The 143,546-nt window shown below is 43.8% G+C and overlaps 1 pseudogene; it reads right to left on the reverse strand.

The window, feature by feature from the left end:
* Nucleotides 1-22,930: 22,930 nt before the first annotated feature.
* LOC115203523 (integrin alpha-11-like) lies at nt 22,931-119,555 on the reverse strand (annotated as a pseudogene).
* Nucleotides 119,556-143,546: the final 23,991 nt, after the last annotated feature.

Genomic DNA, 143,546 nt, shown 5'->3' on the forward strand with positions numbered 1-143,546 from the left:
TCTTGGATTCCTGAGGACGCATCCAATAATCCAGAGGGCGCGATCAGAGAATTCATGCAATCCGCCTTGAAACTTCCTATAGAGACTGTAAACAAGGATGCTTTCCACAGAGTACACAGACTTGGAGCTTTGAGCGACAAGACCAAGGGTCCCCGACCGATCATCGCAAAATTTGAATACTACCAACAAAAGGAGCTGATCAAAAGCAGAGGAAGGGTGCTTAAAGGCCTCTTTGGGCTAGGGGGCAGTATTTTCACATCCAGATGAAAAGCGGGCCCAAAGTAAACTGCCTGTTACTCAGGCCCAGAAGCTAGGATATGCATATGCATGGTAGAATTGGATAAAAAACACTCTAAAGTTTCTAAAACTGTTAAAATAATGTCTGTGAGTATAACAGAACTGATTTGGCAGGCGAAACCCCGAGCACAATCCATCCAGGGATTTTTTTGTTGTTGAGGTCATTGGGTTTTCCAATGATTTTCTATGGGAAACCTGATTTATTAGGGCCCAGATTGCAGTTCCTATGGCTTCCACTAGATGTCAACAGTCTTTAGAAATTGTTTGATGTTTTTCTTTTGAGAAATTAAGAAGTAGTCCTATTCTTTCCATGTGTCACTCAGATGGACTCAAGTCTTTTGGTGCGCGTGAACAGGAGCACGCCCCTCATTATTTTTCTCCGGTATTGGAAACAGTTAATTCCGTCTTAAATTTTATCGATTATTTACATTTTAGGGTACGTGAGGTTGGATTAGAAACGTTGTTTGAAATGTTTGGACCAAGTTTACAGGTAACTTATTAGATATTTTGTAGTCCTGTTGGGCGAGTTGGAACCGGTGTATTTCTGAATCAAACGCACCAAATAAATTGACATTTTGGGGATATAAAGAAGGAATTTATCGAACAAAATGACCATTCATTGTGTCACTGAGACATTTGGGATTACAAAAAGATGATGATCTTCAAAGGTAAGGCATTTATTATATTGCTATTTCTGACCTTCGTGTCGCACCTGCCTGGTTGAGAAATGGTTTTCATGTTTTTGTATGCGGGGCGCTGTCCTCAGATAATCGCATGGTGTGCTTTCGCCATAAAGCCTTTTTGAAATCTGACACGGCAGCTGGATTAATAAGAAGTTAAGCTTTATTTTGATGTATTACACTTGTATATATATCAATGTTAAATATTTATATTTCTGTAGTTTAAATTTGGCGCTCTGCATTTTCACCGGATGTTGTCAAATCTATCCCGCTAACAAGATTTGAGCGTTAAGGGATCCCTAAGAGGTTTAAAGGGACAAAATTTGGTCTCAATTACCAATTTCCAAGGGAGATAAACGAACGTCGTAAGAGACTGTATCCGGTACAAAGACAACAAAGGAAGGATGGTAGGCATGCCTTTATCATTGTGGACAAACTCTTTATAGATCGACAGCTATTTTGAGACAGCTCCATAACACCGTGGCTGTACTAAATTCTACAGGGACTTCAGGTTACGAAAAAAAAGAAGGTATGGTAAGTGTAAAAATATCTCAACATTATGAAGTGGATATGAACACACACATACTCAATTCCATGCTTGCTTACACATACGGACTTATACAGTCGTGGCCAAAAGTTTTGAGAATGATACAAATATTAATTTACACAAAGTTTGCTGCTTCAGTGTCTTTAGATATTTTTGTCAGATGTTACTATGGAATACTGAAGAATAATTACAAGCATTTCATAAGTGTCAAAGGCTTCTATTGACAATTACATGAGTTGATGCAAAGAGTCAATATTTGCAGTGTTGACCCTTCTTTTTCAAGACCTCTGCAATCCACCCTGGCATGCTGTCAATTAACTTCTGGGCCACATCCTGACTGATGGCAGCCCATTCTTGCATAATCAATGCTTGGAGTTTGTCAGAATTTGTGGGTTTTTGTTTGTCCACCCTCCTCTTGAGGATTGACCACAAGTTCTCAATGGGATTAAGGTCTGGGAAGATTCCTGGCCATGGACCCAAAATATTGATGTTTTGTTCCCCGAGCCACTTAGTTACCACTTTTGCCTTATGGCAAGGTACTCCATCATGATGGAAAAGGCATTGTTTGTCACCAAACTGTTCCTGGATGGTTGGGAGAAGTTGCTCTCGGAGGATGTGTTGGTACCATTCTTTATTCATGGTTGTGTTCTTAGGCAAAATTGTGAGTGAGCCCACTCCCTTGGCTGAGAGCAACCCCACATATGAATGGTCTCAGGATGCTTTACTGTTGGCATGACACAGGACTGATGGTAGTGCTCACCTTGTCTTCTCCAGACAAGCTTTTTTCCAGATGCCCCAAACAATCTGAAAGGGGATACATCAGAGAAAATGACTTTACCCCAGTCCTCAGCAGTCCAATCCCTGTACCTTTTGCAGAATATCAGTCTGTCCCTGATGTTTTTCCTGGAGAGAAGTGGCTTCTTTGCTGCCCTTCTTGAAACCAGGCCATCCTCCAAAAGTATTCACTTCACTGTGTGTGCAGATGCACTAACACCTGCCTGCTGCCATTCCTGAGCAAGCTCTGTACTGGTGGTGCCCCGATCCCGCAGCTGAATCAACTTTAGGAGACGGTCCTGCGCTTGCTGGACTTTCTTGGGCACCCTGAAGCCTTCTTCACAACAATTGAACCGCTTTCCTTGATGTTCTTGATGATCCGATAAATGGTTGATTCAGGTTCAATCTTACTGGCAGCAATATCCTTGCCTGTGAAGCCCTTTTTGTGCAAAGCAATGACGACGGCACGTGTTTCCTTGCAGGTAACCATGGTTGACAGAGGAAGAACAATGATTCCAAGCACCACCCTCCTTTTGAAGCTTCTAGTCTGTTATTCAAACTCAATCAGCATGACAGAGTGATCTCCAGCCTTGTCCTCGTCAACACTCACACCTGTGTTAACGAGAGAATCACTGACTTGAAGTCAGCTGGTCCTTTTGTGGCAGGGCTGAAATGCAGTGGAAATATTTTTTGGGGATTCAGTTAATTTGCATGGCAAAGAGGGACTTTGCAATTAATTGCAATTCATCTGATCACTCTTCATAACTGTCATCGCCGTGTGTGTAGGTGGCAGGGAAGTCAGGCGCAGGAGAAACCAACTTGGTATCACTGGAGTTGTTTAATAAAATAATAAACAAACAACAAACTCCAAAAATTTACAATGAAATAAAATGGGCAACAATACCCGGTGCACACCACTACAAAATCCACGACACAAAAACATACAAACAATCTCGGACAAGGACATGAGGGGAAACAGAGGATTAAATACACAACAGGCAATGAATGGGATTGGAACCAGGTGTGTGAGAAAACAAGACAAAACCAATGGATAATGAAAAATGGATCAGTGATGGCTAGAAGACCGGTGACGTCGACCGCCAAGCACCACTCGAACAAGGAGGGGCATCGACTTCGGCAGAAGTCGTGACAATAACATTCTGGAGTATATGCAAATCGCCATCATACAAACTGAAGCAGCAGACTTTGTGAACATTAATATTTGTGTCATTCTCAAAACTTTTGGCAACGACTGTGCATACACACACACACACACCTGATCTTGCTCTTTTCTCTCACTCTCCCTTTCTCTTCTCTCCCTCTCTCTATTGTCGAGAACTGTTTTATAATTTAATGTGTTTATTGTTTGTCTATCTTTTTTATGTATTTGTCTACAAGTTTATATATGTTTACAACAAGCAAGGGGAAGATATCAGAATGGGGCATCGGGGAATAATAAAATATTGTACGGAATACATTTGTACTGTAGTGAAGCCGTCTCTAGAGTAATGCAAGGTCTCTTTCATGATCATGTAAAACGTCAATTGCTATGGAAATGCTGGGATGTGTTTTTCAGTTATGTTAAAGGTAATTATGATGCAACTATGATGGTGATACGATATTGATAACAAATATCATCATGAATATTAAGGCTATATGCACTACATGTTACACACATAGACACTCAACCATGCAAATTGGCAGAGTTATTATATATTTGGACAACACACATTATAGTCTTACTCTTAAACAGACAACGTACACACTCTCATTATATCACATCCAATATCATACACATCAACCTACTCAGATTTGTTACACACATAATATCTTGTCTCAATTTTCTAACATCTGTGGCATTGGCTCACAGGCAAGGGAATAAAACACATTTTGCTAGAACCTATTTCTTGAATTCTAAATATCAGACATTTGAAAGCTCTAGTTTTGACCTTCATAATACCTCTGATGGCAGTAAATTTACAAGCACTAATTATGGTCAATTTAGACTGAGAATAGTATCTAGTTATGGTAAGGGGTGAAATAAGTATAGCCAGTTATAATTGTAACGGTTTAGCAGATTATAAAAAAAGAAGATCAGTCTTTATATGGCTAAAAGAAAAGGAATATAACATATGCTGTTTACAGGAAACTCAGTCTACATCCTTAGATGAAGTTGTGTGGAAAAAGGAATGGGGTGGTGAAATAATTTTCTGTCATGGACAAAGGAACTCAAAGGGTGTGACGATATTAATTAACAAAAATGTTGATCTGAATGTGCAAATAGTCAGGAATGAATCGCAAGGAAGGTGGATTCTTTTGAATATGAAAATGGACGAAAAAGAGATTTGGCTCATTAATCTATATGGTCCAAATCAGGATGATCCACACTTCTTTGAAAACATGTATACCAATTTATTGAACTTACATACAACAAATGATCTAATTATTATGGTAGGAGACTATAACACAGTGTTAAGTACCTCAATGGACCGTAAAGGGAATCACTCTACAAACTATCATCACCGTGCCCTTAAGGAAATCACAAATATTATGGACGCATTAGAAATAGTGGATATTTGGAGACTAAAAAACCCAGACCTACTGAGATATACATGGAGGAGACTTAATCAAGCTAGTCATCTTGAGTACTTTCTTGTCTCTTTCTCTCTTGCATCAAAGGTTAAAAAAGTTTTAATAGGAGACAGAATGCGATCGGATCATCATCTAATTGGCATTCACATAACACTTATAGATTTTCCATGGAAAACGGGGATATTGGAAATTTAATCAAAGTTTACTGGAGGACAACCTATTTTTAACTAAGACTAAATAATTTCTAACTGAATTTTTCCAGTATAATATAGGTTCAGCAAATACCCTTATTGTTTGGGATACCATTAAATGTACCGTCAGGGGTCATTCAATTCAATAATCATCAATATTAAAAATGCAGTTTCTGGCTAAAGAAACAAGACTAACAACGGAAATCCATGAACTAATAGTACAGGTAGATACCAATAAAAACGATACTACAGAGATACAAAATAAGTTAGAGGAAAAACAAAAAGAACTTGAGGAACTTATTCAAGAATGATCTAATGTAATCTATTACAAAAATAAAGCAAACTGGATGGAATATGGAGAAAAATGCACAAAATTCTTCCCGGAATCTCCAATACAGGAACGCTAACAACAATAATTTGCAGAATCTTGTTAATAAAGATGGAGTCATCTATGATTCTCCAAATAATATTTTAAAAGAGGAAGCTCATTATTTTAGGCAGATGTTCTCTTTTCCGTCTCATCCTTTCCCACTAAATGAAGATTATGGTAAGGAATTATTTCCAAATATTATAAAAAATGGAAAATTGACAAATGTACAGAAAGATCAGTGTGAAGGCCAAATTACAGAGGAAGAACTTTTTGAGGCTATTAAGTCCTTTCAGTCTGGAAAAACCCCAGGGCTTGATGGCATACTGGTAGAGGTATATCACATATTTTTTGAGATACTAAAAGCGCCATTGTTAAATTGTTTTATCTACTCCTATAGAAATGGTAGTCTGTCAGGTACTCAGCAGGAAAGTGTGATTTCTCTATTATTAAAACAAGACCCAGATGGCAAATATAAAGACCCAGTCTATCTAAAAAACTGGAGGCCCCTTACACTTCAATGTTGTGATGCAAAAATACTAGCAAAATGCATAGCACTCAGAATTAAAAGGGTTTTACCAGGTATTGTTCATCCTGATCAGACAGGTTTTTACATGGACGATACATTGGAGATAATATACAACAACTACTAGAAATAATAGAACATCATGAAACATACAAGAAGGAATGGTGGCAGGGTAGCCTAGTGGTTAGAGCGTTGGGCTAGTAACTGCAAGGTTGAATCCCCGAGCTGACAAGGTACAAACCTGTCGTTCTGCCCCTGAACTGTTCCTAGGCCGTCATTGAAAATAAGAATTTGTTCTTAACTGACTTGCCTAGTAAAATAAAAAAACAGTATTTATAGCAGATTTTGAAAAGGCACTTGATAAAGAAAGACTGGATTTTATTTATAAATGCCTGGATTTTTTCAATTTCGGTAATTCTCTTATAAAATGGGTATAAATAATGTATAGCAACCCCAGGTGTAAAATAGTAAATAATGGCTACTTCTCAGAGAGTTTTGAATTGTCAAGAGGAGTTAAACAAGGGTGTCCGCTGTCACCATATGTATCCGTTATAGCCATCGAAACGCTAGCTATTAAAATCAGATCCAATAACAACCTTAGAGGATTAGAAATCCAAGGCTTAAAAACAAAGGTGGCCATGTATGCCGATGACTCAAGTTTTATATTAATGCAATGTCTCATTAAAGATCTAGATAACTTTTCTGTACTCTCTGGACTAAAACCTAATTAAGTGTACAATATTACGTATTGGATTCTGAAAAAATAAAACTTTTACATTACCCTGCAGTTTACCTATAAAATGGGCTAATGGTGAAGTAGACATACTCGGTATTCATATCACAAAATATATAAATAAGCTCTCCACAATGAATTTCAATAGAAAACTTGTAAAAATAGACAAGCTCCTGCAACCATGGAGAGGTAAATACCTGTCTATTTATGGAAAAATTGCCCTGATTAACTCCTTAGTCATATCTCAGTTTACTCACTTACGTATGGCGCTGCCTATTCCTGATGATTCGTTTTTCAAATCATATGAGCAAAAAATATTTAGCTTTATCTGGGACGCTAAACCAGACAAAATAAAACGTGCCTGTCTATATAATGAATATGAATTGGGTGGGTTGAGATTATTAAATATAAAAGCACTAAACCTCTCTCTAAAAGCTTCACTCATTCAAAAGTTTTATTTGAACCCTAAATGGTTCTAAAGTAGGTTAATAAGAAAAGCTCCTCCATTGTTTACAAATTGCCTTTTTGCCTTTGTGCAGATTGCCATGTCTCATTTTCGATTAGTTGAAAATGATACTTTTTTCAAAGTATCTCTCTTTTTCAAACAAGCATTGCAGAGCTGGCTACAATTTCAATTTCATCCCCCTGAAAAGATAGAACAAATATTACAACAAATATTATGGCTGAACTCAAATGTGCTGGTTGATAAAATACCTGTATTTATGGGAAAGATGTTTGAAAAGGGTATTTTGTTCTTAAATGATATTGTAAATTGCAATGGTAGAGTTATGTCCTTCATGGAGTTATCAGAATTGTACAGAAAGGTCTGCTCAATCCAAGAGTACAACCAATTGATTACAGCATTGCCCCCAAAATGGAGGATGCAGGTGGCAGCGGGAGGAGGTAGGGAACTGGTCTTTCTACCCAATATAAAGGATCAAAACTAGTGGAGGAATAAAAATAGCATAAACGGGAAAGTATACCAGTTTCATTTGAGGACCAGGATGTTGACAATTGTGCCATACAGATTGCAAAATAGTTCGGAAGAGATTTTTGATGTAGCGATTCCATGGTACAGGGTGTATGAGTTGATATATAAAACAACACAAGATTTAAGACTTCATGCTTTTCAGCAAAAATTATTATATAGAATTCTTGCCACCAACAAAATGTTGAATATTTGGGGCATAAAATCATCGAAGCTCTGCAGATTTTGTTGTGAGGATACAGAATTAATAGACCATTTATTTTGGTATTGCCCTCAGGTAGCCTGTTTCTGGTCTCAGGTTCAGGAATGGCTGAAAATGCATAGCATTGATCTAAAATTGACCCTAGAAATTGTACTGTTAGGAGATCTGGAGAGACCGGGTCAGTCAATTACTCATATACTAATACTCTTAGTAAAATTATTTATCTTCAACTCGCAATCTGTGGATTCTATTTGATTACATAGATTGAAATTGTAAGTTAAACATCACAGCATAGTTGAAAGACGTGTTGCGTAGAAACCCGAAGTGGGTGGCCTGCAGAGATAGTTGGGATGGGCTGAGGGAAGCTGAGGATTGGTATGTGGAATTGGAGACAAGTGGGAGTGGAGTTGCTGTGTGAGAGATAGAATGATGGTCAAAGATAAAAGTAAAAATAAATAAACATAATAAAAAGTACATTTGAATGACACTTAGTGGCAGTGTTTTTACAACTAATGCCGGTTTGCCTGAGGCCGATGCCGTGCAGGTGTTTGTACACATGCATATACACACACTCTCATTCAAATAAACACATACAAGAACACACGCATACATGTAATAGTGCCAGACATGCACACTGTCACGTCCTGACCAGTAAAAGAGGTTGTTTGTTATTGTAGTTTGGTCAGGGCGTGGCAGGGGGTGTTTGTTTAGAGTGTTTCGGGGTTTGTTGGGCTATGTTCTTATTTAAAAGGGGTGTTTGTTTAGAGTGTTTCGGGGTTTCTTGGGTTATGTTCTTGTTAGTCTATTTCTATGTTTGTTCTAGTATGTCTAGTTCTATGTGGTGTTTGTTGGGTTGACCTTCAATTGGAAGCAGCTGCTCCTAGTTTCTTCTAATTGAAGGTCCTATTTAAGAGGGGTGTTTTTTCTATGGGATTTGTGGGTAGTTGTTCTTTGTATAGCCTAGTAGCCTTACAGGACTGTTTCGTCGTTGTTTTTGTATACGTGTTTATTTTTGTTTTCCTTCTTCAATAAAAAAGAAGATGAGTATACAGACTCCCGCTGCATTTTGGTCAAATCCCTAAGACACCTGTGACACACACAAACATATACAGTTGGCATTGCTGTTATAATTTTAGTTGTCCTTAATGTCCTTTGTTTAAAATGTATTATTAATCTCTAGGGTATGTGGGACGAAATCGTCCCACCTACTCAACAGCCAGTGGAATCCCGTGGCGCGATATTCAAATACCTTAGAAATGCTATTACTTCAATTTCTCAAACATATGACTATTTTACAGCATTTTAAAGACAAGACTCTCGTTAATCTAACCACACTGTCTGATTTCAAAAAGGCTTTACAACGTAAGCAAAACATTAGATTATGTCAGCAGAGTACCCAGCCAGAAATAATCAGACACCCATTTTTCAAGCTAGCATATAATGTCACAAAAACCAAAACCACAGCTAAATGCAGCACTAACCTTTGATGATCTTCATCAGATGACACTCCTAGGACATTATGTTATACAATACATGCATGTTTTGTTCAATCAAGTTCATATTTATATCAAAAACCAGCTTTTTACATTAGCATGTGACGTTCAGAACTAGCATAGCCAGCGCAAACTTCCGGTGAATTTACTAAATTACTCACGATAAACATTCACAAAAAACATAACAATTATTTTAAGAATTATAGATACAGAACTCCTTTATGCAATCGCGGTGTCCGATTTTAAAATAGCTTTTCGGCAAAAGCACATTTTGCAATATTCTGAGTAGATAGCTCGCCATCACAGGCTAGCTATTTTGACACCCACCAAGTTTGGCACTCACCAAACTCAGATTTACTATAAGAAAAATTGGATTACCTTTGCTGTTCTTCGTCAGAATGCACTCCCAGGACTTCTACTTCATCCACAAATGTTGTTTTGGTTCAAAATAATCCATAGTTATGTTCAAATATCCTCTGTTTTGTTCTTGCGTTCAAGACACTATCCGAACGGTGACGCGTGCACGCGTATCGTGACAAAACATTTCTAAATATTCCATTACCGTACTTCGAAGCATGTCAAACGCTGTTTAAAATCAATTTTTATGCGATTTTTCTCGTAAAAAAACGATAATATTCCGACCGGGAAACCCTGTTTTCGTTCAAAGACTCAAAGTTGAAAATGGAGTCGTCTCGTACACGCGTGCCCCCGTCTCATTGTTCTCAGATCGACCACTTACCAAATGCGCTGCTGTTTTTCAGCCATGGGCTGCAAAGTCATCATTCAACGTTCTGGCGCTTTCTGAGAGCCTATGGGAGCCTTACAAAGTGTCACGTTACAGCAGAGATCCTCAGTTTTCAATAAAGAGAGTGTAGAAGGCCAAGAAATGGTCAGAGAGGGCACTTCCTGTACAGAATCTTCTCAGGTTTTTGCCTGCCATATGAGTTCTGTTATACTCACAGACACCATTCAAACAGTTTTAGAAACTTTAGGGTGTTTCCTATCCAAATCAAACAATTATATGCATATTCTAGTTTCTGGGCAGTAGTAATAACCAGATTAAATCGGGTACGTTTTTTATCCGGATGTGAAAATACTGCCCCCTATCCTAGAGAGGTTAAAAAAAAGTGCATTGTTGTTTGCTGTTTTCTTCTGTCTTTTCCTGTATTATCTTTAATTCATTCTCTTGGTTGTTTGTTGGTGCATTGGGGGGTTCTTGGGGGGTGGGGAATGGAATTAATTGTATTTTTTTTACATTGTCTTTCTGGGGGGGACTGTGGGAGGGGTCTCGAATGATTGAGGGACAGCTATTGGGGAACTGTGGGGGGATCTTGGAGGTTTGGGTTCACGTTTTTTGGCCTGGTGGTAGATCGGTCAACATGCCCTTGAGCAGGGCATTAACCCTGGATGCTTCTGTGTGTCGTTCTGAATGGGAATCTGTTGGATGACTGGTGTGATGTAGTTATTTAGCGGCTTCAATGCAAGAATATTGTATGTTTTGAATATTCAATTAAATAAAATATATATATACAGTGGGGGGGAAAAAGTATTTGATCCCCTGCTGATTTTGTACGTTTGCCCACTTACAAAGAAATGATCAGTCTATAATTTTAATGGTAGGTTTATTTGAACAGTGAGAGACAGAATAACAATTAAAAAATCCAGAAAAACGCATGTCAAAAATTTTATAAAATGATTTGCATTTTAATGAGGGAACTAAGTATTTGACCCCTCTGCAAAACATGAGTTAGTACTTGGTGGCAAAACCCTTGTTGGCAATCACAGAGGTCAGACGTTTCTTGTAGTTGGCCACCAGGTTTGCACACATCTCAGGAGGGATTTTGTCCCACTCCTCTTTGCAGATCTTCTCCAAGTCATTAAGGTTTCAAGGCTGACGTTTGGCAACTCGAACCTTCAGCTCCCTCCACAGATTTTCTATGGGATTAAGGTCTGGAGACTGGCAAGGGCCACTCCAGGACCTTAATGTGCTTCTTCTTGAGCCACTCCTTTGTTGCCTTGGCCGTGTGTTTGGGTCATTGTCATGCTGGAATACCCATCCACGACCCATTTTCAATGCCCTGGCTGAGGGAAGGAGGCTCTCACCCAAGATTTGACAGTACATGGCCCCGTCAAATGATGCGATGTAGCAGAAAAACACCCCCAAAGCATAATGTTTCCACCTCCATGTTTGACGGTGGAGATGGTGTTCTTGTGGTCATAGGCAGCATTCCTCCTCCTCCAAACACGGCGAGTTGAGTTGATGCCAAAGAGCTCCATTTTGGTCTCATCTGACCACAACACTTTCAACAGTTGTCCTCTGAATCATTCAGATGTTCATTGGCAAACTTCAGACGGGCATGTATATGTATTCTTGAGCAAGGGGACCTTGCGGGCGCTGCAGGATTTCAGTCCTTCACGGCGTGGTGTGTTACCAATTGTTTTCTTGGTGACTATGGTCCCAGCTGCCTTGAGATCATTGACAAGATCCTCCCATGTAGTTCTGGGCTGATTCCTCACCGTTCTCATGATCATTGCAACCCCACGAGGTGAGATCTTGCATGGAGCCCCAGGCCGAGGGATATTGACAGTTCTTTTGTGTTTCTTCCATTTGCGAATAATCGCACCAAATGTTGTCACCTTCTCACCAAGCTGCTTGGCAATGGTCTTGTAGCCCATTCCAGCCTTGTGTCGGTCTACAATCCTGTCCCTGACATCCTTGGAGAGCTCTTTGGTCTTGGCCATGGTGGAGAGTTTGGAATCTGATTGATTGATTGCTTCTGTGGACAGTTGTCTTTTTTATAGGTAACAAGCTGCGGTTAGGAGCACTCCCTTTAAGAGTGTGCTCCTAATCTCAGCTTGTTACCTGTATAAAAGACACCTGGGAGCCAGAAATCGTTTTGATTGAGAGGGGGTCAAATACTTATTTCCCTCATTAAAATGCAAATCAATTAATAAAATTTTTGACATGTGTTTTTCTAGATATTTTTGTTGTTATTCTGTCTCTCACTGTTCAAATAAACCTACCATTAAAATTATATATTGATCCTTTCTTTATCAGTGGGCAAACGTACAAAATCAGCAGGGGATCAAATACTTTCCCCCCCACTGTATATAAAAAAAGAAAAAAATGAGAGTGAGTAAGGATAGCAGTAGCACAGCAGTTGATAGAAAGTATTTTTATGATGTCATGGTTATATTGGAGAAATGGTAAGCCAAACCTAGGCAGAAAAGAGGAGGGGGAGAAGCATTGGGAGACTGCCATCAAGCTGAAGAAATGTAGGCAAACCAGTCAGGCTGTGTTTTAACAACAATGTGTTGGCTTATTTTACCATGACAAGAGACGTCACAGCAGCTGCTACACAATAGTTGACTCATGAAGAGGATGTGTCAGGGGGAAGTTCATATTAAAGCATCCTGGTGGAGTCATCATCCGTTTGGTGGGCCACCATAGAGATGGATAGAGATCTCTACCTGGTAGTGGTACTGTAGGTGTCTGTCGGGTGTGTGCGTACTGGTAGAGAAGTCAGGTGCAGGAGAGCAGAGATTTGTGAACAGGCGCACACTTTATTGAGGCAAAAGTGCAAAACGCGCAAAACAGTCACAAGAATTATGTTTAACAATAAACATCTTTGTGAAATACCACGGAAAAACAAACCAGTCTGGCGCATCAACAATAAACACGTAACACAAACAATCTTTCACAAAGACATGATGGGGAACAGAGGAATAAATACATGTAGATTGATTGGGGAATGAAAACCAGGCGTGCAGGGAACAAGACAAAACAAATGGATAAGTGAAAAATGGAGCGGCGATGGCTAGAAAGCCGGTGACGTCGACCGCCGAACGCCGCCCGAACAAGGAGAGAAGCCGACTTCGGCGGAAGTCATGACAGTGTCATCATCCGTTTGGTGGGCCACCATAGAGATGGATAGAGATCTCTACCTGGTAGTGGTACTGTAGGTGTCATCATCTGTTTGGTGGGCCACCATAGAGATGGATAGAGATCTCTACCTGGTAGTGGTACTGTAGGTGTCATCATCCGTTTTTCTGTTTCTCCGTTTTTCACAATTCCTGACATTTAATCCTAGTAAAAATTCCCTGTCTTAGGTCAGTTAGGATCACCACTTTATTTTAAGAATGTGAAATGTCAGAATAATGATTTATTTCAGCTTTTCATCACATTCCCAGTGGGTCAGAAGTTTACATACACTCAATAAGTATTTGGTAGCATTGCCTTTAAATTGTTTAAATTGGGTCAAACGTTTCGGACCTTCCACAAGCTTCCCACAATAAGTTGGGTGAATTTTGGCCCATTCCTCCTGACAGAGCTGGTGTAACTGAGTCAGGTTAGTAGTCCTCCTTGCTCACAAACACTTTTTCAGTTCTGCCCACAAATTTTCTACAGAATTGAGGTCAGGGCTTTGTGGTGGCCACTCCAATACCTTGACTTTGTTGTCCTTAAACCATAATTCTCTTCCTCATGATTCCATCTATTTTGTGAAGTGCACCAGTCCCTCCTGCAGCAAAGCACCCCCACAACATGATGCTGCCACCCCCGTGCTTCACGGTTGGGATGGTGTTCTTCGGCTTGCAAGCCTCCCCCTTTTTCCTCCAAACATAACGATGGACATTATGGCCAAACAGTTCTATTTTTATTTCATCAGACCAGAGGACATTTCTCCAAAAAGTACGATCTTTGTCCCCATGTGCAGTTGCAAACCGTAGTCTGGCTTTTTTTATGGTGGTTCTGGAGCAGTGTCTTCTTCCTTGCTGAGCGGCCTTTCAGGTTATGTCAATGTAGGACTCGTTTTACTGTGGATATAGATACTTTTGTACTTGTTTCCTCCAGCAACTTCACAAGGTCCTTTGCTGTTGTTCTAGGGTTGATTTGCACTTTTCGCACCAAAGAGTAATCTCTAGGAGACAGAACGTGTCTCCTTCCTGAGCGGTATAACGGCTGCGTGGTCCCATGGTGTTTATACTTGCGTACTATTGTTTGATTTTTTTTTCATTTTCCCATGAAGTCAAGCAAAGAGGCACTGAGTTTGAAGGTAGGCCTCGAAATACATCCACAAGTTCACCTCCAATTGACTCAAATGATGTCACTTAGCCTATCAGAAGCTTCTAAAGCCATGACATAATTTTCTGGAATTTTCCAAGCTGTTTAAAGGCACAGTCAACTTAGTGTATGTAAACTTCTGACCGACTGGAATTGTGATACAGGGAATTATAAGTGAAATAATCTATCTGTAAACAATTATTGGAAAAATGACTTGTGTCATGCACAAAGTAGATGTCCTACCCGACTTGCCAAAACTATAGTTTGTTTACAAAAAATTTGTGGAGTGATTTAAAAACGAGTTTTCATGACTCCAATCCTAAGTGTATGTAAACTTACGACTTCAACTGTATCTGTGACCAACAGATGCATATCTGTATTCCCAGTCATGTGAAATCCATAGATTAGGGCCTAATGAATTTATTTCAATTCTGATTTCCTTACATGAATCATAACGCAGTAAAATCGTTGACATTTTCATATTTTTGTTGATGAAATTATGGATAAGAGCGAGATCATTTTTATTTGTCAAACAGCAACCAATCATCGATCATCATGTCACCAGAATAAGACCCTCGATTTTTATTGGAAAGGAGCATCTGTATCGAGTGCGCTGAGAGTCAAGAAGCAAGAACAGGGAGTGAATATTTAATATATAAACGGAACATAATACAAAACAAGAACAGCACATAGACATGAAACTGAAACAGAAACAATAACGCCTGGGGAAGGAACCAAAGGGAGTGACATAAATAGGGCAGGTAATCAAGGAGGTGATGGAGTCCAGGTGACATAAGGTGCTGATGCGCATGACGATGGTGACAAGTGTGTGCAATAATCAGCAGCCTGGTGACCTAGAGGTCAGAGAGGGAGCACACGTGACAGTGCCCCCTTCCTTACGCGCGGCTCCGACCGCAGGACGCTGACCAAAATTACTATCCCGGGGATCAGGACCGGTCACCTCTGCTGAAGCGCGGGAACCTGTCGATCCGGCTGAGGCGCGGGAGCATGGCGACCTAGAGTGCCGGAGATGGAGCATACTTGACAGCATCAAGCTCATCACCGTGCACTTTCACCACCCTGTCAAGTTCATCATAACTTATTTAAACTGTAGCCTAATAGAGGGCAATATTAATGGCGTCTTTTTGTGGGCACTAACTCCGGTTCCATGGTTCCTTGGGCAAAGCCTATATATTACCACAGTATGAGTCATAATACCCATAAAAGATAGGGATCAAAGAAGGAAATGGTTCGAAACGTTTTTCCACAATTTATTTTTCACATAGGGAATTTAGAAACAATTAAAATAAGGGCTGTGTTTCATGTAGACTTACCCTGGTGTGACGTTTTGAAAGCTGTGTAAATATTTCCAGGACAAGCAAGATATTTTTGGACTCACCTTGTTGTGCTGTGCTCACTTGAACAGGAAGGTGGTGCAGCGGTCCTTCTTGTGGTCAAATTTTGTCATCAAACTTTATCATCAAAGCCTGCAGCATAAATACTGGAGGCTGAGAAAGGAGGGGTCGGGAGACACTGTTGCCCCATCCGACGATACCCCCGGATTCTGTGAATTCTGTTCAAAACATATTTTCCCAGTCGGAGCTCGTTTTTATCCGAGTTTTCAGCTGTCTTGAACTCACTGAAGTCTGAGATTTCTTAGTTCCGAGTTTCCAGTTGTTTTGAACGCTGCAGAAATCATGCTGGATTGACAGTATGGCCAATGTATTCAACCTTTTCTGGCCTATGGTGTTGCTTATGAATGTTTATCCTTTTAAACTTGGAAAAGAGACTCTTAAATCCAGACTTGGACCACACACACTCCTCCACTGACTAGTGGGCTAGTGGTTGCTTTGCAACGCTTGCAGTTAGCCACGGATTCCTTCCAAACCACTCATTGTTGAATTTGCGATTTCCAACTTGTTGTGTAATGTTTATGTCCAATGGCCGATGAGCACCGATATGTTTTATCTATAATTTCTCTTCATATGACAAGGATTGAAAAGGATTTGCCAGTAGATTGTCCACTTGATTCATGATGACTGCTTGTCTAGCTAAGATTTTGAAAGCATGATGTTGACATGATCAGTCCAATCAAAGCTAGGGTAGATATAACGTAATTTGACGTCATTGTATCTGTGGCCAATGACTTTGAGCCTTCTTGGATGGACACTTCTAATGTAAATCTATGGCAACACCCAAGGGGCTTGAATTGTTTTGCTCTCCCCATAGATTTTGCAGGTGACGTAGTATCCCTATGAGTGACAGAACACTGAGCCAATCACGGTGCAACTAGAGAACATTACTAACCCCTACGCTCTGTATTTTCCGCAGGCTGCCCCAACACCACAGAAAATACTGAGCTAGGCTGCAACACCTGCATTTTGGAGCCGCTTTACTCAAGAAAGCAAAGAGGCCATATTTGCATGCGGCCTTATTAACTCAATTATTACATTTTTTACATTGTTTACAAACTGATATGTGACACATATTAATGCCGAAATAACATGCAAAACAGGCAACAATCAATTTTTTTTTTTTTTTATTAAATAATTTTTGTTGTTGCCCTGAATGACGGGTCGCCACTGCTCCTATCAAATCCCATTGAGAGCATATGTCATTGACAGAAAAACTTGAATTGTTGCATCTGGTTGTGTTGTCCTCCGGCGGCTAGCTAGCTAAAATTTGTCTCTTTCCTAAATTAGCCATGGATGGAGATAGGGATTTGGACTTGTGGTTGGACTTGTGGTTTTACTTAATTCTCCATACTGGCCAATGATTATTAGGGCGATTCTGATTCAACCATTAGGTCATGGCCTGAGAGGATGGAAGTTCAATATGTAGAAGGCTAATGTTAACTAGTTCACGTTGCCCATGAACGGAAGTTAGCCTGGAAATCAAGCATTTTAGCCAGATAGCCTAGGACAACAAAAAATAAAAGTGTGTACTGTATGATAGAATGATAGACCGAGAAGGTGTGGTTGAATTTATACTGCCACTGTGTCTTCTTATTGTCTCAGCTTTTAGACCTATATATCACGGTCACAAGGCATATGAATTAACAGGATGTATAGAACAAACAACGCAATTATCACAACACATAGGTTATAATATGGCTTGGCTTCCACCGTGATTTACAACGCAATTATCGCAACACATAGGTTATAATATGGCTTGGCTTCCACAGTGATTTACAACGCAATTATCACAACACATAGGTTATAATATGGCTTGGCTTCCACAGTGATTTACAATGCAATTATCACAACACATAGGTTATAATATGGCTTGGCTTCCACAGTGATTTACAACGCAATTATCACAACACATAGGTTATAATATGGCTTGGCTTCCACAGTGATTTACAACGCAATTATAACAACACATAGGTTATAATATGGCTTGGCTTCCACAGTGATTTACAACGCAATTATCACAACACATAGGTTATAATATGGCTTGGCTTCCACAGTGATTTACAACACAATTATCACAACACATAGGTTATAATATGGCTTGGCTTCCACAGTGATTTTACCCCCAGTGAAGAAAGTAGAGGACTGGGTTAAGGGGGAGTGGTGAGAGCAGTAGAGATATACCAGTACAAAGGGATAGGCCAAAAAGTGATATACGTTTCAGTAAGATTAGATTTGTATCATTTATAGCAAGTCGCAGAAAATTGAGGTTGTGGTGGCAGCTGCAAAGAGGTCTTTAGGTGTGCGAGACTTGACATCAGAAGAGTTACAGGGTGTGTTAAGTGGTGATGTCCCATCCTTTCAGGATGATGGCATGAGGTAGAAATACATACATTTAATGGAGTAGGGTGGTGTTCATTTTATTTTAGACAATTTTGAAATTAGTGAGTGTAGTGTTAGATGGTAGGGTATTTATTTAGTACATTTTTATTGTTCAAGCAAGGTATAAGGGAGTTGTACTCCAGTCGAGTAGGTGGCGGTAATGCAACAAATTGGATGCCAACCGCCGTTAAACCTCATAGAGGAAGAATCAAAGATTTTTATTTCCAAGTTCGCAGTTGTCTTGAAAGCGAGTTCCCACTTCCTTGATGTTTTGAAACCAGTATTATTAGGGGCGTTTTCACATATTCATTATTGGTTTCTTCACAGGTGGTGAGGATTCTATACCACCTACGAAATGAATATCTTCAGGATTAGAAAATGCCTTCTAACCACTGTTCTACTGTGCATCACTACTATCATTATGTTTTATTCTGGACAGCAATCCTCCAATTCATTTGTGAATTTTGTAAAAAATGCCCTTCGGCCGCTGAACGATATCTTCTCTCCACCGCCGGACGACGACCCATGGTTTCAGAAGCGCTTCATCAGATCTATCAAACCATTTCTGACGAGAGAGAACAAGAAACTCTCCGATGATACCAGAACGTGGTGGCGGGTAGGCCAAATATATTTTTTGATATATATAATGTAACAGACAGGCCTCGAGCTTCTTGTCCGAAGTCCAGCGCGCTATCGATGTGCCCCAAAAGAATACTCGAGCGGCAGAGTCGATATCCGCGCTTATACACCCAGGGTCGTTACACTGGTCCCTCCTTTCAAAGAGCGCGTCTTCGCGCTAGCTTGCGACTCAACGTCTTATAGGAACGCGCTCACTGGCCAAGCACACGCACTGTCGTGGATGCAAGGTCCGATCACTTCTGACACCAATGTAATGAAACCCTCAACCTTCTAGCCCGAAGTCCAGCGCGCTATCCTTCAGACACATGACATGGCAACAGTTTGCCTACCTGGGGCGCAGGTGTAACAGTGTAGGTTCCGTCCCTCTCTTCGCCCCAACCCGGGCTCGAACCAGGGACCCTTGCACACACCAACAACTGACACCCACGAAGCATCGTTACCCATCGCGCCACAAAAGCCGCGGCCCTTGCAACGCAAGGGGAAACCCTACTTCAAGTCTCAGAGCGAGTGACACTGATTGAAATGCTATTAGCGCGCACCACCGCTAACTAACTAGCCATTTCACATCGGTTACACAGGGAAGCTAAATTGGCTGCACCTAACACCAACAGCCCGTGACTAATAATACAAAAATAGGAACACAAGGCTTTATCGTTGGGTTTTTTACAGAAATGTTTGGCGATCGACTAGAAATACCTTGGAGATCGATCGGTTGATGACCACTGGATTAGCCTATTAACGTTGGTCGATGAATGTCCCAAACGCTCACTACAACTATACATTGAAATGGCCAAACATCTTATTTTCTAAAGTTAAGTATCTTGTTAATACTGTTGCATGTTTCTTTTTCTCGTTGTTTGAGTTTAATTCAGAATTAACTTTTATTGGTTGGGTTTAGGCTGTGTGAATGAGTGAGCCCTTCACTACAAGGACATTGTTTTAATATATTGCTAATCTACCGGATAAAACAAGTTGGATGCAGAATTCCTTTCATTTTAACCATTTGTCATTCCAGGCAATACTATAGCAACAATGTCAATTGTGCCTCTTCCCTGTTAACTGGTTGTGAATCCTGATTGGCTGGTTAATTGAACACTTGTGGTCCCTCTGACCTAATTATTGAATGAACTGGTGTGTCATTGTTTAGAGAGACACCCACAAGGATAAGGTAGCTGTGTTTAGACAGGCAGCCCACTTTTTATTTTATATATTTACACTGCTCAAAAAAATAAAGGGAACACTAAAATAACACATCCTAGATCTGAATGAATTAAGTAATCTTATTAAATACTTTTTTCTTTACATAGTTGAATGTGCTGACAACAAAATCACACAAATAATCAATGGAAATCCAATTTATCAACCCATGGAGGTCTGGATTTGGAGTCACACTCAAAATTAAAGTGGAAAACCACACTACAGGCTGATCCAACTTTGATGTAATGTCCTTCAAACAAGTCAAAATGAGGCTCAGTAGTGTGTGTGTGGCCTCCACGTGCCTGTATGACCTCCCTACAACGCCTGGGCATGCTCCTGATGAGGTGGCGGATGGTCTCCTGAGGGATCTCCTCCCAGACCTGGACTAAAGCATCCGCCAACTCCTGGACAGTCTGTGGTGCAACGTGGCGTTGGTGGATGGAGCGAGACATGATGTCCCAGATGTGCTCAATTGGATTCAGGTCTTTGGAACAGGCGGGCCAGTCCATAGCATCTATGCCTTCCTCTTGCAGGAACTGCTGACACACTCCAGCCACATGAGGTCCAGCATTGTCTTGCATTAGGAGGAACCCAGGGCCAACCGCACCAGCATATGGTCTCACAAGGGGTCTGAGGATCTCATCTCGGTACCTAATGGCAGTCAGGCTACCTCTGGCGAGCACATGGAGGGCTGTGCGGCCCCCCAAAGAAATGCCACCCCACACCATGACTGACCCACCACCAAACCGGTCATGCTGGAGGATGTTGCAGGCAGCAGAACGTTCTCCACGGCGTCCTGGATGAGCTGCACTACCTGAGCCACTTGTGTGGGTTGTAGACTCCGTCTCATGCTACCACTAGAATGAAAGCACCGCCAGCATTCAAAAGTGACCAAAACATCAGCCAGGAAGCATAGGAACTGAGAAGTGGTCTGTGGTCACCACCTGCAGAACCACTCCTTTATTGGGGGTGTCTTGCTAATTGCCTATAATTTCCACCTGTTGTCTATTCCATTTGCACAACAGCATGTGAAATTTATTGTCAATCAGTGTTGCTTCCTAAGTGGACAGTTTGATTTCACAGAAGTGTGATTGACTTGGAGTTACATTGTGTTGTTTAAGTGTTCCCTTCATTTTTTTGAGCAGTATATGTTTGCCTGATGCTTCTTTGACTAGGCTGACATCCTACAAAATTAATACAATTTTTTGCTCATCCATTTAAACACACATGTCTTTACTGAAGACATATCTCTTCAGTAGGTCCTATGATTAAGTGTAGTCTGGCCCAGGGGTGTGAAGGTGAACGGAAAGGCTGGAGCAACGAACCGCCCTTGCTGTCTCTGCCTGGCCGGTTTCCCCTCTTTCCACTGGGATTCTCTGCCTCTACCCCTATTACGGGGGCTGAGTCACTGGCTTGCTGGTATTCTTCCATGCTCCATGCCGTCCCTGGGAGGGGTGCGTCACTTGAGTGGGTTGAGTCACTGACGTGGTCTTCCTGTCTGGGTTGGCGCCCCCCCTTGGGCTGTGCCGTGGCGGAGATCTTTGTGGGCTATACTCGGCCTTGTCCCGGGATGGTATGTTGGTGGTTGGAGATATCCCTCCAGTCGTGTGGAGGCTGTGCTTTGGCAAAGTGGGTGGGGTTATATCCTACCTGTTTGGCCCAGTCTGGGGGTTTCATCGGATGGGGCCACAGTGTCTCCTGACCCCTCCTGTCTCAGCCTCCAGTATTTATGCTGCAGTAGTTTATGTGTCGGGTGGCTAGGGTCAGTATGTTATATCTGGAGTATTTCTCCTGTCTTATCCGGTGTCCTGTGTGAATTTAAATATGCTCTTTCTCTAATTCTCTCTCTCTTTCTTTCTTTCTTTCTTTCTTTCTTTCTTTCTTTCTCTCTCTCGGAGGACCTGAGCCCTAGGACCATGCCTCAGGACTACCTGGCTTGATGACTCCTTGCTGTCCCCAGTTCATCTGGCCGTGCTGCTGCTCCAGTTCCAACTTTTCTGCCCGCAGCTATGGAACCCTGACCTGTTCACCGGACGTGCTACCTGTCCCAGACCTGCTGGAACCCTGACCTATTCACCGGACGTGCTACCTGTCCCAGACCTGCTGTTTTCAACTCTAGAGACAGCAGGAGCGGTAGAGATACTCTCAAAGATCGGCTATGAAAAAGCCAACTGACACTTACTCTTGTGTTACTGACTTGTTGCACCCTCGACAACTACTATGATTATTATTATTTGACCATGCTGGTCATTTATGAACATTTGAACATCTAGGCCATGTGCTGTTATAATCTCCACCCGGCACAGCCAGAAGAGAACTGGCCACGCCTCATAGCCTGGTTCCTCTCTAGGTTTCTTCCTAGGTTTTGGCCTTTCTAGGGAGTTTTTCCTAGCCACCGTGCTTCTACACCTGCATTACTTGCTGTTTGGGGTTTTAGGCTGGGTTTCTGTACAGCACTTTGAGATATCAGCTGATGTAAGAAGGGCTATATAAATACATTTGATTTGATTTGGAAGGCTACACCATTAAAAGTAGACTGGAACTGACCATTATTTTCAATGGTAAATGGCCTGAGTTCACTATCTTAATTTATCCACCATATTTGACTTTACTTCGAGAGAACTTAGGGTGGCGTGGTGTTGTCCCAGTGCTCTGCTGGTGAGGACTTATTAACACTTTTGCCTAGTTTGAAGGCTCTCTGTCTTAGAAGCCAGCTTCAATGTATCGGCCATTCAGTTTGCTATTTTTGTCAGTTACTTCTATACAATTGTGTGTGTGTTTCACGGTGACGGGCATTGAAGGAGTGTATCATACAAAACGCTGATAACGTTGAGCCAACACAACAATAGATACAACACATTTTACATATTTTATTCTAGATGTATTAGTTGTTTTATACCTCATCCACATGGGTTGGACACTGACATTCATGAATAAACAAAAGGGATTTCATTGACAAAAAACGTTTGAAAATGATTCATTTGGACATAGAAGCACTAAACACCAATGGTACGATCCTCATTAGATCATGTAACATTACATGATAGACAGCCATTTTGTTGAAATCCTGAATAAGTCGGTCTTCAACAGCACGCTCAGAACAGGTGCATGTTGCGGATGGAGAATAGTTCGATGCATATCCTTTTTTCAAAGGCTATTTGTTGTGGTGCAAAGCATGTCAGATAACCGATTTGTATTTGTCTCGTAGGCTAAACTCGTTTGCCATGTCTCTGGAATAACAGGATAATGCCACAATCCTTGTGGGGAATACTGGAAAATCACAATATTAGACTTGGTTATGTATAAAAAGATAGTTGACTATTTACAAAATTCAAGTTTGTATTTCTACAAAGTAAAAGTGCATCAAAATTATGAATTTATTCCGTGTATTTTCCTCCAATGGAGATACTGTAGGACTAGTATGAGAGGAGAGGGGAAGGAACGTTGGATCTCCAAAACAGAAGGTATTTTCTTGGGACTTCCAAAAAACAGTTCTCTGCCCAAGTTCTTTGGAAACAAAAGCACCAGAGAGTTTCTTGAATGTTGACAATTGTTGTCCTGGTGCCTTGGAGATTTTCAGTTCACAATACCATTCTCTAAAAGTCACTTGGGTAGAGTCACATCTACTGGCACATGCCGCCAACTTCTTCATCTTTGTGTTTCTCTCCAGAAGTATGTACTGTACTTGTCAGCGCAGTAGGCCATAGTAGGCCAATATAGCCGCCTGCAGTTGGCACAGCACCTTGAGGTTTTTTCTTGTACAGTGTACAGTTATCTCAAAACAAAGCCTACCAAGGTGAATCAAATTGTCTGATTATAACTGCAGCCCTTTCTAAGTTAGTCATTATTACATCAATAGGAATGGACTCATCAACCAAAATATCTCTCCATCGCTCTTCAATGTGGTCAGGAGGAAGGGTGTCATAGCCTAAATACAGGGTAGAGGTTAGAGGTGGGTAACCAGGGGCAGTGTGGGTGGAGGTTAGAGGTGGGTAACCATGGGGAAGAGTGTCTAGCTAAAGGGTCGAGGTCAGAGGTGGGTATGGGTAACCAGGCACCGAGGAGGGTCCAGTAGTCTCAGCAGTACAGTGGAGGGCAGGGCATTATGGTTGGTAGTGCTAACGTCTCATGGGTCATACAGGTACAGTTGGTCATCCAGTGCACTGAGCAGGTCTTGATTTGACGGTCTCATCTTGCAGAGCCTTCTGGACTGTACCACTGTAGTGTCGGGGGGGATGGGGCAGTCCCTGAGTGTTGGGTCCCCTGTGTGTGTGATGGCTGGTCCCTCGCCTGCGTTAGTTACCGCTCCTCTGCCACCTTTCCATTGGTCTCCTGCTCATCCTCTTCTCTCCTCTTCTGCCTCTGGAAGAAGCCAAGCTTGGAGGAGGAGGGAGAAGTGAGATTGAAAGGCATAGATGCTTCTAGATCGTTTTCATAGAAACAATCTCAGCTGGCTTTATCAGTGTGGGTCATGCTGTTTCTTAGTGGGAAAATACATACAATAATGTACAATCATTCTTTGCCAGAAGAGGGCAGTGTTGTCCACTATATTACACTGCAGTTACAACACTGTCTAGACGTCAGTCAGTTAAAATACTCCTACTGAATTTAGAGAAAGAACCCGAGTGTACCAGAAATGGCACACTATGCTCATTGTCACTTCTGCAATCCAGGACAGTAAAATTACAGGTGCAATCTGGCAATTATCTAGTTTAAACAAACAAATCCTGTTGCTGTAAACTCACTATCTCCATGATAAATGTATATTGTGATCATCATGCTGTTGTAATGTTTGTATGAGAGCTCCAGGGCAGTAGGGCAGGCTTTACCTTCCATAGAGCTAGGCTGAGCAGGGATAGCAGCAACAACCCTCCCAGCGTGCTCCCAATGATAATCCAGATTGAGATTCTGTAATCCCCTTCTTTCCTAATCTCCAGGATTATCTGTGGAAACGAGCACACAAAACAAGACAAAATGGCACCCCGATCAAATAACAAAAGCTGATCCTAGTTCAGTTTACACGCCATAGACTGCAATAGATTACAACAGATTACGTCTACTATAGGGAATCTTACTACATGTCCCTGTTTTGTACCATTGGAAGACTTCAAAAGGGCAGATTCTAGCTTTTTTTAAAGCAACTGGTGCCTCTAAAGGTCTTGTACACACACATTATATGCAGATCTATCTTGCGTGATGCTTTGTGGGTCAGTGTCATCTTGTGTGGATCACCGGCTTTACTGGAATTCCATCTGATCAATGATGCATTCAAAATAAAATGTTTCCATGCTCTCTTTCCCTGTGGAGTCTCGTCAAAAGCAGAGATGAAGGGAACTGGTTGTGCTTCTAAGAGCGCTGAGTTGAGTGCATAACAACTTTGTGTGACTGGTTGTTGCTTAACTCTAAATATTGGCCTATAGGTGGCAGCAATGAGCAGTTTATGGGAGAACAGGGCTCCACCACACGTGTTGCTGCTGGTCCTTTCGGTCCTTAAGCACCATGCAGTCAATCATGTGTGTTAGAATAACAGCCTTGGCTGTGAGGATTCTGCATAGCTATTAGGAGCTCATTTGTAGAACATGAACTGCAACTATAGTGAAAAGTAGTCTAGTCTCTTGGCCAGGCTGCTATTGAAAAAGTTTTAAATCGAATGAATGAATGACTCTATAGAAAAGGTTAAAAGGTTATGTACTGAAGTGTGTCTTGACTTGGGAGTGTTTTGTACTCACATGTCTGACAGGCCTTTCTTCATGAAGAAACATGGGGCTTGAAGGTGGAAGTTCTACTGCTGCACTCGTCACCAGTTCCAGGACTTTGAACCTCAGCTGGTGTTGTAAGAGAGGGTGAATGAACACAACAGGAAGTTAACGTCTCACAGACATGCTCAAGGAGTCTAGGATTTAGCAGTGGAATGTGATATACTCACAGCATGCAAGGCGTCCAACCGTAATGCCCCCCTGATTCTGACGCTGACTTCCTTGTAGGGGTTCAGGTTGACAGTGCATTGGACCGGCAGAGGCAGAGTATTGGACTGGTTCTGAAGAGGCCAAACACAAGCTTGTTAGTTAAGAATGTTCCATTATTTAGGTAAGCTTGTTGCAATCATATGGTGTGGGTGGTTTACCAGGCGTGAGACTCGAGAGAGGTCTTCTGGAGACGCCCTGCTCTGTGCCACATGTTGAGGGGGTATGCAGTGGGTACCGTCTGTCTAAGGAGACAGAATTACATCTCCGTTAGAACCCAGACAGTATAAGAACACACTTGGTGGTCTCTCAAAGGAAGCAGTCCTTCGCCAGATTTTCAAGTCCTCTCACCTTGTCAATATGAAGGTCCGATATCTGCAACAGCTGGTTCCCGTTTTTGGTCATCTCTGGAATTTCTATATTCAACTGTAGGTCCATCACGGGAAAGAAGCCCAGATTCTGAATCTGTGAGAAATATAGGGCACTAATTCAGTCTTAACTCAAGCAATAAAAAATAGTTGGGGTATTTTGTGAATCTAATTGCAATATACAGTATTTCTACACTGTAAAGACAATTGATTGTTGCGTGGTTGCTGTATGATTGTGCCGCAACCCTGTGTGTTGTGACCTTTGATCCTCACCTGGAAGGTGAAGTTGAAAGGAGGACCAATATTTCCCGGTATTTCCAGGGAGAGGTCTGCTTTGATCTCACAGCCAGAGGGGTTGGAGTCCCTTTAAGGAGAAAAGAAGGTGATACACTCAATCACGTACAGTATATCTGTATACTGTATATCTAACGTTTGCCATTGTGTCTGTGCAACACTAAATCAACATTGAATCGTTAAGTTCCAGTGACAGGGAATTGCATTGCTATGATAGTTAACTTTTATTTTACAAGAGTTTTATGAGTTTATTTAAGGAGACTGACAAAAGGGGAAGGAACTTTAGAGAGGACATTGTGACAAAGACAAACCTTGTAAATAAGAGGCCAGCCTCGTATTTCAGCGGGTGAAAGATGTCGTTGAAATTGTCTGCTAAGGTAACCTCCTCTCCGTCACTGTAGAGAGAAAAAAAATGCATTTCAACTATTCTGACATGCCAAACTCACATCTCAATGGGACTACATGCTAAGTGACCCTTGGATGACGTGGACATATTTCAGAGATGTTATGGCTCTGTTTCTATTAATATCCTGCTTCTCACCTGGGTAGATCTGTGGTTAGTGTGAGGAATCAGTTCATTGTTGAGAAATGCTGATTGAGATGCAGTATCTGCAGGTTTTCACCCACTTTTCACCCTCACCCTGATTAGTGACTGTTTGACACCACCCTCATCTGTTGATTAGCGACTGTTTGACACCACCCTCATCTGTTGATTAGCGACTGTTTGACACCACCCTCATCTGTTGATTAGTGACTGTTTGACACCACCCTCATCTGTTGATTAGTGACTGTTTGACACCACCCTCATCTGTTGATTAGTGACTGTTTGACACCACCCTCATCTGTTGATTAGTGACTGTTTGACACCACCCTCATCTGTTGATTAGTGACTGTTTGACACCACCCTCATCTGTTGATTAGTGACTGTTTGACACCACCCTCATCTGTTGATTAGTGACTGTTTGACACCACCCTCATCTGTTGATTAGTGACTGTTTGACACCACCCTCATCTGTTGATTAGTGACTGTTTGACACCACCCTCATCTGTTGATTAGTGACTGTTTGACACTAGGAAAGTCAGGAGAGGAGAAACTCCTGAGCTAAGAACATTATCTCATTATCTCACCTGATCATAACTGTAAAAATAATATTTATCAGACAAAGTGATTAAAAAACGGTTTATTATTTGAAGTGGTTTAGTGCGTCCTCACCTGCTGGCTTCTAGAATGACTCGTACGTGGTCCAGGAACACTGATCGGCTGAACTCAAACTCCAGGCGGAAAGATACCTACATGGGGGACGACAAGAGAGAGTATTATAGTACCACGATGACAAAATGTTTCCAGATATTAATCTACTGTAGTCATTTCTCTCACAGGAAATATCATGCCTTTGCATCATAGTAAATAACTTTGTGGGTCAAAGCTTTTTTCCTTCTGTAATTCTTGGACAGACTTAACTCAATTCTGTCAACATTGCTGATTTGGTCGTTACAGTGCTCGTACTAGTCGCATTACCCATGACTTTTGCCACAACAGAACGGTCAAAACATGCATACAGGTGTGGACACAGAGTAGAGCTGAGCTGAGAGCAGTAGCACTGGGGGAGGGTTCTCCTGGCTATAAACCATTTCCAAACTGTATGTTCCCTCAGTCCCCAGCCTCCGACAATAATACATCCCACATTAGGGATTAAAGAGAGAAGCCTGCAATAACCTGGACTAAGTCCTTGGCCCAGGACTCAAGGAGCCTGCAGCCCTGTTGGTACCAAACAAAGAACCAGGGCATTTCCCCTCTGAAGACCAAGCACTGAACATATGTACAATTACTGTACTGCCAACATGGATGGGTTCAATGGAGACACACTGCAGCTACCGTGAGTTTACATATGCCTGATTTCTAAATCAACCCTTAAAACCTAGGAACCTTGTACCTTCATGTAGATGTAAACAGATTGGATATGTACAGTAGGTGAGAGTGAAGTGTTTTACATTCAGCATCACTACGTCAAGGGAAATAACAATATCTACATATATATCAGGATGTTATGTATAATAATTAGGGTCGGTTGTCATTTTGCTACGGGTCGGTAGTCATTTAGGCAGGTTACCTTAGTGTTCTTGGGCACAGGGACTATGGTGGTCTGCTTGAAACATGTAGGTATACAAGACTCGGTCAGGGAGAGGTTGAAATTATCAGTGAAGATACTTGCCAGTTGGTCAGCGCATGCTTTGAGTACACGTCCTGGTAATCTGTCTGGCCCTGCGGCCTTGTGAATGTTGACCTGTGGAGAGCGTGATCGCACAGTCGTCCAGAACAGCTGATGCTCTCATGCATGTTTCAGTGTTACTTGCCTCGAAGCGAGCATATAAGTTATTTAGCTCGTATGGTAGGCTCGTGTCACTGGGCAGCCCTTGGCTGTGCTTCCCTTTTTAGCCTGTAATAGTTTGCAAGCCCTGCCACATCTGATGAGCGTCAGAGCCGGTGTAGTATGATTCAATCTTAGTCCTGTATTGACACTTTGTGAGTTTGATGGTTCGTCGGAGGGCATAGCGGGATTTCTTATAACCTTCCGGGTTAGAGTCCCGCTCCTTGAAAGCGGCAGCTCTACCCTTTAGCTCAGTGTGAATGTTGTCTGTAATTCATGGCTTCTGGTTGGGGTATGCACGTACAGTCATGTGGGGACGACGTCCTCGATGCACTTATTGATAAAGCCAGTGACTGATGTGGTGTACTCCTCAATGCCATCGGTAGAATCCCGGAATATATTCCAGTCTGTGGTAGCAAAACAGTCCTGTAGTTAAGCATCTGCTTCGTCTGACCGAGTCACTGGTGCTTCCTGCTTTAATTTTTGCTTGTAAACAGGAATCAGGAGGATAGAATTATGGTCAGATTTGCCAAATGGAGGGCGAGGGAGAGCTTTGTACGTGTCTCTGTGTGTGGAGTATAGGTGGTCTAGAATTGTTTTCCCTCTGGTTGCACATTTAACATGCCCATATAAATTAGGTAAAACTGTTTTAAGTTTCACCTGCATTAAAGTTCCCGGCCACTAGGAGCGCCGCCTCTGGATGAGCGTTTTCCTGTTTACTTATGGCAGTATACAGCTCGCTGAGTGCGGTTTACATGCCAGCATCGGTCTGTGGTGGTATGTAGACAGCTACGATAAAAACAGATAAACTCTCTAGGTAGAGAGAGATACTATGCATAGGCCCCCGCCTCGTGTCTTACCAGAGGCTGCTGTTCTATCCTGCCAATAGAATGTATAAATGTTTCCTGCTCCAGCGAAATCGCAGTTCTGATGTCCAGAAGCTTTTTTCGGTCATAAGAGATATTAGCAGCAACATTATGTACAAAACAAGTTGCGAACAATGTGAAAAAAAAATAAATAAATAGCATGGTTGGTTAAGAGCCGATAAGACGGCAGCCATCCCCTCCGGCGCCATCACTACTACATCACCCCCCCTTTTTGTTTTTACACTGCTGCTACTCGCTGTTTATTGTCTATGCATAGTTACTTTACCCCTACCTACATGTACAAATTACCTCGACTAACCTGTACCCCCGCACATTGATTTGGTACCGGTATATAGCCTGAATATAGCCTCTTTATTGTTACTTTTTATTTAAAAAAATTACTTTAGTTTATTTAGGAAATATTTTCTTAACTCTATTTCTTGAACTGCATTGTTGGTTAAGTGCTTGTAAATAAGCATTAAATAAGCACCTATTGTATTTGGCGCATTTTCATCAACGGGGCTGCAGTGGAGCAGGTTGAGAGCTTCAAGTTCCTTGGTGTCCATATCACCAAAAACGAACATGGTCCAAGCACACCATGACCGTCGTGAAGCGGGCACAACAAAACCTATTCCCCCTCAGGAGACTGAAAATATTTGGCATGGGTCCTCAGATCCTCAAAAGGTTCTACAGCTGCACCATCGAGAGCATCCTGACTGGTTGCATCACTGCCTGTTATGGCAACTGCTCGGCCTCCGACCGCAAGGCACTACAGAGGGTGGTGCAAACGGCCCAGTACATCACTGGGGCCAAGCTTCCTGCCATCCAGGACCTCTATACGAGGCGGTGTCAGAGGAAGGCCCTAAAAATTGTCAAAGACTCCAGCCACCCTAGTCATAGACTGTTCTCCCTGCTACCACACGGCAAGCGGTACCGGAGCACCAAGTCTAGGTCCAAGAGGCTTCTAAACAGCTTCTCCCCCCAAGCCATAAGACTCCTGAACATCTAGTCAAATGGCTACCCAGACTATTCACATTGCCCCCCCTCCCTCCCCTCTTCACACCACTGCCACTCGCTGTTGTCATCTATGCATAGTCACTTTAATTAACTCTACCTACAGTCGTGGCCAAAAGTTTTGAGAATGACATAAGTATTCATTTTCACAAAGTCTGCTGCTTCAGTATGTATGATGGCAATTTGCATAACATTCTGGAGTATATGAAGTGATCAGATGAATTGCAATTAATTGCAAAGTCCCTCTTTGCCATGGAAAGGAACTGAATACCCCAAAAACATTTCCACTGCATTTCAGCCCTGCCACAAAAAGGACCAGCTGACATCATGTCAGTGATTCTCTCGTTAACACAGGTGAAAGTGTTGACGAGGACAAAGCTGGAGATCACTCTGTCATGCTGATTGAGTTCGAATAACAGACTGGAAGCTTCAAAAGGAGGGTGGTGCTTGGAATCATTGTTCTTCCTCTGTCAACCATGGTTACCTGCAAGGAAACACGTGCCGTCATCATTGCTTTGCACAAAAGGGCTTAACAGGCAAGGATATTGCTGCCAGTAAGATTGCACCTAAGTCAACCATTTATCAGATCATCAAGAACTTCAATGAGAGCGGTTCAATTGTTGTGAAGAAGGCTTCAGGGCACCCAGAAAGTCCAGCGAGCAGCAGCGCCGTCTCCTAAAGTTGATTCAGCTGCGGGTTCGGGGCACCACCAGTACAGAGCTTGCTCAGGAATGGCAGCAGGCAGGTGTGAGTGCATCTGCACGCACAGTGAGGGCAGCAAAGAAGCCACTTCTTTCCAGGAAAAACATCAGGGACAGACTGATATTCTGCAAAAGGTACAGGGATTGAACTGCTGAGGACTGGGGTAAAGTTATTTTCTCTGATGAATCCCCATTCCGATTGTTTGGGGCATCTGGAAAAAAGCTTGTCTGGAGAAGACAAGGTGAGCTCTACCATCAGTTCTGCGTCCTGCCAACAGTAAAGCATCCTGAGACCATTCATGTGTGGGGTTGCTTATCAGCCAAGGGAGTGGGCTCACTCACAATTTTGCCTAAGAACACAGCCATGAATAAAGAATGGTACCAACACATCCTCCGAGAGCAACTTCTCCCAACCATCCAGGAACAGTTTGGTGACGAACAATGCCTTTTCCAGCATGATGGAGCACCTTGCCATAAGGCAAAAGTGATAACTAAGTGGCTCGGGGAACAAAACATTGATATTTTGGGTCCATGGCCAGGAAACCATTGAGAACTTGTGGTCAATCCTCAAGAGACATGTGAACAAACAAAAACCCACAAATTCTGACAAACTCCAAGCGTTGTTTATGCAAGAATGGGCTGCCATCAGTCAGGATGTGGCCCAGAAGTTAATTGACAGCATGCCAGGGTGTCACGATTCCTACCGACGGTGGCGCCCCTCCTGCTCGGGTGGCGCTCGGCGGTCGTCGTCACCGGCCTATTAGCTGCCACCGATTCCCTTTTTGTTTTTCCCTTTTTTTATGTTTTCTCACCTGCCCTGAGTTAGTCATTAAGAGGGCCATTTAGTTCAGCTGGCCCGCTCCCTATTGTGCGGGAAATATTGACACTTTGCATCAACTTCATGTAATTGTCAATAAAAACCTTTTGACACTTATGAAATGCTTGTAATTATACTTCAGTATTCCATAGTAACATCTGACAAAAATATCTAAAGACACTGAAGCAGCAAACTTTGTGGAAATTAATATTTGTGTCATTCTCAAAACTTTTGGCCACGACTGTACATGTACGTACTACCCCAACTAACCGGTGTCCCTGCACATTGACTCTGTACCGGCACCCCCCTGTATATATTGTTATTTTTTTACTGCTGCTCTTTAATTACTTGTTACTTTTATCTCTTATTCTTATCCTTATTTTTTTTAACTGCACTGTTGGTTAGGGGCTCGTAAGTAAGCATTTCACTGTAAGGTCTACACCTGTTGTATTTGGCGCATGTGACTAATAAAATTTGATGTGACAAATAAAATTTGCTTTGTATTTGTGTTGACACTTAACCTGTTCAGAAGTGCAAAGCAATCCTTGCAACACTCAGCAGTAAGGACATTCTCGCCCAAAAAACAGACACAAACAAGCCTAACTTCCAGCTGTACTTAGTGTGCAGTGCATAGTCAGCCCACTAACTGCTATCCTTGGCACCATTCAAGGAGGAGGAGAGAAGAGGAGGAGAGGCGGGGAGCATTGTCAACTGTCCTCCATCCCATGATGGACCCCTGATTCACTCCGGCTGGGCAGGAAGGAATGCCTAATGAGGCAGCTATCTTCCTGCCTATATAAAATCCCTCAACTCTGACAGAAAAATGATACTGAATGTACACAAACAAGAACCCCTACATTATAACACACACACACATATTTGTTTTACTATCCTTGTGGGGACCAAACAATTGATTGCCATTCAAAATCCTATTTTCGCTAACTCCTAAACCTAACCTCTAAGCCTAAAATTGCCCCTTTCCTTGTGGGGACTGGCGAAATAACCCCACTTGTCTGAATTGTTCTTATTTTAATATCCTTGTGAGGACTTCTGGTCCCCACAAGGATAGTAAAACCAAAAACACACACTGTTCTGTAGGCGTCAGATATGTCAAAGGAATGTTCATCTTGTCTGCCTGATCAAAATGCTGAGGACTGGGTCAGTTTATGCCAGGTCCTATGGGGGGAGGATATTGACTGTAATAATAACCCCAATGGTTGGCCTTAGTGATATGGGCTTGGAAGACATCACAGTGGAGCAGTGTGGGTAATGACTGGGGCCAATCAGAGCCCTGACACAGTGGAGCGGTGTGGGTAATGACTGGGGCCAATCAGAGCCCTGACACAGTGGAGCGGTGTGGGTAATGACTGGGGCCAATCAGAGCCCTGACACAGTGGAGCGGTGTGGGTAATGACTGGGGCCAATCAGAGCCCTGACACAGTGGAGCGGTGTGGGTAATGACTGACACAGTGGAGAATGTAAAACCAGAAAGTGCCTTAGGTACTCTCCTCTGATCTGGGCCAACTCAGGACACCTTAGCAAAGTGTTTCCCAAACTCGGTCCTGGGGACCCCAAGGGGGGCACGTTTAGTTTATTTCCCCTAGCACTACACAGCTGATGAAAATAATCAACTCATCATTCATCTTTGATTATTTGAATCAGCTGTGTGGTGCTAGGGGGAAAAAACAAATGGGAACACCTTGGGTCCCCAAGACCGAGTTTGGGAAACCCTGCAATAGTGCTATACCGTACTGTACCTATCCGATGCTACTCTCCTCTGTTCTGGGCCAACTCCAGCCACCGTAGTGCTATACCGTACTGTACCTATCCGATGCTACTCTCCTCTGTTCTAGGCCAACTCCAGCCACCGTAGTGCTATACCGTACTGTACCTATCCGATGCTACTCTCCTCTGTTCTGGGCCAACTCCAGCCACCGTAGTGCTATACCGTACTGTACCCACTCTCTACAGGGAACACTGCTGGTTTCACTGGGCTGGCCTCTACAGGGAACACTGCTGGTTTCACTGGGCTGACCTCTGCTCTCTACAGGGAACACTGCTGGTTTCACTGGGCTGGCCTCTACAGGGAACACTGCTGGTTTCACTGGGCTGGCTTTTGCTCTCTACAGGGAACACTGCTGGTATCACTGGGCTGGCTTTTGCTCTCTACAGGGAACACTGCTGGTTTCACTGGGCTGGCCTCTACAGGGAACACTGCTGGTTTCACTGGGCTGGCCTTTGCTCTCTACAGGGAACACTGCTGGTTTCACTGGGCTGGCCTCTGCTCTCTACAGGGAACACTGCTGGTTTCACTGGGCTGACCTCTGCCCTCTACAGGGAACACTGCTGGTTTCACTGGGCTGAGCTCTACAGGGAACACTGCTGGTTTCACTGGGCTGGCCTCTACAGGGAACACTGCTGGTTTCACTGAGCTGGCCTCTGCTCTCTACAGGGAACACTGCTGGTTTCACTGGGCTGGCCTTTGCTCTCTACAGCGAACACTGCTGGTTTCACTGGGCTGGCCTCTGCTCTCTACAGGGAACACTGCTGGTTTCACTGGGCTGACCTCTGCCCTCTACAGGGAACACTGCTGGTTTCACTGGGCTGACCTCTGCCCTCTACAGAGAACACTGCTGGTTTCACTGGGCTGACCTCTGCTCTCTACAGGGAACACTGCTGGTTTCTCTGGGCTGGCCTCTGCTCTCTACAGGGAACACTGCTGGTTTCACTGGGCTGGCTTCTGCTCTCTATAGGGAACACTGCTGGTTTCACTGGGCTGGCTTTGCAGCTAGGGTGGTGTACTGGGAGTCTTAACTAATTCAGTACCACACTTTAAAGAGACCCAACCAGAACAGAAAACATCTGGCTTGTGACTCTGTCTGGCTCCCATTCAAACACAATGACTGTGGGTGATTAATTCATTTCGTTTTTTGAAGGGTCCCCCAACATGGCTCAGATCAGATCTCTCAGAAGGGTCCCCCAACATGGCCCCAGATCAAATCCCTCAGAAGGGTCCCCCAACATGGCCCCAGATCAGATCTCTCAGAAGGGTCCCCCAACATGGCCCCAGATCAAATCCCTCAGAAGGGTCCCCCAACATGGCCCCAGATCAGACCCCTCAGAAGGGTCCCCCAACATGGCTCCAGATCAGATCCCTCAGAAGGGTCCCCCAACATGGCCCCAGATCAGACCCCTCAGAAGGGTCCCCCAACATGGCTCCAGATCAGACCCCTCAGAAGGGTCCCCCAACATGGCTCCAGATCAGATCCCTCAGAAGGGTTTTTGTTGGAGAAAATATGAAGCTAATAATCCTGCGGTAATTCTGTTGTCAAGGAGATGACCATTATTTGCGCTAATGACTTGGTGGGGTAATGTGGTGGGAGGATTGGGGAGCGGATGAAACGTTTGGTTTACTGAGACCACTACTTGCTCGCTGTGTGTGTGACCTTCATTTATATATGCATTTGATTATCCAGATATTTCATTGGAACAGAATACATCTCCATTTGAAGTGTCTTTCTGTTCTACTAGAAATAAAGCATTTCAGGCAGTTACTGTTGAGTTACTGTTACTGTTGATGACTCCAGGTTACTTAATGCCTGAATGTATTCTAATGTTCTCTGGCATGCCATGGGGTTCTATTTCTGGCTACCAGAATATAAAAAGCTATAAAGAGAAGATCAGATAAGGGTTTTTTCTTAACCAAACTCCTATGTTCAGTGCTTAGGGGCATAGACACATGTTTAGTCTGGATACTTGTTTGTGCAGGGCTGTTCGGATGAGATATCTATATACACTGCTCAAAAAAATAAAGGGAACACTAAAACAACACAATGTAACTCCAAGTCAATCACACTTCTGTGAAATCAAACTGTCCACTTAGGAAGCAACACTGATTGACAATAAATTTCACATACTGTTGTGCAAATGGAATAGACAACAGGTGGAAATTATAGGCAATTAGCAAGACACCCCCAATAAAGGAGTGGTTCTGCAGGTGGGAACCACAGACCACTTCTCAGTTCCTATGCTTCCTGGCTGATGTTTTGGTCACTTTTGAATGCTGGCGGTGCTTTCACTCTAGTGGTAGCATGAGACGGAGTCTACAACCCACACAAGTGGCTCAGGTAGTGCAGCTCATCCAGGATGGCACATCAATGCGAGCTGTGGCAAGAAGGTTTGCTGTGTCTGTCAGTGTAGTGTCCAGAGCATGGAGGCGCTACCAGGAGACAGGCCAGTACATCAGGAGACGTGGAGGAGGCCGTAGGAGGGCAACAACCCAGCAGCAGGACCGCTACCTCCGCCTTTGTGCAAGGAGGAGCAGGGGAGCACTGCCAGAGCCCTGCAAAATGACCTCCAGCAGGCCACAAATGTGCATGTGTCTGCTCAAACGGTCAGAAACAGACTCCATGAGGGTGATATGAAGGCCCGACGTCCACAGGTGGGGGTTGTGCTTACAGCCCAACACCGTGCAAGACGTTTGGCATTTGCCAGAGAACACCAAGATTGGCAAATTCGCCAATGGCGCCCTGTGCTCTTCACAGATGAAAGCAGGTTGATACTGAGCACATGTGACAGACGTGACAGAGTCTGGAGACGCCGTGGAGAACGTTCTGCTGCCTGTAACATCCTCCAGCATGACCGGTTTGGCGGTGGGTCAGTCATGGTGTGGGGTGGCATTTCTTTGGGGGGCCGCACAGCCCTCCATGTGCTCGCCAGAGGTAGCCTGACTGCCATTTGGTACCGAGATGAGATCCTCAGACCCCTTTTGAGAACATTTGCTGGTGCTGTTGGCCCTGGGTTCCTCCTAATGCAAGACAATGCTAGACCTCATGTGGCTGGAGTGTGTCAGCAGTTCCTGCAAGAGGAAGGCATTGATGCTATGGACTGGCCCGCCCGTTCCCCAGACCTGAATCCAATTGAGCACATCTGGGACATCATGTCTCGCTCCACCCACCAATGCCACGTTGAACCACAGACTGTCCAGGAGTTAGCGGATGCTTTAGTCCAGGTCTGGGAGGAGATCCCTCAGGAGACCATCTGCCACCTCATCAGGAGCATGCCCAGGCGTTGTAGGGAGGTCATACAGGCACGTGGAGGACACACACACTACTGAGCCTCATTTTGACTTGTTTTAAGGATATTACATCAAAGTTGGATCAGCCTGTAGTGTGGTTTTCCACTTTAATTTTGAGTGTGACTCCAAATCCAGACCTCCATGGGTTGATAAATTGGATTTCCATTGATTATTTTTGTGTGATTTTGTTGTCAGCACATTCAACTATGTAAAGAAAAAAGTATTTAATAAGATTATTTCTTTCATTCAGATCTAGGATGTGTTGCTTAAGTGTTCCCTTTATTTTTTTGAGCAGTATATTTGTGAGGCAGTTAGAAGCTATGTGATTTTGGTGTATGTAGTACATCGTATAAAGGGCAATAATGCATTTAAGCAAATTGTGTTTACTGTAACACAGATTCAACCAGTCAAACCAAGTTGCCATGGTTACATTACATGATGTCATTGTGGCATTAAACCAGGTTCTCATGGATACATTACGATGACATCAGAGCTATGGTTAAAGAAGGCTACACATGGTTAAATCTGATTGGATCATTGTATGGGTTAGGAGCCAGTACAATTTACAGAATTTGGGGATTATCTCTCAGTTTAATGTGTGATTTAACTTTTAACAACACAACGCCTAGACTTAATGCTTACACCGAAAAACTCAGTTTCTAGATGACATTCTTCAAGAGAACATCTCTTCTAGAGAGCATTCACTGTAGAGTAGTGACAATCAGGAAGACTGGTGTTTTGAGGAGGAGCTAGGCCTGCTAGAGCAGACAATACTTTTAACTGAAAATTCAGCACCTCATGAAAGGCAGGAGGGAGGGAGAGAGGGTTATACGAGGCCAGATGGAGAGAGAGGAGGGGTACAGGAGGCAGGATGGAGAGAGAAGAGGAGTGCACGAGGCTGGATGGAGAGAGAGGAGGGGTACAGGAGGCCGGATGGAGAGAGAGGAGGGGTACAGGAGGCAGGATGGAGAGAGAGGAGGGGTACAGGAGGCCGGATGGAGAGAGAGGAGGGGTACAGGAGGCAGGATGGAGAGAGGAGGGGTACAGGAGGCCGGATGGAGAGAGAGGAGGGGTACAGGAGGCAGGATGGAGAGAGAGGAGGGGTACAGGAGGCAGGATGGAGAGAGGAGGGGTACAGGAGGCAGGATGGAGAGAGGAGGGGTACAGGAGGCAGGATGGAGAGAGGAGGGGTACAGGCGGCCAGATGGAGAGAGAACCCTGTGGAAAAAAGGTTCTACATGGAACCCAAAAGGCTTCTACCTGGAACTTAAAGTGGTTCTTCTATTGGGACAGTTAAAGAACTCCTTTAGGCTCTAGATAGCACCTTTTTTTCCCGAAGAGTGTAGATTCAAACATGGCTCTTTCAAAAAACTACAACCCGATGCAATATAATACAAAACATACAGCTGACAGGAAAGACTAATAAATGTGGTTGTCGTTACAGGCCTGGGAAGGGAAGATGTCAGTGGGGAAAATGATGCTAAACAACAGGCAGGAAGTTGAAACAGACAATCAGATAGGGGAATATATAGCAGAACATATCATTAAAGTATCTCTTCATACTGTATCTATCTTCATTTGATCCTGTCTGATGCTCCAAGCAAAGGAAAGCAACCTCTGGAGTCTACGATACATCAATGGCCCAAATGCAGTGTTGGATAGAGACATTCATTAAACTCTTTTACCCTGTACACTGAACAAACAGTCATTTCCTTCTAGACCTCTCATTCAGTGATGCGTAATACCGTACTCCTATAACATACTTAAAGTGAACAAGAGTACTGCATCATTTTCATCATCTCGGCCTGATTATAAAAGACCAATGACTGAAATCTCTACGCTCTTCTCAGCAACTGTAATAGACTGATTCAGTTTAGTAATTTAACAACAAACCCTTGGCCCCAGAGGACAATTGGATTCATATATGAACTTAAAATGTCCACAGATTTAAGGGCCGAATGGGACATTAGTGGCCTGCAAAGTAGAAAAACGGAACAGTACAAAGAGTTTGAAGTTTCCACGCAAGAAGCGACAGCCAAAAGTCACAAAGTTACATAATGCAACCATCAATAACATCGTTTCACGGTTATCTACTGTGAGATGTAATTTATGAAAACAATCACTGATCTTATTAAAAGAATGGTAGCTGATATTCTGTTTTGGCTGTGTTTGATAAGCCCAGGAGAACTGTTGCACAATAATATTGACAATATTAAAGTGGGGGTGATGGTTGCCAGATTGGTGTGCAGAGGGCACACTGCTGACAGCCCTCTTGGTGGGAGTTGGGGCAGGAAGGACTCTCTACCATAACTCTTAGATGGTTGGGTTGGGTACGTGGGATAGGTGGGTGTCTTGATTGTAAAATGTCCAGGATCAACCCCATATAGATTAACCATGGTGCACCTTGATCAACTCTGTGGTTGCAAACGGTTTGTACTACTTTACTATGGTCTTTAATGGTCCACTGTTTTGGTTTACTGTTCTTGTAAGCACTGTTGCGGTCTATGGTCACCTATTCTGGTCCATGATATGCTACAGTACTCCACTAAGAGCAGCTGTGGTACCCTGTGGTCATGAACGGTCTGGTATGGTGCATTGTGGTGAACTGTGTCTCAGTGTGGTCTACCTTGAACGCCGTGTTACTAAAGGGACTCCCACTCACCTGAGTCTTGGCTCTCATGAAGGGAGCGCTGACGTTGCAGGTCTTCTCATGCCTCTGTCTGTCCTCACTGCGACACTCTATCTTGATATCCGAGTTGTCCTGAGATGGAAACAGAGATAAAACACACACAATGACTGAGAGAACAATGAGAGAGACAAGCTTCTCCATCAGACAAGCCTGACTTCCCCCAGGAATAATTATATTCTATATGGCTAGAACAGGTGCAGTAGTACTCCATACTGTATTTGAAGAAGACTTGTTCTTCAATAGACAGACTGTACTAGTCTAAAGGTGACTGGCCAAATCATCTTTACACTGACTTCTGTGAGCAGTCAACCAAGCACTGTTTCTGTGACTCTGCGCTGCTGGTGTACTGTTGTCTGCTGTACTGGTGTACTGTTGTCTGCTGTACTGGTGTACTGTTGTCTGCTGTACTGGTGTACTGTTGTCTGCTGTACTGGTGTACTATAGTCTGCTGTACTGGTGTACTGTTGTCTGCTGTACTGGTGTACTGTTGTCTGCTGTACTGGTGTACTATAGTCTGCTGTACTGGTGTACTATAGTCTGCTGTACTGGTGTACTGTTGTCTGCTGTACTGGTGTACTGTTGTCTGCTGTACTGGTGTACTGTTGTCTGCTGTACTGGTGTACTGTTGTCTGCTGTACTGGTGTACTGTTGTCTGCTGTACTGGTGTACTGTTGTCTGCTGTACTGGTGTACTATAGTCTGCTGTACTGGTGTACTGTAGTCTGCTGTACTGGTGTACTATAGTCTGCTGTACTGGTGTACTATTGTCTGCTGTACTGGTGTACTATAGTCTGCTGTACTGGTGTACTGTTGTCTGCTGTACTGGTGTACTATAGTCTGCTGTACTGGTGTACTATAGTCTGCTGTACTGGTGTACTATAGTCTGCTGTACTGGTGTACTGTTGTCTGCTGTACTGGTGTACTGTTGTCTGCTGTACTGGTGTACTATAGTCTGCTGTACTGGTGTACTATAGTCTGCTGTACTGGTGTACTGTTGTCTGCTGTACTGGTGTACTATAGTCTGCTGTACTGGTGTACTATAGTCTGCTGTACTGGTGTACTATAGTCTGCTGTACTTGTGTACTGTTGTCTGCTGTACTGGTGTACTATAGTCTGCTGTACTGGTGTAATGTTGTCTGCTGTACTGGTGTACTGTAGTCTGCTGTACTGGTGTACTATAGTCTGCTGTACTGGTGTACTATAGTCTGCTGTACTGGTGTACTGTTGTCTGCTGTACTGGTGTACTATAGTCTGCTGTACTGGTGTACTATAGTCTGCTGTACTGGTGTACTATAGTCTGCTGTACTGGTGTACTATAGTCTGCTGTACTGGTGTACTGTTGTCTGCTGTACTGGTGTACTGTTGTCTGCTGTACTGGTGTACTATAGTCTGCTGTACTGGTGTACTATAGTCTGCTGTACTGGTGTACTGTTGTCTGCTGTACTGGTGTACTATAGTCTGCTGTACTGGTGTACTATAGTCTGCTGTACTGGTGTACTATAGTCTGCTGTACTTGTGTACTGTTGTCTGCTGTACTGGTGTACTATAGTCTGCTGTACTGGTGTAATGTTGTCTGCTGTACTGGTGTACTGTAGTCTGCTGTACTGGTGTACTATAGTCTGCTGTACTGGTGTACTATAGTCTGCTGTACTGGTGTACTGTTGTCTGCTGTACTGGTATACTATAGTCTGCTGTACTGGTGTACTGTTGTCTGCTGTACTGGTGTACTGTTGTCTGCTGTACTGGTGTACTATAGTCTGCTGTACTGGTGTACTATAGTCTGCTGTACTGGTGTACTGTTGTCTGCTGTACTGGTGTACTGTTGTCTGCTGTACTGGTGTACTATAGTCTGCTGTACTGGTGTACTGTTGTCTGCGGTACTGGTGTACTGTTGTCTGCTGTATTGCTGTACTGTTGACTGCGGTACTGGTGTACTGTTGACTGCGGTACTGGTGTACTGTTGTCTGCGGTACTGGTGTACTGTTGACTGTGGTACTGGTGTACTGTTGACTGCAGTACTGGTGTACTGTTGACTGCGGTACTGGTGTCTGCTGTACTGGTGTACTGTTGTCTACTGTACTGCCATTTATTGGACTGTATTGTTGCATTATAGTCTTTGGTCCTGGAATAGTGGTCTATAAATCCAATGTACTGTGAATCATCACCTTGACTATGAGACTAGAGAATCGTAGGTTAGGAGTGTAGGTGATGTTGAGGCGGGCTCCATAGGCGTTCTCTCCCCTGTTCTCCAGACGAACGTCCACCACCATCCTCCTCCTCGATCCCTCCATCACTCGCTCTGACCCCTCCGCCCCTCCTTCGGACAGACGTCGACACATCACACCCCTGGAGTGGACTGCATTCCCACAGAACTGCCTGTGGGGGGGAGAGGGAGAAAGTAATATATTCTGATCTGTGTGTGTGGTGTGGTGTGTGTGTGTGTGTGTGTGTGCGCTCACCTCCAAGACAGCAGGTCAGTTGTACTCTGTAAGGACAGGCCTGGTACACAGCGGTCGTCCTCATCACAGCCATTCCAGAAGGGAAGCTAGTAGAGAGCGAGATACTCAGTTACAATGACATCCATATCATAGTACGGCTATGCCAAGAGGTCTTAGAGGCCAAGAGGTCTACCTTTATGGTACAGCGAGTACTATGCTTGCCCTGCAAACCATAGTGTCACTGGTTCAAGCCCCTGTATGTTCCCCTTAATCGCTACAATACCACTCATAAGGCTGTAGACTAAGAGCTAAACAAGGAGATGACTGGTTAGTGGTCAGGTCAAGCAGTCATGTGACCCGCTCAAAGCGCTTCCTTTCTTCATCGCTTCCTTGAAGGGATCACTGATTAGATATGATTGGACAGATGAACGGAAGGGTTCCAGCAAATGTTTTTTACCTGTCCAGACATTTCTAATCAGTAATTACATAAGAGCTAAACAAGAAGTGCTGATTGTCAGTGGTCAAGGGTCAGATGTGTGTGTCTCACCTCAGTCCTGACGGTGGTGGGCCAGGTGTCGTCCAGCGCAGGGCCCTGGTCGGGATCCTGCATTGCCACCGCCACAGTGAACACGATGGGCCTCACGTAGTCCGTGGTCTCCTGGATCAACAACACGTGGGGAGGATCAATGTTATTACAACTGTATCACACCATACATCATGAACCATAACCGTCACAACACACTGAGGAATAGGATACGTTATAATGATAGGATAGAGTAGGAAACGTTATAATGATAGGATAGAGTAGGAAACGTTATAATGATAGGATAGAATAGGAAACGTTATAATGATAGGATAGAATAGGAAACGTTATAATGATAGGATAGAATAGGAAACGTTATAATGATAGGATAGAGTAGGAAACGTTATAATGATAGGATAGAATAGGAAACATAATATTAGGATAGAGTAGGAAACGTTATAATGATAGGATAGAATAGGAAATGTTATAATGATAGGATAGAGTAGGAAACGTTATAATGATAGGATAGAATAGGAAACGTTATAATGATAGGATAGAATAGGAAACGTTATAATGATAGGATAGAATAGGAAACGTTATAATGATAGGATAGAATAGGAAACGTTATAATGATAGGATAGAATAGGAAACGTTATAATGATAGGATAGAGTAGGAAACGTTATAATGATAGGATAGAATAGGAAACATAATATTAGGATAGAGTAGGAAACGTTATAATGATAGGATAGAATAGGAAACGTTATAATGATAGGATAGAGTAGGAAACGTTATAATGATAGGATAGAATAGGAAACGTTATAATGATAGGATAGAATAGGAAACGTTATAATGATAGGATAGAATAGGAAACGTTATAATGATAGGATAGAATAGGAAACGTTATAATGATAGGATAGAGTAGGAAACGTTATAATGATAGGATAGAATAGGAAACGTTATAATGATAGGATAGAATAGGAAACATAATATTAGGATAGAGTAGGAAGCGTTATAATGATAGGATAGAGTAGGAAACGTTATAATGATAGGATAGAATAGGAAACGTTATAATGATAGGATAGAGTAGGAAACGTTATAATGATAGGATAGAGTAGGAAACGTTATAATGATAGGATAGAGTAGGAAACGTTATAATGATAGGATAGAATAGGAAACGTTATAATGATAGGATAGAGTAGGAAACGTTATAATGATAAGATAGAATAGGAAACGTTATAATGATAGGATAGAATAGGAAACGTTATAATGATAGGATAGAGTAGGAAACTGTAACGCCCTGGCCATAGAGAGGGGTTTTTGTTCTTTATTTTGGTTAGGCCAGGGTGTTACATTGGGTGGGCGTTCTATGTGCATTTTTCTATGTTGGTTTGTTTTGTTGATTTTCGCCGTGTGGCTTCCAATCAGGCACAGCTGTAGAGTGTTGTTGCTGATTGGGAGTCACACATAAGTGCCTGTTTTTCCGTTGGGGTTTTGTGGGTAATTGTTTCTGTTCGTGTTTTGCACCTGACAGGACTGTTTGGCTGTCGGTTTTCTTATTTTTGTATAGTGTTCTTTCGTTTATTAAATATTCAATGATGAACACTAACTCCGCTGCACCTTGGTCTACTCTCTCTCACGACAGCCGTTACAGAAACGTTATTATGATAGGATAGAGTAGGAAACGTTATAATGATCGGATAGAATAGGAAACGTTATAATGATCGGATAGAATAGGAAACGTTATAATGATAGGATAGAATAGGAAACGTTATAATGATAGGATAGAGTAGGAAACGTTATAATGATAGGATAGAGTAGGAAACATTATAATGATAGGATAGAATAGGAAACGTTATAATGATAGGATAGAGTAGGAAACGTTATAATGATAGGATAGAGTAGGAAACGTTATAATGATAGGATAGAATAGGAAACATAATATTAGGATAGAGTAGGAAACGTTATAATGATAGGATAGAATAGGAAACGTTATAATGATAGGATAGAATAGGAAACGTTATAATGATAGGATAGAATAGGAAACGTTATAATGATAGGATAGAGTAGGAAACGTTATAATGATAGGATAGAATAGGAAACGTTATAATGATAGGATAGAATAGGAAACGTTATAATGATAGGATAGAATAGGAAACGTTATAATGATAGGATAGAGTAGGAAACGTTATAATGATAGGATAGAATAGGAAACATAATATTAGGATAGAGTAGGAAACGTTATAATGATAGGATAGAATAGGAAACGTTATAATGATAGGATAGAGTAGGAAACGTTATAATGATAGGATAGAATAGGAAACGTTATAATGATAGGATAGAGTAGGAAACATTATAATGATAGGATAGAATAGGAAACGTTATAATGATAGGATAGAGTAGGAAACGTTATAATGATAGGATAGAGTAGGAAACGTTATAATGATAGGATAGAATAGGAAACATAATATTAGGATAGAGTAGGAAACGTTATAATGATAGGATAGAATAGGAAACGTTATAATGATAGGATAGAGTAGGAAACGTTATAATGATAGGATAGAATAGGAAACGTTATAATGATAGGATAGAATAGGAAACGTTATAATGATAGGATAGAATAGGAAACGTTATAATGATAGGATAGAATAGGAAACGTTATAATGATAGGATAGAATAGGAAACGTTATAATGATAGGATAGAGTAGGAAACGTTATAATGATAGGATAGAATAGGAAACGTTATAATGATAGGATAGAATAGGAAACATAATATTAGGATAGAGTAGGAAACGTTATAATGATAGGATAGAATAGGAAACGTTATAATGATAGGATAGAATAGGAAACGTTATAATGATAGGATAGAGTAGGAAACGTTATAATGATAGGATAGAGTAGGAAACGTTATAATGATAGGATAGAATAGGAAACGTTATAATGATAGGATAGAGTAGGAAACGTTATAATGATAGGATAGAGTAGGAAACGTTATAATGATAGGATAGAGTAGGAAACGTTATAATGATAGGATAGAATAGGAAACGTTATAATGATAGGATAGAGTAGGAAACGTTATAATGATATTATAGAATAGGAAACGTTATAATGATAGGATAGAATAGGAAACGTTATAATGATAGGATAGAGTAGGAAACTGTAACGCCCTGGCCATAGAGAGGGGTTTTTGTTCTTTATTTTGGTTAGGCCAGGGTGTTACATTGGGTGGGCGTTCTATGTGCATTTTTCTATGTTGGTTTGTTTTGTTGATTTTGGCCGTGTGGCTTCCAATCAGGCACAGCTGTAGAGTGTTGTTGCTGATTGGGAGTCACACATAAGTGCCTGTTTTTCCGTTGGGGTTTTGTGGGTAATTGTTTCTGTTCGTGTTTTGCACCTGACAGGACTGTTTGGCTGTCGGTTTTCTTATTTTTGTATAGTGTTCTTTCGTTTATTAAATATTCAATGATGAACACTAACTCCGCTGCACCTTGGTCTACTCTCTCTCACGACAGCCGTTACAGAAACGTTATAATGATAGGATAGAGTAGGAAACGTTATAATGATCGGATAGAATAGGAAACGTTATAATGATCGGATAGAATAGGAAACGTTATAATGATAGGATAGAATAGGAAACGTTATAATGATAGGATAGAGTAGGAAACGTTATAATGATAGGATAGAGTAGGAAACATTATAATGATAGGATAGAATAGGAAACGTTATAATGATAGGATAGAGTAGGAAACGTTATAATGATAGGATAGAGTAGGAAACGTTATAATGATAGGATAGAATAGGAAACGTTATAATGATAGGATAGAATAGGAAACGTTATAATGATAGGATAGAGTAGGAAACGTTATAATGATAGGATAGAGTAGGAAACGTTATAATGATCGGATAGAATAGGAAACATAATATTAGGATAGAGTAGGAAATGTTATAATGATAGGATAGAGTAGGAAACGTTATAATGATAGGATAGAGTAGGAAACGTTATAATGATAGGATAGAATAGGAAACGTTATAATGATCGGATAGAATAGGAAACATAATATTAGGATAGAGTAGGAAACGTTATAATGATAGGATAGAGTAGGAAACGTTATAATGATAGGATAGAATAGGAAACATTACAATGACAGGATTAAACCAGAGACATGTATTTAGATTGTCAGGACATTGAGGTTTCTGCATTATGAATTGACCATGTTACCCCCATTAACATTACATGGGGGAATATTTCAATATTGCTATGCAACTGAATGTCTAGAATTATAATATTTACAATTCTGAAAGTTGTCCCAATTATCTAAATATATGGCTCTGGATAATACCATCTCAAGTCTCTGTCTTACCTTCTGATTGGCTGTATGTAAATGTAGTCATATTGCTTCCACCTATCCAATATTCTCAGATCTACCGGATAGGTCTAGTCTAGATGTTGATTTGGAATTCAGCTAGAGTTCAGTCAGTGCTCACCATGACATAGAAGTAGATGTGTTGACAGGTCTCCTCTCCAGAAAGCAGGGTCAGGTTTTGAAACAGCAGTTTATCAGGGTCATCCATTATGGCTCTGGGGTTGAATCGGCGCTCCCCAATGGTGGTGTTGTAAGTGATAGCTAGAGAGATGAAGAAAGAGGGAGCATAACTGTTGGAAACATGTTCTATACTACAGTACTTTATTTTCTATAAAGTAAGGACCAGAAGCAGCACAGATTACATTACAAAAAAGAAACTTGGACAATATCCAAGAGCCACCGTCGAGGAACTGAAACAACATCTCAGTTGAGGTCATTTGAGTGAGTGACTACTCCAGAGTTGAGAGAGTTGACTAGACCTCTTGAGCCATATGGCTTTGGAAGTGATTCATTTCCAACCCACACTGTTTAAGAGGCACGTTATTTATTACACCGCGCTTTAATAGCTTGGGGAAAATACCATCAAATCCAGAGCTAATACACATTACCCTACTGAGCATGCCAACTGGAGAGTACACTGGTCTCCCATACCTCATACCTACTTTCTCCATTATACCATGACATTGTTAAATTTCTTTCTGATTGGCTTGAAGACCATTCTAGAGTGTGCATTATTTCCCTATAACGTATGGTATATTTGCACGGTAGAATTCAATGACTATAGTTCATTCTTACATGTTCTATATTTGAGCTGATTTTTAAAATCAAAAGTTCAATTGAAAACATTATTGGCATTGTTGAATTCAATGTCCATAATGGCAAGCTAGAACTGATGGTTTGGTTAGCTAAACTAACAAGTCTGTTTGTTTGGTTACCACGGCAACTACTGTATCTATTAAAGTTGCTAGCTACTTCAGTGGATGTTGAACACATGCTCTTTCCATTTCCATCAGATGCTGCTTAAAGTTGAAGGTGTGCTACCTTAAGCACATTTGGAGATATCTCTTTTCTCAAAGTGTATTCTTCCTACAGTCGAACACAACAGACTTGCAACACCAGCAGCAGCAGCAGCACATCTGACAGATGTTACTAGACCAAACATGATAATGAGGGGAAATCAAATCAATTGTGTTCCCACTGTTCAGTGTCCCCTAGATGTCTAACCGTCCCGGCGGAGGACAAGATAACTTTCTGAGGCTTCTTCCTATTGGTTTGGCCTGTCTAACATATTTGACAAAGATGGCGGGAGGTTGGGAGGTTAACCAGAAACATCCACGCCTCAATGCCTCCTTAGCCTGCCTCCTTAGCCTGCCTCCTTAGCCTGCCTCCTTAGCCTGCCTCCTTAGCCTGCCTCCTATAGTCCCACACAAGGGAGAAAACCTGAGCCAACAGGCCTCAGCCTTTAAAACAAATTGTGACCAGGGATACCTTGTGTCAGAGCACGGGTGGGCCACTGTTGGTGATTCAACACCTCAGAGCCACGGCAACCGAAACGGTCTCCAGAGAGATTCCGGGCTCACGGCAGAAGTGTGGGGTAGCCATGTCGGGCTATCCGCAGCCTGACAACGATCAGCCTGATTATATTGCCACCATAAAAATTCAATGAGTATAGTGGACAGAATGCATACTATTCAGAGGGCAATTTACATACAGAATGCTTGGCTAATTAACAGTCAGAGGCTAGGATAATCCAGATCAGTTCTCATCAGATGTCGCAGTTGGCATAGCATGTCCGTAACCGCTCTGTAGCCTGCAGCATATGTGTTTGGCAGATGGAATGATATCCTAAACTGTCACTGATAGCGAGGAAACATTTTCCTGTGGCTCTGCTCTGGGGCAAGAAGCCATCACCCTTTCACTTAGTGAGCCAACAAAAGAGCGGTCTGACTGACTCAACAACAACCAAGCAGAGACATTGAGCAATACACGTTTGGATCATGATTTCAACTATGAATCTCTGAACTGCATTACTTCTAGTGCTTACTTGATCCTTAGCCAATGTGTAGCAGGCTTGGAAAGGCTAAGCTTTGCTCTAAACATAGAACAGGCTTGGAAAGGCTAAGCTTTGCTCTAAACATAGAACAGGCTTGGAAAGGCTAAGCTTTGCTCTAAACATAGAACAGTAGGAGATCAACTGTAGAGTTAATCAAGATGTCAGTTTTGCCTGAAAGACAATGAGGTCCTTTGTTGACTGTACAGTGAAGGAACAACAGTGAATACACTTCTTCCTGAATAGAAAAAAGGCTTTGTGGCTCCACTGGGCTATTACATCTACTAAGATGAATCCAGTTTTATTTGTTTAGTTCTCATCCCCATAAAATCTGTAAGCAGTGGGCGGCTTAAACAGAACCCATTTTATGAGAAGTGCAGAGAAAGAGTTCAGCAACATCAGCAATATCTCAAGGTAGTTGGAGTCAATCTGACATATTTTGCACTGAAGCTATAATCAGTAGAAGGATGCAGGCTACATTATAGTCTATAACGTGACTTAATTGGTCACTTTTGAACACTCACCCACTTCCTGTGTAGGAGGTATGGCTGTCCGGGCGGTGACGTTTAGACACACTACGGCTGACATGCAGGTCACGTCCTTGCCTCCCCTCTCACAGTCCTTCACAAAGATGTTGATCTTGCTGGGTTCAAACCTGATGTTGGCGTGAATTCGGACGACACTGCGAGACCTGCAGATGAACCATACACAGTGTTATGATCATACATGTGGTTGATTATATGCTCCACATACATACAGTACCATAGAAACAGTAGAACACTTGTTAATATCTAAGTGACCTAGCAGAGAAACAGTAGAACACTTGTTAATATCTAAGTGACCTAGCAGAGAAACAGTAGAACACTTGTTAATATCTAAGTGACCTAGCAGAGAAACAGTAGAACACTTGTTAATATCTAAGTGACCTAGCAGAGAAACAGTAGAACACTTGTTAATATCTAAATGACCTACCAGAGAAACAGTAGAACACTTGTTAATATCTAAGTGACCTAGCAGAGAAACAGTAGAACACTTGTTAATATCTAAATGACCTAGCAGAGAAACAGTAGAACACTTGTTAATATCTAAATGACCTACCAGAGGAACAGTAGAACACTTGTTAATATCTAAGTGACCTAGCAGAGAAACAGTAGAACACTTGTTAATATCTAAATGACCTAGCAGAGAAGCAGTAGAACACTTGTTAATATCTAAATGACCTACCAGAGAAACAGTACAACACTTGTTACTATCTAAGTGACCTAGCAGAGAAACAGTAGAACACTTGTTAATATCTAAATGACCTACCAGAGGAACAGTAGAACACTTGTTAATATCTAAGTGACCTAGCAGAGAAACAGTAGAACACTTGTTAATATCTAAGTGACCTAGCAGAGGAACAGTAGAACACTTGTTAATATCTAAATGACCTAGCAGAGAAACAATAGAACACTTGTTACTATCTAAGTGACCTAGCAGAGAAACAGTAGAACACTTGTTAATATCTAAATGACCTAGCAGAGAAACAGTAGAACACTTGTTTATATCTAAGTGACCTAGCAGAGAAACAGTAAAACACTTGTTAATATCTAAGTGACCTACCAGAGGAACAGTAGAACACTTGTTAATGTCTAAATGACCTACCATAGAAGCACGGCTGCCCCCAGGGAGCCCACGGCCAAGTCCACCAGGCCATCCTCGTCCATGTCCATACTGCCATGGATACTACGGCCAAAGTAGCGCAGGCCACTGGCCATGTCTAACGCAGCTATCCTCTGTTTGTATTTACGCAGAATCCTGTTGCGTTGGCTGAAGAAGACGTAGATAGCTCCTCTATGGTCATCCTCCAGCGGGGCCCCCACCACCATGTCGTTGAAGCCGTCCCCGTTCAGGTCAGGGACCGGGGCCAGCGAGGAGCCGAACCGAGCGTTCTGACCACGGTCCTGGATCTCCAACGCTCCCTCCAGGACGAAACGATTCTGAGAAGGAAATAGGATAGGATGATGTCATTTTGGAATATTTCTGCTACATGGGATAGTGGGTACTGTAGGTAAAGGTTGTATCATGGAATATTTCTGCTACATGGGATAGAGGGTACTGTAGGTAAAGGTTGTGTCATGGAATATTTCTGCTACATGGGATAGAGGTTACTGTAGGTAAAGGTTGTATCATGGAATATTTCTGCTACATGGGATAGAGGGTACTGTAGGTAAAGGTTGTGTCATGGAATATTTCTGCTACATGGGATAGAGGGTACTGTAGGTAAAGGTTGTATCATGGAATATTTCTGCTACATGGGATAGAGGGTACTGTAGGTAAAGGTTGTATCATGGAATATTTCTGCTACATGGGATAGAGGGTACTGTAGGTAAAGGTTGTATCATGGAATATTTCTGCTACATGGGATAGAGGGTGCTGTAGGTAAAAGTTGTGTCATGTGCATGTCTATTCAACTATGTATTTGCCAATGTTTCTCCTATTGGTTGGTGGAATTCTCTTTGTTACTCTGTACTTAAAGAGTCCTTGGTTAAAAAAACCTTGAAAAACATATGCACAAAGGAATCCATCAAAAACAGACGTAGTGGCTAAGGAACTGAAGTTAAGTTATAAATGTGTTATCTCCTGTGCTGCGGCCGGGTAGCCCCACCCCCCAGGCTTCTGGGATATCTCAGTCATCCATCGATGGTCTCCCTCAAATGGACAGCCCTCCATTTATTTACACAACTCAATGAGACATAGAGACATTGTTGTCTTAAACTTTCCCCTTCAATCTTTACAGAAGTTTTCATTTGTTATTCCAAATTCATTTAGGAAAGTAAACAAAACAAAACAAAAGTAACTAACAAACAATAACTGGGGAGTTTGAGTTTTGAATTTGAAATCAACTGAAAACACTAGAGGAAGGGTCTAACCAGTTTTCTATCCCAAATATGATTTCCCCAAAACATTGTCAACATCAGGGATGGGTGATTCATCCGAGTGTCACATGATCAAAGGCAAACAAGGCTTCTGGATGTTTCTTTAGGGATGTTTCTGGGGAACTTTGAGTATTCACAGTGGGTGGAAAGTCAGTCGGAAAATATCTGTACCTTTGAATAGAATTAGGTTTCCCCTCAGTCTGGAAAAAGGTACAATCCCTCAGCATTAAGAAAGTATAGGAGCCAAGTATTTTAGGCCGTCATCAGCCATGCACGTTATCACTCTCCAGGCTGTTTCATCTTTCTCCCTAATCTACAGCCTATGGACGGCTGGAACCTCAGATCACTTGTTTTTTTCAGTTGTCTTTTTAAAGGAAAGAGGAGGACAGGGTGCCGTGCTACACACCAGGGTTGTGTGTGTGTGTGTGTGTGTGTGTGTGTGTGTGTGTGTGTGTGTGTGTGTATGTGTGTGTGTGTGTGTGTGTGTGTGAGAGCAAGCGAGAGAGGGGGGAGAATCATACTCAGTGGGGAACATTTGAAACATATGGTGATTTGTGGTGAGGTGGTGAGACCATCACAGTCATTCCACAGTGGCCCATGGGGGCTTATTGGTAGAATGGAAGGCCACCTCTCTGTCACACACACCACCCCTTTTGTGTCCTTAGTTGGGGGATCCCTTCTCTTTTTTTCTTGTTTGGGGAACCCTAATGATCAAGCCCCTATCAGTCCACAGGTCCCCCTCATAATGAGAGAGAGAGAGAGAGAGAGAGAGAGAGAGAGAGAGAGAGAGAGATTCCTCTGCAGTCATTTCCACCTATTAAGAAGCCCCCTTTCTTCTCCAAATAACAGGCTGTTAATTCAGTTTGAAGTAGTGAATGCTTTCCTACTGAGTTCACGGTGCACTTGTACACTAACCAACGAAGACTCTAATGAAGACGGCGTGCTGGCGCAGGGAGGGAGGCTGTTCATTTCATCTGTGTGACGGCAGGTGCCCAAAGTCTGGTAGACTGTTGATGTTGTACCAGTGGGTTAACTAACCCTAATCAAGGCTCTGGAAGGTCTGGTAGACTGTTGATGTTGTACCAGTGGGTTAACTAACCCTAATCAAGGCTCTGGAAGGTCTGGTAGACTGTTGATGTTGTACCAGTGGGTTAACTAACCCTAATCAAGGATCTGGAAGGTCTGGTAGACTGTTGATGTTGTACCAGTGGGTTAACTAACCCTAATCAAGGCTCTGGAAGGTCTGGTAGACTGTTGATGTTGTACCAGTGGGTTAACTAACCCTAATCAAGGCTCTGGAAGGTTTGGTAGACTGTTGATGTTGTACCAGTGGGTTAACTACCCCTAATCAAGGCTCTGGAAGGTCTGGTAGACTGTTGATGTTGTACCAGTGGGTTAACTAACCCTAATCAAGGCTCTGGAAGGTCTCGTAGACTGTTGATGTTGTACCAGTGGGTTAACTACCCCTAATCAAGGCTCTGGAAGGTCTCGTAGACTGTTGATGTTGTACCAGTGGGTTAACTACCCCTAATCAAGGCTCTGGAAGGTCTGGTAGACTGTTGATGTTGTACCAGTGGGTTAACTACCCCTAATCAAGGCTCTGGAAGGTCTGGTAGACTGTTGATGTTGTACCAGTGGGTTAACTACCCCTAATCAAGGCTCTGGAAGGTCTGGTAGACTGTTGATGTTGTACCAGTGGGTTAACTACCCCTAATCAAGGCTCTGGAAGGTCTGGTCTCTGGTCTGGTCTGATGTGTTATAATGTAAATACAAGGCATAGGGATAGTTTGGCTCTATGTGTCCTGGTCGAGGTGTTTCTGTGCTGACCTGGTTTTAAGTGTGTTTGGTAACGCGATCTGGGGCGTGTGTGTAAGTGAGTGTGTATGTGTGTGCACACGAGTGTGACGTGTGTGTGTGTGAGCATTCGTACATCTGTGTGTGTGTGCATGCCCACCCACCAGCTCAGTCACTCTGTAGATGTACACCTTGCCCTTCTCCCAGCCTCCACTGAAGAACATGGGTGCTGCCACCAGTAGGTTGTCTGTTACTCCGTCACCATCTATATCCACCGGGGAGATCTCACTCCCATAGTACGACCCAATCTGAAATATAACCACACAATCAACACCCTGGATCAACAACAATAATAGAATCGTCTGGTTATTTAGCAGACACTTTTATCCAGAATAAACACATAGTGTATTTCATACCCAGTAGATGTGGCCCATGTGGGAATCGAACCCATTACTCCAGCTGGCACATCAGGCTCTAAAAGCACCATGCTAACCAACTGAGATCATTACGATCCTCACAATCACCAAGTCCTTCACACGTCCCTCACACGTCCTTCACATGTCCTTCTGTCACGCCCTGACCTGAGAGAGCCGTTTTTCTCTGTTTAGTTAGGTCAGGGTGTGATATGGGGTGGGCATTCTATGTATTTTATTTCTATGTTTTAGACAGGTATGGTTTCCAATCAGAGGCAGCTGTCTATCGTTGTCTCTGATTGGGAACCATACTTAGGCAGCCCTTTTTCCCTCCTTGAGTTGTGGGATCTTGTTTTTGTGCAGCTGCCTTTGAGCAGCCCCAGAACGTCACGTTTCTTTCTGTTTATCCTGTTTATTGTTTTGTTCGGTTTTCACTTCTAAATAAAGGATGTGGAATTACCGGCACGCTGCGCCTTGGCTTATTTATGACAGGGAGTTCGAGGACAGTGATCGTGACACCTTCACACGTCTTTCACACATCCTTCACCACGTCATTCACATGTGATTCACACGTCCTTCACACGTCCATCACATATCCTTCACACGTACTTCACACGTCCTTCACCACATCCTTCACATGTCTTTCACCACATCATTAAAACCCCCCAGCAAACGTCATGTTTCCCCATAGAGGCTAATTGGCTCCGCAAAACAACCCAGCCTTTTATCTCAATGCAACAACCAGACCTGGGTTCAGATGCCATTTGAACTTTTCAAATACGTTTAACATTTTCTTTAGCCTATCTGGGCTGCCAATGATTTACACTTTTGGAACTATTCCATTGGTTCCATTGCATCAGGCGAGCTCAGTCTAGCCCAGCTATAGTCTTTGAAATGATGTCAAATCGTATTTGAACCCAGGTCTGTTCCTCTCAATGAGTGTTCTTATGGATCTCGCTGCCTCTTCTGTCTTTAGTATCCTCTTAGCTGGTGTTGTTTACTGTAGCTGGAAGCTTGTTTTTCTATTTTTATTCACAATGTAGATTTGGAATGTATGTGTTTTGAATTAAGGGGGACGGGATGGGAAACACATGGGAACTGTGTAATGTTGTTGGCTACATGGGGGCGTGGGAAGGCTGTCTAGACTCCATTTGTCCCAGGTCTTGGAACTACCAGTAGTGCAGACTATCATGGATGCTGTGTCCTGGCTGGGTTGCCAGATTGACAAAAGGACTGGAAGGACTACTGTCATGGTGGACTCAGATGGTGATGGGCGAGCCAGATTGAGAAGGGTCCATGTGGGGTCCATGAGCATAAGAGACTATCAGGGTCTTGGATGGTCTTCATATGTCTTTTAAAGAGAGAGTAATGGCAGTGGAAGTGTGTGCTACACCACTGTGTAACTGTTCAGTTTATGGTTGGAGTTTAGGACTTGGGTTGTGGTTCAGGATAGTGTTGTGGCAAACAAAACACATGATTGTGTCATTCAAATAGGTGGTAGACATGTCTTAGGGTCCCAGTTAAAAAGAGAGTTTGGGAAGCCCAGTTGTTGAGTCTACCTGTTGTCCTTTGAGGGAGTGCAGGATGGTGAGGTTACCAGTGTTCTTCAGGGTGAAGATGATGACCTTGCCAGTATGGTTGAACCGCGGTGCCCCTGCCACATACAGCCGACCGTTCCTGGCCGACACCACCGATGTTACTGTGTAACCTGGACACACACACACACACACACACACACACACACACACACACACACACACACACACACACACACACACACACACACTTCCTTGTTGAGTCCAAATGATTCAATCATTACTGAAACCCAGAGTATTCACAAAACCCAGTGATAGAGGATTGTCATAATTGCTAAATCAGCCTAAAGTTCTCCTATCTGTCACAGCTTCACTTTGTGTTGACCTCCTATGTTCACCTTGGATTGCCCAGTTGTCTTGAACTGTTTCCACAGCTTCTTTCTCCCTGGAGCACAAAGCCTGTTCCTTATATAATATCTGGGAGGAATGTCAGCTAGTTGTTACGGTGTGTGGTGAAACCCACTCTCTCTCTGCACAACATCACCATCAAATGGGCCAAATAAAGGCATACCAATGTGTGTGTGTCTGTGTGTTCACCATAGGCCACTGTAATTCCTCTGGTTGGGTTGTATGAACTGCATGAGCCAGACCTGATTTATAAAAAGCAACTATCCTATCGGCTTCGTTTAGAAACAAAGTTCAATGGCCTGCATTGAACCACATTGACTAACTAGGGTGAAGCCAAGTCTCTCTCTCTCTCTCTCGCTCTCTCTCTCTCTCTCTCCTCTCATCTCTCTCCTCTCTCCTCTCTCTCTCGCTCTCCCTCTCCTCTCTCTCTCCTCTCTCTCTCCTCTCTCTCTCCTCTCTCTGTCTCTCTCTCTCTCTCTCTGTCTCTTGCTCTCTCTCTGTCTCTGTCTCTCGCTCTGTCTCTGTCTCTCTCTGTCTCTCTGTCTCTCTCTCTGTCTCTCTTTGTCTCTCTCTCTTTGTCTCTCTCTGTCTCTCTGTGTCTCTGTGTCTCTCTCTCTCTGTCTCTCGCTCTGTCTCTGTCTCTCTCTGTCTCTCTTTCTCTCTCTCTGTCTCTCTTTGTCTCTCTCTCTTTGTCTCTCTCTGTCTCTCTGTGTCTCTGTGTCTCTCTCTGTGTGTCTCTCTCACTGTGTTTCTCTCTCACTCTGTTTCTCTCTCACTCTGTCTCTCTCTCTGTCTCTCTCTCTGTGTGTCTCTCTCACTGTGTTTCTCTCTCACTCTGTTTCTCTCTCCCTCTGTCTCTCTGTCTCTCTCTCTGTGTGTCTCTCTCACTGTGTTTCTCTCTCACTCTGTTTCTCTCTCCCTCTGTCTCTCTCTCTCTCTGTCTCTCTCTCTGTGTGTCTCTCTCACTGTGTTTCTCTCTCACTCTGTTTCTCTCTCACTCTGTCTCTCTCTCTCTCTGTCTCTCTCTCTCTGTCTCTCTCTATGTGTGTCTCTCTCACTGTGTTTCTCTCTCACTCTGTTTCTCTCTCACTCTGTCTCTCTCTCTCTGTCTCTCTCTCTGTGTGTCTCTCTCTGTGTGTCTCTCTCACTCTGTTTCTCTCTCACTCTGTCTCTCTCTCTCTGTCTCTCTCTCTGTGTGTCTCTCTCACTGTGTTTCTCTCTCACTCTGTTTCTCTCTCACTCTGTCTCTCTCTCTCTGTCTCTCTGTGTGTCTCTCTCACTGTGTTTCTCTCTCACTCTGTTTCTCTCTCACTCTGTTTCTCTCTCACTCTGTCTCTCTCTCTCTGTCTCTCTCTCTGTGTGTCTCTCTCACTGTGTTTCTCTCTCACTCTGTTTCTCTCTCACTCTGTCTCTCTCACTCTGTGTCTCTCTCACTGTGTCTCTCTCACTCTGTCTCTCTCTCACTCTGTCTCTCTCTCTCTGTCTCTCACTCTGTCTCTCTCTGTCTCTCTCTCTCTGTCTATCTCTCTCACTCTCTCGTATGAGGACGGTAATCCTTTCTGTGTCTGTCTGCATCTCTCCCTTCTCCCTCTTCTCTCTATCTCCTTCTTCTCTCTGTCTTCCTCCTCCCCATTTCCCCACCCCTCTGTCAGTGAGCATGTCCAGACCCATGCCTCTGCCCTATATTCCTAATGAGGCTGGAATGGCTTCCGTGGGCAGGCATGCAGGCCAGCCAGCAGCTGATGGGAAAAGCAGAGGGCCTTACAGGCAGGAGGAGTGGTGGTAGAGTGGAGTGGGACAGGGTGGGATGAGGTGCAGTGTGATGGGGTGCAGTGGGAAGCGGTGGAGCAGTGGAGTGGTTTATAGAGAGGGCTGCAGCGAGGCCTGGTGCTAAACCACTGTGCCTGCCACATGTCTATCCAGAGAGAGAGAAGGAGCGGGATAGATGGAAGATGAGGATAGGGAGAAAGAGAAAGCAAGGGAGAGAAGGAGGAAGAGCGAGAGAGTGAGAGAGAGCGAGAGAGTGAGAGAGAGCGAGAGAGTGAGAGAGAGAGCGAGAGAGCGAGAGAGAGCGAGAGAGAGCGAGAGAGAGCGAGAGTGCGTGAGAGAGAGAGATGGGTGAGAAAGCAAAAGAGATGGAGGAGATGAGATGGGTGAACAGTAGACTGTAGAGACAGTAAAGGTGAAGAGGAGAGGAGATGGGTGAACAGTAGACTGTAGAGACAGTAAAGGTGAAGAGAGAGAGAGGAGATGGGTGAACAGTAGACTGTAGAGACAGTAAAGGTGAAGAGGAGATGAGATGGGTGAACAGTAGACTGTAGAGACAGTAAAGGTGAAGAGAGAGAGAGGAGATGGGTGAACAGTAGACTGTAGAGACAGTAAATGTGAAGAGGAGAGGAGATGGGTGAACAGTAGACTGTAGAGACAGTAAAGGTGAAGAGAGAGAGAGGAGATGGGTGAACAGTAGACTGTAGAGACAGTAAAGGTGAAGAGAGAGAGAGGAGATGGGTGAACAGTAGACTGTAGAGACAGTAAAGGTGAAGAGAGAGAGAGAGGAGATGGGTGAACAGTAGACTGTAGAGACAGTAAAGGTGAAGAGAGAGGAGATGGGTGAACAGTAGACTGTAGAGACAGTAAAGGTGAAGAGAGAGGAGATGGGTGAACAGTAGACTGTAGAGACAGTAAGGTGAAAGAGGAGGAGAGAGGAGATGGGTGAACAGTAGACTGTAGAGTCAGTAAAGGTGAAGAGAGAGAGAGGAGATGGGTGAACAGTAGACTGTAGAGACAGTAAAGGTGAAGAGAGAGAGAGGAGATGGGTGAACAGTAGACTGTAGAGACAGTAAAGGTGAAGAGAGAGAGAGAGGAGATGGGGAACAGTAGACTGTAGAGTCAGTAAAGGTGAAGAGAGAGAGAGGAGATGGGTGAACAGTAGACTGTAGAGACAGTAAAGGTGAAGAGAGAGAGGAGATGGGTGAACAGTAGACTGTAGAGACAGTAAAGGTAAAGAGGAGAGAAGATGGGTGAACAGTAGATGTAGAGACCAGTAAAGGTGAAGAGAGAGGAGATGAGATGGTGAACAGTAGACTGTAGAGACAGTAAAGGTGAAGAGGAGATGAGATGGTGAACAGTAGACTGTAGAGACAGTAAAGGTGAAGAGAGAGAGAGGAGATGGGTGAACAGTAGACTGTAGAGACAGTAAAGGTGAAGAGGAGAGGAGATGGATGAACAGTAGACTGTAGAGACAGTAAAGGTGAAGAGAGAGAGAGGAGATGGGTGAACAGTAGACTGTAGAGACAGTAAAGGTAAAGAGGAGAGAAGATGGGTGAACAGTAGACTGTAGAGACAGTAAAGGTGAAGAGAGAGAGAGGAGATGGGTGAACAGTAGACTGTAGAGACAGTAAAGGTGAAGAGAGAGAGAGGAGATGGGTGAACAGTAGACTGTAGAGACAGTAAAGGTAAAGAGGAGAGAAGATGGGTGAACAGTAGACTGTAGAGACAGTAAAGGTGAAGAGAGAGAGAGGAGATGGGTGAACAGTAGACTGTAGAGACAGTAAAGGTGAAGAGAGAGAGAGGAGATGGGTGAACAGTAGACTGTAGAGACAGTAAAGGTGAAGAGAGAGAGAGGAGATGGGTGAACAGTAGACTGTAGAGACAGTAAAGGTGAAGAGGAGAGGAGATGGGTGAACAGTAGACTGTAGAGACAGTAAAGGTGAAGAGAGAGAGAGGAGATGGGTGAACAGTAGACTGTAGAGACAGTAAAGGTGAAGAGGAGAGGAGATGGGTGAACAGTAGACTGTAGAGACAGTAAAGGTGAAGAGAGAGAGAGGAGATGGGTGAACAGTAGACTGTAGAGTCAGTAAAGGTGAAGAGAGAGAGAGGAGATGGGTGAACAGTAGACTGTAGAGACAGTAAAGGTGAAGAGAGAGAGGAGATGGGTGAACAGTAGACTGTAGAGACAGTAAAGGTAAAGAGGAGAGAAGATGGGTGAACAGTAGACTGTAGAGACAGTAAAGGTGAAGAGAGAGGAGATGAGATGGTGAACAGTAGACTGTAGAGACAGTAAAGGTGAAGAGGAGATGAGATGGTGAACAGTAGACTGTAGAGACAGTAAAGGTGAAGAGAGAGAGAGGAGATGGGTGAACAGTAGACTGTAGAGACAGTAAAGGTGAAGAGAGAGAGAGGAGATGGGTGAACAGTAGACTGTAGAGACAGTAAATGTGAAGAGGAGAGGAGATGGGTGAACAGTAGACTGTAGAGACAGTAAGGTGAAGAGAGAGAGAGGAGATGGGTGAACAGTAGACTGTAAGACATAAAGGTGAAGATAGAGAGAGATGGGTGAACAGTAGACTGTAGAGACAGTAAGGTGAAGAGAGAGAGGGAGATGGGTGAACAGTAGACTGTAGAGGACAGTAAAGGTAAAGAGGAGAGAGATGGGTGAACAGTAGACTGTAGAGTCAGTAAGGTGAAGAGAGAGAGAGGAGATGGGTGAACAGTAGACTGTAGAGACAGTAAAGGTGAAGAGAGAGAGAGGAGATGGGTGAACAGTAGACTGTAGAGTCAGTAAAGGTGAAGAGGAGATGAGATGGGTGAACAGTAGACTGTAGAGACAGTAAAGGTGAAGAGAGAGAGAGGAGATGGGTGAACAGTAGACTGTAGAGACAGTAAAGGTGAAGAGAGAGGAGTAGATGGGGGAACAGTAGACTGTAGAGACAGTAAAGGTGAAGAGAGAGAGAGGGAGATGGGTGAACAGTAGACTGTAGAGACAGTAAAGGTGAGAGAGAGAGAGGAGATGGGTGAACAGTAGACTGTAGAGACAGTAAAGGTGAAGAGAGAGAGGAGATGGGTGAACAGTAGACTGTAGAGACAGTAAAGGTGAAGAGGAGAGGAGATGGGTAAACAGTAGACTGTAGAGACAGTAAAGGTGAAGAGAGAGAGAGGAGATGGGTGAACAGTAGACTGTAGAGACAGTAAAGGTGAAGAGAGAGAGAGAGGAGATGGGTGAACAGTAGACTGTAGAGACAGTAAGGTGAAGAGAGAGAGAGATGGGTGAACAGTAGACTGTAGAGACAGTAAAGGTGAAGAGAGAGAGAGGAGATGGGTGAACAGTAGACTGTAGAGACAGTAAAGGTGAAGAGAGAGGAGATGAGGGACAGAGAGAGGATGAGGGACAGAGAGAGGATGAGGGACAGAGAGAGGATGAGGGACAGAGAGAGGATGAAGGACAGAGAGAGGATGAAGGACAGAGAGAGGACAGAGAGGATGAATGACAGAGAGAGGATGAAGGACAGAGAGAGGATGAAGGACAGAGAGAGGACAGAGAGGATGAATGACAGAGAAAGGATGAAGGACAGAGAGAGGATGAAGGACAGAGAGAGGACAGAGAGGATGAATGACAAAGAGAGGATGAATGACAGAGAGAGGATGAAGGGCAGAGAGAGGATCAGGGGGAGGAGTCTATAGATCTACCCAAACCAATCACCTCTGTGACCAATCCTTTAGATGGTCAATTCCTCCCTCACCTAGGTAGGCGCCATGGTTCTTCAGCTCCTCTGGGAATTCCTGTGAGTAGGAGGACTTGGGTGGAACCACCTTCCCCTGTCGTGTCTCCTTCAGGACGGCTCCATTCCAGTCGTAGGCCCCCGGTGCCCCCACCAGGATCCCATCCTTTAGGGACAGTTTGGAGACAGGCACTTAGTGTGAACATAAAAACATATTGTGACATTGTGTGTGTGTGTGTGTGTGTGTGTGTGTGTGTGTGTGTGTGTGTGTGTGTGTGTGTGTGTGTGTGTGTGTGTGTGTGTGTGTGGTGTGTGTGTGTGTGTGTGTGTGTGTGTGTGTGTGTGTTAGCGCGTGCATGTATTGCCATTGGTTCAGCAGGCAATGATGGTAAAATGGAGAAGGTGATGAGTACACAGGTTGATGATGATGATGATAAATAAATCCTTTCTCTATAAATCAAATCATCCTTCCTCCCAGGCTTCAATACCCAGCCTCCCTCTAGTCCCCAGACTCCAGCAAGGATTATTTTGCAGAAACTTTAAGAGTTTGATGACCGTTCACGAGTTCTGCCAACAATAGCTTAATAACAATAAATCAGTCAAAACGAAGTCTGCCTACCCACATTCATTATATGTTCCTTCACTCTCCTCCCAAACTGATTTAAAGCCATTGGAGACATTTGAGAGGATCATAAGTTAAGCCTGCATGGATCCTCCAAATGATTACAGCGTTAGCCAAACGCTCTCTCTCTCTCACACACACATGTGTTCCATCACCTGTATGCACCACACAAACACGTGTTCCATCACCTGTATGCACCACACAAACACGTGTTCCATCACCTGTATGCACCATACAAACACGTGTTCCATCACCTGTATGCACCACACAAACGCGTGTTCCATCACCTGTAGGCACCACACAAACACGTGTTCCATCACCTGTATGCACCATACACACGTGTTCCATCACCTTATGCACCACACAAACACGTGTTCCATCACCTGTATGCACCACACAAACACGTGTTCCATCACCTGTATGCACCTACAAACACGTGTTCCATCACCTGTTATGCAAAAACCCACACAAACACGTGTTCCATCACCTGTATGCACCACACAAACACGTGTTCCATCACCTGTATGCACCATACAAACACGTGTTCCAGTCACCTGTATGGTGCATACAGGTGATGCACCACACAAACACGTGTTCCATCACCTGTGGCACCACACAACACGTGTTTCCATCACCTATATGCACCACACAAACACGTGTCCATCACCTGTATGCACCACACAAACACGTGTTCCATCACCCTGATGCAACCACACAAACACGTGTTCCATCACCTGTATGCACACAACAAACACGTGGTTCCATCACCTGTATGCCCAGTACAACACCGTGTTCATTCAACCTGTATGCACCACCACAAACAGTGTTTTCATCACCTGTATGCACCACACAAACACGTGGTCCATCACCAGTATGCACCATACAAACCACTGGTTCCATCACCTGTATGCACCATCACAAACCGTGTTCCATCACCTGTATGCACCAACAAACACGTGTTCCATCACCTGGATGCCCATACAAAACACGTGTTCCATCCACCTGGTATGCACCACAAACAACACGTGTTCCCTCACCTGTATGCACCACACAAACACGGTGTTCCATCACCTGTATGCACCATACAAACACGTGTTCCATCACTGTATGCACCACACAAACACGTGTTCCATCACCTGTATGCACCACACAAACCAGTGTTTCATCACCTGTATGCACCACACAACACAAGTGTTCCATCACCCTGTATGCACACACAAACACGTGTTCCATCACCTGTATGCACCATACAAACACGTGTTCCAGCACCTGTATGCACCCACACAAACACGTGTTCCATCACCTGTATGCACCATACAAACACGTGTTCCATCACCTGTATGCACAACACAAACACGTGTTCCATCACCTGTATGCACCATACAACACCGTGTTCCATCACCTGTATGCCCAACACAAACACGTGTTCCATCCACCTGTATGCACCATACAAACACGTGTTCCATCACCTGTATGCACCACACAAACACGTGTTCCATCACCTGTATGCACCATACAAACACGTGTTTCCATCACCTGTATGCACCACACAAACACGTGTTCCATCACCTGTATGCACCACACAAACACGTGTTCCATCACCTGTATGCACCACACAAACACGTGTTCCATCACCTGTATGCACCATACAAACACGTGTTCCATCACCTGGATGCACCACACAACACGTGTTCCATCACCCTGTATGCACCATACAAACACGTGTTTCCATCACCTGTATGCACCACACAAACACGTGTTCCATCACCTGTATGCACCACACTAAACACGTGTTCCATCACCTGTATGCCCACACAAACATCGTGTTCCATCACCTGTATGCACCACACAAACACGTGTTCCATCACCTGTATGCACCATACAAACACGTGTTCCATCACCTGTATGCACCATCACAAACAAGTGTCCATCACCTGTAGGCCCACACAAACACGGTGTCCATCACCTGTATGCACCACACAAACACATGTTCCATCACCTGTATGCACCACACAAACACGTGTTCCATCACCTGTATGCACCATACAAACACGTGTTCCATCACCTGTATGCACCACACAAACACATGTTCCATCACCTGTATGCACCATACAAACACGTGTTCCATCACCTGTAGGCACCACACAAACACGTGTTCCATCACCTGTATGCACCATACAAACACGTGTTCCATCACCTGTATGCACCATACAAACACGTGTTCCATCACCTGTATGCACCATACAAACACGTGTTCCATCACCTGTATGCACCACACAAACACGTGTTCCATCACCTGTATGCCCACACAACACGTGTTCCATCACCTGTATGCACCATACAAACACGTGTTCCATCACCTGTATGCACCACACAAACACGTGTTCCATCACCTGTATGCACCACACAAACACGTGTTCCATCACCTGTATGCACCATACAAACACGTGTTCCATCACCTGTATGCACCACACAAACACGTGTTCCATCACCTGTATGCACCACATAAACACGTGTTCCATCACCTGTATGCACCACACAAACACGTGTTCCATCACCTGTATGCACCACACAAACACGTGTTCAATCACCTGTATGCACCACACAAACACGTGTTCCATCACCTGTATGCACCATACAAACACGTGTTCCATCACCTGTATGCACCACACAAACATGTGTTCCATCACCTGTAGGCACCACACAAACACGTGTTCCATCACCTGTATGCACCACACAAACACGTGTTCCATCACCTGTATGCACCACACAAACACGTGTTCCATCACCGTTATGCACCACACAAACACGTGTTCCATCACCTGATGCACCACCAACAAAACACGTGTTCCATCACCTTTATGCACCATACAAACACGTGTAGCCATCACCTGTATGCAACCACACAAACACGTGTTCCATCACCTGTATGCCACCATACAAACACGTGGTCCATCACCCTGTATGCACCATACAAACCGTGTTCATCACCTTAGCACCACACAAACACGTGTTCCATCACCTGTATGCACCACACAAACACGTGTTCCATCACCTGTATGCACCACACAAACACGTGTTCCATCACCTGTATGCACCACACAAACACGTGTTCCATCACCTGTATGCACCACACAAACACGTGTTCCATCACCTGTATGCACCATACAAACACGTGTTCCATCACCTGTATGCACCACACAAACACGTGTTCCATCACCTGTATGCACCACACAAACACGTGTTCCATCACCTGTATGCACCACACAAACACGTGTTCCATCACCTGTATGCACCACACAAACACGTGTTCCATCACCTGTATGCACCATACAAACACGTGTTCCATCACCTGTATGCACCACACAAACACATGTTCCATCACCTGTATGCACCATACAAACACGTGTTCCATCACCTGTAGGCACCACACAAACACGTGTTCCATCACCTGTATGCACCACACAAACACGTGTTCCATCACCTGTATGCACCACACAAACACGTGTTCCATCACCTGTATGCACCACACAAAACACGTGTTCCCTCACCTGTATGCACCACACAAAACACCGTGTTCCATCACCTGTATGCACCACACAAACACGTGTTCCATCACCTGTATGCACCACACAACACGTGTTCCATCACCTGTATGCACCACACAAACACGTGTTCCATCACCTTTATGCACCATACAAACACGTGTTCCATCACCTGTATGCACCACACAAAACACGTGTTCCATCCACCTGTATGCACCACACAAACACGTGTTCCATCACCTGTATGCACCATACAAACACGTGTTCCATCACCTGTATGCACCACACAAACACGTGTCCATCACCTGTATGCACCACACAAACACGTGTTCCATCACCTGTATGCACCCACACAAACACGTGTTCCATCACCTGTATGCACCATACATACACATGTTCCATCAACCTGTATGCACCATACAAACACGTGTTCCATCACCTGTATGCACCATACAACACGTGTTCCATCACCTGTATGCACCACACAAAGTAATATGAAAGAATGTTGATGAGAACGTTACAGGTTCATCATTATAATACGTTATAGTAGGGGCATTTTTGGGTCTGGGTCATCAAAAAAGGACAAAACACTGTCACCTGTCACCAACTAGTAAACAACCAGTAACCAACACAGTAACCAACCAGTAACCAACCAGTAACCAACCAGTAACCAGTAACCACAACGGGAGAGAGAAGATAGCATATGGGCTGACGGTGGACTTTGTTCATCCTACTTTGAATATATGTCAGTTTTATAATTACAGTGTTCCCCGAGGCTATCTAGTCCCTCCTCTGCCACGCATAATATGCAGACGGAACCTTTCCAACGGTTAGCTACCAGTTAGCATACAAAACTGACGGGAACAACTCCTTGGACTACTCTCGCGCCCACTTCCTGGGACATGGAATCGTCTAGCTCACTGAGTGACTGATTCACAGACTGACCCTACGTCAGTTTCTGACAGCTGTGGGGTGCTAGACTCTGTGGGTATCTGTTTTGGTGGTGGTGCACACTGTTTCCATGGTGATGTAGCTCCAAATAATCCCCACTATACACCTCTTCAGGCTTGTTGAGATCTGAATATCTACAATATAGACTACCTGGAACATGTCCATTCTCATCGTCCAACCTGCGGCCATTTACACACAACTGGGTGTGAAACAATGCCTTATATCTGGGAATCCCTTTTCAACATTATTACTCTGAGTTGGAGGAAGCCATAGCAATAAACAAACATATAGAGCTCTGGCTAGCTGGACTGCATTGGAGAATAGGATGTCTGGGTATGTAGGACTTGAGCAGAATCAAGCTGGCACACTCCACATTCAACAAAACCATCTGGTCTTTTGGGACAGTTTTCCTCCTTCATTAAGCTCTCGAAGTCTTTCCAATAAGTTATCCTACTCTCAACACTCGGGTTGCGTTTGTTGAGAAAGTGCTATCCCTGGAATCCAGCCTTCTGGAGTACGGAATTTCCAGCCATCCCTGTCACCCAGCTGCAGTTTCCCTATTTATTGTTTTAAGAAAAGGGATATATTTATTGTTCCCTAGTCAGGTTGTGCTTCAACTGTGGCGTGGAACTGGAAAATCAAAGCTATTGCATCAGCAAACCTGAATCTGGGACGCAGATGGAGAGAGTAAAAAGAAAGAAAAAAATGAAGACTGGTACATGGGGGAGGATGGTGATGTCAGCTACAGTAGAGAACAGGAAGACTGGTACATGGGGGAGGATGGTGATGTCAGCTACAGTAGAAAACAGGAAGACTGGTACATGGGGAGGATGGTTGATGTCAGCTACAGTAGAAAACCAGGGAAGACTGGTACATGGGGGATGGATGGTGATGTCAGCTACAGTAGAAACAGGAAGACTGGTACATGGGGGAGGATGGTGATGTCAGCTACAGTAGAAACAGGAAGACTGGTAACATGGGGGAGGATGGTGATGTCAGCTACAGTAGAGAACAGGAAGACTGGTACATGGGGGAGGATGGTGATGTCAGCTACAGTAGAAAACAGGAAGACTGGTACATGGGGGAGAGATGGGAGGTCAGCTACAGTAGAAAACAGGAAGACTGGTACATGGGGGAGGATGGGGATGTCAGCTATCAGTAGAGAACAGGAGAACTGGTACAATGGGGGAGGATGGTGATGTCAGCTACAGTAGAGAACAGGAAGACTGGTAACATGGGGGAGGATGGTGATGTCAGCTACAGTAGAGAACAGGAAGACTGGTACATGGGGGAGGATGGTGATGTCAGCTACAGAGAGAACAGGAAGACTGGTACAGGGGGGAGGATGGTGATGTCAGCTACATAGAGAACAGGAAGACTGGTACATGGGGGAGGATTGGGATGTCAGCTACAGTAGAAAAACAGAAGACTGGGTACATGGGGGAGGATGGTGATGTTCAAAAAAAGCTACAGTAGAAAAACAGGAAGACGGTACATTGGGGGAGGATGGTGGATTGTCAGCTACAGTAGAGAACAGGAAAGACTGGTACATGGGGAGGATGGTGAGGTTCAGCTACAGTAGAGAACAGGAAGACTGTACATGGGGGAGGATGGTGAGTCAGCTACAGTAGAGAACAGGAAGACTGGTACATGGGGGAGGATGGTGATGTCAGCTACAGTAGATGAACAGGAAGACTGGTACAAGGGGGGAGGATGGTGATGTCAGCTACAGTAGAGAACAGGAAGACTGGTACATGGGGGAGGATGGGGATGTCAGCTACAGTAGAAAACAGAAGACTGGTACATGGGGGGAGGATGGTGATGTCAGCTACAGTAGAAAAACAGGAAGACTGGTACATGGGGGAGGATGGGGATTGTCAGCTACAGTATAGAACAGGAAGACTGGTACATGGGGGGAGGATGGTGATGTCAGCTACAGTAGAGAACAGGAAGACTGGTACATGGGGGGAGGATGGGATGTCAGCTACAGTAGAGAACAGGAAGACTGGTACATGGGGGAGGATGGTGATGTCAGCTACAGTAGAGAACAGGAAGACTGGTACATGGGAGGATGGGGATGTCAGCTACGTAGAGAACAGGAAGACTGGTACATGGGGGAGGATGGTGATGTCAGCTACAGTAGAGAACAGGAAGACTGGTACATGGGGGAGGATGGTGATGTCAGCTACAGTAGAGAACAGGAAGACTGGTACATGGGGGAGGATGGGGATGTCAGGCTACAGTAGAAAACAGAAGACTGGTACATGGGGAGGATGGTGATGTCAGCTACAGTAGAGAACAGGAAGACTGGTACATGGGGGAGGATGGGGATGTCAGCTACAGTAGAGAACAGGAAGACTGGTACATGGGGGAGGATGGTGATGTCAGCTACAGTAGAGAACAGGAAGACTGGTACATGGGGAGGATGGGGGATGGCAGCTACAGTAGAGAAAGGAAAGACTGGTACATGGGGGAGATGGTGGATGTCAGGCTACAGTAGAGAACAGGAAGACTGTACATGGGGAGGATGGGGATGTCAGCTACATAGAGAACAGGAAGACTGGTACATGGGGGAGGATGGTGATGTCAGCTACAGTAGAAAACAGGAAGCTGTACATGGGGAGGATGGTGATGTCAGCTACAGTAGAGAACAGGAAGACTGGTACATGGGGGAGGATGGTGATGTCAGCTACAGTAGAGAAACAGGAAGACTGGTACATGGGGAGGATGGTGATGTCAGCTACAGTAGAAAACAGGAAGCCTGGTACATGGGGGAGGATGGTGATGTCAGCTACAGTAGAAACAGGAAGACTGGTACATGGGGAGATGGTGATGTCAGCTACGTAGAGAACAGGAAACTGGTACATGGGGGAGGATGGTGATGTCAGCTACAGTAGAAACAGGAAGACTGGTACATGGGGGAGGATGGTGATGTCAGCTACAGTAGAGAACAGGAAGACTGGTACATGGGGGAGATGGTGATGTCAGCTACAGTAGAAAACAGGAAGACTGGTACATGGGGAGGATGGGATGTCAGCTACGTAGAAAACATGGAAGACTGGTACATGTTGGGGAGGATGGTGATGTCAGCTACAGTAGAGAACAGGAAGACTGGTACATGGGGGAGGATGGGATGTCAGCTACAGTAGAGAACAGGAAGACTGTACATGGGGGGGATGGTGATGTCAGCTACAGTAGAGAAAAGGAAGACTGGTACATGGGGAGGATGGTGATGTCAGCTACAGTAGAGAACAGGAAGACTGGTAACATGGGGAGGATGGTGATGTCAGCTACAGTAGAGAACAGGAAGACTGGTACATGGGGAGGATGGTGATGTCAGCTACAGTAGAAAACAGGAAGACTGGTACATGGGGGAGGATGGTGATGTCAGCTACGTAGAAAACAGGAAGACTGGTACATGGGGGAGGATGGGTATGTCAGCTACAGTAGAGAACAGAGACTGGTACATGGGGGAGGATGGTGATGTCAGTCTACAGTAGAAAACAGGAAGACGGTACATGGGGGAGATGGTGATGTCAGCTACAGTATAGAACAGGAAGACTGGTACATGGGGAGGATGGTGATGTCAGCTACAGTAGAGAACAGGAAGACTGGTACATGGGGGAGGATGGTGATGTCAGCTACAGTAGAGAACGGAAACTGGTACATGGGGGAGGATGGGGATGTCAGCTACAGTAGAAAACAGGAAGACTGGTACATGGGGAGATGGTGATTTCAGTCTACAGTAGAAAACAGGAAGACTGGTACATGGGGGAGGATGGGATGTCAGCTACAGTAGAAAACAGGAAGACTGGTACATGGGGAGGAGGGTGATGTCAGCTACAGTAGAGAACAGGAGACTGGTACATGGGGGAGGATGGTGATGTCAGCTACAGTAGAGAACAGGAAGACTGGTACATGGGGAGGATGGTGATGTCAGCTACAGTAGAGAACAGGAAGACTGGTACATGGGGGAGGATGGTGATGTCAGCTACAGTAGAGAACAGGAAGACTGGTACATGGGGGAGGATGGTGATGTCAGCTACAGTAGAAAACAGGAAGACTGGTACATGGGGGGGATGGTGATGTCAGCTACAGTAGAAAACAGGAAGACTGGTACATGGGGAGGATGGTGATGTCAGCTACAGTAGAGAACAGGAAGACTGGTACATGGGGAGGATGGTGATGTCAGCTACAGTAGAAAACAGGAAGACTGGTACATGGGGAGGATGGTGATGTCAGCTACAGTAGAAACAGGAAGACTGGTACATGGGGGATGGTGATGTCAGCTACAGTAGAGAAAAGGAAGACTGGTACATGGGGGGGATGGTGATGTCAGCTACAGTAGAGAACAGGAAGACTGGTACATGGGGGAGGATGGTGATGTCAGCTACAGTAGAAAACAGGAAGACTGGTACATGGGGGAGGATGGTGATGTCAGCTACAGTAGAAACAGGAAGACTGGTACATGGGGGAGGATGGTGATGTCAGCTACAGTAGAGAACAGGAAGACTGGTACATGGGAGGATGGTGATGTCAGCTACAGTAGAGAACAGGAAGACTGGTACATGGGGGAGGATGGTGATGTCAGCTACAGTAGAAAACAGGAAGACTGGTACATGGGGGAGGATGGTGATGTCAGCTACAGTAGAGAACAGGAAGACTGGTACATGGGGGAGGATGGTGATGTCAGCTACAGTAGAAAACAGGAAGACTGGTACATGGGGAGGATGGTGATGTCAGCTACAGTAGAGAACAGGAAGACTGGTACATGGGGGAGGATGGTGGATGTCAGCTACAGTAGAAACAGGAAGACTGGTACATGGGGGAGGATGGTGATGTCAGCTACAGTAGAAACAGGAAGACTGGTACATGGGGGAGGATGGGGATGTCAGCTACAGTAGAGAACAGGAAGACTGGTACATGGGGGAGGATGGATGTCAGCTACAGTAGAAAACAGGAAGACTGGTACATGGAGGATGGTGATGTCAGCTACAGTAGAGAACAGGAAGACTGGTACATGGGGGAGGATGGTGATGTCAGCTACAGTAGAGAAACATGAAGACTGGTACATGGGGAGGATGGTGATGTCAGCTACAGTAGAGAACAGGAAGACTGGTACATGGGGGAGGATGGTGATGTCAGCTACAGTAGAGAACAGGAAGACTGGTACATGGGGAGGATGGTGATGTCAGCTACAGTAGAAACAGGAAGACTGGTACAGGTGGGAGGATGGGATGTCAGCTACAGTAGAGAAACAGGAGACTGTACATGGGGGAGGATGTGATTCAGCTACAGTAGAGGAACAGGGAGACTGGTTACATGGGGGAGATGGTGATGTCAGCTACAGTAGAGAACAGGAAGACTGGTACATGGGGGAGGATGGTGATGTCAGCTACAGTAGAGAACAGGAAGACTGGTACATGGGGGAGGATGGTGATGTCAGCTACAGTAGAGAACAGGAAGACTGGTTACATGGGGGAGGATGGTGATGTCAGCTACAGTAGAGAACAGGAAGCTACAGTAGAAGACTGTACATGGGGGAGGATGGTGATGTCAGCTACAGTAGAAAACAGGAAGACTAGTTACATGGGGAGGATTGGTGCTGTCAGCTACACAGTAGAGAACAGGAAAGACTGGTACATGGGGGAGGATGGTGATGTCAGCTACAGTAGAGAACAGGAGGAACTGGTACATGGGGGAGGATGGTGATGTCAAGCTACAGTAGAAGAACAGGAAGACTGGTACATGGGTTGCGGATGGGGCTGTCAGCTACAGCTAGAGAACAGGAAGACTGGTAACATGTGGGAGGATGGTGATGTCAGCTACAGTAGAGAACCAGGAAGACTGGTACATGGGGAGGATGGGGATGTCAGCTACAGTAGGAGAACAGGAAGGACTGGTAACATGGGGAGGATGGTGATGTCAGCTACAGTATGAGAACAGGAAGACTGGTACATGGGGGGAGGATGGTGATGTCAGCGACAGTAGAGAACAGGACGACTGGTACATGCGGGAGGATGGTGATGAAGCTACCGTAGACAACAAGAGTTGGACAGAGACTTGTGGATACCTCTCCAGCTGTGTCAAGCCCAAAGCCAACCACACTGCCCCTATCAGGTCTGAATGCAACCAAAACTTCCAGAAAAAACACCACAACATCTTTTAAGGGGCGGCAGGTAGCCTAGTGGTTAGAGCGTTGGACAAGTAACCAAAATGTTGCAAGATCGAATCCCGAGTTGACAAGGTAAAAATCTGTTGTTCTGCCCCTAGTTACATAAAGGTAAAATAAAAACTCTCTGGTGAGATGTTCTTTCAGCCTTCCCTGCTACAATTTGACCCCCTGGGGACTTCAGAGTGTCTTATTGCCACCTCTGGAAGGTCAAAGTGGAACAATGACTATCGTCAGTAAGGGGCTCCTTAATCAGAATGACCTCAGCATCACAGCATGCCCCCCAGGAACCTGGAGAGTGAGGGATGGGAGGGATGGGATGGGGGGGGTGGAAACCTGTCAGGAGTAGGAGAAAGCGCTGTGTGTGTATGTGGGGGGGGGGGGGGGTATACCGGCAGCAGTGGTGAGACTCACCTCCACGAAGTGTGAAGAGAAGCCAGCCTGGGACATCTGGAGCCCAAAGGCCGTCCCGTTTTTACTGGTCCCTGTAGACAAAGACCAGGTGAGTTCAGCAGGAGGAATTATTTTCTTTGAGTACAGGAAAAGGAAATGAGTTGGGTCTAGTTTGTGGTTAACAGATGGTTGTTTTACAGAGTTACATGGAATACCTTCCAAACTGAAGATCCTATCCCCAAGCGCGTCCACAATGTCCTTCAAGGCAGACTCATCAGTCACCTTGAAGAAGTGCTTATCATCGGGGTCACTGGCGATGTACTTGATTTCATTCAGGAATGCCTCTGGGTTGATTCCACGCCGGTTGTAGTAGCCAAGCACCTGGTGACAATCAGGCAGAGACATCAATCACCAGACTTTGCTGTAGAGTGCCCTACTATAGAGCCATCTCACTTATGAACTGTGACTCAACAATCATGTTGCCCACACACACCAAAAGGGAAACTGGCACACTTTAGATAGACTTAGAAGTCTATCACCAGAGAAGGGTGGTTCCAACTTCCAATCCTTTGGTGGACCGTGTCCCTGTTGCCTGCTGTCACAAATTCCAGCTGTCAGCAACCAAATGAACTCAGCACCTCCCTTCTCTTCTTAGATGCCCATGGCCTGGTTTGACTGGGCCCCTCACCTCATCATCTATGGGTTGAATAAGCTCAGGAGAACCCCACGCCAAAGCGGTGTCAACCAAAGTGTTCTGTGGGCTTGGAAAGATCATTCACACCTTCAACCACTTGGCTGGCTGTGTATATAAGTTTTGAGAGGGCACTAAACCGTTTAGGCTCTGTCTAATACCCTGACTACACCGCTCACGTCGGGTGCACAAGCGTTGCAAAATAAATGTATAAATCTATGTTATTCAATTATTGCACCCACACTGCTCACGTGCGCCAACGAGCATCTGCGTTGCCATGGGCTAAAATAGAAGTCCTTTCTATTTCTGACGCAGATCGCGCTGCAAGTCCTGCCTCTCCCATCTCCTCATTGGTTTATAGAAGCAGGTACCCACGTGCCATCTCCTCATTGGTTATACCCACGTGGGTGACTGAAAGACGAACAAGGTCAGTGGCGGTAATGCCAATCGCAATATAAAGTCCAGAGAAGAAAAAGCCTAGAAGGAGGAGAGATGACTAGAAACGATTCAGTTGACTGTTTTATGTGTGGATTAATTGTCGGAGTAGAGGACCTTGTGCATTTCAGGTAAAATAACAACTCAATGTTTATATCCCAGGACAAATTAGCTTAGCAACAGCAAGTTAGCTAAATAGGACAAATTATCTAGCAAGAGCAAGCTAGCTAGCTAAATTGCCATATAGGTTTAATGCTTTTCGACCTGTCCCCAAATTAATGTAATTGTCTCAGAGTTTGTTTTGATATTTTAAACTGCGTGTCGTGATCGCGCTTGGTGTGGGGGGACAAAATAAATGTATGCACGATGGCGCACGATGGCGCACGATGGCGCACGATGGCGCATGCGCACAGCCGGTTTGGGTTCTGTGTAAACCTCTGTACTCTTTGGAGCACTGGTGAAGCCTCACATCACATCCCAATGTGCGTTGAAAGTGTACATGTCCCAAACCAGAAAAAATGAACATTGTACTACAGTAACTGTAGCCACCTTGTCATTATGGAGGCATGAAGCAGTATTATGGTAGTTAGCAAAAGAGAGTAGAAGCAGCAGCTGACTAACTGTAAATACATGTAATAACTGTAGCTAGTCTACTTTCTATCTGTCAGTTAAACAGTACTACTTAAAGCCACGACTACATGGAACTCTGTTCCACATCAAGTAACTCATACAAGCAGTATAATAGAATTTAAAAATACACCTTATGGAACATCGGGGACTGTGAAGCAACACAAACACAGGCACAGACACATGGATACACACACACGATAACATACGCACTGTACACACAGGTACACAGATTTTGTGTTGTATATATGTGGTAGTAGAGTAGGGGCCTGAGGACACACACTTAATGTGTTGTGAAATCTGTTGTTAATGTATTGTAATGTTTTTTAAATTGTATAATTGCCTTCATTTTGCTTGACCCCAGGTAGAGTAGCTGCTTCCTTGGCAGCAGCTAATGGGGATCCATAATAAATAACACAATACAAATGTTAGCTAGCTAGTTAAATGTGGGGTGAAAAAATGCACTTATTGTCAGTTAGCTAGTTAGTTACAGGTCCTTCTCTATTTACTAGCTACCGTAACATTGCTTCATGCCTCCAAAAATGACCAGCTGTTTCCAGTTATGCTCACATTTAGTGGTTTATGACATTTTGATAACTTTTGGACATTAGAGCAACGGCAGCGGAAAAACTTAAACAAGGGAGAGAGGACAGGAAGGAGACAGAGACGGTGACTCACAGTGATGGTGTAGCAGGAGAGAGGACAGGAAGGAGACAGAGACGGTGACTCACAGCGATGGTGTAGCAGGAGAGAGGACAGGAAGGAGACAGAGACGGTGACTCCACAGCGATGGTGTAGCAGGAGAGAGGACAGGAAGGAGACAGAGACGGTGACTCACAGTGATGGTGTAGCAGGAGAGAGGACAGGAAGGAGACAGAGACGGTGACTCACAGCGATGGTGTAGCAGGAGAGAGGACAGGAAGGAGACAGAGACGGTGACTCACAGCGATGGTGTAGCAGGAGAGAGGACAGGAAGGAGGACAGAGACGGTGACTCACAGTGATGGTGTAGCAGGAGAGAGGACAGGAAGGAGACAGAGACGGTGACTCACAGCGATGGTGTAGCAGGAGAGAGGACAGGAAGGAGACAGAGACGGTGACTCACAGTGATGGTGTAGCAGGAGAGAGGACAGGAAGGAGACAGAGACGGTGACTCACAGCGATGGTGTAGCAGGAGAGAGGACAGGAAGGAGACAGAGACGGTGACTCACAGCGATGGTGTAGCAGGAGAGAGGACAGGAAGGAGACAGAGACGGTGACTCACAGTGATGGTGTAGCAGGAGAGAGGACAGGAAGGAGACAGAGACGGTGACTCACAGCGATGGTGTAGCAGGAGAGAGGACAGGAAGGAGACAGAGACGGTGACTCACAGCGATGGTGTAGCAGGAGAGAGGACAGGAAGGAGACAGAGATGGTGACTCACAGCGATGGTGTAGCAGGAGAGAGGACAGGAAGGGAGACAGAGACGGTGACTCACAGCGATGGTGTAGCAGGAGAGAGGACAGGAAGGAGACAGAGACGGTGACTCACAGCGATGGTGTAGCAGGAGAGAGGACAGGAAGGAGACAGAGACGGTGACTCACAGCGATGGCGTAGCAGGAGAGAGGACAGGAAGGAGACAGAGACGGTGACTCACAGCGATGGTGTAGCAGGAGAGAGGAAGAGAGACAGACGTGACTCACCGATGGGCAGAGAGAGGACAGGAAGGAGACAGAGAGTGACTCACAGCGATGGTGTAGCAGGAGAGAGGACAGGAAGGAGACAGAGACGGTGACTCACAGCGATGGTGTAGCAGGAGAGAGGACAGGAGGAGAACAGAGACGGTGACTCACAGCGATGGCGTAGCAGGAGAGAGGACAGGAAGGAGACAGAGACGGTGACTCACAGCGATGGCGTAGCAGGAGAGAGGACAGGAAGGAGACAGAGACGGTGACTCACAGCGATGGTTAGCAGGAGAGAGGACGAGGAAGGAGGAACAGAGACGGTGACTCACAGCGATGGTGTAGCAGGAGAGAGGACAGGAAAGGAGACAGAGACGGTGACTCACAGCGATGGTGTAGCAGGAGAGAGGACAGGAAGGAGACAGAGACGGTGACTCACAGCGATGGGTAGCAGGAGAGAGGACAGGAAGGAGACAGAGACGGTGACTCACAGCGATGGTGTAGCAGGAGAGAGGACAGGAAGGAGACAGAGACGGTGGACTCACAGTGATGGCGCAGCAGAGAGAGGACAGGAAGGAGACAAGAGACGGTGACTCACAGCGATGGTGTAGCAGGATGAGAGGACAGGAAGGAGACAGAGACGGTGACTCACAGCGCTGAGTGGTAGCAGGAGAGAGGACAGGAAGGAGACAGAGACGGTGACTCACAGGCGATGGCGTAGCAGGAGAGCAGGAACAGGAAGGAGACAGAGACCGGTGACTACAGGATGGGTTGTAGCAGGAGAGAGGACAGGAAGGAGACAGAGACGGTGACTCACAGCAGATGGTTGTAGCAGGAGACGAAGGACCAGGAAGGAGACAAGAGAGGGTGACTCACAGCGATGGTGTAGCAGGAGAGAGGACAGGAAGGAGACAGAGACGGTGTGACTCAACAGTGATTGTGTAGAAGGAGAGAGTGACAGGAAGGAGACAGAGACGGTGACTCACATCGATGCATATCGGTGTGATGCCATCCTTCTCGCTGTCCCTCGATGGCCTGTGAAGGTCAGGGCTTGTCATGTGACTCCCCGTCAGTGATCACAATCATCACCTTCTTGGCGCCTCGTCGGGCTCCTCGCTTGAATGCTTCTGAGCTGTGGCATGTGATTTATTAAATTCATATTTGAAAGGTTCAAAGTTTATAGCCAAAAAGTGGGATTTGAGTAATAACCCAGAATAAGGTAACAAATACAGTATTTAACGTTTTTTTAATAGTCTTCTATTACTATTACCTAGTGTCATTTACAATAATTTACTGTATGTCATTATAGTTGTATTTGTTGTGAGATACAATAGATTGACAACTTTCAATACTATACTGATTCAATATTAGGGATATTGCTGATGTAGTTTCATATCAGTTAGGGAGTCTTACCGAGCAACGTTGATGCCGAGTGCCGTGTTGGTTTCCTCTCCGCCTCTCTGGTGGATGTTGCTTGCTCTCTTCACCACCTCCTCCACTGACTTGTAGTCATTCAGATGGAACTCATGCACCACCTTCTCCCCATACTGCACCACTCCAACCTGAACAATATCACATACATTATAACAGGGCTGTTTAACGCCAGGTCTGGAGGGACAAATCACATCTGGTTTTCATTCTACTAATCAGCAACTTAGACTCAGACAACATCATCCTTTGGCACTCCAGACCTAGAGTTGAACCATGAAACTGGGGCATAACAGGCAATTCAACCAGGTTAGCCAGAGCGACACATTTCCCATAACTCACCTGTATCTGGCCTGGTCCAATGTAGAACTTCTGTAGAATGTTGATAAGAAAGGCTTGTACCTCCGTCCAGGGGTAGATGGAGTTGGAACCATCCAGAACGATCACTATATCCATGTAGGTCTCACACCCTAGCAGAGAAAAACACAATGATGTCTGAACTGCACCATCAATGCAACCTTTACGGATGAGCAATGGGAAACAGTCTAATGCATTACAATCAATAATGACTTATACTTCTGGAAGAAGATCCATAAAACACTGCCAAACAGGAAAGGGGCGTGCTCTGTATTTACTCTGGAAGGCTGGAGCTATGGTTTTGGAGAATTTGAAGCTGGCGTTGACTCGAGAGCATATCCCAGTGCTGTAGTATGAGCTGCCACACTCATAGGACCATAGGGGTCCACAGACCTGTACAACACACAAGAAAACACATTCAGCACAGCAAGTACCCTTGAGACATGTACCGTGTAGCATGGGCCTACGCTGGATGAAAAGGTCATCAGAAAAACGAAATGTGGTTCCTGTGCCACCACAGGAGGTTGGTGGCATCTTAATTGGGGAGGACGGGCTCATGGTAATGGCTGGAGCGGAATAGGTGGAATGGTATCGCATACATCAAACCCATGGTTTAATGCCATTCCATTTGCTCTGTTCCAGCCATTATTATGAGCCGCTCCTCTCAGCAGCCTCCACTGTTCTTCACATACCCCTGAAATTGACCACCAAGTTAGTCTCTGTGGAAACCACACATAATGACACCATACTTTTTATAGACTGTGTGTTCATCACTAACCACAAAGCTATTGTCTTTGGGGTTGGTTGTCAGCGTCATCCCCAGCCTCATCTTGTCTTTTCGCTCGGCGACATTGGTCAGAGATATCCTTCCTTGAGGAACAAGAAAAGACAGTGTCAAAGAAATAACAATGTTTATTCTAACAGCTTGATGTTTCTATAGCTTTTGAAGACTTTTGCGTATATTTTTCACTTATGCTATGTACCTGCGGGCAAGTCGCTTCACAAGCTTCTGCAAACCCACTGACTATACATGGCAGTAAGAAGGTGATACTAGATGATACTAGATCTCCCAACTAAAGGACGAAACACCTGTCCTTTGAGGCAGTGTCCAGAGCATTTTACTGCAGTGGGCTAAATCAGGGTAACAGAGTGATTATTGGTAGTCTTAAACAAATCTAGTCTGAAACAAAAGTAGACACCTCACACACATGGTTATGGGCTTAAAAGAAGACATCTGTACCATGTCAGATATAGAGCTGAAATGTCTTTGCGTCCCAATATGACACTTTATATACATCACAGAAGACTGAAATATAATAAAACACTGGATTTTCAGCAGGTTTTTTGAAATAATGTTTATTAATTATGAAATTAGGAAAAATATTAACAACATTAGAGGGCGATTTGATAATTTGACTGCAGGAAAGGAGCTTCTGGGAACTAGGTTCGTTAAAGTTGTCAAGCCAGGCGCAGCAGTGTCTACACCATACACTATCTGCCAGCTAGTTCACACATCTTGCTGTATCTCTCTGTACAACACAGTACAGATAGGTCTCATCTAAGGAAACGTGTGGACGTGTGGCGTGATCCCTAGGAGGATACAGACGTGGAAATGTACATAAACTGTTAAAGCTGAAATGAACAGCACGGTCCCCAGATTCCACTCTCACACAACCTATGAACACACATATAAGGCATGTACATATGCACACACTCTAACGGCTACAACACACACACATCCGTCTCGTGAGGCACAGTAGGCACGTCAAGTCTGTGAGAGTTGATAGTTATACTGTACCTAGGTTGAGTTTGGAGCAGCTGCCATTGGACCGTTTGCCCAATGGGCATTTGTACACATCCCCTGTCTGGTGGTGACCATTGGTTTCATATGGAGCTCCCACCAATAACCTGTGAAACACAAAACAAGACAGTCGAAATCCCCAAAACTGAATTGCATATTATAATTGTTTTGTATTAATAGTATTAGTTGTGATGTTGTAAAAACATAGTGATAACATTGAAGGCACTTCTCCTAATGACGTTTCATCTGATAAGAAATAATGGTGTGAAAGAGATGGCATTTAAACTCTGCTACACCGATTTATCTGACTGGAATGTCTTCGCTAACTCAACAAACACACACCCAGTGAGTATCAGAGCAGGTATTTGAAACACTTGTGATCTTCCTTGTTTGTGACTGGCTGTGTTCCTGTGGGAGCATGTTGACTTCTCCTCTGACCCCAGACTGACACGCACATAAACACACTGGCCTATAAACACTGGATCCACTCCACATTGACCCTGGGAAGATTCTCTCTCTCTCTCTCTCTCTCTCTCTCGCTCTCGCTCTCTCTCTCAGCATGTTAACTTCTCCTCTGACTGCAGACTCTCTCTCGTGCTCTCTCTTTTGCTCTCTCTCAACCTCTCCTTCTCTCTCTCTCTCTCTCTCCCTCACACACACACACACACACACACACACACACACACACACACACACACACACACACACACACACACACACACACACACACACACACACACACACACACACACACACACACACACACACACACACACACACACACACACACACACACACAGAAAAAGAGAGAGAAGGCAAGAGGTCATACCGGCTAGACGGATACACACGTGTGACTGAATGACTTCCTTGGGGCTAAATACTACCCACATGTTCTCTGACCATGGGTCACCATGAGTTCTCCTTGGCTGAAACACAAGCAGGCTCAGAGTTCTTTGGTCATGACGTAGAGCTCAGGGGAAGATAGTTTGTCACTCGACTTTGGGGTTGGACGTCAGTGTCAGGTCAGGATGATCTTGTAAATGTCGTAGATGTCAGTGAAGGCTTTCGATGACTTAATGTGGTGGAGCATTTAAAACACTCTGTGTTTACGTCAGGGCTGGGTGGACAGATAAAAGCTTCCTGAAGTATCTGAGATAGAAGGGCTCTTTGTATTCTTGGGTAGGAACAAGAGACTGTTGCCAAGACGTTTATGTGACAGGATGAAAACACAAAATGCAGATGGGTTTTCTTGATTATCTCTTGACGTTTCACCGTTTAACACATTGTCTTGGTACATGAAGTTCTTATAGGTGATGACAAACTTCACCTGATACTCCTCATACATAAACACAGATCTCCTCAAAGTTTAGCATATGATATCTTTAGATCAGACACCAACACATGATTACCATCATGCAATATATTGTTATATTGTTTTACAAGAGCTTCTAAAAGTAACCTAAGCTGTCAACACAAGAAACATATGTAGCCCAAGACAAATCAAATCAAAATCAAATCAAATCAAATTGTGCTTGCCACATGCGCCGAATACAACTGTTGTAGACCTTACAGTGAAATGCTTATTTACAAGCCCTTAACCAACAATGCAGTTTTAAGAAAATACCTACAAAAAAGTAACAAATTAAAGTAACAAACAATAGAGCATGCTCTCGATGGTGCAGCTGTAGAACCTTTTGAGGATCTGAGGACCCATGCCAAAGTTTTGTCGTTCCCTTTTCATGATTGTCTTGGTGTGCTTGGACCATCTTAGGATGCCAAGGAACTTGAAGCTCTCAACCTGCTCTACTACAGCCCCGTTGATGAGAATGGGGGCGTGCTCGGTCCTCCTTTTCCTGTAGTCCACAATAATCTCCTTTGTCTTGATCACGTTGAGGGAGAGGTTTTTGTCCTTGCACCACACGGTCAGATCTCTGACCTCCTCCCTATAGGCTGTCTCATCGTTGTCGGTGATCAGGCCTACCACTGTTGTGTCATCTGCAAACTTAATGATGGTGTTGGAGTTGTGCCTGCCGTGCCTGGCCGTGCAGTCATGAGTGAACAGGGAGGACAGGAAGGGACTGAGCACGCATCCTTAAGGGGCCCCCGTGTTGAGGATCAGCATGGCGGATGTGTTGTTACCTACCCTTACCACCTGGGCTACAAAGGATAGTGGCATGCAAAGGAGCAATTCACTCACCAGGTCAGAGGTGTCCCAAAAGGAAGGGACCACATTTACATTTAACATTTACATGTTAGTCATTTAGCAGGCGCTCTTATCCAATTAGGGTTAAGAGCCTTGCTCAAGGGGCACATCGGTAGATTTGACCCGACAGGCTACTTGCCAACACTTGACACCCCTTTATAGCAAAACCAGACCTCCATCTATTTACTGCCTGGAGTTATGGGTCATCCACATAAACCTCTGTAGTTTTAAAACATGTCTCCATCACATTGTTCCAATGAGGTAACGTTTTAGTGGTGTGGTATACATAATGGTGGTATAATGGTTACCTAAACAAAACATGACACTTGACATCAACATCCTTGGTCATCTAAAACTACTACGACAGGTTTCTTGAGATTATGACATCATACAATATTCAAGTAGTAAACTGGTGTTACGTTCCCCAGTTTCTGTTATGGGTTGTTTGTGTTTGAATGTGTGTATTTCAGGAAATGGCTTTCTGAAGTCCAAAGCAGCTGATTGGTTGGCCCCATTTCAAATTGGTGTTCTGACCCCGCCCTCTCGTCAGGAGACACAGCTGTCTGCAATTAGCGACTCCTTCTGTAGCTTGAAAAGCCAGTGTTCCTTTGTCAGGAAGTGAGAGCTTCTTGGATGTTTTGTGTTGGTTGTTGTGCAGAGACAGTATTGGTGAAAGTATTTTGTAGCTGCTACTTCTGAGGTATGTGTGTGCCAATAGGACTGTGTTTTTGATTATTGAACTTGTTCACTTTAAGTTTGTATTATTCTGTTTCATGTGTTCCCAGGGGGGAGGGGAAGGCACCTCACCTTGGGAGTGCTTAGGCAAGAGGCCTGCGGGCATACATACACCCGTGTTAAAGAACTAAATTCCTAGTAAACGGTAATATGCTCTGCCTTTCATCCTTACTTGCACCTACAATCACATACCTCTTACACTCCACGGGGAGTTGAGTGTAGCAGGGTGTTGCGTTCCTCCAAGAGGTGTGCATAACACTGGTATCATAAGTGCAGGTCATGTCAACTGAAATGGAAGCTTTGTATGTCTTTGAATAAGGTACCTTATGAGCACTGACCTTTCTGATAGCTACTTTATTGAGGAAAAATGTATACTGAACAAAAAATATAAACACTACATGTAAAGTGTTGGTCTCAGGTTTCATGAGCTGAAAAAAAAAGATCCCAGAAATGTTTCATACGCACAAAGTTCATTTCTCTCAAATTTTGTGCACAAATTTGTTTACATCCCTCTTAGTGAGTGTTTTTCCTTTGCCAAGATAATCCATCCACCTGACAGGTGTGGCATATCAAGAAGTTAAACAGCATGATCATTACTGAAGTGCACCTTGTGCTGGGGACAATAAAGGCCACTCTAAAATGTGCAGTTTTGTCACACAACGCCACAGATGTCTCAAGTTGAGGGAGCATGCAATTTGAATGTTGACTGCAGGAATCTCCACCAGAGCGTTTACAAGTGAATTGCATGTTAATTTCTCTACTACAAGCCACCTCCAGTGTCATTTTAGACAATTTGTCAGTACGTCCAACCGGCCTCACAACCGCAGGCCATGTGTAACCATGCCAGCCCAGGCTCTCCACATCCTGCTTCTTCACCTGTGGGATCGTCTGTGACCAGCCACCTGGACAGCTGATGAAAACGAGTATATCTGTAATATAGCCATTTTATTGTGTGGAAAAACTTGTTTTGATTGGCTGGGCCTGGCTCCCCAATGGGTGGGCCTATACCCTCCCTGCCCCACCCATGGCACCGCTCCTACTCAGTCCTGTGAAATCCATAGATTAGGGACTAATGAATTTATTTCAATTGACAGATTTCCATATATGAACTGTAACTCAGTAAAGTTGTTGCATGTTGTTTTTGTTCAGTATACTTACTCTGACTGAGGTATGTGGTTTTCCCACCTAGCTATCATATGATGAATGCACTAACTGTAAGATGCTCTAGATAAGTAATTTAGCAGATGCTCTTAATGTAAAATGTAGCATGTAGGAAATGTTGAGAAATATGACTCAAAACTTAAAGATTACTCAGCTTCCTTCAAAAACTATCAAATTTCCCAAGTGTATTTATTTATATTGAAGAGAGAGAGATATATATATATATATATATATATAAAAGATGTGCAACAATTCAGATCGTAGCCAAAGAGTGAAGCTGTTAACTGGGCTGCACATGCAGTCTATGGCAGCCAGGCTGAGAGATACACTAGTGGCGAGGGGACTGTGTCTGGGATCAACTGTCCAAGTCTCACAGACTCTGGAAATGATTTTCACCTCTGGAGCTCCAGCAGTGCTCATATTTTCATAGCTATGAATATGATGATTATTGCTGAGGTTACTGCTGTCCTCTGGCACAGTGTGATACTGTAGACTGGGAGAGTTCAGGCTGGGACATGGCTACCTTCAGAGAAATGGGACCCATTGTTTCCTTTTGACTTGAAGGTCTCCTTTAACTCCCAGTCAGTCTCATGAAGAGCTGTTAAAACAATCATCGCTGAACATTCATTAAGGTCAGCCATGTAGCATCATTGTGGATAAGGTAATGCTGGTATAAACAAAATAACCTGTCCCTAAATGGACGCCCGGAAGTATTCTCTCAGTTATTGAGTCCCGCCTTATCTCAGCTCACTGGTTACCATAACAGCATCCACCCGTAGCACGTGCTCCAGCAGGTATATTTCACTGGTCACCCCCAAAGCCAAGTCCTCCTTTGGCCGCCTTTCCTTTCAGTTCTCTGCTTCCAATGACTGGAACAAACTGCAAAAATCACTGAAGATGGAGACTCATATATCCCTCACTAACTTTAAGCACCAGCTGTCAGAGCAGCTCACAGATCACTGCACCTGTACATAGCTCATCTGTAAATAGCCCATCCAACTACCTCATCTCCATACTGTTATTTATTTATTTATTTTTGCTCCTTTGCACCCTAGTATCTTTACTTGCACATTCATCTTCTGCACATCTATCACTCTAGTGTTTAATTGCTAAATTGTAATTATTTTGCCACTATGGCCTATTTATTGCCTTACCTCCCTAATCCCACCTCATTTGCACACACTGTTTATAGACTTTTCTACTGTGTTATTGACTACTTTTGTTTATTCCATGTGTAACTCTGTTGTTTGTGTCACACTGCTTTGCTTTATCTTGGCCAGGCCGCAGTTGTAAATGAGAACTTGTTCTCAACTAGCCTAACTTGTTAAATAAAGGTGAAATAAATAAATTGAGGAATGCAGGATTTGGGGTTTGTGGAAGCGCCATACCAAATCCGAAGCATGAATGAGCTAATGTCTTTCACATTTGGTGGAGGAAGGAGAGGTATTTATGCTGTGAAACCATACCTCTGCCCTTAACATGAGACTCTGTGCAACTTCAATGACATTGCTCTCTCATCACATTCCATGTGTGTATGTAGACAGGATCATTTTGGCCCAAATTTGCCAATCCCCAAAGTACTCAGCAACTTGCACTCTATGTTTCATAAGAGCTCTGTCAAGTCATTACATAACCTAATAACTCTGCGGTAAGATTAACATCTTTCAACCAAGACGTCCAGACCAACTTTAAGCAAAGAGGACATAAGATTTGTAGGTTTCCCGGAACCAGATTAAGCATAGTCCTGGACTGAAAGCTTGCTCAACGTAGAATATTGCAGAAGGTCCATAGTGTTCAAACAATGCGGGTGTCAAAAACTATACAGTATACTCATGCTTGTTAAGTCTTTAGCTTTGTCCTTCAGCTTCAACAACATCAGGTTCAACTTTCAATGAAAGCTGAAGGTTCAGATAACAGGCAACAGTATTTCAACTGAACCACTGAGGATTGGCTGTGAATTGGCTGAAGAACGGCTGAGGAAAAGCTGAAGAACTTCTTAGACTCCCTGTGTCTCCAAGTGTTGCGTGACTCGTGACCACGCCAAGGTGAAATGTCAAGTCTCAGCTGGAGCGACCCGGTGCCATGGCAGGAAAACAAACAGAAAGAAGAGACAGTGGGAGGTATGGAGGTGTGGAGGAGAAACCGGTACGTGTGCCCATTTATCCCCACAGCGTTCTCACGTGGGGCTACTCTTCAAACAGTCCTGGACGGACACGTGGGACAAACAGGCATTCTTGAAATGGCAACCCCATGTTAACAGTGTATTTTAACTAGATATTGAATTATGGAGAGTCATTATAAGCTTTCAGCTACATTGTTTTCCAAATCATGTGATTTGCAACATGATGGTTTCCCCTCGAGGACTTTCAATTTGGGGGAGCATTCAAAGGAATTTAAATTGTAACAATTACTGACATTGCCCATAAGCCTCTGTGCCAAATACCAAAGCTCTGTCGACTTTTTCCCGTCTTACAAAGAGCTGTCTGATTTTCTTGAAAGCTCAGCTTGGTATTTGGATAGGAACAACATCACAGTCTCACTCAGCTTGAAAATGACTATAAACGAGCGTTTTATGACCCAGAAAGTTCAGATTGCCTTCCTGAGGACTTACAGTAGAAAATAGCCCTACCTGACCTCTACAGTATATGTCAGTAGACTGGCTTGAGCAAGAACCCATCTTGGGACAATGTAATAAAGTGTCTGTGGAACAATGGGTTTTCTGTGGAGTTTCTGTGGAAAAAAGCTTTACTTCTTACAGTATGTTGGGAATCTTCAGAGCACATCTGCTGAGTTCAGGGTTTCTTCAGTCTATTCTTTCTTGAGAAGGTGATATAACACGGAGGATATTTTACAATATCAACTCTTTCTAACCAAGTCCAAGCAGTTGCTTATCATCAACAGATAGTTTGTTGATAGTGTGACCATCTGTGGAGTATCTATATGGGACTATCCACATAAAGTGGGACCGTCTCTTTCCACAAGTTTTTTTAACCTTACAGTGAACGGACACTAAAGTGTTGAGGCATCCTTCAAATGTCAATTACATTTTTTACTTTCTTGTTTGCCAAACAGACAGACAGACATAGACAGACAGCCAGCCAGACACATAGACAGACACAAATACCAGACAATGTACACAGTGACACCTATAAGAACAGTGAAAGTCTCACCTCTAAGGTCACCCACGGTGCCACAGCGTTCCACAAAGGTGTCATGACATTGGTGAACACACACGGTTCTCTAACGGGGAGCTGTCTGCTACATCAAAGACACATGTCAACATTGAAAAAACTAAACTTCAGTACCCGCTGAATTCCTGGCATCACAGACTCATTCATCACTCCTTGAAAAAAGGCCAAGACTACGACCCGTGACATTTGCACAATGCGAGCTGTGTTAACTGAGGGCCTGCTTCCCACATCACAGGCATGCTACTGCGTTCAGGTTTCAGCTGATTGATATCTAGGGCAGTGGTCCGGGTGCTGGGGGTCTGCTTCCCACATCACAGGCATGCTACTGCGTTCAGGTTTCAGCTGATTGATATCTGGGGCAGTGGTCCGGGTGCTGGGGGTCTACTTCCCACATCACAGGCATGCTACTGCGTTCAGGTTTCAGCTGATTGATATCTGGGGCAGTGGTCCGGGTGCTGGGGTTCTGCTTCCCACATCACAGGCATGCTACTGCGTTCAGGCTTCAGCTGATTGATATCTAGGGCAGTGGTCCGGGTGCTGGGGGTCTGCTTCCCACATCACAGGCATGCTACTGCGTTCAGGCTTCAGCTGATTGATATCTAGGGCAGTGGTCCGGGTGCTGGGGGTCTGCTTCCCACATCACAGGCATGCTACTGCATTCAGGCTTCAGCTGATTGATATCTAGGGCAGTGGTCCGGGTGCTGGGGGTCTGCTTCCCACATCACAGGCATGCTACTGCGTTCAGGCTTCAGCTGATTGATATCTAGGGCAGTGGTCCGGGTGCTGGGGGTCTGCTTCCCACATCACAGGCATGCTACTGCGTTCAGGTTTCAGGTGATTGATATCTGGGGCAGTGGTCCGGGTGCTGGGGTTCTGCTTCCCACATCACAGGCATGCTACTGCGTTCAGGTTTCAGGTGATTGATATCTGGGGCAGTGGTCCGGGTGCTGGGGTTCTGCTTCCCACATCACAGGCATGCTACTGCGTTCAGGTTTCAGCTGATTGATATCTGGGGCAGTGGTCCGGGTGCTGGGGTTCTGCTTCCCACATCACAGGCATGCTACTGCGTTCAGGCTTCAGCTGATTGATATCTAGGGCAGTGGTCCGGGTGCTGGGGGTCTGCTTCCCACATCACAGGCATGCTACTGCGTTCAGGTTTCAGCTCATTGATATCTGGGGCAGTGGTCCGGGTGCTGGGGTTCTGCTTCCCACATCACAGGCATGCTACTGCGTTCAGGTTTCAGCTCATTGATATCTGGGGCAGTGGTCCGGGTGCTGGGGGTCTGCTTCCCACATCACAGGCATGCTACTGCGTTCAGGCTTCAGCTGATTGATATCTAGGGCAGTGGTCCGGGTGCTGGGGGTCTGCTTCCCACATCACAGGCATGCTACTGCGTTCAGGTTTCAGCTCATTGATATCTGGGGCAGTGGTCCGGGTGCTGGGGATCTGCTTCCCACATCACAGGCATGCTACTGCGTTCAGGTTTCAGCTCATTGATATCTGGGGCAGTGGTCCGGGTGCTGGGGTTCTGCTTCCCACATCACAGGCATGCTACTGCGTTCAGGTTTCAGCTGATTGATATCTAGGGCAGTGGTCCGGGTGCTGGGGTTCTGCTTCCCACATCACAGGCATGCTACTGCGTTCAGGTTTCAGCTGATTGATATCTGGGGCAGTGGTCCGGGTGCTGGGGGTCTTGGACTAAACACAGGCCAGCTTATCCACTGCCTAGTGACCAGAGAGTGGATTCCTGAGTGGCACGCATCTCTGATAAGTCTACCCAACACTAACCATCCAGTTGATGTGTACCCAACACTATCCCTCTAGTGGACGTCTACCCAACACTATTCATCTAGTGGATGTCTACCCAACACTATCCATCTAGTGGATGTCTACCCAACACTATCCATCTAGTGGATGTCTACCCAACACTATCCATCTAGTGGCTGTCTACCCAACACTATCCATCTAGTGGATGTCTACCCAACACTATCTATCTACTGGAGGTCTACCCAACACTATCCATCTAGTGGATGTCTACCCAACACTATTCTTCTAGTGGAGGTCTAGTCATCATTATCCATCTAGTGAAGGTCTTCCCAGTGGTGTGAAGTACTAAAGTAAAAATACTTTAAAGCAGTACTTAAGTCGTTTTTGGGAGTATCTGTACTTTACTATTTATATTTTTGGCAACTTTTACTTTTACTTCACTGCATTCATAAAGAAAATGATGTACTTTCTACTCCATACATTTTCCCTGACACCCAAAAGTACTCTAGTGGATGTCAACCCAACACTATATAGTCTAGTGGACGTCAACCCAACACTATATAGTCTAGTGGGCGTCAACCCAACACTATATAGTCTAGTGGATGTCAACCCAACACTATATAATCTAGTGGACGTCAACCCAACACTATATAATCTAGTGGACGTCAACCCAACACTATATAGTCTAGTGGACGTCAACCCAACACTATATAGTCTAGTGGACGTCAACCCAACACTATATAATCTAGTGGACGTCAACCCAACACTATATAATCTAGTGGACGTCAACCCAACACTATATAGTCTAGTGGACGTCAACCCAACACTATATAGTCTAGTGGACGTCAACCCAACACTATATAGTCTAGTGGACGTCAACCCAACACTATATAGTCTAGTGGACGTCAACCCAACACTATATAATCTAGTGGACGTCAACCCAACACTATATAGTCTAGTGGACGTCAACCCAACACTATATAATCTAGTGGACGTCAACCCAACACTATATAGTCTAGTGGACGTCAACCCAACACTATATAGTCTAGTGGACGTCAACCCAACACTATATAGTCTAGTGGACGTCAACCCAACACTATATAGTCTAGTGGACGTCAACCCAACACTATATAGTCTAGTGGACGTCAACCCAACACTATATAGTCTAGTGGACGTCAACCCAACACTATATAGTCTAGTGGACGGCAACCCAACACTATATAGTTCACTAGTGGACGTCAACCCAACACTATATAGTCTAGTGGACGTCAACCCAACACTATATAGTCTAGTGGACGTCAACCCAACACTATATAGTCTAGTGGACGTCAACCCAACACTATATAGTCTAGTGGACGTCAACCCATCACTATATAGTCTAGTGGACGTCAACCCAACACTATATAGTCTAGTGGACGTCAACCCAACACTATATAGTCTAGTGGACGTCAACCCAACACTATATAGTCTAGTGGACGTCAACCCAACACTATATATTCTAGTGGACGTCAACCCAACACTATATAGTCTAGTGGAAGTCAACCCAACACTATATAATCTAGTGGACGTCAACCCAACACTATATAATCTAGTGGACGTCAACCCAACACTATATAGTCTAGTGGACGTCAACCCAACACTATATAGTCTAGTGGACGTCAACCCAACACTATATAGTCTAGTGGACGTCAACCCAACACTATATAGTCTAGTGGACGTCAACCCAACACTATATAGTCTAGTGGACGTCAACCCAACACTATATAGTCTAGTGGACGTCAACCCAACACTATATAATCTAGTGGACGTCAACCCAACACTATATAGTCTAGTGGACGTCAACCCAACACTATATAGTCTAGTGGACGTCAACCCAACACTATATAATCTAGTGGACGTCAACCCAACACTATATAGTCTAGTGGACGTCAACCCAACACTATATAGTCTAGTGGACGTCAACCCAACACTATATAATCTAGTGGACGTCAACCCAACACTATATAATCTAGTGGACGTTACTGAAACCAAGAGTGATTGCCAACCACCATGAAGAAGAAGAAGAAGAAGAAGAAGAAAAACAATTGGATACAATGTTACAATCCTTTAAAAAGATGACTCTATATTAAATCATCAAGCACTGTATATTGCAAATGTTGCACTGAGGTCAGTGTCTCACATAAGGTAACAGCTGTGTCTCTAACGGTATGTAGTTATGTAGGACAATCATTGTAGAAGTTTGTAGACATCCAGTGTTAGCTAGTCATATTTGTGTCTCATGGGCTAGCAAATACAAAGAACAGTGAGAGCAAACGTTTCCTCAAGATACATGTGAAATTACTCAAATCAAACCTAAGCAATGCTGCCACCATTTTATTGATTAACTATGCTGGCAACAGTTGTGAGGTTCAATTCTGGTCCGTCACCCTGGCTGACACACTAAGATGACGTGAAAGCAGTCTTCAGGGTCCTAAAGACTGAACAGATGGAAGAATTATGTCTTTCGCCTCACGATGAAGCAGGGAGACGCTCACACACTCCCTTCATATCCTTGGACTCCTTTGCTACACAAACCACAGCTGACTAGCTAGTGTTGCCAACTTCCCTCCAACCATCACCATTAAAACACTCCCCCGCTATGCTCCTGAAATCAGTAACTGACTGGGTCGGCTGTGGGCCGGCCTGGGAGCTGCTACCGGGCCCTAAGGGCTCAGACGCACCAATAGCGTTTGCTGGCCGACAGTTCTTAGCACCTCTGAAGGTAATTTGTAAACAGAGTGCTCAAAGATTTTACATGTAGAATCCCGTGACAAATTTAGCAGTTAGATGTCTACAGCAGGTGGTACCTAAAACAGCATGCTGAACGATCGGCAGACGAACATTAGAGACACATTTGGTGTGATGTGTGCAAGCCTTAAGAGAGTCTCTACAGTAGGGAAGTGGGTCATAGTGGTTAGAGTTTGTTATTACAGTGTTATTCAGCATGTGTCAATGTGTTATTACAGTGTAATCCAGCCTTTATTAATGTGTTATTACAGTGTTATCCAGCCTTTATTAACCGTGTTATTACAGTGTAATCCAGCCTTTATTAACCGTGTTATTACAGTGTTATCCAGCCTTTATTAACATGTTATTACAGTGTAATCCAGCCTTTATTAACATGTTATTACAGTGTAATTCAGCCTTTATTAACATTATTACAGTGTAATTCAGCCTTTATTAACATGTTATTACAGTGTAATCCAGCCTTTATTAACCGTGTTATTAGTGTTATCCAGCCTTTATTAACGTGTTATTACAGTGTAATCCAGCCTTAATTAACCGTGTTATTAGTGTTATCCAGCCTTTATTAACGTGTTATTAGTGTTATCCAGCCTTTATTAACGTGTTATTACAGTGTAATCCAGCCTTTATTAATGTGTTATTACAGTGTAATCCAGCCTTAATTAACATGTTGTTACAGTGTAATCCAGCCTTAATTAACGTGTTATTACAGTGTAATCCAGCCTTAATTAACGTGTTATTACAGTGTAATCCAGCCTTAATTAACGTGTTATTAGTGTTATCCAGCCTTTATTAACGTGTTATTACAGTGTAATCCAGCCTTAATTAACGTGTTATTAGTGTTATCCAGCCTTTATTAACATGTTATTACAGTGTAATCCAGCCTTTATTAACCGTGTTATTAGTGTTATCCAGCCTTTATTAACGTGTTATTACAGTGTAATCCAGCCTTTATTAATGTGTTATTACAGTGTAATCCAGCCTTAATTAACATGTTATTACAGTGTAATCCAGCCTTAATTAACGTGTTATTACAGTGTAATCCAGCCTTAATTAACGTGTTATTACAGTGTAATCCAGCCTTAATTAACGTGTTATTACAGTGTAATCCAGCCTTAATTAATGTGTTATTACAATGTTATCCAGCCTTAATTAATGTGTTATTACAATGTTATCCAGCCTTAATTAATGTGTTATTACAATGTTATCCAGCCTTAATTAACGTGTTATTAGTGTTATCCAGCCTTTATTAACCGTGTTATTACAGTGTAATCCAGCCTTTATTAATGTGTTATTACAGTGTTATCCAGCCTTTATTAACATGTTATTACACTGTAATCCAGCCTTTATTAACGTGTTATTACACTGTAATCCAGCCTTTATTAATGTGTTATTAGTGTTATCCAGCCTTAATTAACGTGTTATTAGTGTAATCCAGCCTTTATTAACATGTTATTACACTGTAATCCAGTCTTTATTAACGTGTTATTACACTGTAATCCAGCCTTTATTAACGTGTTATTAGTGTTATCCAGCCTTAATTAACGTGTTATTAGTGTTATCCAACCTTTATTAACGTTATTACACTGTAATCCAGCCTTTTAACGTGTTATTACACTGTAATCCAGCCTTTATTAACGTGTTATTACAGTGTTATTCAGCCTTTATTAACGTGTAACTAATGTGTAGTTACTGGGGAACAATCACTGATGTTTTAGCGTAGCCCCCGAGCGAAGGATAAACCATGTCTTTTCTAGATAATCCCAACAAAAGTTTCCTCAGTTTAACAAAAAGTAATTTTGAATATAGTTTCACAGCATTATACTTGTAATGGACTTGCATTGGAATATGAAATGCTGTAAACCCTGGAAGGACTTCCATGAATCCCATTCCAAACTGTATTACTCCTGGAGCCATGTTGTTTATGAAGAACACAGCCAAAGTTGTTGTGCCTCATTCCAAAATGTCTGTGTTTATCTGTCTCAGCGCACAGTTACCTCAGACGTGTGAGTCCTCTCTTGAGAGCCATATTCCTCACATGTCAACCTCACGAGACCTTTTTCTATGGGACAAGTAGGCATGGTAGACTGAGCAGCGTTCTACGCCATAAATACACTGGATTTTCAGTGTTTCTGTGGGTTTTGTGCCTGACAGTGTCCCAAGCATAAGGCTAAGTTAGCATGTCGATCATGTCGACTAAGAATGTGTACTTCATATTGTGATGCTTGTCTGACATGGTTGGCCTGCCATTTCATTCTCTATCAGAGCATCTGATTAAAGTCCAATCCAGTGAAACATACGCTCTACTATACTGAGCTTGTCAACTGCAATCGCTCTTCTTCATCTTGTAGCTCCAACTAGCACCATGGTAACATGCACTGCTCCCGCTCCTGTCTCGTTGCAGCACACACACACACACACACACACACACACACACACACACACACACACACACACACACACACACACACACACACGGCAAGAGAGCATGGGTGAGTTGTCATGCAGAGACATAAAATACCATATCCATCTCACCATGGGGCTGTATACACACTGGTGTCACTGTATTGAGAAATCTGTACTCAGTGATGTCACGTGATCCTTATTGCAAATAATGTCTGTCCTTTTCACTTTTGCAAAGTTAGGCTTTTAAAAAGCTTTTTGGATTCTACAATCATACATAATACTGTATCAAATATTGTGTGCAGGTAAACTGCACACAATATATACACACAAATATAGATAAATAAAGATTTAACCAACAACAGTCCTGTAAAATTAATACTGGAAATTAACATGTTCTGTATTTAAACAAGGGGAATGTATTAGACAAGGGGAATGTGTTTAAACAAGGGGAATGTGTTAGACAAGGGGGATGTATTTAAACAAGGGGGACGTGTTAGACAAGGGGGATGTATTTAAATAAGGGGGATGTGTTAGACAAGGGGGATGTATTTAAATAAGGGGGATGTGTTAGACAAGGGGGATGTATTTAAATAAGGGGGGGGTGTTAGACAACGGGGATGTATTTAAATAAGGGGGATGTGTTAGACAAGGGGGATGTGTTAGACAAGGGGGATGTGTTAGACAAGGGGAATGTGTTAGACAAGGGGAATGTATTAGACAAGGGGAATGTATTTAAACAAGGGGGATGTGTTAGACAAGGGGAATGTATTAGACAAGGGGAATGTGTTAGACAAGGGGAATGTATTTAAACAAGGGGAATGTGTTAAACAAGGGGAATGTATTTAAACAAGGGGAATGTGTTAGACAAGGGGAATGTATTTAAACAAGGGGGATGTGTTAGACAAGGGGAATGTATTAGACAAGGGGAATGTGTTAGACAAGGGGAATGTATTTAAACAAGGGGAATGTATTTAAACAAGGGGGATGTGTTAGACAAGGGGAATGTATTAGACAAGGGGAATGTGTTAGACAAGGGGAATGTATTTAAACAAGGGGAATGTATTTAAACAAGGGGAATGTGTTAGACAAGGGGGATGTGTTTAAAAAAGGGGAATGTATTATTTATTTATTTTTATTTCACCTTTATTTAACCAGGTAGGCAAGTTGAGAACAAGTTCTCATTTACAATTGCGACCTGGCCAAGATAAAGCAAAGCAGTTCGACAACATACAAAAACACAGAGTTACACATGGAGTAAAACAACATACAATCAATGATGCAGTAGAAAAAAATAAGACTATATACAATGTGAGCAAATGATGTGAGATAAGGGAGGTAAAGGCAAAAAATGCCATGGTGGCAAAGTAAATAAAGTATGGCAAGAAAAACACTGGAATGGTAGATTTGTAGTTTGAAGAAAGTTCAAAGTTCAAATCTAAATAATATGGTGCAAAGGAGCAAAATAAATAAAATAAATAAATACAGTAGGGGAAGAGGTAGTAGTTTGGGCTAAATTAAAGATGGGCTATGTACAGGTGCAGAGATCTGTGAGCTGCTCTGACAGCTGGTGCTTAAAGCTAGTGAGGGAGATAAGTGTTTCCAGTTTCAGAGATTTTTGTAGTTCGTTCCAGTCATTGGCAGCTGAGAACTGGAAGGAGAGACGACCAAAGGAGGAGTTGGCTTTAGGGGTGACCAGAGAGATATACCTGCTGGAGCGCGTGCTACAGGTGGGTGCTGCTATGGTGACCAGTGAGCGGAGATAAGGGGGGACTTTACCTAGCAGGGTCTTGTAGATGACCTGGAGCCAATGTGTTTGGCGACGATTATGAAGCGAAGGCCAGCCAACGAGAGCGTACAGGTCGCAGTGGTGGGTAGTATATGGGGCTTTGGTGACAAAACGGATGGCACTGTGATAGACTGCATCCAGCTTGTTGAGTAGGGTATTGGCGGCTATTTTGTAAATGACGTCGCCGAAGTCGAGGATTGGTAGGATGGTCAGTTTTACGAGGGTATGTTTGGCAGCATGAGTGAAGGATGCTTTGTTGCGAAAAAGGAAGCCAATTCTAGATTTCACTTTGGATTGGAGATGATTGATGTGAGTCTGGAAGGAGAGTTTACAGTCTAACCAGACACCTAGGTATTTGTAGTTGTCCACAAATTCTAAGTTAGAACCGTCCAGAGAAGTGATGCTGGACAGGCGGGCAGGTGCAGGCAGCGATCGGTTGAAGAGCATGCATTTAGTTTTACTTGTGTTTAGGAGCAGTTGGAGACCACGGAAGGAGAGTTGAATGGCATTGAAGCTCGTCTGGAGGGTTGTTAACACAGTGTCCAAAGAAGGGCCAGAAGTATACAGAATGGTGTCGTCTGCGTAGAGGTGGATCAGAGATTCACCAGCAGCAAGAGCGACATCATTTATGTATACAGAGAAAAGAGTTGGCCCAAGAATTGAACCCTGTGGTACCCCCATAGAGACTGCCAGAGGTCCAGACAGTAGGCCCTCCGATTTGACACACTGAACTCTGTCAGAGAAGTAGTTGGTGAACCAGGCGACGCAATCGTTTGAGAAACCAAGGCTACTGAGTCTGCCGATGAGGATGTGGTGATTAACAGAGTCAAAAGCTTTGGCCAGGTCAATGAATACGGCAGCACAGTATTGTTTCTTATCGATGGCGGTTACGATGTCGTTTAGGACCTTGAGCGTGGCTGAGGTGCACCCATGACCAGCTCTGAAACCAGATTGCATAGCGGAGAGGGTGCGGTGGGATTCGAAATGGTCAGTAATCTGTTTGTTGACTTGGCTTTCGAAGACCTTAGAAAGGCAGGGTAGGATGGATATAGGTCTGTAGCAATTTGGGTCAAGAGTGTCATCTCCTTTGAAGAGGGGGATGACAGCAGCTGCTTTCCAATCTATGGGAATCTCAGACGACACGAAAGAGAGGTTGAACAGGCTAGTAATAGGGGTTGCAATAATTTCGGCAGATAATTTTAGAAAGAAAGGGTCCAGATTGTCAAGCCCAGCTGATTTGTAGGGGTCCAGATTTTGCAGCTCTTTCAGAACATCAGCTGAATGGATTTGGGAGAAGGAGAAATGGGGGAGGCTTGGGCGAGTAGCTGTGGGGGGTGCAGTGCTGTTGAATGCAGTAGGGGTAGTTAGGTGGAAAGCATGGCCAGCCATAGAAAAATGCTTATTGAAATTCTCAATTATAGTGGGCTTATCGGTGGTGACAAAGTTTCCTATCCTCAGTGCAGTGGGCAGTTGGGAGGAGGTGTTCTTATTCTCCATGGACTTTACAATGTCCCAGAACTTTTTAGAGTTGGAGTTGCACGAAGCAAATTTCTGTTTGAAAAAGCTAGCCTTGGCGTTTCTAACTGCCTGTGTGTATTGGTTTCTAACTTCCCTAAAAGTTGCATATCGCGGGGGCAGTTCGATGCTAATACAGAACGCCACAGGATATTTTTGTGTTGGTTAAGGGCAGTGAGGTCTGGGGAGAACCAAGGGCTATATCTGTTCCTGGTTCTAAATTTCTTGAAAGGGGCATGCTTATTTAAGATGGAGAGGAAGGCATTTTAAAAAAATAACCAGGCATCCTCTACTGACGGGATGAGGTCAATATCCTTCCAGGATACCAGGGCCAGGTCGATTAGAAAGGCTTGCTCGTTGAAATGTTTCAGGGAGCGTTTGACAGTGATGAGTGGAGGTCGTTTGACCGCTGACCCATTACGGGTGCAGGCAATGAGGCAGTGATCGCTGAGATCTTGGTTGAAAACAGCAGAGGTGTATTTAGAGGGCACGTTGGTTAGGATGATATCAATGAGGGTGCCAGTGTTTGCGGCTTTGGGGTTGTACCTGGTGGGTTCATTAATAATTTGTGTGAGATTGAGGGCATCAAGCTTGGATTGTAGGATGGCTGGGGTGTTAAGCATGTCCCAGTTTAGGTCACCTAGTAGCACGAGCTCTGAAGATAGATGGGGGGCAATCAGTTCACATATGGTGTCCAGAGCACAGCTAGGGGCCGAGGGGGGTCTATAGCAGGCGGCAACGGTGAGAGACTTGTTTTTGGAGAGGTGGATTTTTAAAAGTAGAAGTTCAAATTGTTTGGGTACAGACCTGGATAGCAGGACAGAACTCTGCAGGCTATCTCTGCAGTAGATTGCAACACCGCCCCCTTTGGTCGTTCTATCTTGTCTGAAAACGTTGTAGTTAGGGATGAAGATTTCAGAGTTTTTGGTGGACTTCCTAAGCCAAGATTCAGACACAGCTAGGACATCCGGGTTGGCAGAGTGTGCTAAAGCAGTGAATAAAACAAACTTAGGGAGGAGGCTTCTAATGTTAACATGCATGAAACCAAGGTTATTACGGTTACAGAAGTCATCAAAAGAGAGCGCCTGGGGAGTAGGAGTGGAGCCAGGCACTGCAGGGCCTGGATTCACCTCTACATCCCCAGAGGAGCAGAGAAGAATAAGTATGAGGGTACGGCTAAAAGCCATAAGAATTGGTCGTCTGTGACGTCCAGAATAGAGAGAAAAAGGAGCAGGTTTCTGGGGGCGATAAAATAGCTTCAAGGTATAATGTACAGACAAAGGTATGGTGGGATGTGAGTACAGAGGAGGTAAACCTAAGCATTTAGTGATTATGAGAGAGATATTGTCTCTAGAAACATCATTGAAACCAGAAGATGTCATAGCATGTGTGGGTGGAGGAACTGAGAGGTTGGATAAGGTATAATGAGCAGGGCTAGGGGCTCTACAGTGAAATAAGCCAATAAACACTAACCAGAACAGCAATGGACAATGCATATTGACATTAAGGAGAGGCATGCTTAGCCGAGTGATCAAAGGGTCCAGTGAGATTCAGACAGCTAGCCGGGCCATAGGTAGCAAGCTGGTGGAAGATGGGAGGGAGGTCTGTTTTTAGCCACCTCGTGCGTTTCCGTCTGTGGGTTAGTGGGGTTCCGTGTGGAAGGGGGGACCTGTCCAAGTTGGCAAAATAGTTAGTTATAGCAGCCCAAGAAAGGTGTCCGATAGACCTATTCAGATCGCAGCCGAAAAGACAGCTAACGATTAGCTGGCCGCAGATGGGCGATCAGGTTACGTCGCGACGGAGGGGCCAGTTGGATAACTCCCTCGGGCAGATAACGTCGGTGGTCCAGTCGTGAAGACCCGATGGGGCTCCGCATCGGCAGTAAAACGGGTCAGGATAGGTGAGTTGTAGCCCAGGAGACACTTCAGCTGGCTAGCTCAGGAATAGCCCAGGAGTGGCTGACGGAACTCTTCAGCTGGCTAGCTCCGTAATAATGTGTGTTAATTCCGTGACCGACGTTGCCAATAGTCACTCAGATAGCAGCTAGCTAGCTGCAAGATCCAGGTGTAAATGTCCAGAGCCTGCGGGAGAAATCGGGGAAAGGAGAGAGAATAGCTCCGGTATGCTCTGGTCTGAGTCGCGCTGTACAAAAACTGGCGAAAGCTTTTCGAGCTAATGGATAGCTGAGGACAGCTAACCGTGGCTAGCTGAACTTCAATGTTAGCCAGTGAGAATGGCTAACCTCTGGCTAGCTTCTGTTGTGGAATTCAGATGAGGTAAATAATTCTTTCTTTTTTTAACTTGGTGAGGCGGGTTGCAGGAGAGTGCTTTGAGGTTGAGTTTTTTAGAATAAAAAAATGTAAAAAGATAAGTGAAGAAAAAATATGTAAATATATATATATATACACGGGACACGACAAGAGGAGGGTAATGGACGTCTGAACTGCTACGCCATCTTAGACAAGGGGAATGTGTTAGACAAGGGGAATGTGTTTAAACAAGGGGAATGTATTTAAACAAGGGGGACGTGTTAGACAAGGGGAATGTATTTAAACAAGGGGAATGTGTTAGACAAGGGGAATGTGTTAGACAAGGGGAATGTATTTAAACAAGGGGAATGTGTTAGACAAGGGGAATGTGTTAGACAAGGGGAATTATTTAAACAAAGGGAATTTGTTAGACAAGGGGAATTTGTTAGACAAGGGGAATGTGTTAGACAAGGGGAATGTGTTAGACAAGGGGAATGTATTTAAACAAGGGGAATGTGTTAGACAAAGGGAATGTATTTAAACAAGGGGAATGTGTTAGACAAGGGGAATGTGTTTAAAGAAGGGAAATGTGTTTGTGACTCAGACATGTAAATAACAGACCATTTGGTTTTAATTTGTGTTAACAGCAACACATCCCCCCCCCCCAAAAAAAAATGAATGTCAGCAATCAAGTGTTGAAGATATATCACTTAGAAAATACAGAAATGCAGCCGGTATAAAAAAAACATGTATGTCTAGTTAGAAACAAAAAATCTTTCCAATAACCCAGTTTAATAGATATAACGTAACTTTCGGTATAATAATGGAAGATAAGAACATAGAATTTTCTGTTGAATGTTCTACTTATTTTTGGTACATTTTATATTCATAAAAGTAAATGCATAAAAACATAGCCTTTGCTTATTGTTTTTCAAAAAGAATGACTAAATTACTTAGATACATTGAAATGTATAAGGGGCAAAAAGACTCCTGAAATTGATTATTGAATTAGAACTGTTAGAAGACCTAATAGCTTAAGTTATGCCTTATTTGTAGACAATATTTTATTTTCTTATTTATTTATTTGAGTCTTTTTGTTTGTTTATTTAGCTATGTTGTACACCTTCCCACTGACTCTATGTATTTACACATTGGTAATAAACCACATGATGACTTACAGGAGAATGTACCTGGTTTCCCAAGTCTAAATTCAATAAAAGTGTGTGTGTGTGTGTGTGTGTGTGTGTGTGTGTGTGTGTGTGTGTGTGTGTGTGTGGGTGTGTGTGTGTGTGTGTGTGCGCGCGCACAGCACCACACACAGCTGGAACTGGGCGTCGCTCCAGTGTAGCCCTGGCCAGCAGACGTACAAAGTATGCCAGCGATGAATCCCAATCACCGCAGTGCCAGTTGGACTAATAACAGTGTTTATAACCAGTCAGTGTCTGCTATGAGGTAATATGATGAATGTGAAAGTCCGACTCAGGAGCTAAATTTGTGTTGCAAGGCACAAATCATGACAGGCAAATCCACACTACAGGAGAAATGGCTCGCTATCTTTCCTGGCAGTGAAACGGATACATCTCCCTGTCTGGCTCCAGAGACCCGAGACAGACAGTAACACTGCTGTGTGTGTGTGTGTGTGTGTGTGTGTGTGTGTGTGTGTGTGTGTGTGTGTGTGTGTGTGTGTGTCAGCACTGGGAGACGTTGAACAGTAAAAGTACTTCATCTTTTACCTGACTTTAACCATCACCCTCTGCAACGTGAGGAGGTTGTTACCACGGAATAGTTAAAACAATGCACCCAAACAGATTCTCTCAGTAGTCACTTTGGGGATTGTTTGAAATTCACCTCGTCTTTTAGATTCTGAGACAGTACTATATGGACCTGGAGAGTCAGCAACCCAAGAGTTGTGTTTGTTTATTTAGCTGTGTTTGGCTTAGCATTTCACATCACAGTGTAAATTAAAAGCTGTGGCAAGACCCCTGTTAGCAGAGTCCTTAAAGCATGCTTACAGTACCTCACCTCAAAGCAGTTGAAAGTCAGTGAAGTGACAAAGTACATCAAGTAAATGAGAAACACACATTTAAGTGATAATGTGGTAGAGGAGAAGCTAACAACACAGCTAACACAATCACTTCAAACTGAAGCTGGAAAGACTGCAAACTAGTTGCACTTCAGTTTGTTTGATCTTTTTTCAATTGACATTCCTTTGTATATATTCCATAAAAATGATGCCAGCTGATTCATTTCGACTGGCTGAGAAACGTTGCCTGTCTGTCTGTCTCGTCCCGACTCCCTACATGTTCATTACTATGGTACAGCTGGAGATCCAATTTGAATATTGAAACAATGTTGCAAATTTTGGAGAGACAGGCAGCAAGGTTTATACAAAATGTCAGTCTAAAAGAAATGTGAGCTCTAGATGCTTTTTATGGTGGAGATCAAGTTTATAAATTGCGTGGCTGGGCTGATGAGACAGTGGATTGTGCAGTCAGATGGAACAGAGTATATAGGCATTTTAACATCACGTATTTAGCCGGTGGCAACTTGTGGAATAGACATCGGCTGGAATGCAGTTTTAACCAATCAGCATTCAGGATTTGACCCACCCGTTGTATAAAATGTAAATAAGCGTCTTACCACTTTTGTCCCCCGGCAACGTGCTGCTGCACAGTGTATCCAAATTGGGCCTGCTTGGGACCCTTGATGATCCTGTGGTTCTTGGTGTCAATGTTGAAACCATCATGGAGCCCTGGAAACAGACACAGCAAGGCAAACACATGCCATTAATAGCATGCTTGGACAGCACATTATATTTACTGGCTACAACAGACATTTCCGAAAAACCAGTTGTTTTTTGCCTGTGACCTGAAGTGCAGCAGAAAGACTTCATGCTGGTTAGAACATTAACATCAGCCAAGTTACACAAACTCGAAGCGATAGATGGGAGATTCATCAGAAACAGGACATGTGTGGGTTTGAGACTTTCACCCAGCGGTACCAAGAGCATCACAGCTGTAATTAGCCGGAAGGCGGCCATTTTGATGCTGACTTTGTAGCCACCTTGTGCGAGAAGGATACAGAGATAGCATGCCAGAGAGGGTGTTTGTCTTGTCTAGATATTCAAATCAAATCAAGTCATATTGTGTTGGTCACATACACATGTTTAGCAGATGTTATTGCAGGTGGAGCGAAATGCTTGTGTTTCTAGCTCCAACAGTGCAGTAATATCTAGTGAGTAATATCTAAAAATTTCACAACAATACACACAAATCTAAAGTAAAGGAATGGAATTAAAAATATATAAATATTTGGACTAGCAATGTTGGAGCGGCATAGACTAAAATACAGTAGAATAGAATAGAATACATTATATACAAATAAGATGAGTAATGCAAAATATGTAAAAAATTATTATTAAAGTGACTAGTGTTCCATTATTAAAGTGGTCAGTGATTTCAAGTCTATATGTGTATAGGCAGCAGCCTCTAAGGTGCTATTGAAAACAGGCTACCGCTGATGCCTCTGATCCAAGAAAACTATAGGATTTTCCCTTGGAATATTTCTAGGCCATGACACCTGGACTCCAGCACCTTAAGTATCTCGTACAGAAACAAACATAGCCATGGAGGTCTCGTGATGTCATGTCAGAATGATAATTGCTCACTGTAAACAGAGCCTTGTCCCAAAAGGCAAGCAGATATTTTACACTGTAGGGGCTGTAGGTAAACAGTAGAGCTGTCTGTCACTGAGTTTGATTGACATTGCTCAGTCTGCGTAAGGGTAGGTGGAAGGGGTGGATGGATGGCTGAAGGTTTTGTGTGAGGAGAAGCGGTAGTAGTCATATTGAAAGGGGTGGATGGATGGCTGAAGGTTTTGTGTGAGGAGAAGCGGTAGTAGTCATATTGAAAGGGGTGGATGGATGGCTGAAGGTTTTGTGTGAGGAGAAGCGGTAGTAGTCATATTGAAAGGGGTGGATGGATGGCTGAAGGTTTTGTGTGAGGAGAAGCGGTAGTAGTCATATTGAAAGGGGTGGATGGATGGCTGAAGGTTTTGTGTGAGGAGAAGCGGTAGTAGTCATATTGAAAGGGGTGGATGGATGGCTGAAGGTTTTGTGTGAGGAGAAGCGGTAGTAGTCATATTGAAAGGGGTGGATGGATGGCTGAAGGTTTTGTGTGAGGAGAAGCGGTAGTAGTCATATTGAAAGGGGTGGATGGATGGCTGAAGGTTTTGTGTGAGGAGAAGCGGTAGTAGTCATATTGAAAGGGGTGGATGGATGGCTGAAGGTTTTGTGTGAGGAGAAGCGGTAGTAGTCATATTGAAAGGGGTGGATGGATGGCTGAAGGTTTTGTGTGAGGAGAAGCGGTAGTAGTCATATTGAAAGGGGTGGATGGATGGCTGAAGGTTTTGTGTGAGGAGAAGCGGTAGTAGTCATATTGAAAGGGGTGGATGGATGGCTGAAGGTTTTGTGTGAGGAGAAGCGGTAGTAGTCATATTGAAAGGGGTGGATGGATGGCTGAAGGTTTTGTGTGAGGAGAAGTGGTAGTAGCTATATTGAAGTTGATCATTCACGTTACAGTGCAGAAGACTGGATGTTGAAATCATGTAGCAGGTTACATGGATATTTCCATCCTGCTCATTTAAATGGACATACTGTATACAAAGTATATTAAAGGAAAACTCCACAGAAAAACTATAGTAACTTATTTTCTTTAAATACAGAAATACGGCCGGTATACAAAATGCATCATACCGACTGTATTTCTGTATTTTGAGATGTACAGTATGTCTTGAAAACTTGATTGCTGACATTGCAAAACATTTTGGAACAATATCAACAATGGAGTAATGAAACAAATACCAAAATAGATTTCCTTTTATTAGATGTCAACATTATGTAGCACTGAATGTAACACTAAAGTCAGGCCATTTACACAATAGCACTGATCTATGCTGAATAACACTTATTTAAGGTTATTGCCATTGTACTTGGCTAAGGCAAGACTTTACAACAAGAAGAACAGAAGCATACCTTATTGTCCTATTCTGAGGAAACGTAAATTAATCTATTTGTTTTCTACCAACACCCCGAGACAAACACACTGAGTGCCTTGCTTAACGGCATAAAGGCTGGAGATGGCATCTAGAATACTGATGCCAGGCAGCAGCCCTCTGATTGGCAGATCACTCTTCATCAGATGATGACTGACCATTGACTGTACGATGCTCACATCAGGGTAGGGAATTCCATTCCTAGTCAAATTCGCCCCCCTTAATATTTTTTCTGTACGTGAGATCAGATTTAGAAATCTACCACAGGTACTGAGCTGAGAAAGATCAATAATTGCAACCCACATGCCTTCCGAGCTGTTAATTTCTGGTAGAAGTTGAGCAGAGCGTTTTAAGCACTGTGGTGAAACCCTGATTAGACCATGTGGGAACCATAATTCACAGACAAGACAAATTCATCTCAATGAACAAAATCAAAGGACCGCAAACACAACTATGGGAACTGATCAAAAGACAGACCGGATTTGTGATGGTGTAGATTAATTCTCCTCACTTCCTCTGGACATTAAGAGCATTATGGGAAAACGCAATTCCCTTCTGAATTAAATTAAAACGCGTATCAGAGATGATACTTTTTCAGCTTTTCAGCTTTTCTCACCAAGTTACCCAAAATGGCTTATTAATGAAAACAACGTCATGTGGATTTTTTATTTCCACCGGAGGAAGCAAGCAGCAAGCAAACGTTTGTTGAGGAGATGGAAGACATGAGTAGATCTTCTTGACAGAGAGGAGAGAGCACGACGGAAAACATCATCTTCGTCAACATAACTTCCTTTCAATCTGGCTCTTCATTCGTCTATCTTCTCCTTCATCTCCAGCTGTATACAGTGTCTTCGTTTCACCGGTCTCAGGTCTCAAACCACTTTGTCTCTATATTATATACAGTGGAAGACAGACGTCTTGGCTACTGTAAGGTCAGGGTTCATGTTGGGATTTACATTTCATTGCAATTTTTCTTGTCTGAGGTAAAGGGCTATGAGCCAGCTTGTGATGACAGTGATATAACACTCTTCCTTGGAAATAGAGAGAGAAATTGAGAAGGACGAAGAGGAAGAAAGAGACAGCTTTAAAAGTCATCACGCTTAATGACATACAGTTAGAGTACTATTACTTGAAGAAAAAAAAATCACAGTCAGAACCCAACCCTGTGAGCAGTCAGAACCCAATCCTGTGAGCAGTCAGAACACAATCCTGTGAGCAGTCAGAACCCAACCCTGTGAGCAGTCAGAACCCAGCACCTTGAGCAGTCAGAACCCAACCCTGTGAGCAGTCAGAACCCAATCCTGTGAGCAGTCAGAACCCAGCCCAGTGATCAGTCAGAACCCAGCCCAGTGAGCGGTCAGAACCAAGCCCAGTAATCTGTCAGAACCCAGCCCAGTGAGCAGTCAGAACCTAGCACCTTGAGCAGTTAGAACCCAACCCAGTGAGCAGTCAGAACCCATCCCAGTGAGCGGTCAGAACCCAACCCAGTGAGCAGTCAGAACCCAGCCCAGTGAGCAGTCAGAACCCAACCCAGTGAGCAGTCAGAACCCAACCCAGTGAGCAGTCAGAACCCAACCCAGTGAGCAGTCAGAACCCATCCCAGTGAGCGGTCAGAACCAAGTCCAGTAATCTGTCAGAACCCAGCCCAGTGAGCAGTCAGAACCCAGCCCCTTGAGCAGTTAGAACCCAACCCAGTGAGCAGTCAGAACCCAACCCAGTGAGCAGTCAGAACCCAACCCAGTGAGCAGTCAGAACCCATCCCAGTGAGCAGTCAGAACCCATCCCAGTGAGCAGTCAGAACCCAACCCAGTGAGCAGTCAGAACCCAACCCAGTGAGCAGTCAGAGCCCATCCCAGTGAACAGTCAGAACCCATCCCAGTGAACAGTCAGAACCCAACCCAGTGAGCAGTCAGAACCCAACCCAGTGAGCAGTCAGAACCCATCCCAGTGAGCAGTCAGAACCCAACCCAGTGAGCACTCAGAACCCAACCCAGTGAGCGGTCAGAACCCAACCCAGTGAGCACTCAGAACCCATCCCAGTGAGCGGTCAGAACCCAACCCAGTGAGCACTCAGAACCCATCCCAGTGAGCAGTCAGAACCCAGCCCAGTGAGCAGTCAGAACCCAGCCCAGTGAGCAGTCAGAACCCAACCCAGTGAACAGTCAGAACCCAACCCAGTGAGCAGTCAGAACCCAGCCCAGTGAGCAGTCAGAACCCAGCCCAGTGAGCAGTCAGAACCCATCCCAGTGAGCAGTCAGAACCCAGCCCAGTGAGCAGTCAGAACCGAGCCCAGTGAGCAGTCAGAACCCATCCCAGTGAGCAGTCAGAACCCAGCCCAGTGAGCAGTCAGAACCCAACACAGTGAGCAGTCAGAACCCAACACAGTGAGCAGTTAGAACCCAGCCCAGTGAGCAGTCAGAACCCAGCCCAGTGAGCAGTCAGAACCCAGCCCAGTGAACAGTCAGAACCCAGCCCAGTGAGCAGTCAGAACCCAGCCCAGTGAGCAGTCAGAACCCAACCCAGTGAGTAGTCAGAACCCAGCCCAGTGAGCTGAAGAGATGGATTTCATAGAGCACACAAAAACAGACCCCAGGACAAGCCCCCCCTTCTCTTACATCAACACAGTAGGGCCTATTTTGAATACCCTAAACCCCACTCTCAGTCCTCTCTATACAGCTCTACAATCTGTTAGGCTCTGAGGGTCAAGTCAAGTGATCCTTTTTTCTCCGTGGGAAATGTATTTTGTTACTGTGATCACAACGTAAAAGCACCAACAAAGTTTATGAGGCGACATAACAAATAAATAGTTTTATAACAACTGACATAGAAGGTCAAAGTTGGGTTAGCTTCAGCACTGAGAGGCAAACCAATAGTTCAGAGACTATACAAGCGGCAGTTCAGGCATGGTTCTGTTGTGTATTGCTAATCATTTTTACCAAGATTAGAGCTGTATGGAGAGCTGATATATTAAATAAATAGTTAGAAGCAGAAAATTGCCAAATACATTTTTATTTCCATTTGATGGACAAAGGGACTTGACAGAGAAAAGTGTGTATTGGACAAACGTGTGAAATGGATTGGAACTCGTTATTCAATTGCTGGTACTGATAGTGAGTAGGGCCAGGACAATACCATTATCACAATATGTTTTCCATGCCACAAATGTAAACACAAAGCAGACCAAACTAGTCAGTCCTTTAAAAACCTGTTGTATGTAAAATATTGTGAGCTACAGATGGAAAATAAATACATGTGACTCTGGATGACATCATAATGATGTTTGTTTCCAACATTAGGGCAGTTTTCGTAAAGAACTTAAATCTGCTTTGTGTTTTGTTTCTTTGTTACAATACTAACAAGTTTCGCGATACTGGTATCGTCCTGGCCCTAGTAGTTAAAATTATTATATATATTTATTTCATAGAAAGTAGGCTATACATTTGAAAGAAACATCAGTCACTTGCGAGATGTAGTTAACAGTTGGGATTCAATACCATGAAAGAAGAGTGTCAAAGTGAGGACAATATCCATTTCCTTTGAAATATAGTACTGTCATGGTTCATTCTTTAGAACAGTTAGCTTTTTCACATTGACAGTTTTAAAGGAGATTACCTCTGTTTCAAGGCAGCTGAAGAATTGAAATCTAATGAGAGCACTGCAACTGCAGAAAAAATATCTTTATAATCCTCCAAAATATATATGTCTCACTAGTATATTCTGCCAACAGATGTTGCTGCTCTGTCAAGAGAAATTATACAAGAGTATATGTGAGCATACAGTGCCTTCGGGAAGTATTCAGATCCCTTGATTTTTTCCCACATTTTGTTACATTACAGCCTTATTCTAAAACATATTAAATAAAACAATATCCTCAGTAATCTACACACAATACCCCATAATGACAAAGCAAAAATAGGTTTTTAGAAATGTTTGCAAATGTTTTAAAACCAAAAAAACTGAAAAACCTTATTTACATAAGTATTCAGACCTTTTGCTATGAGACTAGAAATTGAGCTCAGGTGCATCCTGTTTCCATTGATCATCCTTGAGATGTTTCTACAACTTGATTGGAGTCCAGCTGTGGTAAAATCAATTTATTGGACATGATTTGGAAAGGCACACAGCGGTCCTCAGTGGCTTGCGAAAGTATTCAACCCCTTGGAATTTTTCCTATTTTGTTGCCTTACAACCTGGAATTAAAATCAATTTTTGGGGGGTTTGTATCGTTTCATTTACACAAAATATACCTACCACTTTGAAGATGCTAAATATTTTTTCTTGTAAAACAAACAAGAAATAAGACCAAAAAACTGAACATTTGAGCGTGCATAACTATTCACCCCCCCAAAGTCAATACTTTGTAGAGCCACCTTTTTCAGCAATTACAGCTGCAAGTCTCTTGGGGTATGTGTCTATAAGCTTGGCACATCTAGCCACTGGGATTTTTGCCCATTCTTCAGGGCAAAACTGCTCTAGCTCCTTCAAGTTGGATGGGTTCCGCTGGTGTACTAGGCCATTCCAAGACATTTAAAAGTGTCCCCTTAAACCACTCAAGTGTTGCTTTAGCAGTATGCTTAGGGTCATTGTCCTGCTGGAAGGTGAACCTCCATCCCAGTCTCAAATCTCTTGAAGACTGAATTAGGTTTCCCTCAAATTTCCCTGTATTTAGCGCCATCCTTCAATTCTGACCAGTTTCCCAGACTCTGCCGATGAAAAACATACCCACAGCATGATGCTGCCACCACCATGCTTCACTGTGGGGATGGAATTCTCGGGGTGATGAGAGGTGTTGGGTTTAGGGACATAGCGTTTTCCTTGATGACCAAAAAGCTCAGTTTTAGTCTCATTTAACCAGAGTACCTTCTTCCATATGTTTGGGGAGTCTCCCACATGCCTTTTGGCGAACACCAAACGTGTTTGCTTATTTTTTTATTTAAGCAATGGCTTTTTTTCTGACCACTCTTCCATAAAGCCCAGCTCTGTGGAGTGTACGGCTTAAAGTGGTCCTATGTACAGATACTCCAATCTCCGATGTGGAGCTTTGCAGCTCCTTCAAGGTTATCTTGGTCTCTTTGTTGCCTCTCTGATTAATGCCCTCCTTGCCTGGTCTGTGAGTTTTGGTGGGCGGCCCTCTCTTGGCAGGTTTGTTGTGGTGCCATATTCTTTCAATTTTTTAATAATGGATTTAATGGTGCTCCGTGGGATGTTCAAAGTTTCTGATATTTTTTTATAACCCAATCCTGATCTGTACTTTTCCACAACTTTGTCCCTGACCTGGTTGGAGAGCTCCTTGGTCATCATGGTGCCACTTGCTTGGTGGTGCCCCTTGCTTAGTGGTGTTGCAGACTCTGGGGCCTTTCAGAACAGGTGTATATATACTGAGATCATGTGACAGATCCTGTGACACTTAGATTGCACACAGGTGGACTTTTTGAACTAGTTATGTGACTTCTGAAGGTAATTGGTTGCACCAGATCTTATTTAGGGGCTTCATAGCAAAGGGGGTGAATACTTAAGCACTCAACATTTTTCAGTTTAAATGTAAAAAAAAAGAAAGATTTGAAACAACTTATTTTTTTCATTTCACTTCACCAATTTGGACTGTTATGTGTATGTCCATTACATGAAATCCAAATAAAAATACATTTCAATTACAGGATGTAATACAACAAAATAGGAAAAATGCCAAGGGGGTGAATACAAAGTTGACAGTGCATGTCAGAGCAAAAACCAAGCCATGAGGTCAAAGGAATTGTCCGTAGAGCTCCGAGACAGGATTGTGGCACAACGCCTCGTGGCACAACGCCTCTCTGCTCTTTGACCTAAATAGTTTGTGTGTATGCATTGATATGTAGGCTACGTGTGCCTTTTTAGAAATGCATGTAGTTCTGTCCTTGAGCTGTTCTTGTCTATTACTGTTCTGTAGTATGTCATTCTGTATTATGTTTCATATTTTGTGTGGATCCCAGGAAGAGTAGCTTCTGCTTTTATAACAGCTAATGGGGATCCTAATAAAATACCAAGTGTCGAGGCACAGATCTGGGGAAGGATCCCAAAAAAATTCTGCAGCATTGAAGGTCCCCAAGAACACAGTGGTCTCCATCATTCTTAAATGGAAGAAGTTTGGAACTGTAACATGTACGCTGGGAGTCGGGAACATGTACGCTGGGAGCGCTCAGGACCTCAGACTGGGGCGAAGGTTCACCTTAAAACAGGAGAACAACCCTAAGCACACAGCCAAGACAATGCAGGAGTGGCTTCGGGACAAGTCTCTGAATGTCCTTGAGTGGCCCAGCCAGAGCCCGGACTTGAACCCGATGAAACATCTCTGGATTGCTGTGCAGCAACGCTCCACATCCAATCTGACAGAGTTTGAGAGGATCTGCAAAGAAGAATGGGAGAAACTCCCCAATTACAGGTGTGCCAAGTTTGTAGCATCATACCCATGAAGACTCAAGGCTGTAATCACTGTCAAAGGTGCTTCAACAAAGTACTGAGTAAAAGGTCTGAAAACTTATGTAAATGTCATATTTTAGTTTTACATTTTTGTATAATATTAGCAAAAATGTCAAAAAAATAGTTTTTGCTTTGTCATTATGGTGTATTGTGTATATATTGATGAGGAAAAGAAACAATGTAATCAATTTTAGAATGTCACGTCCTGACCATAGTAAGATGTTATTTTCTATGGTAGAGTAGGTCAGGGTGTGACAGGGGGTGTTTTGTGTTTTTCTATGTTTTCTATATCTATGTTTAGTTCTAGTTTTCTATTTCTATGTTGATTTTTTTGGGGGATGATCTCCAATTAGAGGCAGCTGGTTCTCGTTGTCTCTAATTGGAGATCATACTTAAGTAGGGGCTTTTTCCACCTGTGTTTGTGGGTAGTTATTTTCTGTTTAGTTAGTCTGTGTACCTGACAGAACTGTTGGCTGTTTGTTTGTTATTTTGTCTTTAGTATTCTGAGTTAAAATAAATATTCACTATGAGCACTCAACACGCCTTGGTCCCCTCTCTACGACAGCCGTTACGAATAAGGCTTGTACCTAACAAAATGTGGAAAAAGACAAGGGGTCTGAATACTTTCTGAAGGCACTGTATATCTAGCATATGTTATTGCTAAATGGTTCAGTTGTTGATAAGGCATCACATTGTTTCCTGCCAAATTAAATGACACGGTCATAAAATATATGTTCTGGTTGGAGAAAACATCCATTCATGGCTACCATCACTGCAATGTACAGTATGCAGTTCAATCTAAATATTGACATATTCCCCACATTGCTCATTTCCTGTTGCATGAATGGTTCACATGGTCAGCTGTTCTTTGATCTCCCCCCAAAATATTATCCAGAGGGAGTCAACAAGTATATTAATTAAGCTGAAATAAAAAATGCTGCTAAATGGTGGAAGAAATGGTGCTGAACAGCTATAATTTTTCACAGCAGGTGGTGTATTTGAATTCTTTCCCATATGGGTTTTCATAATTTTTCTAGGCGTGCCGTCTTAAATACACATAAACACAAATGACTCCTCTAGCCGGCGCTTTGATGTCTTCGAGGCTCGTTATAGAAAGAAAACTATCCCAGATACCATCACAGAGCAGCTTTGCTGTACTTCCTACCAAGAAAAAGAGAGAGCAAAAAGAACAACATAGAGAGAAAATGAGCGAGAGACGGAAAGAGTGGAGGTGAAAGCGTGAGATGGGGAGGAGATCCAGTTTCCATTTCAAACCCCTAACGTGGCAGAGCAATTTAATATTCCCAGTAATATCAGCAGCTCCTAAAGCTAGGCCAGAGTCTTGCCGGGTTTCCTGTGTACCGGCTCTTCTGCCCAGATAAATAAACCACGGGCCCGACCGGCCAGCCACTGCTTTTGGCCCAGCACCAAGCTGCAGGAGCTCCACCGCAGCCCCACTGATGGAGAGACGACTCACGGGTGCACTATGAACAGCCAGGGGTGCAACGCCTGCTAGAATGGATCCTCACACAGGACTTGATGGAGCTTCATGCTACTCAAAGGGCAATCAGCGTTATGGTCAGGTTTCAGTTCATGAGAGGGGATGCTGATGCCCTTTAAAAGGATGCATGCAACGCCCATAATGTGACCTGGGACTTGGATGCATCATACACAGCTCTACACAGTGCTGAACAAAATAACCCTTCTACAATTTGTCAAACATAGACACGGGGGGCTTTCAGGGAAGATGTGAAAGACTTCATCTCTACACACATGGCCACCTCACAGCGTCTGCCATGCTGGTCTGTGTGTGGGTAACAGTCATAATGCTTCAGGGCATGACTGTTACCCACAGGCCAAGATTCTGGGCCAGCAGATTGAGTTTTAACCAAATCCGCATGGCGAGACGGCAGCTCCCCACCACCTCTCTGAAAATCAACCTTCATTGGTTCACCTATAAGTGGTGGAGAAGTCAACGTTCCAGATTCTAATATGAAACGGTCAAACGTTCTCTGTACTTTATGAAGGAATTCACATTGCAGCTCTCGCACAAAAGAGCAGCCCTGCGATTGGAGGTGTACACCTCACATGAGGTAAAAGGTGCAACTCAGCATCTTTTAGTTGGCCCGTTCTGGATCTTCTTGCACTGGATGGCTTTTCTCTGCAAAGCTCATCTGAGCCCTGTTGAAAGATGCTTCACAATGGATGGTGCTGGTGACATGATGGGATCTGAGTCATGATGGAGTATCTGGCACCAGATGTGCCACTCCCACACAGGAGTTGGGCACTGCTAAGCAAGCTGTCTGCCTTCTCGGCCAGCTCTAAGCCCTCCCAGGGTTAACAAAATCCTCCGTGGCAGAGCTTGAAGCAGTGCCATGTACTGTATAAGCCATGCCTGCAGAGCAGGTCTGGGGTGAGTTGTCATGCACAGCTGTAAGCCACTGTGGAGACATCAGGACATTCATAACTGCAACAGTCAGTGTCTAAGGACAGGCTGAATGACATACTGATTCATTATTGGGACATTGACCCTGTACAGTACTTCAAAAGTTTAGATTTGAAATCAAACAATGACTATGCAGTCTGTCAGCTTTAATTTAAGGGTATTTTCACGATATCGGGTGAACCGTTTAGAAATTACAGCACGTTTTCTACATAGTGAGAAAGTTACAGATGCACAAATATCATAACCCCCCCTCCCTGTTATTGTAATGGTGAGATGTTAGCATTTCCTGGGGCTACGATATTTGTCTGTCTGTAACTTTCTCACTCATCATTATTCACAATTCATTCAGGATTAACCGTAATCGTGTTAGCATCCACATTACTGTATAATTGTTCAGAAACATATTATATTCTCATGTAGAATAAAATGACACAATACATTATTTACCATTAATTTATTTTGGGCACAACATAATCTGAAACACAACCAAAACAAACAGCAAATGCATCCATCAAATGTGTGGAGTCACAAGCTTGATGTAGTCATTGAGTGCTATGAATATGGGACCAAATTCTTAACTTTTTACTACTTTTATACACATATAAGAGAATTTGTCCCAATTTTTTTGGTCCCTTAAAATGAAGGGACTGTCACAGTCTGACTGTGTACAAAAAGTGCTATGTTTCTAAACAGTTCACCCAACATGGATGAATTTACCCTCAAATTAAAGATGACAGTCTGCAATTTAACAGCATAGTCATTGTTTCAAATCCACAGTTTTGGAGTTTAGAGCCCAAAGAAGAGAAAATGATGCACTGTCCCAATAATTACTGAGGGCTCTGTACGAGGACAAACATGTTGCGTTGTGATAAACATGCTGTACGAGGACAAACATGTTGCGTTGTGATAAACATGCTGTACGAGGACAAATATGTTGCGTTGGGATAAACATGCTGTACGAGGACAAACATGTTGCGTTGGGATAAACATGCTGTACGAGGACAAACATGTTGCGTTGGGATAAACATGCTGTACGAGGACAAACATGTTGCGTTGGGATAACATGCTGTACGAGGACAAACATGTTGCGTTGGGATAAACATGCTGTACGAGGACAAACATGTTGCGTTGGGATAAACATGCTGTACGAGGACAAACATGTTGCGTTGGGATAAACATGCTGTACGAGGACAAACATGTTGCGTTGGGATAAACATGCTGTACGAGGACAAACATGTTGCGTTGGGATAAACATGCTGTACGAGGACAAACATGTTGCGTTGGGATAAACATGCTGTACGAGGACAAACATGTTGCGTTGGGATAAACATGCTGTACGAGGACAAACATGTTGCGTTGGGATAAACATGCTGTACGAGGACAAACATGTTGCGTTGGGATAAACATGCTGTACGAGGACAAACATGTTGCGTTGTGATAAACATGCTGTACGAGGACAAACATGTTGCGTTGGGACAAACATGCTGTACGAGGACAAACATGTTGCGTTGGGATAAACATGCTGTACGAGGACAAACATGTTGCGTTGTGATAAACATGCTGTACGAGGACAAACATGTTGCGTTGTGATAAACATGCTGTACGAGGACAAACATGTTGCGTTGGGACAAACATGCTGTACGAGGACAAACATGTTGCGTTGTGATAAACATGCTGTACGAGGACAAACATGTTGCGTTGTGATAAACATGCTGTACGAGGACAAACATGTTGCGTTGGGATAAACATGCTGTACGAGGACAAACATGTTGCGTTGGGATAAACATGCTGATACGAGGACAAACATGTTGCGTTGTGATAAACATGCTGTACGAGGACAAACATGTTGCGTTGGGATAAACATGCTGTACGAGGACAAACATGTTGCGTTGGGATAAACATGCTGTACGAGGACAAACATGTTGCGTTGGGACAAACATGCTGTACGAGGACAAACATGTTGCGTTGGGATAAACATGCTGTACGAGGACAAACATGTTGCGTTGTGATAAACATGCTGTACGAGGACAAACATGTTGCGTTGTGATAAACATGCTGTACGAGGACAAACATGTTGCGTTGAGATAAACATGCTGTACGAGGACAAACATGTTGCGTTGGGACAAACATGCTGTACGAGGACAAACATGTTGCGTTGTGATAAACATGCTGTACGAGGACAAACATGTTGCGTTGGGACAAACATGCTGTACGAGAGGACAAACATGTTGCGTTGTGATAAACATGCTGTACGAGGACAAACATGTTGCGTTGGGACAAACATGCTGTACGAGGACAAACATGTTGCGTTGGGATAAACTTGCTGTACGAGGACAAACATGTTGCGTTGGGACAAACATGCTGTACGAGGACAAACATGTTGCATTAGGCATCTAACAGGTGAAGAATACAGACTGTATGTGAGCGAAGAAATTGGTAACGACCGGATTTTTTAAAAAGCAACACTATTTTCAAACTCCACTATTTACTTTAAACAGTTTTTGTGTGTTTTTGTGCAGCCCGAGCGAGATTTGACACTGCTGCTTAATGAACCCATAAAACTCAATGAGCAGTGTAACAAGTCCAACCTGGCCCTCTAAACCTGCCCTCTCGCACTCAGGCCTAACGGCCAGGCTTGTGTGACAGCTTTGGAAAACCGTTGAATGCCCGCAGGCTGTTCATACCTCAAACAGACTGTGCACTCTTCATGTGGCTCACTGTTTCAATCTCTAAATACATTCTACATGAAGGAAGCCCCATCCACAGTGCTGCAACTGGTTACAGCTGCAAGATCACATATAGACAGCAGCAGTGGACAGCTGTGAATATGTCAGAACGATCCAGCCAACCCTTCAGCAAACCCTGATCCTCTGTGGAAATGACAGCACCAAATGACCTTTGGTCTGCTTCAGAAGGTACATTGTTTTGCCCCAGACGGAGGCTCTGTCTGGATGAGTGTCCACTGAGTTTGTCCTTATTGACTAAAGGCTTGAAGCCCACTAACTTTGCTGGCCCAGCTCCCTCAGTTTTTCACTCAATGAGTTGTCATCAGCATGTATGCCATGACATTTTGCTATGTCACTATCCCCGCTACCACCATTCTGACCATGTTAAGCAGCCTCGTTCAAACAGGACATTTAGTGAAGCAAACTCCCACAATAAATAAATCAAATCTTGAATGCAGCCCTTTCCCGTCTTATTGTCAGAGCTTCTTTCCCAGTCCGGCCAAACAGCTTCTCTCTCTCATTCCAGACTGTTTCTGTGTTCGCAAGGTTGACCTCTCCTCCCCTCGGCAAGACTGTATGTGTCCAAAACTTGGACCCAACATCAAATTCCTATACCTCAGCAAATATTTCCAGTAGACATTTCCTCTACTGCTCCACCCTCAGGCCTCATGTCATCTAACAACGTCTAATCAAAGATTAATAATAGCTAGTCTACTTCAACAAGAGGGTGTAAAAACCATGGGAACCTAGTGCTATCCAACTGCTTGTTAGATTAAGGTCAGTAGTACATTACTGGAAAGCAGTAAGGACAAGAAACGTCAGCCATTTCCAAATGACTTAAACAGTGACATACTGTACATTGCCATAGACTGAAGCAATTACACTAATATATACAGTATGGCTGGCTACCAGTATTGTGAGCCGTGTGCACTCTTTGGAAGCCACCTGTCATAGCAATCTCTCTTGACATTGGTCCAATCTCATATTACCATATAATTAAAATAGATGAAGATTGACAGCGGGGTGCAGTCCATATCATATCAGGTTATACAATTCAGGTCATATAGCCATAGGAAATTCAAACAACCCATTCTCTCTCTCTCTCTCTCTCTCTCTCTCTCTCTCTCTCTCTCTCTCTCTCTCTCTCTCTCTCTCTATTCCACTTCAATATGTTGCTGCTATTGTAATTTCACTGGTAATTGACCCCAGTTCTGGCTGTGCACCACACATTTCCAGATGCTGGAAACTCTGAGCGCTTAGTTTCTAAACAGATAGCACCACCTTTCATTCAAAGGACACACCTGCTTCCAATGAGAGACAGAGCACCTCTGTCAAACCTGAGGGAACCAGCACATCCCTTCAATAAGCCAACTCAGCACCCATCTCTCTCACACAGTATGATATAAGATATGAGACTAAAATATTATAGTAGTTCAAGACATAAGACTGTGCGCCGCCCTATGGGACTCCCAATCACGGCTGGATGTGATGCAGATATGACACTAAGATATGAGAGTAGTTCAAGATATTATACTAAGATATGTGAGACTAAATTATGAGACTAAGATATGAGAGTAGTTCGAGATATGATACTAAGGTATCAGAGTATTTCTAGATATGAGATTAAGATATGAGACTAAGATATAAAACTTAGATATTAGAGTAGATCAAGATATGAGACTGATATTATAGTAGTTTGACATTTTCGCTGCACGAGAGAAGAGACTCATTTACTAGTTCTCCAGAAAGCCACTTCACTTAGGACACCGTGGAATTATATTCCTGTCTACATTTCCATATAAATATTGGAGAACTGAAAGCTAGACTGTCTGCCTCTTCTTATGCAAACATTAGACTAACTTTAGCTCCTATAAAAGCTATGCCGCAAACGTTTTATGTGCCTTCCAGAGAGAGCTGGAATAAATTAAATGTAATAACTACTACTTATTGTACACAGGCATAGGACTACACACACACACACACACACACACACACACACACACACACACACACACACACACACACACACACACATTAGCTCACCTGGCAACAGGCTGCAGCAGATCCAGAGAAACACAGCGCGGCAGTACTCCATGTGTTTGGTCGGTGTGTGTGTGTGTATGGTGTGTGTGTGTGTGTCTGGGGGCTGAGGCAGAGAGACCCAGCAGCGTGCTCTGTTAAAGATTCAGCTCTGGTTGACTCCACGGCTAGTCAAAACGCTCACTATATCTGAGGAGGTAGGAGGGGACTGTTGCTGAACTGAAAGGAGGTCCACGTTGAACCAGCAGACAGGACTCTCCTCTCAGTCCCTCTGCTACTCAGACAGAGCAGTGAGCGGAGACACACACACGCTATCCTCCGCAAGCACAGATCTTGGATCAGTTCCTCTGGATAATCAGAGGCAAAGTTGATGGAGTTTGAATACAGTCATTCCATTACTTTTAATACTACAGTGTGTCTTGGTATGGTATAGTTGAAGCAATACGTGTCCTCTCTCTTCTGCTACCAAATATACTGATGATAAAGTAGACTTTCTTCAACTGCATGGTTGGTTATGGGCTTGTCAGTCAGCATTTCACTGTAAAGTCTACACATGTTGTATTCGGCGCATGTCACAAATACGATTTGATTAACAATGAAGTGGAATGTAATCAGAGGGGTTGGGTTATTTATTTTATTTTTATTGAAAAAAATGATTTAACCTTTATTTAACTAGGCAAGTCAGTTAAGAACAAATTGTTATTTACAGTGACGGCCTACCCCGGCCAAACCCGGACCACGCTGGGCCAATTGTGCACCGCCCTATGTGACTCCAAATCACGGCCGGATGTGATACTGCCTGGATTCGAACAAGAGACTGTAGTAACGCCTCTTGCACTGAGATGCAGTGCCTTAGACCGCTGCGGCACTCGGGTTAAATGCGGAAGAAACGTTTCAGTTGAATGCATTCACTTGTACAACTGACTAGGTATCCCCCTTTCCCTAATCAGAGAATATATCTTCAGAACAGCTGTGTTTAAAAGACAAAAAGTTGTGCTTTTCATAGCACTGACGCTTGACAATCATGTTGTGACCACACGGCGCCCAATGTATTAATGAGGAACACCTCATACCCCCACAGTCAAACCATCCAGACTGAACTGTTACCTCATACCCCCACAGTCAAACCATCCAGACTGAACTGTTACCACATACCCCCACAGTCAAACCATCCAGACTGAACTGTTACCTCATACCCCCACAGTCAAACCATCCAGACTGAATGTTACCTCATACCCCCACAGTCAAACCCTCCAGACTGAACTGTTACCTCATACCCCCACAGTCAAACCATCCAGACTAAACTGTTACCTCATACCCCCACAGTCAAACCATCCAGACTGATCTGCTACCTCATACCCCCACAGTCAAACCATCCAGACTGAACTGCTACCTCATACCCCCACAGTCAAGCCATCCAGACTGAACTGCTTCCTCATACCCCCACAGTCAAACCATCCAGACTGAACTGCTACCTCATACCCCCACAGTCAAATCATCCAGACTGAACTGCTTCCTCATACCCCCACAGTCAAATCATCCAGACTGAACTGCTTCCTCATACCCCCACAGTCAAACCATCCAGACTGAACTGTTACCTCATACCCCCACAGTCAAACCATCCGGACTGAACTGTTACCTCATACCCCCACAGTCAAATCATCCAGACTGAACTGTTACCTCATACCCCCACAGTCAAACCACCCAGACTGAGCTTCATAATGACCCATGTAATGTAACAACGGATACTAAGACTGAGGGAACCGTAAGAGTCAGCACATAACCCAACATAAAGACATCTATACACGCACCGTGACATCTCACATCCCGTGTATAGAAGTACTTTCATTGATCGATAATAGGAACAATGAGATACAGTTGATTACATGTACAGTTGAAGTCGGAAGTTTACATACACCTTAGCCAAATACATTCACAAATACAAACACACACACTAGTTGAGATGTCTGTTAAACTCATCAAGAACGAGTGAAAGACCTCCAATGTCAGGTTCTGTTATCTGACCCAGACCATGGTCCCTAAGCTGCTGGCTGGCTGTGTGTTTGTGAGCGTGTGTGTGTGTGTACGTGTGTGTGTGTGTGTGTGTATTTGTGTGTCTGTGCGTGTGTCTGTGTGCGTGTGTGTGTGTGTGCGTGTGTGTGTGTGTGTGTGTGTGTGTGTGTGTGTGTGTGTGTGTGTGTGTGTGTGTGTGTGTGTGTGTGTGTGTGTGTGTGTGTGTGTGTGCGTGCAGGTATATGTGTATTTGTGTGTGCGTGTGTGTATTTGTGTGTGTGTATATTTGTGTGTGTACGTCTGTTTGTGTGTGTGTGTGTGTGTGTTTGTGTGTGTCTGTGCGTGTGTCTCTATGTGCGTGCATGTGTGTGTGTATTTGTGGATGTGTGTGTGTGTGTGTGTGTGCGTGTGTGTGTGTGTGTGTGTGTGTATGTGTGTGTGTATTTGTGTGTGTGTGTGTGTGTGTGTGTGCATGAGTGTGTGTTTGTGTGTGCGTGTGAACATTTGAGGACTGGAAACCATACATCACCAACTCTTTTGAGCAGGTCTCCACCTCCTCATGCAATCACAAACACTTTCTCATTTCTGAACAGAATGCACCAGAAACCAGAAATACAAAGGCATGATTTAAGTTTCAGACTTTCAGGGTGACCAAAGCTACCAAAATCAAGGCTTGCTTTCATTAGTGGTGCTTAAAATCTCATTGGCTCTGCTCTCTCATCAGCACTCCTCAATCCACACTGCTAGCCTTTTTAGGCCTTCTATCAAGGCAGGATATTGAGCCGCTACCTCCCACTGGTGCCTGTGATATGCCCTTTAGCAATGTTGACCTTAGAATGAATGGCCAGGATTACTTAGTCTTCCTGTAGTGAATTAATGCAGCCCATTGCCTTGAGAGGGTGAATAACAGCTGTATTCCCCAGTCAGCAATATACTTATTGCAGAGATAGCTCTGGGAATAATCATACTCTATTCTATACATCTGAGCATCATAAAGCAGGAGTTAGGATACTTGGTCTGCTTTTTGAAATTTACAGCCGGAGTTATTGGCTAAGATTCAGTACCAGTCATTAAAGGGTTTTTCTTAATTGTTACTAATTTCTACATTGTAGAATAACAGTGAAGACATCACAACTATGAAATAACACATATGGAATCAAGTAGTAACCAAAAAAGTGTTAAACAAATCAAATATATTTTATATTTGAGATTCTTCAAAGGAGACACCCTTTGCCTTGATGACAAATTTGTACACTTTAGGCATTCTCTTAACCAGCTTCAACTGGAATGCTTTTCCAACAGTCTTGAAGGAGTTCCCACATATGCTGAGCACTTGTTGGCTGCTTTTTCTTCACTTTGCGGTTCAACTCATCCCAAACCATCTCAATTAGGCCGAGGTCAGGTGATTGTGGAGTCCAGGTCATCTGATGCCGCACACTATCACTCTCCTTCTATGTCAAATAACCCTAACACAGTCTGGTGGTGTGTTGGGTCATTGTCCTGTTGAAAAACAAATGATAGTCCCACTAACCACAAACCAGATGGGATGGGGTATCGCTGCAGAATGCTGTGGTTGCTATGCTGGTTAAGTGTGACTTGAAGGAGGCTGAAGAAATTCGGCTTGTCACCAAAAACACTCACAAACGTTTACAGATGCACAATCGAGAGCATCCTGTTGGGCTGTATCACCGCCTGGTACGGCAACTGCTCCACCCACAACCGTAAGGCTCTCCAGAGGGTAGTGAGGTCTGCACAACCCATCTCCGGGGGCAAACTACTTGCCCTCCAGGACACCTACACCACCCGATGTCACAGGAAGGCCAAAAAGATATCATCAAGGAGAACAACCACCCGAGCCACTGCCTGTTCACCCCGCTATCATCCAGAAGGCAAGGTCAGTACAGGTGCATCATAGCTGGGACCGAGAGCTTCTATCTCAAACAGCTTCTATCTCAAGGCCATCAGACCGTTAAACAGCCATCACTAACATTGAGTGGCTGCTGCCAACATACTGACTCATATCTAGCCACTTTAATAATTACAAATTGGATGTAATAAATATATCACTAGCCACTTTAAACAATGCCACTTTATATAATGTTTACATACCCTACGTTACTCATCTCGTATGTATAAACGGTACTCTATACCATCTACTGCATCTTGCCTATGCCGTTTGGCCATCGCTCATCCATATATTTTTATGTACATATTCATTCCTTTACACTTGTGTGTATAAGGTAATTGTTGTGAAATTGTTAGATTACTTGTTAGATATTACTGCATGGTCGGAACTAGAAGCAGAATCATTTCGCTACACTCGCATTAACATCTGCTAACCATGTGTATTTACAAATAAAATTTGATTTGATGTTCTGGTTAGAACAACAGAGAGACTAGTTGACTTAATGCATCATCCACATTGACACTACATTGCCTTTTGTCTGACTGAGTTAAACTAATGACTGTAGCAGATAGAACCCATGAGAGTCTCAAGACACTGACTTCCCAGAGCACAAACTAACTAACCTACATTGGGAAAGGGATTTTAAAAAGCAGCATGTCTCGACCCTAAATTTCCTCGGAACACAACATTCTCAAATTGCAAAGAAAGCAGAGAGGGGGGGGGGGGTGGTAACCATTACAACACAACATAAAGTGGTATCTACCAGTATTGTGGGTGTATGAGCTCACAGCTCAAGAATCCACCATCCCCACTGTCAGTTTGGGACAACATCGAGAGGCAAATGATAAATCGGAGAGGAACCTAGAATTAAAATGAGGTATTTTTTGCTCTTAATGGAGGCAGAACGACAACGCAGTGCAGGAATTGGGTTGCCTCCGTCAATATTTCCAGACTGGGTGGAAATGTTCCCCACGATGCTGTACTGCTGACCAAAATTGCCATGAGGATATTTAACTGGCTTTCAGGAAAGAAGGGGAACTGTGGGGAACTCTAAGGGGTGTGAGAAGTCAGCTTTTCTAAATCCTATTCTGCTGTGATGCGTACCCTGAAATCAATACTTGTCGTACGAATGGGAGCTACGCTTTCTTCACCTCCTAGGAGGCCTCCCAACACCATTTGGTAACTGCAAGAAATGACCTCAACCACCCCGGATTGTCTGCCTTGTGATGATATACGGCCGTCCGTTTGGGGAGGGACAGGGGCTTGAGCCACTCACAGATCAGGCCCACTGGGATCAGTACAAGAGCAACAAATAGCTGACCTCCATCGGAGCTCAGAGCTTACTGCTGCCACATGTTGAGGTCTCCATCTATCACAGGTCATAACGTCCTCAAGGCCCTCCCTGCACTGGCCTCTCCTCCTGTTTCCTTTACTCAGCTACTGGTTTTGTAAGGGTTGGGAATAAGGCAGACGCATGTACAGGACCTCTTGTTAGGCCTTCCCCGTAGCTCAGTTGGTAGAGCATGGTGTTTACAACACCAGGGTTGTGGGTTCGATTCCCACGGGGGGCCAAGTACTAAGAAAAAAAAGAAATGAAAATGAAATGTATGCATTCACTACTGTAAGTCGCTCTGGATAAGAGCGTCTGCTAAATGACTAAAATGTAAATGTAATGTGTGGCTCTTCCATAGTTACGTTGTAAACTGAATTACAGCCTTAAACGCAACCAACTGCACACGGGGCTCCAATACAAACAGCTAGCTACCATTAGAAACAGCATTTGCTTGTCGAGCTAAAGTCTCTAACCCAAGTGGCCTGTAGGCTCTTCTCTGAGTCTGCACACTTCTATAGTAACACCTGTTCAGTTGAAAAAAGCTGAGCCCAAATAAACTTTGGTGGGTTGTGTCCCAAAGCATGGCTCCTAAAGAACGGTTCCCAAAGCATGGCTCCTAAAGAACGGTTCCCAAAGCATGGCTCCTAAAGAACGGTTCCCAAAGCATGGCTCCTAAAGAACGGTTCCCAAAGCATGGCTCCTAAAGAACGGTTCCCAAAGCATGGCTCCTAAAGAACGGTTCCCAAAGCATGGTAACACACATTTTCCAGAACAATCAAAATATTTGGATTATTGACATTGGAGCAAGGAAGCCATGTCATTGACTGCTGCCTCTCGTGTCAGACGGCTAGTGGTTGAGGTAGGTGGAGTCACCGGAGAGCAGAAAATGGATTTAAAACCCCTGAGCCGTGTGTGAAGCCTCAAACAGCCATATATACTGGAAGCCATAAGTAGAGCTCTTCGCAGAATCTGATAGAAAACCAATGTTGCCAACCCCACTTCAAAACGCATTAAGCTCGGTAAGTTCCTCATCCAGAGTTCTCTCTACACAGCAACTGAAGGACAATATCTTGGAAGTGATCCCTAAGACATCTCAACTGTACGTTTTGAGACCCGTAGCATGTTGGGATGTTTATTTTCCATAGATAACTGCCAAGACTAAGATAGGGTAGAATGTAATACAGTACATACAAAAAAGTCCCCCAAGGACCTAGAAACAGGACACCTTTTTCCCAAGCGGCTAATGTTGGACCGGAATCAATAGTTTTAAAGTCTGTCAAGGAGAAGTCTCAGCACACAACCACCTAACAGGCTGTATTCACCATTAACCTGGAAAGTGTATAGGATTTCACATTTTTGGTAGCCTAAGTCCGTGCAGAGCTCCCCGTGACACTGACACACATGATCGACCGTTCCAACATTCACATATCACCTCCTGTCAAAGGATGGATTTCTATGTATCAATTCCAACAAGGTCTGTCTCCCAACGATATCTCCATCCTTGGGTATTTCTGGTTGAGTTTTAAGAGGTGTTAGCTATGCTGGAGTTTGATCTAGCGGTAACACAGCCAATTCTGAACTCTGCATTCTCCTATGGGAGGCCAGGGTTCAATCTCAGAGTCTAACATTTAAATTCTGTACATCCCTCTCACCTGTCTCATCCTTTAATTTCAGTGTTTGAAAAAAGTCTGACTGCCCAAACACCAAATTCATTTCAGTGCCCATTGTAAGCCAAATATCTACAAATGTAGGATCGTAATTTTATCACCTTGTTGCAGGATAACTTTTTGTGTATTTTTGGTTTAAAAAGGATTCAGAAGTTTGAAATTTGGTAATAGAAAATGTACGTTTACACACTCCCAGGAATGTCATACATGATGGATCATTAGCTTCCCTACAGAAAAAACACTAACCTTCACACATCTAGATGGCCGGGTGTGGTAGGCATGGAGACAGATACAGCAGTGGGGTCAAACTGTAGAACCCAGTTCTTACATTTGAATATAATATTGATTTTATCAAACAAAACGATGCTACATTTTATCTTTGGGACCCTCAGGATGACAAATTATAGCTTATCAGAGCAAGATTACTGAAAAGTGTTTTGTTGTTGTGCACTATCCTCAAACAATAGCATGGTCTTGTTTTGCTGTAATAGCTACTGTAAATTGGACACTGTTATATGTCCCGGAAAGTTGGCTGTTGTATACAACGTCATTCTAGTCACACTGCACCTGTACATAGCCCATCTATAATTTAGCCCATACAACTACCTCTTCCCCTACTGTATTTATTTATTTATTTATTTATTTTGCTCCTTTGCACCCCATTATTTCTATTTCTACTTTGCACTTTCTTCCACTGCAAATCTACTATTCCAGTGTTTTACTTGCTGTATTGTATTTACTTTGCCACCATGGCCTTTTTTGCCTTTACCTCCCTTATCTCACCTCATTTGCTCACATTGTATATAGACTTATTTTCCTACTGTATTATTGACTGTATGCTTGTTTTACTCCATGTGTAACTCTGTGTTGTTGTATGTGTCGAACTGCTTTGCTTTATTTTGGCCAGGTCGCAATTGTAAATGAGAACTTGTTCTCAGCTTGCCTACCTGGTTAAATAAAGGTGAAATAAATAAATAAACATTATCGCCTATTGAGCAACAACTGTCCCGGTTTAGGAACACCGATCCTGTAGAGGATAACTTTATAACTTTAGCTTCATGGTGTTAAATTAATGGAGATCATAGTCTCACATGTGCAGTTGCTCTCTGGGCTTGAATCACCGCTTTCACACTTTGAGGATAGTCAAAAGTGGCTGTCTAAATGTTGTCCAACTATGTTTGCGTTAGATATTGTTAGGCTGAGAGTAGTAAACTAACAGCTACAATGTTCTCTCTCTTACCTTACTTTTTCTGTGCTGTTATCAGATATACATTAATGTAGCTTCATCTCTCTATCTCTCTACAATCTCCCTCTTCTAGCTCTCTCTCTAGCTCTCTCTCTCTCTCTCTCTCTCTCTCTCTCTCTCTCTCTCTCTCTCTCTCTCTCTCTCTCTCTCTCTCTCTCTCTCCTAGCTCTCTCTAAGTTGTTGAGGCCTCTTAAGGACACACCATGTGACACAGTATGGTGAAGCTTAAGCTGACAGTGTGTGTATAAACAAATGTAACCACTCTGACCAGCGTTACCCAAAGATTACATTTTGGAATCAACAGCCCATACTGGTTGTAAACTAGATTCAAGCACCATGGCCTAGAAGTTGCAATGGAAATACAGTGTGAACTATTTGCATGCTCTCGAATCAGAAAATGCATATTTATGTGTTAAGAGTATGTATTGGCATTAGTTTGGGGTTAAGAGGCCTCTGGTCCAATCATACGGTTCAAAGGTTAATTTTAACAATAGAACTGTCATTTAATTGTATTAGAAAATGTCACATGACTAAAGTAGTCAGTATATGCTACACATAACAATGTTGATGTGAGTTTGTCCTCCAAGCTGAGGAGGACGCTGTATGAGTAGATTTACAGACCCAAACACTGGTAAATCAGGGAGTCATTAATCATTATTTTCCTACCTATATAGTTCATTAAAAATGTAAAGTATATATATCTTCCATATTTCTATGTCATTAATAAAGCTTTCTTCCACATCTCCCTGTTCCTGCTCATATGTGAGCTACTGAAAAGTTTGACAGAGGATAGAAATTCATCAGCCTCTATGGACCTTCCTCAGCGTTTCGGAGACTTGGCATGTCGTAAAACACCGATTTTCTAACAATTCTCTCCTGGATCCTCCATGGAGGTCCAATGTAGTAGAGGACAAGGAAAGTGGTCAGAGGTGCCATAAAAACAGGGAACGCAGTGGATATCAACGGCAATGTTTTGCTGGAAGGACTTCACAGCAAGAACGCGTTGCCAAGTTACTTCCTCTCACTAACTCACTGTTCAGCTCTGTTTCATTTGTGTGTATGTTTTATATGGTCCCTAAAAACATTCTAAACAGAAATAAGGGGAAACGGCTAGGCTAATTGATACAGTTATGTTAGGGATTCAATGCCAGTGGAAAACCTCTCTGCACAGTGAAAAATGTAAAGGGAAGGGGCAAATACAAATATCAGAAAGAGAAGGGAAGAAATGGTCCAGGCTCAGCCAGTGAGTCATTCTAACTTTTCCAGATATCTGGCAGTAGATCTTGCAGGCGCAGAGTGCCAGTAGCAGTACTAGGAGATGAACTAATGTGGAAACTGAAGACACACACCACAAGATGGACGACGGAACCCAGTTCACACCACACAGCTCACGCATGCAGATTCACAGCAGTACAATCGCTCTCTCGACACCCAGATTGAATGACTTCCACAGATTTCACACATAAAGTGTACAATATGTCTACGTTCAGTATCATCACACAATGCGAAGTGTGGGAGAAATAACAGCAGGTACAAACGGCCACCCGACTGTGAATGAAAACATTAAGTGCATCCTTTGAGTTGGAAAGCTGTCTTCCTTTCCAGAAGCCACATCAATCAATCAGAATTGAGCTACACTTGTCACATTGCTCGCTCCAGTCATCTGATTCACAGCTCATGAGGGCACAGGCAGCAGTTCCCATATACAGTTGAAGTCGGAAGTTCACATACAACTTAGCCAAATACATTTAAACTCATTTTTTCACAATTCCTGACATTTAATCCTAGTAAAAATTCCCTGTCTTAGGTCAGTTAGGATCACCACTTTATTTTAAGAATGTGAAGTGTCAGAATAATAGTAGAGAGAATGATTCATTTCAGCTTTTTTGTCTTTGATCACATTCCCAGTGAGTCAGAAGTTTACATACACTCAATTAGTATATGGTAGCATTGCCTTTAAATTGTTTAACTTGGGTCAAACGTTTTGGGTCATTCCTCCTGACAGAGCTGGTGTAACTGAGTCAGGTTTGTAGGCCTCCTTGCACGCACACGCTTTTTCAGTTCTGCCCACAAATTTTCTATAGGATTGAGGTCAGGGCTTTCTGATGGCCACTCCAATACCTTGACTTTGTTGTCCTTAAGCCATTTTGCCACAACTTTGGAAGTATGCTTGGGGTCATTGTCCATTTGGAAGACCTATTTGCGACCAAGCTTTAACTTCCTGACTGATGTCTTGAGATGTTGCTTCAATATATCCACATAATTTTCCCTCCTTATGATGCCATCTATTTTGTGAAGTGCACCAGTCCCTGCTGCAGCAACGCACCCCCACAACATGATGCTGCCACCCCCCGTGCTTCACAGTTGGGATGGGTGTTCTTCAGCTTGCAAGCATCCCTCTTTTTTCTCCAAACATAACAATGGTCATTATGGCCAAACAGTTCTATTTTTGTTTCATCAGACCAAAGGACATTTCTACAAAAAGTACGATCTTTGTCCCCATGTGCAGTTGCAATCCGTAGCCTGGCTTTTTTATGGCGGTTTTGGAGCAGTGGCTTCTTCTTGCTGAGCGGCCTTTCCAGATATGTCGATATAGGACTCGTTTTACTGTGGATATAGATACTTTTGTACCTGTTTCCTCCAGCATCTCCACAAGGTCCTTTGCTGTTGTTCTGGAATTGATATGCACTTTTCACACCAAAGTACGTTCATCTCTTGGAGACAGAAAACGTCTCCTTCCTGAGCGGTATGACAGCTGCGTGGTCCCATGGTGTTTATACTTGCGTACTATTATTTGTACAGATGAACATGGTACCTTAAGGCATTTGGAAATTGCTCCCAAGGATGAACCAGACTTGTGGAGGTCTTGGCTGATTTCTTTTGATTTTCCCATGATGTCAAGCAAAGAGGCACTGAGTTTGAAGGTAGGCCTTGAAATACATTCACAGGTACACCTCCAATTGACTCAACGCCATGACATCATTTTCTGGAATTTTCTAAGCTGTTTAAAGGCACAGTCATCTTTGTGTATGTAAACTTCTGACCCACTGAAATTGTGATACAGGGAAATTATAAGTGAAATAATCTGTCTGTAAACAATTGTTGGAAAAATGACTTGTGTCACGCACAAGTCCTAACCGACTTGCCTAAACTATAGTTTGTTAACAAGAAATTTGTGGAGTGGTTGAAAAACGAGCTTTAATGACTCCAACCTAAGTATATGTAAACTTCCGACTTCAACTGTATTGTCTCATTAGGTCATGGAGTCCTGCGGTCTGAAGTAAACTTTTGCCTCCAACATGTCTTTGTCATGGCGGAACACATACTCCTGTTTCATTGAGCTTGCGTTTACGTTCATTTGGAGACAGATGGAAAAAAATGTTTGAGGGAAAATGTATTTTTTTGAGTTTTTCTTTCCCTAGAGCTCTGTGATTTTCTGCATGTAATTATTAGGTTTCCAAAGGCTTATAGGTAATCATCTATCGTGGGTTGACCACTGAAACACCAAGCTAAGTCCCTCTCACAGTGTTTCTAAATCCACTCCATATGATGGCATATCAGCAGATAATGGAACATGTTGTGGTGAAGTCTTTTCTCCAGAAAGGTCTGTGCTGCCTGTTTTCTGGTGTTGCTCTAGTCTGTGGCAGCTACTGTTTGAGCTGGGGTTTAACTTTTTATGTATTTCTTCTATCGGACTTGGCAGTTGGCTCTGGGGAAGTTGGTTATATTCTGTCTGATTGGTATGGTCTTTTTAAAGACCATACCTGCGTATTGAGTAGCTTCTCATTTGTTGACTGACTGACTGTGTTGCAGCAAGTCACTAGCCACTGCAGGGAATCAGCCAGATATGTTCATGCTATGCAGCATATTAGGCACACTACATATAATGACAAAAGAATACGTTTCACCCTTACATATTACAACATCGCTCCAAATGGTACAGGTGTAGGATCTTAATTTGATGACCCTGTTGCAGGACATTTAAAACTTGAAGTGCATTTAAGGTTTTAAAAAGGCTTCTGAAGTTTGTAATTTCCACTATGAAAATTCAGACTTCATTTTCCCTCACAAAACATGTATCAACCCCTACAGAAATGTCCACAAATTATAATCCACATAATAATTCACATTTCCTATATGATTATTTTCCTGCTGTAGCAAACTGGCTCAAATTAAGATCCTACATCTGTATGTGTGGCAGAAAAATAACCAAGGTTTCATTGTTAAAGAAGGGGAGGGGAAGCACTGGGGCTGAAATTGCTGTGCCATTTCAAAGAGCATGTGTACTTACAGTAGTGGAAAGAACAGGCAAAACTTAAAAAGGATATAAAGTGTATAAAAGAAGGAAGGTAATCAGAACCACTTGTTTACTTTCATTATGATTTATATCATGCCAAGTGAACTGACTGCAATGTTTGTTTACTTTAAAGCCAGTGATCAATACACTTCCATCACAATTGTATTGATTTAATCAAACAAGGCATACAAAATGCTCTTGTTCTAAGCTACGACATAAAAATAGACTATTTTAGCCAGGACCTCATTTAAAAGACATTGTTAGAATGTTGTACAATACATTGTTGCATCTTAATACCTAAAAAGAAATGTCCTAGTCTACATAAACTCTGTTCTATCCAGGCTGTATCACAACCGGCTGTGATTGGGAGTCCCACAGGGCGGCGCACAATTGGCCCAGCGTCATCCGGGTTTGGCCAGTGTCAGCTGTCATTGTAAATAAGAATTTGTTCTTAACTGACTTGCCTTGTTAAATAAAGGTTAAATAAAAAACGTATATATATATATATATATATATATATAGATTTCAAACAAGCCCAAGTCTTGCCCTTTAGGATTACAAAGGACAGGATAGTTGTGAACTACATGGCAGAAACACCATAAAACAGTATTCTTCCATCCTGGTTCTGGAGAACAACAAACTGTGCAAGCTTTTGTTCCAGACCAGTTAACTCACCTGATTCCATTTATCAGGGGCATGAAGATACATTGGTTAGTCTAATCAGGTGTGTTGGTGATGAACTAAAATGAAATCTTACACACCCTGTACGTCTACAGAACCAGGATGGAACATCATTGCTCCAAAGAAATCCACAAATACGTATCCACTGCTTCCTGCTGTATGAAAAGAGAAAAATACTTTTTGAATATTGATCCACAATGGCCCTCTAAGAGTGATTAGGCCTACCTCATTTTCTGTCTTTCAGCTTGATTCTTTACAGGCAAAGGTAACTTTTCCTCTCTCACAGATTGACTTTCTCATTCTCAAACAATGACGAAATCTGGAGGAAGAATTGATTAGGAATAATATCTCTCAGTGGTGCAGATCAGAGACGATAGCACAGAGTTAGACCTCGAAAGTACCAGTTTCCTGGACTCCGATCACAGACACCACAACCATGGCCAGTATGCCAGACACAGTAAAAATAAACACATAATGAACGTCACAGATGCCGAAAAAAGACCAATGACTTGTTTCCTGAATCCCAAAAAAGAGGACTAGGAAAAAATTCACAGGCACCTTTACAAAATGGCCTGGAGCATTGCTGGCTGGCTTCCCACTCTCACTCTGCCAAACAGCTGGTGTCCAGGAATGAGATTGTTTAGCTGGAAATACCAACTCTGTCTTTCTACATTCCCAATGGCTCCTACTGCTTGTGATTTAGGGTCAGGGCGCCATTCCTGGAGTCGAGTTGGGAAGTAATGGGCTCCCTGCACGCCTAGTGTCTTTCCTCTGTCACAACCAAGTAAATACCCCCCCACTGATGCTGACAGCCATAGCTTCGTACTAGTTCACTCTATATGTTCTGTCCTGCTATCCAGGTCTGTACCCAAACAATTTGAACTTCTACTTTTAAAAATCCACCTCTCCAAAAACAAGTCTCTCACCGTTGCCGCCTGCTATAGACCCCCCTCGGCCCCTAGCTGTGCTCTGGACACCATATGTGAACTGATTGCCCCCCATCTATCTTCAGAGCTCGTGCTACTAGGCGACCTAAACTGGGACATGCTTAACACCCCAGCCATTCTACAATCCAAGCTTGATGCCCTCAATCTCACACAAATTATTAATGAACCCACCAGGTACAACCCCAAAGCCGCAAACACTGGCACCCTCATAGATATCATCCTAACCAATGTGCCCTCTAATTACACCTCTGCTGTTTTCAACCAAGATCTCAGCGATCACTGCCTCATTGCCTGCACCCGTAATGGGTCAGCGGTCAAACGACCTCCACTCATCACTGTCAAACGCTCCCTGAAACATTTCAACGAGCAAGCCTTTCTAATCGACCTGGCCCTGGTATCCTGGAAGGATATTGACCTCATCCCGTCAGTAGAGGATGCCTGGTTATTTTTTTTAAATGCCTTCCTCTCCATCTTAAATAAGCATGCCCCTTTCAAGAAATTTAGAACCAGGAACAGATATAGCCCTTGGTTCTCCCCAGACCTGACTGCCCTTAACCAACACAAAAATATCCTGTGGCGTTCTGCATTAGCATCGAACTGCCCCCGCGATATGCAACTTTTTAGGGAAGTTAGAAACCAATACACACAGGCAGTTAGAAACGCCAAGGCTAGCTTTTTCAAACAGAAATTTGCTTCGTGCAACTCCAACTCTAAAAAGTTCTGGGACATTGTAAAGTCCATGGAGAATAAGAACACCTCCTCCCAACTGCCCACTGCACTGAGGATAGGAAACTCTGTCACCACCGATAAGCCCACTATAATTGAGAATTTCAATAAGCGTTTTTCTACGGCTGGCCATGCTTTCCACCTAACTACCCCTACTGCATTCAACAGCACTACACCCCCCACAGCTACTCGCCCAAGCCTCCCCCATTTCTCCTTCTCCCAAATCCATTCAGCTGATGTTCTGAAAGAGCTGCAAAATCTGGATCCCTACAAATCAGCTGGGCTTGACAATCTGGACCCTTTCTTTCTAAAATTATCTGCCGAAATTATTGCAACCCCTATTACTAGCCTGTTCAACCTCTCTTTCGTGTCGTCTGAGATTCCCATAGATTGGAAAGCAGCTGCTGTCATCCCCCTCTTCAAAGGAGGTGACACTCTTGACCCAAATTGCTACAGACCTATATCCATCCTACCCTGCCTTTCCAAAGTCTTCGAAAGCCAAGTCAACAAACAGATTACCGACTATTTCGAATCCCACCGCACCCTCTCCGCTATGCAATCTGGTTTCAGAGCTGGTCATGGGTGCACCTCAGCCACGCTCAAGGTCCTAAACGACATCGTAACCGCCATCGATAAGAAACAATACTGTGCTGCCGTATTCATTGACCTGGCCAAAGCTTTTGACTCTGTTAATCACCACATCCTCATCGGCAGACTTAGTAGCCTTGGTTTCTCAAACGATTGCGTCGCCTGGTTCACCAACTACTTCTCTGACAGAGTTCAGTGTGTCAAATCGGAGGGCCTACTGTCTGGACCTCTGGCAGTCTCTATGGGGGTACCACAGGGTTCAATTCTTGGGCCAACTCTTTTCTCTGTATACATAAATGATGTCGCTCTTGCTGCTGGTGAATCTCTGATACACCTCTACGCAGACGACACTATTCTGTATACTTCTGGCCCTTCTTTGGACACTGTGTTAACAACCCTCCAGACGAGCTTCAATACCATTCAACTCTCCTTCCGTGGTCTCCAACTGCTCCTAAACACAAGTAAAACTAAATGCATGCTCTTCAACCGATCGCTGCCTGCACCTGCCCGCCCATCCAGCATAACTTCTCTGGACGGTTCAAACTTAGAATTTGTGGACAACTACAAATACCTAGGTGTCTGGTTAGACTGTAAACTCTCCTTCCAGACTCACATCAATCATCTACAATCCAAAGTGAAATCTAGAATTGGCTTCCTATTTCGCAACAAAGCATCCTTCACTCATGCTGCCAAACATACCCTCGTAAAACTGACCATCCTACCAATCCTCGACTTCGGCGATGTCATTTACAAAATAGCCTCCAATACCCTACTCAACAAGCTGGATGCAGTCTATCACAGTGCCATCCGTTTTGTCACCAAAGCCCCATATACAACCCACCACTGCGACCTGTATGCTCTCGTTGGCTGGCCTTCACTTCATAATCGTCGCCAAACACATTGGCTCCAGGTTATCTACAAGACCCTGCTAGGTAAAGTCCCCCCTTATCTCCGCTCACTGGTCACCATAGCAGCACCCACCTGTAGCACGCGCTCCAGCAGGTATATCTCTCTGGTCACCCCTAAAGCCAACCCCTCCTTTGGTCGTCTCTCCTTCCAGTTCTCTGCTGCCAATGACTGGAACGAACTACAAAAATCTCAAACTGGAAACACTTATCTCCCTCACTAGCTTTAAGCACCAGCTGTCAGAGCAGCTCACAGATCACTGCACCTGTACATAGCCCATCTATAATTTAGCCCAAACTACTACCTCTTCCCCTACTGTATTTATTTATTTTATTTATTTTGCTCCTTTGCACCATATTATTTAGATTTGAACTTTGAACTTTCTTCAAACTACAAATCTACCATTCCAGTGTTTTTCTTGCTATACTTTATTTACTTTGCCACCATGGCATTTTTTTTGCCTTTACCTCCCTTATCTCACATCATTTGCTCACATTGTATATAGTCTTATTTTTTTTCTACTGTATTTTTGACTATATGTTGTTTACTCCATGTGTAACTCTGTGTTGTTGTATGTTGTCGAACTGCTTTGCTTTATCTTGGCCAGGTCGCAATTGTAAATGAAAACTTGTTCTCAACTTGCCTACCTGGTTAAATAAAGGTGAAATAAAAAATAAATAAATAAAATATGAGCACTGAGAGTCACTCTCAGTCTAAGGGGCCTGCTGACTGACTGAAAATATAGTATGGATTGACGATCAGCAGGAGATGGATGTTAATGTTGAACACCTGTTAAGATACTAAGCAGAACTCAACCATGAAGCATTCAGTCACTAAAATAAAATAAGACAACCGTTGACAAAAGAGATCTGTCATGGATTTCACTGGATCATTCCGCCTTCGTGCAATTCTTACATTAGCAAATCAGAACAGTACAGTTACATACATTCCCAAGTTCAAAGCGTAACCAAGGTTGACAACAGCAGTGCATCGTCACAAAAGCTAGATTTAGCACTTTGCTGAGAATGCAGTCAGTCAACATCCCTACAAGACTTCACTGTCTTGAGGCCCAGACCATTCAGATTAAAATGAGAACAAATAAATAACTATGACACTTTTCCTGAAGACAACTTGCTACACTGATATACCTCAGTATAAAACATTTATTCCTCACTGATATACCTGAGTATAAAACACTCATTCCTCACTGATATACCTGAGTATAAAACACTCATTCCTCACTGATATACCTGAGTATAAAACACTCATTCCTCACTGATATACCTGAGTATAAAACACTCATTCCTCACTGATATACCTGAGTATAAAACACTCATTCCTCACTGATATACCTGAGTATAAAACACTCATTCCTCACTGATATACCTGAGTATAAAACACTCATTCCTCACTGATATACCTGAGTATAAAACACTCATTCCTCACTGATATACCTGAGTATAAAACACTCATTCCTCACTGATATACCTGAGTATAAAACACTCATTCCTCACTGATATACCTGAGTATAAAACACTTATTCCTCACTGATATACCTGAGTATAAAACACTTATTCCTCACTGATATACCTGAGTATAAAACACTCATTCCTCACTGATATACCTGAGTATAAAACACTCATTCCTCACTGATATACCTGAGTATAAAACACTCATTCCTCACTGATATACCTCAGAATAAAAACATTTATTCCTCACTGATATACCTGAGTATAAAAACACTCATTCCTCACTGATATACCTGAGTATAAAACACTGATTCCTCACTGATATACCTGAGTATAAAACACTGATTCCTCACTGATATACCTGAGTATAAAACACTCATTCCTCACTGATATACCTGAGTATAAAACACTGATTCCTGAGTATAAAACACTGCTTTCTAATGTCCTGATACCCTCCTCACGGATGTATCAGACTAGACATTGACTATTTCATGTGTACCACAGAGACATCCTGGGGTACCAAAAAATGAATGCTGACTGTGTATGTAAGCCATCATGAACTCAGCACACAAGTTTAAACATGGGAAGACTTGAGTTGCCATCCCTCAACCCTGCTGCTGTCTGGCTGTTTCTGATAAGAGACACCCAAAGATGGAGATCTAGGTTTTATGCCACTGTGAAAGACTCCAAAGTCCAAACCATGGTGTATACATTTCACAGAGTGTCACGGCTGAATGAGGACCAAAATGCAGCAGGTACGTGTATGCTCATTTTTCGATTTATTAACTTTCAAACGAACACTCCAAAACAACAAAACACGAAAAAACGAACGAACAACAAAACAGTCTGGCAAAGCCTAGGGCTGAACACAGAACAATCACCCACAAATCACAAACACACCCTTATATATGAGACTCTCAATCAAAGGCAGATAGACAACACCTGCCTTCAACTGAGAGTCCCAATCCCAATTAACCAACATAGAAACACACTCACCAGACTAGACATAGAAATACATAGACTATAAACCAAAACCCCGGAAATACTAAATCAAACACCCTTAATCAAACACACCACCCTGAACCACATAAAACAAATACCCTCTGTCACGCCCTGACCAAACTACAAAACAATTAACCTTATATACTGGCCAGGACGTGACACAGAGCCACATCCAGAGCTAGGCTGGTACACTGCTTCTGTACTGCGATGTTTCAATTATAGATGTCTCTGTCTTGCTAACCACTTCTTCTGCATTGAAGTCCAGAACGTCGTGAAAAACTCTGCTACCCAATGACATTGTTTCACTGATTTGATTTTGTCCTGTGCGTCTGATAATCGATGGCCAACATGACGTTTCAATGCCTGATAAGTGTAAAGACGGACTAGTAAAGGCATTACATTGACAATATCTCTTCTGTTCCAGTGTGTCCATCAACACTCTACGTCTCCACATAAAGCGTTCAGCTTCTACCCCTGGGCATTGTCACTCATCCAGGTGGTTGGTTTCATCCAGTTGCCCTCATTGTTGTGAATAAGACCATTTCACACTTGTTTCATATATACACTTAACCATAGTCCATGATCCCTTGTTTCATACCCTTAACCATAGTCCATAATCCGGTTAAGGTTTTATATTGTATTAGTTGTATGTACAGGATACACATGGTATACACCATCCAATGAAATGCTTACTTGCAGGTTCCTTCTTGACAATACAGCAACAATAAAATATCAAAATACCAACATAAAATAAATGGATCAGTAGAATAGGTTAAGGTTAGGATGAGTTAAAGGGTTATGGTTAAGGTTAGGGTAGGAGTTAGGGTTTAGGGTTGGGTGGTCCCAAGGATCCCACTTAGCATCTACCTTAGAACTACTATATTTGTGTCTGTGTGGCCTGTCTATCTGTTCACCTCAAAGGGAGAACAAGGCCTTGTGCTCAGTCCGGCACTCTTTCTTCAATTATGTCTGGGTCTGCCTCTGTTTACAAAGCTCACTGGTCTGTCTGAGGGTCTCACTCCGGGCTTAGCTTTGCGATAAAAGCACTAGAATGCCATTGAATCTGATGGAGACTTCGGCCACCAATACAGCTGAGCCTTGCTAGCCTTGCTAGCGTAGACTAGTGAACTGTGAAGATAAGCAAATGGGACTTTGTGTTAGCTATGTCTATTTGTTCATACAAGCTTAGAAATGTTTTAAGTTTCAGGAGACGTCGTCTATTTGCTGCCTGCTCTCTCTGGGGTAAACTCTTAAGAAATAACATTACATTAACTTAATGAGGCACGTAAGATTAAGGGGGAACATTATCTAGTATTTGTTTGTTAATATCCTGACTGAACTGAAAGCAAAAGCACAATCTATATATCACTGTTTTTCTTTAGTTAGTGTCTGCTGCATTAAAAAGGGGTTCTAAACTTCTAAACTGCTTCCACGTGTGCCTTTGTACTGCGGTCTACTGAATGTGAGCGTGTTGTTTGCCAGACTCAGTGTGGGTCACGTTAGTGGGCCTTTGTACTGCGGTCTACTGAATGTGAGCGTGTTGTTTGCCAGACTCAGTGTGGGTCACGTTAGTGGGCCTTTGTACTGCGGTCTACTGAATGTGAGCGTGTTGTTTGCCAGACTCAGTGTGGGTCACGTTAGTGGGCCTTTGTACTGCGGTCTACTGAATGTGAGCGTGTTGTTTGCCAGACTCAGTGTGGGTCACGTTAGTGGGCCTTTGTACTGCGGTCTACTGAATGTGAGCGTGTTGTTTGCCAGACTCAGTGTGGGTCACGTTAGTGGGCCTTTGTACTGCGGTCTACTGAATGTGAGCGTGTTGTTTGCCAGACTCAGTGTGGGTCACGTTAGTGGGCCTTTGTACTGCGGTCTACTGAATGTGAGCGTGTTGTTTGCCAGACTCAGTGTGGGTCACGTTAGTGGACCTTTGTACTGCGGTCTACTGAATGTGAGCGTGTTGTTTGCCAGACTCAGTGTGGGTCACGTTAGTGGGCCTTTGTACTGCGGTCTACTGAATGTGAGCGTGTTGTTTGCCAGACTCAGTGTGGGTCACGTTAGTGGGCCTTTGTACTGCGGTCTACTGAATGTGAGCGTGTTGTTTGCCAGACTCAGTGTGGGTCACGTTAGTGGGCCTTTGTACTGCGGTCTACTGAATGTGAGCGTGTTGTTTGCCAGACTCAGTGTGGGTCACGTTAGTGGGCCTTTGTACTGCGGTCTACTGAATGTGAGCGTGTTGTTTGCCAGACTCAGTGTGGGTCACGTTAGTGGGCCTTTGTACTGCGGTCTACTGAATGTGAGCGTGTTGTTTGAAAGACTCAGTGTGGGTCACGTTAGTGGGCCTTTGCACTGCGGTCTACTGAATGTGAGCGTGTTGTTTGCCAGACTCAGTGTGGGTCACGTTAGTGGGCCTTTGTACTGCGGTCTACTGAATGTGAGCGTGTTGTTTGCCAGACTCAGTGTGGGTCACGTTAGTGGGCCGTTGTACTGTGGTCTACTGAATGTGAGCATGTTGTTTGAAAGACTCAGTGTGGGTCACGTTAGTGGACCTTTGTACTGCGGTCTACTGAATGTGAGTGTGTTGTTTGCCAGACTCAGTGTGGGTCACGTTAGTGGACCTTTGTACTGCGGTCTACTGAATGTGAGCGTGTTGTTTGCCAGACTCAGTGTGGGTCACGTTAGTGGGCCTTTGTACTGCGGTCTACTGAATGTGAGCGTGTTGTTTCAAAGACTCAGTGTGGGTCACGTTAGTGGGCCTTTGTACTGCGGTCTACTGAATGTGAGCGTGTTGTTTGCCAGACTCAGTGTGGGTCACGTTAGTGGACCTTTGTACTGCGGTCTACTGAATGTGTGTGTTGTTTGCCAGACTCAGTGTGGGTCACGTTAGTGGGCCTTTGTACTGCGGTCTACTGAATGTGAGCGTGTTGTTTGCCAGACTCAGTGTGGGTCACGTTAGTGGGCCTTTGTACTGCGGTCTACTGAATGTGAGTGTGTTGTTTGCCAGACTCAGTGTGGGTCACGTTAGTGGACCTTTGTACTGCGGTCTACTGAATGTGAGCGTGTTGTTTGCCAGACTCAGTGTGGGTCACGTTAGTGGACCTTTGTACTGCGGTCTACTGAATGTGAGTGTGTTGTTTGCCAGACAGTGTGGGTCACGTTAGTGGGCCTTTGTACTGCGGTCTACTGAATGTGAGCGTGTTGTTTGCCAGACTCAGTGTGGGTCACGTTAGTGGGCCTTTGTACTGCGGTCTACTGAATGTGAGCGTGTTGTTTGCCAGACTCAGTGTGGGTCACGTTAGTGGACCTTTGTACTGCGGTCTACTGAATGTGAGCGTGTTGTTTGCCAGACTCAGTGTGGGTCACGTTAGTGGACCTTTGTACTGCGGTCTACTGAATGTGAGCGTGTTTTTTGCCAGACTCAGTGTGGGTCACGTTAGTGGGCCTTTGTACTGCGGTCTACTGAATGTGAGCGTGTTGTTTGCCAGACTCAGTGTGGGTCACGTTAGTGGACCTTTGTACTGCGGTCTACTGAATGTGAGCGTGTTGTTTGCCAGACTCAGTGTGGGTCACGTTAGTGGGCCTTTGTACTGCGGTCTACTGAATGTGAGCGTGTTGTTTGCCAGACTCAGTGTGGGTCACGTTAGTGGACCTTCGTACTGCGGTCTACTGAATGTGAGCGTGTTGTTTGCCAGACTCAGTGTGGGTCACGTTATTGTTTTTTTGTCCAACTCAGAATATGTGGGTTTCCAGAAGAACTGGCGTTGGTCAGAGCTCAACATAAATCTCCTCACCTGTCCTTACCTCATCTAGCCACTAATAGCATCAGCTAATAGAGCTTGAATAACTCACTAAAGGCTTTGTCATACTTGAGTAACTGTGACAAGGTCACGGAAGTCATGACTTTAAGAAGGGAAATGCTTCTGTAAATGTTTCATACTGACACTCATCTTTCTGACTGTGTCATGAAGAAGTCACACTGGGCTTTGTTCTACGAAAGACATCCTAAAACAGCTTCTATATGACCGGCAGGTGAACTAATAAAACCTGCAAATGAAAGGTTGGGGTTCTTCCAGGTGATGGAGGGAAGGCAGGGAGGACTGGAATAGACACTAATGGCTGAGAAACCAGTGGAAAATATCCGACTAGACTAGGATAGGCTAGACTGGAACGATGCCTGTGTGATGAGAACAAATGTTGAATTCTCAGCTGACACTCTGTCTGACTCACACACACACACACTTTGACAGCATCAAACAACACCACAACGAGTTGTTAGACCACAAGGAAGCCAAACAAATGGCAAACACACGTATTGTACTTCACAATACAAGTCAGTATACGTTCATCCTCTAATCTCTCTCTTATTTCCTCTTTCTATACTCTTTCCCCCTCATCCCCCGTTTAACCCTCCATCCATCTCTCCACAGTCCTCTCTTAGTTCCCTCTCTCTCCACAGTCCTCTCTTAGTTCCCTCTCTCTCCACAGTCCTCTCTTAGTTCCTTCTCTCTCCACAGTCCTCTCTTAGTTCTCTCTCTCTCCACAATCCTCTCTTAGTTCCCTCTCTCTCCACAGTCCTCTCTTAGTTCCCTCTCTCTCCACAATCCTCTCTTAGTTCCACCCTCTCCACACTCCTCTCTTAGTTCCCTCTCTCTCCACACTCCTCTCTTAGTCCCCTCTCTCTCCACAGTCCTCTCTTAGTTCCCTCTCTCTCCACACTCCTCTCTTAGTTCCCTCTCTCTCCACACTCCTCTCTTAGTTCCCTCTCTCTCCACACTCCTCTCTTAGTTCCCTCTCTCTCCACAGTCCTCTCTTAGTTCCTTCTCTCTCCACAGTCCTCTCTTAGTTCCCTCTCTCTCTACAATCCTCTCTTAGTTCCCTCTCTCTCCACACTCCTCTCTTAGTCCCCTCTCTCTCCACACTCCTCTCTTAGTTCCCTCTCTCTCCACACTCCTCTCTTAGTTCCCTCTCTCTCCACACTCCTCTCTTAGTTCCCTCTCTCTCCACACTCCTCTCTTAGTTCCCTCTCTCTTCACACTCCTCTCTTAGTCCCCTTTCTCTCCACTGTCCTCTCTTAGTCCCCTCTCTCTCCACAGTTCTCTCTCTCTCTCTCTCTCTCTCTCTCTCTCTCTCTCTCTCTCTCTCTCTCCACAGTCCTCTCATAGTCCTCTCTCTCTCTCTCTCTCTCTCTCTCTCTCTCCACAGTTCTCTCATAGTCCTCTCTCTCTCTCTCTCTCTCCAAAGTCCTCTCATATTCCTCTCATAGTCCTCTCTCTCTCTCTCTCTCTCTCTCTCTCCACAGTCCTCTCTTAGTCCCCTGACTCTCTCTCTCTCTCTCTTTCTCTCTCTCTCTCTCTCTCTCTCTCTCTCTTTCTCTCTCTCTCTCTCTCTCTCTC

The sequence above is a fragment of the Salmo trutta genome, chromosome 12 (assembly GCF_901001165.1).
Source record: "Salmo trutta chromosome 12, fSalTru1.1, whole genome shotgun sequence".
In the NCBI taxonomy this organism is placed as follows: domain Eukaryota; kingdom Metazoa; phylum Chordata; class Actinopteri; order Salmoniformes; family Salmonidae; genus Salmo; species Salmo trutta.